Genomic DNA, 144,179 nt, shown 5'->3' with positions numbered 1-144,179 from the left:
ATGTTAATCCCAAACTCCTAATTTATCCCTCCCCCCACCTTTCCCCTTGGGTAACTGTAAGTTTGTTTTTGAAGTCTGTGAGTCTGTTTCTGTTTTGTAAATAAGTTCATTTGTATTTTTTTTAGATTCCACATATAAGTAATATCATACGATATTTGTCTTTCTTTGTCTGACTTACTTCATTTAGTATGATAATTCCTAGGTCCATCCATGTAGCTGCAAATGGCATTATTTCATTCTTTTTTGTGGCTGAGTAATATCCCATTGTATAAATGTACCACATCTTCTTTATCCATTCATCTGTCCATGGACATTTAGGTTGCTTCCATGTCCTGGCTATTGTAAATAGTGCTGTAATGAACATTGGGGTGCGTGTATCTTTTCGAATTATGGATTTCTCTGGATATATGAACAGGAGTGGGATTGCTGGATCATAAGGTGGTTCTGTATTTAGTTTTTTAAGGAACCTCCATACTGTTCTCCATAGTGGTTGTACCAATTTACATTCCCACCAACAGTGTAGGAGGGTTCCCTTTTCTCCACACCCTCTCCAGCATTTATTGTTTGTAGACTTTTTGATGATGGCCATTCTGACTGATGTGAGGTGATAACTTCATTGTAGTTTTGATTTACATTTCTCTAATAATTAGCAATGTTGAGCATCTTTTTGTGTGCTTTTTGGCCATCTGTATGTCTTCTTTGGAGAAATGTCTATTTAGATCTTCTGCCCATTTTTTTATTGGGTTGTTTTTTTGATATCGAGCTGCATGAGCTGTTTGTATATTTTGGAGATTCATCCCTTGTGGGTTGCTTCGTTTGGACATATTTTCTCCCATTCTGTGGGTTGTCTTTTCATTTTGTTTATGGTTTCCTTTGCTGTGCAAAAGCTTTTAAGTTTAATTAGGTCCCATTTGTTTATTTTTGTTTTTATTTTCATTACTCTAGGAGGTGGATCCAAAAGATATTCCTGTGATTTATGTCAAAGAATGTTCTACCTGTGTTTTCCTCTAGGAGTTTTATAGTATCCAGTCTTACATTTAGGTCTTTAATCCATTTTGAGTTTACTTTTGTATATGGTGTTAGAAAATGTTCTAATTTCATTCTTTTATATGTGGCTGTCCATTTTTCCCAGCACCCCTTATTGAAGAAACTGCTTTTTCTCCATTGTATATTCTTGCCTCCTTTGTGGTAGATTAATTGACCATAGGTGCATGGGTTTATTTCTGGGCTGTCTACCCTGTTCCATTGATCTATAAATAGTTTTACTGATCAATTTGTACCACCTGAAATTCCTTTGGCTTCCCTCTACTAAATGGTTGGGCATTGGATCTCTACCATGTTCAAGTATTGCAGTCAGGGACAAACACCCAAAAAGCCTAAATCACTGTGTTGTAAACTGATTTTTCTTGGTTCTTCTTCATGTTTAAAACTGTTCATATTAGTGAGCATAGCTTCTACAGGTTATAAAATTAACATTTACTTTAATAAATTCCAGATGTCTATAAGGAAGTCTTTAGAAGGAGGATTTTGACCAAATATCATAACTTTTTTGGTTTTTTGCAGCTGGAACACTATAGCTAGCTAAAATCTTTCATTTTATTTAATCTCCCTTTCCCTCTCATGAATTTACACTAGTTAGACTAGCCAAAAAAAAAAAAAAAAGCTTTGTTTTATGAGAATATATCCTGTAAATTAGCCCAGAATGACACTGAGCCATGTTTCTGAATGAATTATTTCCATCCTCAGACTTGTAAGGCATTATTTTTTGAGTCCCTCATCTCCAGGTTTCAGCATCATTTGAGCACACGTTCTGTTGTGTAAGAATGAAGAGCACACAGAAAGCATCATTTGTGTGCCAAGTTGGGAGCAGACTTAATAAAATTTTGGTACTACCCATTGGAAAAATTGTAACTCCTTAAGGAGAGAGCTGGGTTTACTTACTTATTTATACAAATCTCTTACACGGTTAACCAAGTATTTCATTTTGCCTTATTTGATAATAAGCCAGTTTATGATATTATATCTACAGTGATTACTGTAGACAGCAGATAAATACAATGCAGAAAACATGCCTCATAATATTTACTAATCTAATGTTTTAAGTTAAAATTCTGGTCTTGAGTCCAAGAATCAAAGTAAACAGAACACAGATTATAAATTACGACTATTTTATTTGAGCAGATAAAAGAATTGTGAACATCTAAGTGTATTGTAACTGATTGTCTTAATGCCCTTATTTTTTTCAGCCTCTGTTGGTCTATGGTTATAATGTATATAGCCTATTAAATCAGTATTTGGGAGTGAATTTTTTAAGGAAGTGATTTATTCTATTATTACATTTAAGAAACAGATGATTTTCCAGCTTGATATTTATGCTAGTTCCATATTCTGCCTGTCTGTTTGACAGGATATTTTATTTAATTACATTTAATAAAACCTAACAGATGGTTATAATTTAAGAATCTTTCCCCTTGGATCTCATAAAACATTAAGTATTAGCCTTATTTAATGATAATTTTTGTCATGCTTTATTACCTTAATTAAAAATTATTATGTCATTATATAGAGAATATTATGTACTCCAGGTAAATAATTTTTTCTTTTTTACTAATTTAAAGTTAAAATGCTTCCTTGATTCTAGTAAGCAATAAATCTAATGAATAACACTGTATGTCAACCTTTACCTTTTATTCTTATTCCCTTCTAGGTAACAACATCCATTTTATACACCGTGATAGGAATAGGTTGGATCACAAACCCATCAACTCTGTTTTACAGCTTGTAGGAGTTCAGCACGTGGACTTTACAGGCAGACCTTCAGTTATCCATGTGTGACATTACAGACTCTGTCGCTTTCAAATGGACCTTGGGATATGACCTGAATTGTGGGAATGCAGTATACTTGTGCAGTGCCGAACTTGTTGGCTCCTCCCAGCCTTTGAGGAGTTATGAAACCATAAAGAGACCACCAGTTGTATAGCATGCTGAGAGGCATCAGTTGTCAAAAATGTGACATATATTTATAACTTTATAGCTTTTAAAGTTTTATTTTCTATAAAAATTTTTGTAAAAAAGTTAAATTTTATTTTTGCAAAATAAAACTTTAAAAGCTATAAAATTATAAATACCATTCTTTATTTTACATTATGATATATCCATTCAATGAAGGTTTTTTTGGCCATTAAAATCATAAATTCTCATGAAGAACATATAAGGAGAAAGGGAAGCAACCCAAGACCATTTTATCCATTGAGAAAAGCAGGATCTCAAATTCTGTAAACAGTATAATCACATTTTTGTATGTATATGTTTATATTTTTGTATGCTTAGAAAGAAAGACAGGAAGTAAACACACCAGAGTATCACCAGTTAAGTATCTCTAGGTGGTAGGATTACAAGTGTTTTTATTTTCTTTTCCATACTTTTTTATATTTCCCAACTGTTCTATAATGAACATGATTCATTTTTTTGGCAAGGAAAAGGTCTTTAAAATTATATGCAGAATATATCCCTACATAGCAAGCTCCACAAAGGTACAATTATATAGGCTGCAGTCCACAAGTTTCTATCCTGATTGCTTTACTCAGAGGAAATACAACAGATCGAACCTTCACAGAGCCTGTGTTCACAGCATCTTGACCACACACCCACCGTCCATTTCACTAGGATTTTGTTTGGGGAAATGGGGGCGGGGTTGCTGGTAAAAGGAGAAAAATATGTTTTAGATATTTAAGGTACGTATTTAAAATATAATCAGTATGCTTTCTGAAAGGAAATTTTAAGAATTGTTTAAACTAAAAAAAAAAAAAACTTTGTAATTTAAATGTACACTGGTTTGGTTGTATATTCCTGGACAGTTTCTATTTCTCACCTCCAAGTTTCTTTTATTTAGCAGACTATTGTGATCTTTTATTTTTCTGGAATCATAATATGTTTTGTTGGAAGTGTCCCAGGAATTCTGTTGAAAAGTACAGCAAAATTAAAGTATTTGTAATTATTAGCAAGTATAATACTGCTCTGAACTTATACTTTTATATCAAGTATATGGAGTCATACACAAAATATAAATTTAAAGTGTCCAAAAATTTGAATCTATTTTCGTGTGTATATAAATGGAAAATCATATTTTTAATCAAAAAAATGAGTTATCTTATAAAAGTTAAAATTAAGGTATTTTGTGCTATTTTTTATAGTAAGGAGACTGGTGGCCCAGATCCTTCTACTGATTTTAGACTTAAAACTGCTGAATCATAGCTTACACAAAATTTATGTATTTACATTTATAATGTACATTATATATATACATTATGAAAATGTACACCACATTTTTTAAGATACATAAATGTTCTTTATGTGGTTTCATGGAGGAACAGTTACATAAATACAGTGCAGTAGTAAATTGCCTACCCGAACAAACATTTAATATAAAAATTACTTATAATAGGTGCTGTGAAATATATAAACATACTCCATATCCAATAATGCACTGGACACAAAATTTTGAAAAACCTTTTGGTGATAAATATGTAGAAGTGCTGGATAAAAAAATAATAACATCTAACAGTTTTGTGGTGCTAATTATTTGCCAGGTACTACTCCAAGTTCTTTACATACATTAGCTCTGTGGAATTGATATTACTATCATCATTATCATTGTCAACTCCATTCTACAGAACAGAAACAACATCTTTTTTTAAGTTGAACTTAAAAGAAAGTGAGGAAACTCCACAAGGGCCAGACAGAAGCAGAAACCAGGCTGTTGACCATGTGTTGAAGCCATGGGCTGCCCTGAGGGCTGTCCCCCCTCCCAGGAGTTAGAGAAGGCTGTTTCTTGGCCAACTCAAAGGCCTTACACTGTTAAAAGTTAAAAGAGTTAAAAGTAAGACCACTGGGCTTCCCTGGTGGCGCAGTGGTTGAGAGTCTGCCTGCTAATGCAGGGGACACGGGTTCGAGCCCTGGTCTGGGAAGATCCCACATGCCGCGGAGCAACTAGGCCCGTGAGCCACAACTACTGAGCCTGCGCGTCTGGAGCCTGTGCTCCGCAACAAGAGAGGCCACGATAGTGAGAGGCCCGCGCACCGCGATGAAGAGTGGCCCCTGCTTGCCGCAGCTAGAGGAAGCCCTCGCACAGAAACGAAGACCCAACACAGCCAAATAAATAAATAAATAAATAATAATTAAAGGTGCTAATAAAAAAAAAAAAAAAAGACCACTGCTTAAAGCACTACCTGAGACCTGGGACTTCTGAGGGCTACGACAGTGTAAGAATGGGCTGCAGTCAAATCCATCTATAGACCAAGGAGCCCTGTGAGGAAATACGTTGTAAAGCTTCTGCAATGAAACTTTGTGGCAAAAAGAATTTCAATAAAATGAAAGTTCATGTTTAATTTAAAAATTCAAGTATTTTTGTTTCTCAAGGAGATTGATAACTAATAGCCTGCATAAAATGTTTGTTCATGTTGCCATCTACCATGGGGGGGAGCAAAGTGATAACACTGACCACATGAAAACTGGAAGACAAACTTTCTAAAGAAGCAACATCTACTTCAAGGTTAAGAGTTATTTTAAGAGTGTTCCAGAAGATGATTTAAGACATGCAGTTGCAGAAGGTACACTTACACATCATTCTGTGAAGAACGATTTTTCATTTAGATCAGAGTTCTTTTAAATTAATTTCACTTATGTTCAATTCCAAGTTTTCTTGTGCACATTTAAAAAGTGAAGTGGTAGCTCTTCATGTACTGGCTCTGTTAGTGGAAAACTCTGAAAACAGTTTCAGGATGCCAGTTTTAAATCAGTATTATCAGATGCTTCAAATAGAAAATCAGATAAACTCATTCCTTACAAAGGAGCTTAAAAAAAGATTTTTTTTTTTTTTTTAAATCCAGTTTACAAAATCAAGGCAAAACTTTCAGAAGATGAAATATCTGGCAGTATGGTGTGTGCTACTCTAAATTCAGTTTAAAAATTCAACGCTGGAGAAAAAATGATTTGTTTTTGTGGTGACAATATGAGCATAGATTTGGAAGAATATATATTTTGATAAAAGTAATGTTCATACTATATTAAGAAACCTATGGGGCAGATGTGTTTTGGAATGTGTTGTGGTGCACGCATAATTCATAATTAGGTCCAAACAAACTGTCAATCAAAACAGATTATAGTTGTTAAAATTTACCAATTAAAAATTTTTTATTGTGGTAAAATATATATGACATTAAATTTACCATTATAAGCATTATTTATTGTAAAATATACATAATATAAAGTTTACCATTTTAACATTTTTAAGTATACAGTTCAGTGGCATTAGGCATATTCATATTGTTATGCAAGCATCACTCCTATCCATCTCTAGAATTTTGTTATCTAATACTGAAACTCTGTACCCATTAAACAATAACTCCCCATTTGCCCATCCCCCAGCCCCTGGTAACCACTGTTCTAATTTCTGTCTCTATAAATTTGACTATTCTAGGTACCTCATGTAAGTGGATCATACAATATATACCCTTTTATGTCCGGCTTATTTCACTAAGCATAATATCCTCCAGGTTCATCCATGTTATAGAATGTATCAGAATTTTATTACTTTTTAAGGCTGGATGTTCTTGGGGTGTGTGTGTGTGTGTGTGTGTGTGTGTGTATTACATTTTGCTTATCCATTCATCTGGATAGTTGGGTTATTTCTACCTTTTGGCTATTGTGAATAATGTTGCTATCAACATTGGTGTAAAAATACCTGTTTGAGTCCCTGCTTTCAATTCTTTTGTGTATATTCCCACAAGCGGAATACCCACAGTGGGCATTCTGTTTGTTTTGAAGAACTGCTGCACTGTTTTCCATATCAGCTGTATCACTTTACATTCCCACCAGCAATGCACAAGAATTCCAATTACTCTACATACATTTTTCTGTTTTGCTTTTAAAAAAAAAAATAGCCATTCTAATGGATATGAAGTGATATCTCACTGTAGTTTTGACAAAATGTGCCAGTTTTTAAAAATGTATATACAGAGTGATAAGGCAACACAATGTTTGAGAGAAGCTGATGTTGAATAGGAATTTTTTAAAAAGCGAGCATGACACTGGGCACTTTATTGTTGTTGTCCACCATTAAGCAGACATTAGAAATGTTTGAAGTGTTGAAGAACTGCTCTGGTGAGTCAACCTGTGCTGTCCTCACTGATAGTGAACTTGTTTTTTTAATGAATCCTGTATGTTTTGATTTCTCCTGTTTAGTAAGTTGGAAATATTTAATGAATTTACTCAATGAATGGTGTGCCAAAAAACTATCAGTTTTGAAGCTTTTAGCAAAACTGTGATTGAAAACTAACCTTACAAATAAGAAGACATTGAAATTGGTCCTTAAGAAGGAAACTAAACAAAATAAATATTGAAAGCTCAAATAGGATAAAAGATATAATTGTTAAATTCTATAACTTTGTTTTATAGTTTCTGAACTTATGATAGAGCTCCTATTTTTAATTGGGTAAAAGTGAATTCTGCATCAGAAAGGAATGAAATATTTTTTAAAAAGGAAAAAAATGGCCTATGATTTTATAGCATCAAAATATGGTGAAACATTCAAAAGAATTTTAAGTGGAGAATTTATTTTAGGAGTTTCATCTTGTAAAAATTATGTGTTAAAGAAAGGCACTCTGAGTGTAAGCAAAAAAACAGTATCTGAAAATGTTAGGGCTGAATTAATTTTTTAAATTTTTTATTGGAGTACAGTTGATTTACAATGTTGTGTTAGTTTCAGATGTACAGTAAAGTGAATCAGTTATACATATACATATATCCACTCTTTTTTAGATTCTTTTCCCATATAAGTCATTACAGAGTACTGAGTAGAGTTCCTTGTGCTATACAGTAGGTCCTTATTAGTTATCTATTTTACATACAGTAGTGTGTATATGTCAATCTCAGTCTCCCAATTTATCCCTCCCCCACAAGTATTTGTTTTTAATATGAAAATATTGACCTGAAAATATCCTTCATTTAGTAAAATTTGTCCTGAGCTTACCAGGTACCTCAGTATCTGTAGAGACTGAATATTCTCAACTTGAAATGTGAACTACAGAGAAAAATCAGATGAAGAGGTCTACAATTCTAAGTCATTTAACGCTAAAATGCAACGTTAGAGAAGGTTGCAAGGAATTTTATATAAAAATTAAAAATAATAAAACCATATTGAAAAATACAGTTTTCAGAAATATACCAATGACGTAGTATTAGAGACAGATTCAGCTTACAAATGGACTAAAGTATATAAACATGGGCTAAGCATAATTATTCTGCTTGCATTATTGTTATTTTTATTATTATTATTATTTTTTGCCACATGGCTTGCAGGATCTTAGTTCCCCAACCAGGGATTGAACCCGGGCCCTCGGCAGCAAAAGCACAGAGTCCTAACCACTGGATTACCAGGGAATTCCCTTTTTAAAGTTCAGATAATCAATATAAAAAGTTTAAAAATATATAGAAAAAATTTTTAATAGTTTTTGAGTAGATTATTATACATCCCTTCACACTGAAACAATTGTCAATTAATATTTCAAGAAATTATATAATCTTTATTTTTGTGGCTTTTTTCACTCTCAGATGTTCTGGTTTGGACTATAGGTTATATGGCCACCTTATTGATCATCTTCATTGATGGATGAAGCAAATAAAATAAATAAAACAATAATTAAGGATAAAGAACAGTTGAACAATAGAAATAATAAGCTTGATATAATTAACAAATTAAAACAGTAATTAAAAGCACCTATCATTCTCAAGAACATAAAACATTAACCATATATTATCCCTTAAAGTAAATCTCGATAAATTTCAAAGACTCAATTTCATACAGACCATGTTCTGTTATCACACTGCAATGAAATTAGAAATCAATAACAACAAAAAACCTCTATAGACATTTTTAAATTTAAAAAACACTGAAAGTCATGGGACAAAATAGAAATTGTGATGGATGTTAAGAATTAGACCTGAATAATGACAATACTCATGGAATTCTTCAGAAATAGTATTTTAATGTAAATTTATACCCTTAAACACTCATATTAGGAAAGAAAAAAGGGCTGAAAATTAATGGACTAAGTGTTCAACTTTAAGAAGTTAAAAAAGCAGCAAACTAGGGAATTCCCTGGGGGTCCAGTGGTTAGGACTCCGGGCTTTCACTGCTAAGAGCATGGGTTCCATCCCTGGTTGGGGAACTAAGACCCCACAACCCACATGGCGAGGCCAAAAACAAAACAAAACAACACAAACAAAAAAAAAGAAGCAAACTAAACCTGTATAAAAAAAAAGAAAGGAGATAAGAAAAATTACATTGGCCATTGATTAAAGAGACAAAGAAATAATAGGGAGGGACTTCCCTGGTCATCCAGTGGTTAAGAATCAGCCTTCCAATGCAGGGGACACGGGTTTGATCCCTGGTCGGGGAACTAAGATCCCACATGCTGTGGGGCAACTAAGCCCACGTGCCACAACTACTGAGCCCGAGAGCTCTAGAGCCCGTGCGCCACAACTAGAGAAGCCCATGCACCACAATGAAAGATGCTGCGTGCTGCAACTAAGACCTGACGCAGCCAAATTAATTAATAAATTAATTAATTTTTTAAAAAAAGAAATAATAGGGAGATACAACAGGCCAAAATCTGGTATTAAGTAGACAAATCTGTGGCAAAACTGATTAAGGAAAAAAAGAGAGTAAGTACAAATATTAGTAGTAAAAAAGGGACATAACTACATGCATAGTAGAGATTAAAATATAAAAAAACTGAATAACTTTATGCCAATAAATTTGAAAATTTAGAGAAAATGAATATATTTTATCTAAAAAAATAGTAACTTTTCAAAAGTCTTAAAAGAACTATAATAGAATACTAATGTAGCCTTATAACCATTTAAAAATTGAACCAGCAGTTTCTTCTTACAAAGAAAACACCAGATCAAGAGGTAAATTCTACCAAATTTTTACAAGTGAATTCTACCAAATTTTCAAGGAAAAGTTATTTCCAATGTTTTTTTATTATTGAAGTATAGTTGAATTACAGTGTTTTGATGTTGTATTAATTACTTCTGTACAACAAAGAGACTCAGTTATGGGTATTTCCAATCTTATACAAACTTTCTGAGAATAGAAAAATGAGACTAATTTTACCTTGCTACTTCAATTGGACTAGGACAATAAAAGAAAGGAAAATCATAATTTGGACTCTCCCATGAACAAATGCAAAATTCCTAAAATGAATATTGGCAAGCAGAATCAAACAATATATAAAACATTTAATTTACCACAATAGAGTTTATTCCAGGTATGCAAATTTGGTTTTACAGATAAAAATTAATACAATTCACCACATTATCACATTTAAAGAAGAAAAAATGTATATAGTTATTTCAAAGAAGCAGAAAAAGCACATGATAAAATTTAGCATCTGTTCACATTAGAAAAGAAAACCTTAAGAAATCTAGGAATAAAAGGGAATTTCCTCAATTGGATAAAATCTATCTGCCGAAAACCTACAACAGATATCATATTTAATGAGAAAATGCCATAACTATTCTATTTTTAATATTTATTTATTTGGTTGCACCAGGTCTTAGTTGCAGCAGGTGGGCTCCTTAGTTGTGGAATGCAAACTCTTAGTTGTGGCATGCAAACTCTTTGTTGAGGCATACATGTGCGTTCTAGTCCCCTGACCAGGGATAGAACCCCAGGCCCCCTGCATTGGGAGTGCGGAGTCTAACCAGTGCACCACCAGGGAAGTCCCACTATTCCTTTTAAACAAAGGACTATGATGAGACGCTCATTTTTACTGCTAACATTTGACATTATACCAAATTTCTAGCCAGTTCAAAACCACAACAAAACTAATAAAAAAGTATAAGAATTAGAAAAGAACTAAAACTCTCATTTATCACATATGCCATAATTGTCAACATAAAAAAACAAAAAGAAGACAAATACTTAGAATTAGTAAGGTACGTTGCTGAATATGACATCAATATTCAAAATTCAGCTGCATTTCTACATACCCTTAATAAATAGAAAACCTAATTTTAAAATCATTTATGGGAATTCCCTGATGGTCCAGTGGTTAGGACTCTGTGGTTTCACTGACGATGGCCTGGGTTGAATGCCAGGTCAGGGAAGTAAGATCCCACAAGCTGCGCAGTGCAGCCAAAAATAAAATAAAATAAAATCATTTATAAGAGCAATAAAACTTATAAGGGACCCAGGAATAAATCTAATGTGTTAAACCTGAGAAAATTATATAACTTTATTAAAGAAATATTTAAAGGAGCTGATAAATGTAGAGGTATAACATATTCATAAAGAAGAATTCTCATTATCCTAAAAATGTTAGTTATTCCCAAATTGATCTACAGATGCCTAACAGAATCCTCACAGATCTTTTCATGGAACTTGAAATGCTGGTTTCAAAATTTATGTAGAAGAGCAAAAAGTTAAGAAAAGGTAAGATATTCCTGAAGAACAACAAGCAAGAAGTGTCTTGTTCTATAAGATATCAAAATGCAGAATACAGCCATAACAATTAAGATGGTGTGGAATTGGCAAAATATATATACACATATGGAATAGAATAGAGAGTCCATACACGTACATAGACACTTGATATATGACCAAGTCTATGCTTCATAAAGGATAGAGAATTAATAAATAAATGGTGCTGGGATATTTGATTACCATAGGATAAGATAAATACACTAGTGCAATATTTGTAAGCCACTGTTTTTCAAATCACTATTATTTTCAGCTAAATCTAATCCTCTTTAATAGATTCCTAACTCACACCAAACACACAAACTCCACAAGAATTAAAGACCTAAATGTGAAAACCAAAACGCTTCTACTTTTATTTCCTGTAGGAGAATGTCTTTTTGAAATTAGGGTAGGAAAGAAATCCTTAAATAAGATTTTAAAGAAAGCAAAAATCATAAAGGAAAGACTGAGACACTCCATCAGATCAAAATCTTCTGTTCAATGGGTAGCAAAAGAGGAGAAAATAAATTGGGAAAAGATATATGCAATGCCTATAACAACAAAAAAATGATTAATATCAAGAATATATCAGAACTTCTACAAATCGATTTTTAAACAAGTTAAACAACATAAGAGGATAAATAGGCAAAAGAGATCAACCACTGCAAAATTAGAGGGTACAGTACACAAGATCACCCTCCCTTCTGACACCAACTGCCATTTCAAGGGGGTCCCAAAACCATACTCAGGTTGGATAATTTGTTAAAAGGACTCAGAATTCACTGAAAGCTGTTATACTCACAATTACAATTTATCACAGGGAAAGGATTAAAATCAATAGGTCTTAAAAATCTTTAGAAGATTAAAATTAGCCAAGGGAAAAAGCACATAGGGCCAAGTCCAGGAAAGTACCACATGCAGAGCTTCCAGTTGCCCTCTCCCCTTGGACCCTGGACAGTGTTTCTTTCCTGGCACTGATGAGTGACCATAGGCATGGAGTACTGCCAACCAGGGAAGCTCATCCAAGCCGGTATCCAGAGTCTTTACTGGGGCTCCATGGTTAACTCCCCAAGTGGCTGACCTCAGTCTCCAGCCCCTCCAGAGGTTAAGCTGATACCACATGACTCAAAACTTCTACCATAAATTGCATTTTTTTAATAGCTTAATTTTTTTGTTTGTTTTTGTTTTTTTAATTTTATTTTTATTCTTTTGGCTACATTGGATCTTCTTTGCTGCGTGCGGGCTTTCTTCTTTGCTGGCGAGCGGGGGTTACTCTTCGTTGCGGTGCGTGGGCTCCTCATTGCAGTGGCTTCTCTTTGTTGTGGAGCACGGGCTCTAGGCACGCAGGCTTCAGTAGTTGTGGCACACGGGCTCAGTAGTTATGGCGCACAGGCTCTAGAGCGCAGGCTCAGTAGTTGTGGCACATGGGCTTAGTTGCTCCGCGGCATGCGGGATCTTCCCGGACCAGGGCTCGAACCCATGGCCCCTGCATTGGCAGGCAGATTCTTAACCACTGCGCCACCAGGGAAGTCCCAATTGCATTTTTTTAATTGAACAAAACTGACATTTAACATTGTGTAAATTTAAGGTGTACAATGTGTTACTTTGATATATATTATAATATGATTGCAGTTGTAACAAAATTTATCACGTTATATTTTTATAGTACAATACTGTTGTTTATATTCATTATACTGTGTATTAGATCACTATGGTTTATTTACTACTTGTGGCAAGTTCGCACCCTAAACAACATCAATCTTATCCCCTCACCTCTCATGCCCTGGTAACCACAATTTTACTCTGTTTGTTTCTTAATGGGCTTGACTATTTTAGATTCCACATATAAGTGACATCATACAGTACTTGTCTTTCTCTGTCTGACTTAGTACAATTGTACTAAGTCCATTAATGGACTCGAGGTCCATTAATGTTGTCACAGATGGCAGGTTAACCTTCTTTCTCACAGCTGAATAATATTCCAGTGTGTGTGTGTGTGTGTGTGTGTGTGTGTGTGTGTGTGTGTATCTCACATCTTTTTTATCCATTCATCTGTTGTTGGGCACTTAAGGTTGTTTTCCTATCTTGGTTATTGTGAATAATGCTGCATATATCTCTTCAAAATCCTGTTTTCATTTCCTTTGGGTATATGCCCAGAAGTGGAATTGCTGGATTGCATGGTAGATCTATTTTTAATTTTTTGTTTTCTGTAGTGGTTGGGCCATAAATTATTGGTGTTCGGGTTTTTCCGTAAGATGATATGGGAAAACCTGAACTAACTTTCTGGCCAACCCAGTATATTGTTAATCCTATCATTAGTCTATCTGGTATGACCCAAGGTCCTCAGGCAAACAAAAACACTCCTATCAGGCATTCTAAGGGCTTAGAGATTATCTCTAAGAAGCTGAGACCAAAGGCTAGACCTCTTTTGGGGAACGATCATGTTCTTTACTATACAACCACAAATTTATAGGGGAAAAAACCTCGTAAAAGTCTAATAAACATATGAAAGTATGTCGAACCTCACTAGTAATTAAGAACTTGCAAATTAAAACTACAATGAGATACTATTTTATACTCAGGAATTTGGTAAAAAATAAAAAGTATGACAATACAGGTGTTGGGAATACAGAGTCATGGGTACTTTCATACACTGACAGTGAGAGCATAAATTGGAGAAACAATTTACAGAAAAATTTGGCAATACCTAGTAAAATAAAAAACATGTACAGCTCTAGAGTCAGTCTTATATAAATCAGAAAAATGCACAAGAATGTCTACAGCAACATTGTTTGTTCATAGCTATAAACTGGAGACATCCTAATGTTCATCACCAGGAAAATGGATGAATTAATTGTGGTATTAAGTTTCAAATAGTATATATTGCTTAAGGATACCTACATATGTATTACAGTTTTAAAGAAATGCAAGGGAATGATAAATAGCAAATTAAGGATAATGAAAATACTTTAGGGGATGAAAGTGGAGATAATTAGAGTGGTTATGGTGGGCTATGGCTGAGTTGGCAACATTTCATTCTTAAGTGGCATAGTGGGTACATGGGTATCTGTAATGTCATTCTTTATACCTTTTGTATTCTTAAATGGTGTATAGTATTTTTGAAAATTAAATGTATAGGTGTATATATACATACACACATAAATATATATAATACATTCAAAAAATATATATATACCATAGCCTGTTATGTAGATGTATTAATTGTTTTGTGCCTTACATTATTATCCAATAATTGCCTTTACAGCTTATGCATTGAAAGAGAGGGCAGTCATCAATTTTATATTTATACATGGGAAGTGGAAAAATAATTTGTACACCTTTAGAACATGTAGCTCTCCTTTCAGTTCCCACCTAAAATGATAACACAGAGGTGTATTTCTTGCTTGGGATCTGTGCTGCGGTTCCGCCTTACAGGTGATGTAGACTGATAATCAAGGAAAAGATGTTTTGGAGTTCCTATTATGTGTTAGGTACTGTGGGAGACTTAAGGGATACATAAAGCAGAATTTCTGCCTTTAATCATTCAGAATATATTTGGGGAGGGCAGGAAGAATATCAAGGTAACCAACAAAATAGAGTAGTAAAATAAATAGCCCACTGGAGGGGCAGTAAACCTCACAGTGGTTTGAAGAAGGTCCTGCAGGGAAATGCAGGAGACTGAAGTGCTCGAAGAAGGTTTGCACATGAATTTCTAAAAGCAGCTCACAAGGACCACAAGTGTAATTGGCTTTATTCATCATGATGAAGTATTTGATCAAAGCTCTTTTGGAAGTAAAGCTTGTTTCTAGAAAATTATTTTAAATATTTTGCCAATCTTCTTACAATGCTATTTTTAAAAATAGGTAGCACTCAGAATATTTTAAATGTTTCTTTAGAAATAATTCCAGCTCTGTTAACTTTACTCTGAGAGCAGCCTGTAATCACTGACATTTACAGACGTTGACTCCTAAGGACTTAAAATGCCATATGTGAATGTATTTACTGATTTGATGTAAATAAAAAATAGCTTCATATTTCCAAGCAACATGCCTACATCTCTTATAAACACAACATTCATCTTTCTTTCTGCCTAAACCAGCGCACTTTCTTCTCCATTTTTTAAAACTGAAAGCTCAGCTTTTGATGTTTTGTTGCCTGTGTCTATATTGGCAAGTATGAGGGCCTCCTGTCAATTAATTCTGTTTGCCACACAAGAGGAAAATGGAGCAAAAGAAAATGCTTTAAAAAAATGTATTGGAGGGTCTTCCCTGGTGGTGTAGTGGTTAAGAATCCGCCTGCCAATGCAGGGAACACAGGTTTGATCCCTGGTCCGGGAAGATCCCACATACTGAGGAGCAACTAAGTCCGTGCGCCACAACTACTGAGCCCACATGCCACAACTACTGAAGCCCTCGCACTGCAACTACTGATGTCCACGCGCTTACAGCCTGTGCTCTGCAACAAGAGAAGCCGCTACAATGAGAAGCCTTCACGCCACAACGAAGAGCAGCCCTCGCTCACCGCAACTAGAGAAAGCCCGCACACAGCAACAAAGACCCAACACAGCCAAAAAAAAAAAAAAAGTATTGGATGGACTTTCCTGGTGGTCCTGTGGTTAAGACTCCACGCTTTCACTGCTGAGGGTGCGGGTTCAATCCCTGTTCAGGGAACTAAGATCCCATAAGCCGTGTGCAGTGGCCAAAACACCCAAACAGAAAACAAAACCAAAGAAACCCCAAAACAAACAAACAAAAACCCAAAACAAACAAAACAAACAAAAAACAAAACAAAACTGTACTGGAGACATTTTTCCAGGAAGACATACAGACAGGTACATGAAAAGATGGTCAACATCACTAATCATCAGGGAAATGCAAATCAAAACTACAATGAAATATCACCTCACACCTGTTAGAATGGCTAGGAGCAAAAAGACAAGAAATAATAAATGTTGGTGAGGATGTGGAGAAAAGAGAACCCTTGTGCACTGGTGGAGGGATGATACATTGGTGCAGCTGCTATGGAAAACACTATGGAGGTTCCTCAAAAAATTAAAAATAGAATTACCATAAGATCCAGCAATTCAACTTCTGGGTATTTATCTGAAGGAAATAGAAACATTAACTTGAAAAGATATCTGCACCCCCATATTCATTGCAGCATTATTTACAGTAGCCAAGACATGGAAACAACCTAAATGTATGTCAATGGATGAATGGATAATGAAGATGTGGTATATATATATACAATGGAATATTACTTAGCCATTAAAGAGAATGAACTCTTGACACTTGGGACAATATGGATGGAACTTGAAGACATTATGCTAAGTGAAATGTCAGACAGAAAAGATAAATACCATATGATTTCACTAATATGTGGAATCTAAAAACAAAACAAATCAAAACAAACAAACAAAAAAATAAACTCACGGATAAAGAGCACAGATTGTTGGTTGCCTGAGACGGGGCTAAGGGGGTGGGCAAAATGAATGAAGGAATTCAAATGGTACAAATTCCCATTTATAAATAAATAAGTCATGGTCCTGTGGGGATGTAATGTGCAGTATGGTGATTATAGTTAATAATAACTGTATTGCATATCTGAATAGAGTTTTTCAAATATAGATCTTGAAAGTTCTCATCACAAGAAAGAAAAATTGTAACTATGTACCATAACGAACGTTAACTGGACTTATTGTGATCATTTAAAAATATATACAGATATCAAATCATTATGTTGTACACTTGAAATTAATATAATGTTATGTCCATTATATCTCAAAAATGTATTGGAAACAATGATCCAGGTATGTTTTGTAATGAAGAAAATAAAATATAGTACCAGAGACATTCTGGTAGAGAGACCTGTGACCACAAACATTTTAAGCATCTTTTTGCCACTTTTTTAGGGGAAAATGTAGCTAATTCTTAATGTTGAGATATTATTCTAATATTGACCTAGAATCTATGGACTGCAGTGTAATCTTACATATCTTTGTTAAAAATTATAAAAGTCATTCTGCTTGTAAGTTTTTTTAGGTCTTTTTGTTTTAAGATATAAAAATAAACCACATACAGGATATATAATAACCAATATATGCTTGCATTTACATAGACTATATCTGGATGCATAAAAAAATTGAAAACATTGTTTACCTATAGGAAGGCAGCCAGGTGATTTGCAGACGCCAGAGGGATGGAGACTCTTTACTGCCTATTGCTTTGCATTTTCTGAATTTTGAGCCATGTGGATGTATTATCTATTTAATAAGTAAATAATTATTTTTATAAATAATAATAATCCAAATTGTCATTGCACTATAACCTTCTCTACATTATTTGATACTAACTGGTTATAGAAGATTCAACTGCAGTACCACAAAGAATAGCAACCTCATTGCTTTATAATCCCAGTTCTCCTGTTATCTTGAACCGTATTATTTTCTATTTCCCACACACAAAGCAAATATTCTCAGTTACACTGGTAATCAGGCAAATGTAAATTAAAACAATGAGATGCCATTTTTCTACCACGTGAGAGGAGTTCTGGAGGAAGTGCTGCAAGGAGCGTAGCTCAGGGTAGGATTCTGTGGTGGTCAGAGAAGACCACACATCAGTTAATACTTGAATAGTTGTGAAAAGGAGTAAGAATTGGCCATACAGAAAAGTAGTGGCAAGGGCATCCAGGAAGACCGAGTATATGGAAGAGCACGCCACTTTGGGGACTCTATGTGGCTGAGCACAGGAGGCAGTGGCAGAGTCACAGGGGGATTTTCAGATGAGACCAAAGCTAGATCACAGAGGCCTCATATACTTTCTAAATATCATTACCCAATGAAGGGAACTGGGCCTTCCTGAAAGAATGGATGATTCTAGGAACAGAGAGGACAACTTACACATGTTCTTGTGCCAGAACATAAGAAAGCACTAAAAAATTGATGAGGACATGTCAAAAAGACATGGAAGCTAGTATGAAGTGCCACCCACTAGTCAAATCTGGGACAATTTGAGCATCAAAATATACAACGTAAGGGATTATAACCCATTGTAGAAAACAAGTGATAATCCATAATCCATCCATTCAATCACTTACATGTATACATACATACGTTCATACATACATAAAAGGGAGAGAAAAGAAAGCTCTTTTTTCTATAGAATACCAATTTAAAAAAAATTTATTGAAATATAGTTGATTTACGATGTGTTAATTTTTGCTGTACAGCAAAGTGCCTCAGTTATATACATATGACTTTTTCTTTTTCATATTCTTTTCCATTCTGGTTTATCACAGGATATTGAATATAGTTTCCTGTGTTGTATTTGTTGTTTATCCATCCTATATATACTATGCATCTACTAATCCCAGCTCCCAAGCCTTCCCTCCCCCACCTCTCCCTTGGCAACCACAAGTCTGTCCTCTATTTCTGTCTTTCTGTTTCATAGATATGTTCATTTGTGTCGTATTTTAGATTCCACATATAAGTGATATCATACAGTATTTGTCTTTCTCTTTCTGATTTACTTCACTTAGTATGATAATCTCTAGGTCCATCCATGTTGCTGCAAATGGCATTATTTCATTCTTTTTTGTGGCTGAGTGTTATTCCATTGTAAATGTATAATGCATCTTCTTTATCCATTCATCTGTTGATGGACATTTAGGCTGTTTCCACGTCTTGACTATTGTAAATAATGCTGCAATAAACATTGGGGTGTGGGACTTCCCTGGCAGTCCAGTGGTTAAGACTCTGCGTTCCAACTGCAGGGAGCATGGGTTTGATCTCTGGTCAGGGAAATAGGATCCCACATGACTCACAGTGTGGCCAAAAAACAAACAAACGAAAAACATTGGGGTGCATGTATCTTTTCGAATTATAGTTTTGTCTGGGTATATGCCCAGGAGTAGGATTGCTGAATCATATGGCAACTCAATTTTTAGTTTTTTGAGGAACCTCCACTGATTTCCATAATGACTGTACCAATTTACATTCCCACCAAAAGTGTAGGAGGGATCCCTTTTCTCCACACCTTCTCCAACATTTATTATTTGTAGACTTTTTAAAAAAAATTATTTTGGCTGCACTCCACAGCATGTGGGATCTTAGTTCCCGACCAGGGATCGAACCCATGCCCTCTACAGTGGGAGCACAGACTCTTAACCACTGGACCACCAGGGAAATCCCATATTATTTGTAGACTTTTAATGATGGCCATTCTGACTTGTGTGAGGTGGTACCTCATTGTAGCTTTGATTTACATTTGTCTAATAATTAGCGACGATGAGCATCTTTTCATGTGCCTATTGGCCATCTGTATGTCTTCTTTGGAGAAACATCTATTTAGGTCTAGGATGCCAACTAATGAATGTAGAAGACAATTAGAAAATCACAAGTCTGCATTGTATAGTATAATACAGAATAGTAACAACTCATTTGGAATCATCAATGTGTACTGAATCATTGGGTGAAAGTTTGTGGTCTTAAAGTATCACCCCACGAATTGTTTATTAGATACAAAGGGAAAAATTACACCTTTACAGTGGAAAATCGGGCAGACAACACCTTAATGAATCAAAGTTCGTGAATTACCCGGAATGGGGGAAATTGACATCCTGGAGTCCTAATCTGATACATCAAGGATACACCATCACAGCAGAGAACTCCTGCAAAAATGTACATCCTGAGGCTAATCTTTAGGAAAAGCATTTCTTCCTGGGTCAGGGGAAAAAGTGCTATAAAGGACAGTATTAGGACAACTGGTGAATTTTGAAGATGGACTAAATATTCGATAACATTGTAATGATGTTAAGTTTTCTGAATTTGACAATGACATTATGGTTATGTAAGAAAATGTCCCTGTTCTTTGGAAATACAGTCATGATGTCTGTAACTTACTCTTGGATGGTTCAGATACTAAAGTTTTCCCCCTAAATTAAATTTTCCATAGGTTTGAAACTTTTAAAACTAAAAAAAAATAATAATAAAAAGTCCCAAATCATTATGCTGTACACCTTAAACTTATACAGTGATGTATGTCAATTATATCTTAATAAAACTTGAAGAAAAAAAAGACAGAAAACAAAGATCACTCTCATAGAAATGTATAGGATGGTCCAGAAAATAAACTCAAGAAGACTTTCCCTACATGGGGCAGGGAGCTATTAGAACATTTTAATTGATAATATGATACTATTAGATTTGCCGTTTTGAAATTTTACTAGGGGAGCAGGGTGGAACATAGTCCAAGACACATCTGATCCCCAAACTCATCACTTGGATTCTCTAAATACATTTTAGTGTTATTTTGGCAGCTAGATTTAAGTCAGAAGCATAAGTTTTAAATATAATTTTTAGTAGTGCACAAACTAAAAGAATTAATACATTAAATGTGAAAACATAATTGCTTTTCTTTCAATAAATATTGTTAAATGAAAATCCACTTTTACATACAATTTCTAGAAACTGATTGCCTATATTATGGATTGTTTCAGGCTTCTGTTTTTTTTCTTTTGCATAGTCCCTACCTTTGGATAAAATAATTCACTGCTCACATGAATCTTTATTTAAAAATGAAAAGAGGAAATTAATGGAGAATCCAACCTAATCTGCCCATTTGTGCCCTTGTATCATTGAAGAAAAAAAATCATGAATAGCAAAAACCTCCCACCATGTAAGAATTTGGTGGGAGTATAGATCTGTGCATTTTTCTCTTTCCTGCCTTCCCTACTCCTATAGGAAATAGTGGGTGCAAGTGGAGAACCACGACTGGGCTAGGATTTCCTCATAGATGGGAAAATTTATAACAAAAAGACAGAAAAATCACCAATGTATTGGAATTGGTAGCTAGTTTTCTCTGAAAACCTTTGCAAGGAATTTCCTTCCTAGCCACAACACGAGATAAAGAATAAATTGCTCTTACACTTCTACAACTAGAGGAGTGACTTGAAATTGATGCCTTTAATCTACTTCTGTGTGGATGGGGCAGAGTCAGACAAGGATGTCTTTCTTGTCCTGCAACAATTGGAAAGAAAAACGTGTGTAGTAGAGTGAAGGAGGCTATTAGCTACTTCAGATTACCTGGTTGTCTCTCCTGATTACTAACCTTGCAAGCTCCATACTACGACCACCAAGCCCCAGTGGGAGGAGACCTGGTGGGCTTGGCCCAGCAGCTGGGGCCGAAGGCAGGGACAACTTGGGTCTGCAGCAAATTTTGCAGAGTCCAAGAGAGAACAGTCAAGTCCTGTATGAAGAAAAAGACTGAGACTCCAGCCAGCAGAGACCATCCAATTCAGTCAGGGTGAGAGAGCAGGAGGAAAGTTTCAGAAGCTGAGGTATGGCACCAAGGGGTGTCAGAGACAATGGAGAGCAGTAAGCAGGGGCAATGGAAGAGTGGGGGATGGATTGGAATGGTAAGGGGGATTGTCAGGATAAAGGCCTGACACAGGGAACCATGCTCACCTTTGCATGGATGGTATTTTTAAAAGGTCCGTGATTCTGTATCTTGTTTTGGGTGGTGGTTACACAGGTGTATATAATTTTAAAACTCATTGAACTAATACCTAAAATCTTTGCTTTTACTGTACATTCATTATACCTTGATTTTTTAAAAGCCTGTTGGAAGTAAATACAGCAGGAAACTTCTGTAGCTGAACTCACAGTTTTACCGACTGTACCCTCAGAGTCTGAACATAGGTTAATAAATCCTCACAAGGCCTCCTTTACACTTACAAAAATGAGATGATGAGAGACTGCACTGCCCAGAAATCGGGCTAAAATAAAGAAGAGTTTAATTTCAAAGTTGTGTTCAGCTTTGATGTAAATAAAAGTGTCCCAGATGTAGTAGATTCTCTTTTTTGGTCAGACTGTAATAGGTATAATTTCTTTTGCTCCAGTAGACCTCTGGGCCTTGTGAGAAGCCAGGAGAAGGAACTGAAATTAGTCTGGACAATAATTGAAAATACTGTCTCTCTGGTGAACAAAAGAAGCTGAGAAATATATGTATAATGAAAAAAACTTTGCATTTCTTAGTATGGATATAGGCTGTACCTTGTAGTAACAATCGTAGGATACAAGAACAATACGTAAAATCAATAAGCTTCCCTGTCCACCAGCAATGACCAAGTAGAAACTGTATAAGAGAAAAAAAGAGGCCCTTTCACAATTGCAGCAAAATCATGCAATGCCTCATAATAAACCTATGATGATTTACTTACTGAAGGGCATAAGAGGACTTAAATAAATTGAAAGCTATACCTTTTCCATTAATTAAACAAATTTGATATTTTATGAAATTTCTATTAAAGAAATTCAGTATTTTAAATATATCAATTTTCCTCAAATTAGTCTAGCAATTGAATGCTACCCCAGGAAAAATCAAAGTAAGAATTTAAAAATATCTAAGACTATAGAGAAAAATTGACTTTGATTATGAAAATTCCAAACACAGAAAAAAGTAGAAAGACAATGAAAAAACAAGTAACCATTACCTGGACTCCACAATTCTTATTGCTTTGCCATAGTTGCTGCATAGATAAATGGACAGGCAGACAGAAGGTGATATAGGGTACACATTTACTGAACCATTTAAAAGGGTTACACTCTTAACACTTTATCCATAAATTCTTCAGTATGCATCTTACTGGATGTATTAGATGGTTTGGGTGCTATAACAGATATCACAGACTGGGTGGTTTAAACAATAGACATTTATTTCTCATATTTCCAGAAGCTGGGAAGTCTAAGATCAAGGTGAGGCAGGAGATAGATGGGCTTCAGGCTGAGAAGCTGGCATCTGTCCCCTGTGGACAGATACTCAAGAAAAAGATAATGGCAGGAGCAAGGAGGAGCTGAGCCCCGCTTGGATAAAAGATAAAGAAACCACATATTTCTCATTCTTGAGGTCAAGGAGACCTCCCTGACTAAACATGCGCAGAAAGGCTCCTGGGGGTCAAGGGGTGGGGGTGGGGGGGCGCCACCACATAATAGGTGGTGTCAACCTCCCCGTAGGCTTCTGTACTGGAATCCATGGCAAAAAGATACGCATGCATGTCAGGCAGGGGTCTAGGACAGGTCCCTGTGGAAAAGAAATGAGATAGTTTGCCAAAGGTAAACAAAGACCTGGAAGAACTGCCCTATATAAGTGATGTGAATCACCTCTCTGGTGCACTCCTCCTCATTAGGGAGGACTCCCACACCCCTTCTCTCAGGGTGTCTATATCTGCCTTGCTTCTGTCTAAAACAAACTGTTTCTCTGTGTGCTCTCCCACTTGTTGTGCTGTGTCTCTAATAATAAACTTTGTACCTGTTTTTACAGTTTTTGCCTCCTTGAGAAATTCATTTTTCAACAGGGGCAAGAGCCAGGGCAACTTTGTTTCTAGCCTCTAGCCCCTGGTGGGCTGGTGGCTAGGATTCCTGGTTTTCACCCAGGCTACCCAGGTTCAATTCCTGGGCAGGGAACTAAGATCTCGCTTCAAGCCACTGCTCACTGCTATTTCCTCAAGATCAAAGGTGCTGGTGGATTCGATTGCTGGTGATGACTCTCTTCCTGGTTTGCAGACAGCCACCTTCTAGATGTGTCCTCACTTTCTTCCTCTTCTTATAAGGGTGCTAATCACAACATGAGGGCCACACCCTCTTGACTCATCTAAACGTAATTGCCTCCCAAAGGCCCCATCTCCTAACACCATCACACTGGGGGTTAGGATTTCAAAAGATGAATTTTGAGGAGACACAATTCAGTCCATACCACCAGAATAAGACCATTCTCCTACATAACCATATTATTATCATACCCCAAACATACAACAATATTTTCCTAATATCATCTAGTGCCCAATCCATATACAGATGTCTCCAGTTGTCCTAAACATGTCATTTACAGCTGGAGAGTATATGCATTGCATTTGGTTGTTATGCTTCTTAAGGCTCTTTTCATTTACCACAGATCCCCTCACTCAACAGACTCCAGTTTTTTTCCCCCAACATTTGCTTGTTGAAGAAACAGTTTGTAGAAAGTCCCACATTCAGGATTTGTTAGATTGTTTCCTTATAAGTCATTTAACTTGTTCCTCTACCCTCTATATTTCCTGTAAACTGAAATTAGATCTCAAAACTTGATTAGATTCAGTGTAAACATTTTTGGCTCTAATACTTTATTGGTGATGCTGTGTTCATCAAGAGGCACATCATCTCTTTTTAGCTCAGTCTTAGAGAGGCAACATTTAACATTTGGTTTAAAGTGGTGATAGTATTATAAAAATATTTTTGGAAAAGAAAAACTGTAAGGAGGAACTAATCCCATTGGACACCAAACCATACTATAAAGCTACAGTAATCTAAATAGTGTGCATAGACACAGAAATAGACAAAAAAGATCAATAAAAAAGAACAGAGATTAGAATCAGGCCACAGTATATATGAAAACTACACATACAAAAGGGTAGCATTTCAAATCACTGGAGAAAAGATGGACTATACCATAAAAAATGTTGGGGAAAAAAATAGATGCCTACTTTATCCTACATCCTCCAAATAAAATCCAGGTGGATTAAAGACCTAAATATAATAACATCTCTAAAAAAATAGAATAAAGAATACTTTTAAAATATTGGGATGGGACAAACAAGATACAACATCTAGAAGCCTTAAAAAGACTGGTAAAATTGATTTGACATTAAAACACAAAACTTTTGTAGCAACATGAAGAGAGTAATATGACAAAGAATAGACAGGTAATATCAACTAAGATTGAAGGAATGATATCCATAATATATAAATATTCCCACCAATCTAAAAGAAAGTGAAAACAAATAGAGAAACGAGCAAAGGACATAAATAAGAAATTCTTAGAAAACATACTGTAAACATCTAATAAGCACTTTATAATATGCTTAGCTTCACTAGCGATCAGGGAAATGCAATGAAAATAACCGATATCATTTTTATTCTCAAACTTAAAAATATTAATTATATCCAGTGATTCAGGGTGCGGGTGTGGGGAAACACCCAAAATATTGTTGGTATCTATTAAATTCTAAAAGTGAATACCTTTTGATTCAGCAATTCCATCTCCTGTGGATATACATATGTTAGGATATTCATTGCAGCACTGTTTGTAATAGCACCCCCCCCAACACAACCTAAGTGTCTATCTATAGGAATATAAATATGGAAAACACACAGGGAAGCCTATGCAGCCATCAGAGTGGATGAAATTGGCCAAAAGGACTGACATAATTTTCAAGACGCAGTATTAAGTGAAAAAAATAAGTTCACAGAACAATATGCACAGTATAAACCAATTTATTTTTACAAATCTTTTAAATCTAAATATAGACTGTTAAAGGTGGTTATCTATGAAGGTAGGATTGAGGTGTGAAGGAGAACTTTCATATATATATGTATATACATACATATATATATTTCTGCTTTTCATTTAAATTAAAAAAAAATACAACCACATGTTCATGCATTATTTGGTCATATGCAATAAAATCAAAGAGAAAGAAAAAGTCCTTACTAAAAAATCGTTGAGGTAAAAAGCCAAGCCACTATCACAAAATAAGACCTAGATTTAAGAAGCTAATAATGAGCATGTATGTTCATTCAGTCTTGGTAGAAGTGTTTAGCCAAGGAGCGCATGAATGTGCTGATCTTCATGTATCATTTTCCATTTTTTCCAAATTACTAAATTCTACTCTACTGACATACTGAATATCTGACAGTACGTCAAAAGCATGTCAGCATGTTTTGAAAGGTAATGTGAGAGAAAGAGTTTGGTACTGCTCACTCAGCCCCCTAGGCACAGGGCTCTTTGGCTTTGCGGTGAAAGCATCCTCAGTCATACTTGATCACAAGACTCAAAATAACCAGAATTCTCCTCATTCTCTACCCCACCTCCACCCCAGCATTCCATTATTCCATTATTATTACTATTATTATTATTTGGTGGGAAGAAGCATACATGACCAAAAAATCCAAATTACCATCAGGAATATTGTTTTAAAAATCCACAATGTTAGGGTCTGATCTGAGGTCCAAAAAATTAATCAAAATTTACAATATTTACACAACTATAGACGTTATTCAATCTCAGAAACCTACCTACAAGGAAAGATCCCTTCAAACTCTGTTCTCAACCTGTGATGAATGATGCTGGCCCCAAGAAAGAGCCATGGGTTTTCAAACCAAACTCACAGCAGGAGGTGGGTGGGATGACTGCCTTGACCTGTCAAATGAGGCATTTCTCACCAATAAAGTAAGAACAATACCATCAAACAGGGCATTTGTGTGAAGCCCTTAGCACTGTGGCCAGCATGTGGTGGTAGCCATATATATATATATATATTCATTTTCTTCCTTTTTTGCAGTTCTAAGAGATTTTCAGTCTCAGGGTCAGGAACATAGGGGATTTCAGATTAACACTGAGATTACCAGAATAGCCAATGAAATAAAACCAACTCTTCTTAAATATGCTAGTGAAGATTTTAGTGTGTTTTCCCATATGCCTGCTACCTAAACCCTCTAGTTTTTATGGAAATTTGACCTTAAACAAATTATCTTCACATAATTAAAGCTGTAATTCACTGATTCTGATATTTATATTATCATTTGAAACTTTAGCATCATATATATACCCACCAGTTTTTACTAATTTCAGGGCAAGATTTAAATTCTTCAGAATATGAGTTATCTAAAATGTATAAGAAAATGTTCCATAATTGTTTTCCTTTCAGGGTCAATTTACCTAGTAGAAAGGACTATTTTAGAGAACCCCTGCCTTCCCTTTTTAGCTTTTCACTGTGCTGCCCATGATGTTGAGGAAACAACCAGAAAGACAATCAGAATCCTGGAAAGTGTCTGGATTCTGGCCCCAGGGCTGCCAATGCCATTTAGGTGGGTCCCCATGTCCTGACTGTAAAAGAACAGCCTTGCGCCAAATATTGTCTAAGGTGCTTTCAAGCTCTAAAATTCTATGATCAATGGTCAATCTGAACAACAAACTAGCCAACCAACCAAGCAAACTAAACTACATTTCCTGTGGCCAAATTCTCAGAGCCCAGGAGCCCAGAGGTCAGCTTATTGAACAGTGGGAAGAGTCAATTTGTTCAAAAGACGTGCTACACACAAAACAAGTATCAGTAAGAAATAGCACTTTTCTGCCACTATCTAAACACGACCTAAAAACAAAATATAAATAAGGTTTTAAACTTCAATATATATACTTAGCATAGGGACTACCTATTCTCCAAAATGGAAGATATTTCCGCATAATTTCAAAGTATAATCATATAACTTCTCTCCTAATGATGTTATACTAACAAAACCATAAAATTTTAATGTTTTTAAATGTGAAAATACTTAACAGTATAGTTATCTGTATTTATAACACCTTTTCTTTTATTTAAATCATATACATTTCATTAGAATTTCTAGCCCAAACGTATTTGAAGGTGAGAGAAAACAAACTGATATAGGTGAACTTCTTGGCACTTTAGTCTTAGTCTGACATTTAGATAAGTCACTCTCAAACAAATACAATGTCAAAGCGTACTTGAATTTCTTTAAGGAGCCAAGTGGACAACTCCCAAGTATTATCTATTCAAAACAAGACCTACTCAGTGTTAACTAGATTTATTTTGATCATTTTGCAGTATATACAGATATCAAATCACTATGTTGTACAACTGAAACTAATATAATGTTATATATCAATTATACCTCAACACAACAAAACAAAAACCAAGACCTACTCTTGTAAAATGCCAGATAGTCCGGGAAATGGCAGCCTTTCTACCGCTGAGCCTCTAGGCCAGCGTGAAAGGCCTTCTATTCTCGGTCAGAACATAGGACCTGGGATGGGTAGGTTTCTGCTTACCTAGACTCATTTGCACAGCACTTCACAGCCTCCCAAGTCTCTTGCTTCTTTGCTGCCCTTACAGACAACGTAGGCCATGTTTAATTTAAAGCCTTCACTGACTGATTTCCTTATGGGAAACAGGAAGAATGAACATGATTACTAAATTTCTGGTCCAAGTGTCAGATCTCTAGTTCCAGACTGTTCAAATGCCACTGTCATGCAGAGCTCTCTTTCCCCCAGCCCCCATTCCTCCTTAATTAGTAGTGCTTAAGGTAAAGGCCTTCAACAATAGAAGTCAAACAGCCTCCCCCCCCTCCCCCGAGGTACTCCATCGAAATGTGCATTTCTGAGAGGCTTCCTGGAGGACTGACTCAAATTCATCTTTTTCTTCTAGAGGCTGGCAGTAACTGCGGAACTGCAGGGTAAAACGTTAAAATACTGGTGAAAAATTAGGAAGAGCTTGCAAGATGTAGGATTTTGGGGTATGAAATCTAAATACTGCCCTCCAGTCTTAACACCATTTTCTATGCCACCATGGAAATTCATTTAAAAGCCTTCCAAAATGACAGTTTTGGTTAAGTTCTAGAAAGATCAGGCATTATTTTAATTCAGTAGGAAAAAAAAAAAGAAATATGATTATACAGTTTGCAAGATAAAAGTTAAAGGATTAAATTCGCCACTTGCTTCAATATTTCAATAATTGGACCTGTCGATACCTTAGGTAAGAAAAACATAGCAACTGGTGTATAAAACTACTGAGTCAATTCGGGCACAGGATTCCAAGATGAAGAACTTCGAGGTGCAAACCTTTATGGTATATTGTGTTTCCATGGTAGTTTTATTGACTCCTTAAGAAGCCCTTGTTTGGTCTATTTGAATCCTGGGCATAGGTCAGTAAAAAGAGCGTAGCTGATTTAGATGGTTCCTAAGTTCTGACATCAACTCTACCTTAAGTCTATATAACAGCAGACAATTTAATAAGTCCATATGCTTCCAAGCCAGCAGCCATGGCAAGAGTCCCTTTCACTTGGCGCTATTACAGGGAAAACCAAGAAATACTTAAAAAAATATACAGGCCAAAGAACTGGAGTTAAGTTACTAGGGTGGGGCTGTGTAAAGCTTTGGTGACTCACTAAATGAAGTTGTGAACTGGGGTCTTGGCACTCGGGGAACACAGAAGAAACAGAAAAGTTGGGGGGCTTGCGTAGGGTGGCGAGTACACTTTTATCTTTGGCGGAATCACTCAGACTTTTCTTTATGGCGTCACCAGCTACCTGCCTGTAGAAAAGCTCCGTCTCCGTGACGTCACGCCTCACTGACCAATGAAAGGCCTCAGTCTGCGGGCCCCGAGGAGAGCTGTGGGCCCTTTTTTGTGAATGAAGCTTCACGGACCAGCCCTCCTGGAGTCCCCGGGAGCCGCGGCCCGCTGTGCTCGGGCGCCTCGGCGGCAGCGTCCGCGGCTGCGGTGGGCGCGCACGGTTACTCCGGCCAGCCCCAGCCGCCGGCGGCAACACCGTCGCCTCTGCCGCGCCAGCGGGCTGCAGGCACCTGGGGGCGGGCTGGGGGTCGCCGGCAGCGGCAGGAGGCGCTGTAGCGAGGGCTGCGGCGCGGGTCCCGCGGCGGCCGCAGGAGGGAGCGGGACAGCCGCGGTGGGCCAGGCCCCTCCTCCGGCTCCTGCGCGGCCACCTCCCGCCGGGCTCCGCCGGCGCCTGCAGTCGCCGCAGCGCCCGCAGCCCTGAGCGCCCGCGCGCGGGGCCAGCGGGGGCTTCGGCGGGCTAGCGGGCGCGCGAGGCCATGGTCGTGGTCCTCTGACGGGCCGCGGCCGCCTCCATGAAGCGGAAGAGCGAGCGGCGGCCGACCTGGGCCGCCGCGCCCCCCTGCTCGCGGCGGTGCTCGTCGTCCTCGCCGGGAGTGAAGAAGAGCCGCAGCTCCACGTCGCAGGAACTGCACCACCTGGACCGGCAGGACGACCTGTACCTGGACATCACCGGTGAGCCGGCGAGCGAGCGCATGACGGGGCACCCCGGACACGCGGCACCCGGCGCGGGGGTCCTAGCCCACCCACCCGGGGCAGTAGAGGCGCCTCCCGGGGCCAGACTGACACGCCTCCACCCCCACCCCCATAAAAGCCCGAGCCGGCCACACCCCCTTCAGGATCCGGGCCCTGGGAGCGCCCCCCTACCCCGAGTTTTCTTCTGCGATTGTTGCAAGCTGTAACTTTATCCGTTTTGCACCCTCCTACCCCAGCAAGATGGCCCCAGGGGTCACCTTTATAAATTGCGGGCGTCTGCTCGGCGCCTCGGGATTTTCCTAAATTCGAGTTGATACCGCCTCCCGGGTTGCAAGCTCGGTTGGCCCTTAAGGAGTGTGAACCTTCGAATCACTCCAAAGGATTGCCCGAGCGCGCTGAACACGCCGGCGCGGGAGCTGCAGTATTTATTTGGCGTTTGCCAAGCCTCCGCTGCTCTGTGGGAAATGGAGTCCCTCCCGCCTGGGGCGGCGTTCCCCGGTCCGGCGCGGAAGCCAGATCCTTGCCCTGGTCCTCATTGCACTCGCCCCCTCCCCAGCGCGCGTACGAGCACGCCCCGGACCTCCTAGGGATAATTCCCCTGCCTTGCTTCTGGAATGTCATTTTGATGGCATTTGAACCGGTCAGCTTGATCAATGCCCAGAGTTGTCACTTTTGAGAAATCACAGGTAGAAAAGCAGCCGTTTGATAACTGCTTTATTATTAGTGCCTATTCTACAATTCTTGAAGACTTTATAAATCCAGTTTGGTAGCCGTTGGGTTTGCCAGGATTGACACTGAAGCGTGTGAAGGCATTAAATGAGATGATGTTTGTGGAAACGCTTTGTCTACAATTTTGAGGGATTTTTCAGTCTGTTTTCTGTGGCGCAGAGTGTGTAAACCTCGGTGTGTTGGATTTTTATAAACTGTTTCCCGCCCATTGATAAACCAGGTAAGCTGGAGTGGTCAGAACATTAATTAAGAAAATGCTCAAACACAGAAATTTAGTAGAAATTATTTTCTAGGTCGATGGACAGTTGTTTTGAAACTAAGGTCCATTTCACAGAAAGTTGAGAGTAGAGCGGAAGGTATCGGCGTTGAGTGGATGGACCTTGGCGACGGAGGAGGTAGGCAGGAAGGGGTTCCCTTAAGTACCTGTCTCCGGCTGGCACCTGCCCAGGTCCACCGTAGCGCCTGGCGCTTTAGGAGGTGAAGCCCACTTGCTGAGGCTGAGACTAGGTCCCACCACGTTGTGCGCTCCCGGGGAGATGGCCCCGCAGAGGAGGGCCGCGGGTGCAGGACCCACACAGGCCTTATGCCTTGTTATGTATACCTTTTCGAAGGACCTTGTTGAATAGCATTTAATTTGGGGGCAAGTAACACACTTACTTGGTACAGAATTCTTAATTACAAAGGTAAAGAGGAGTATTATATATAGTGAAAAGCTGGTCTCAGCCACCGGGTGTTTTTCCCCAGAGGCAACTTATGTTCCTAGTTTCTTGTGAATCCTTACAGAAATAGACTGCATGGTTACACGTATACATTCTCTACCGTACGCAAGCACGGCAGCATACAATACGTTGTTTTGCACATTGTTTTCACAGTTTTTCTTAGCAGAAAGATTGTTCTGTATTAGTACATGCAGAACTGCCTCATTTGGTTTTAATTACTGCTTCTGCCAAAATAGATATGGTTTTAAAGTATAAAACCATAAAATGGTGTATGTGGATTTAAATGTATATGTTTTATGACTTGTTTATATATATGTGTATGTTTTATGACTTGTTTAGACAGTTCCCTATTGGAGACACTTGTCTCCAATCAAAAAGGAAGTGTCTGACAGCAAAGTCATTGGGGTAAATCTTCCTTCTTTATGGAGAAAAAGATGCAATGTGGCTGGCTTTCCTGAGGTAGTGATCAATGAATTAATTTCAGAAAACATCACCAAACAGAATATTGAGGAAATAGTTGGTGCACTATATAAAATCATAATACTCTTATTTAGATGACAAGCCCAGATAATGGAAGGGTCCAATCTCAGTGTAAGATCACTCCAGGGGAGTTAAGGAAATCAACTTCCCCTACGATTTCTCCAGATGTCCCTTAGTGACAGTCTTGTATTCCTGGGAATAATGACACTTAATCAGTTTGATTGGGTGTGATATACAAGACAAAGTAACTTTGGATGCAAGGTGGGGATTTCTTTTTACTGGGCTTGTAGGAAACGCTTGAGGCCTCATCCTCAGCAAATGGCAACCTGGTACCATCCTTCCCAACTTGTTTTTCCCTCAGTTATTGTTTTCTAAAAGCAGTGCATGCACATTTTTAATATCAAACATTACTAAAGGAGATATATAAATATAGTTAGTCCGCCTCGCCTGGTAATATTTTCTTTCCCTTCAGTTTTCTACTCATATTCAAGTTTCTACAAATTGTGCCATACCAGTAAGAGTGGTCCTCTTTTTAATGGCTGCATGTTGTTGCATTGTATGGCTGAATTGTGATTTATATAATGCTAATAAATAAATGGTTTTTTGGGGGTTTTCCAGTCCCTACTGCAAATGGCTGCAGTAGCATCAGTGTATATGTCTACCTACATGTGTGACTGTGTAAACTTGAAGTGAAGAGGCCAGGCCAAAGTATATATAGGTTTATCCATTTGTGAGTGGACTTTTGGGGCAATTATGAATAATGCTGCTATGAACAAGTTTTCACGTACAAGTTTTTGGGTATATACCTTTGGGTATATACCAAGGAGTAGAATTCCTTTGGGTATATACCTAGGAGTAGAACTGCTGGATCACATGGTAACTGCCAGGCTTTTTTCCAAAGCAGCTGTACCACCAGCATTCTCACTAGCAATGTATGGATTATTCCACATCCTCACCAACACTTGTTATAGGATTGTGAAGATTCTTTCCCAGTGGGGTTGGTTTGTAAACATTATTACTTCTGCCCACTCTGCCTTTAAATACATTACTTTTTTTTTTTTTAAAAAACTTTGGTCCCTTCACATTTTTATTACAGTCTATTTTATCTATAGGTTGAATTCCCATAGATCCCAGGGTATTTCATGTGTGTACATTTAACATAGGAGGCTTAATTCCTATTTTTGTTCCTCTCTCTTTTGTTATGTGGTCACTATTTATTGTCTATCCTGCCACCCCGATACACTGGACACTACTCTTACTAGGAGCAGACTGACCCAGGTTTTATTCCTAAGCAGACCCCATCAACCTCTCATTGACCATTCATTCAGTTCTTGTCATATGCAATGACACGGAATTTTACCTGTATTCCTGGTGCAGTACCAGTGCACCATGTGAAAGAAAGGTTATAAATACAGTATAAACTGTATATGTTAATGCTAACTGAGAGATAACTGAGTAAAGATAAGATCCTAACGAGTTATCAGTCAGGAAGCAGGGGGAAGAAGGGAAGTGAGGAGGGCTTTCAGTTGGATTTGGAACTAGGTATCTAGATGAGAGAAATACCAAGGGAAAAAATTTCGGACACAGTCAGGTTTTGTTGTTGTTGTTTGTTTGGTTTTGGTTTTTTTTTTTGGCCATGCGGCTTGTGGGATCTTAGTTCCCCAGCCTGGGCCCTTGGCAATGAAAGAGCAGGGTCCTAACCACTGGACCACCAGGAAATTCCCCACAGTCAGGTTTTTGATTTTCCTATGAACCTCCTTGTGGCCAGAAGTCTGAATCTTTTTGATCTCTATACATTCCTGTCCCTTAAATAGGGCACTCCGTAAATGACATTGCACATTTTCCTTTCCTCTTTATTAATATAGAAAAAGAATTAAAGGCTATAACATTACTGCATAATCTGTGTTTGATAATTTATAGGATTTAATAGTTGGTACAGAAGTTCAATTTATTTTACTTTTTTTTTGTTTTTTAAATTTCTGACTAGTAACAAAAATTGTCAATAACTACTGGCTTAAAAAATATTCTTGGTAGTTTGTCTTAAATTGAAAAATACTTTTTTTCAGTGTCTGCCATTATATTCTACCTTTTAAAGAGTGTCTATATTATAACAGTAATTAATTTTATTGGAGAAGCTCTAATTGAGGTCAGGATTGTTACTTAAAAGCATTGATTAATGGTGTATTGGATACTCATCAAATAAAATTAAACAGATACAGCACTACTCTCCCCTTCTTTTTAGGATTTTAAAAATCACACTAGACATCATTAGACAGAAAATTTATTCATTAATTGAAGTATTTTTTGAATGCTTACTATGTAAAATAGTCATGCGTATTCATTGTTTGCAGTGATAGAAATATATTTTTCTTGATAGAAAAGGAATGCTGTTAACCTGGGGCACTGATTCAAGGAGGAAATAAATTAATTTTTCTTCAACAGTTTCATGTAGTAGATTATTGAGTTTCAGTAACTGAAACTCATCAAAGTCTATAGTGTTCATTTTTCTTCTTATGACTTATGTCTATACTTACTCTCTGTGTAATGTGAATTTATTTTCTTGATTTATGTGCTTGCTTAATTCTTCAACATCTTTACTTCTGATGGTATCATGTTAGTCATCTGCTTTGAGTCTCATTCCTTAAGGCACCAATAAAAAGGCAAAAACTTAACACAGTTTCAGTGTTGCTGCCACATAAAGAGTGTTTGGGCATAAAGATGAAGGGGAGGTGGAATAACTGGGTTACAGAGATAGTTGTGTTTTTTTAAAATATTTCTTTATTTATTTGGCTGCACTGGGCTTAGTTGCGGCATGTGGGATCCTCATTGAGGCATGCGGGATCTAGTTCCCTGACCAGGGATTGAACCTGGGCCCCCTGCACTGGGAGTGCGGAGTCTTAACCACTGGAGCACCGGGGAAGTCCCACAGAGATGGTATTAATGCCAGGAGTTGACAGCACAAATTAACTGCTCTGTGCCTTAGAATGCGAATGAATTTCTCCAAATTTTGTTGGGGTTGGGGAGAGCTGGAATGAAACCACTTTGTGGATTTTTAGGATGGAAGGAAGGCACTGGCGCATACCAATGACATTTCTTGGAAATTTCTGAGATAGTCTCTGGGGAACTCTGAATTGATAGAACTGGTATTTTTTGAAAGAATTTTAAGAAGTCACCTAGGAATTTCACAGTTGTCCATTTTTCCCTGTGAAGAAACCAAGACCAGAGATAAGTAATTTTGCAAATTTGTAAAATAAGTTTGCAAATTTGCAAACTGCAAATTAATGCAGTTTCTTTTTGGGAAGGTCATGATTACCTGCCTTTTATTCTTTCTGACATATAAAGCTGCTTCACAGTTATACATAAATGATTTCTTGAACATCTACTAGTTAGTCCTTTGCTACTTTGGCTAGTAGATGATGTCATAGTAGATGCTCCATAAGTAGTATCTATGAAGTTGAATTTAGAGAGATGAATAATTATCTAGTGAATTTGAAAAAATGAGCAAACTAAGTACACAATTCAGGTCTTTCAGAGCTCATGCTGTTTTCTAAGTTGGCCATCATTACACCCCTGATCTTCCAGATATTTCATTCCTTCAGCAAACATGTAATGAATATCTATTCTGCCAGCCTTTTTTTTTCCCCCTTCAAGTGCATAAAATAGGTCACTGCTGGAGATAGTCCCTGCTCTCATGGAGGTTATGTTCTCTGCTTTATTTGAGAAAATAAAACTTGGAGGGTTTGAAGGAGAACTAGCCTGAAGAGGAACCATATCTTGGTTGAAATCTTTGGGGAAGAAAAACTTTGATGGTAGAGTTTTTGAAGAGCTAATTCTGGTAGTTAGGCTCGAGGACACCAGGGAAAGCTGGTGTCTCCCCACACAGGGGCTGAACACAGCCAGATTTAATAACCTTTTGGAGCCTGGATTCTCTCATCTGTTTAAAAATAAAAAGTCTGCAGGGTTGTTGGGAGGATGAAATGAAGGGGATGCATGTTAAGTGCCTGGCTTGGTGCCTCGCTGACAACCGGGGCTCCATAAATGGTCTCTGGTATTACAAGTGTGCCAGCAGTGGGCAAGGCCGGGGGGTACAGAGGGCACACTGAGACAGTCATCATGGTTGGGAGGGTTTCAGGCTCAGAAGCAAACATTTCCCCCATACGTGTACTTGCACAAAAGGTTCGGTGAATCAAAACAGTGAAAATGCAGTGTGTTCCTCTCCCTGCTTCTGAATGTAATCTTCAGAGCAGAAACGCTGCAGATGAGGCTGGCTCAGTATTTGTCAGAGACGGAGGAGGTTTGGCGCCGTGTTGATAATCTTTTCTGCCTTGGGGAAAACGTTACAGTTTCACTTTAAAGATTTCTTGTAAAAGGAAGAATAAACCAAAACTCTTCGGAGGCTATTGTTACATGCTTTTATTATACTGAAGAGTTTGTATGTTGCCTACTATTAAATTGCAGCTAAGTTCATGGGGGGTGGTTCTTCATAAAAATGCAAAGTCCTCATGTGAGAGCCTCAGGTAGAAGGTTATTTTTAAAAAGTGTGTTAAGTTATTTACTGATAAAATACAAATTTTTCCGAGTGACTAACTTAAAGCATGACTGTGCCCTAGTACATCCGTTTTAAAAGAGTATTTCACAGATCCAAAAGCTTTGATACTGGTGGTGCATATTATTGGCAGACAGGGTGTTTGTTTGTTTTGGGTAAAACAAGTTACCTTTCAAAAGACCTTTCTAATGTTTAATGTGTGGCACAGAGACCCAATTTATTTGGAAGGGGTGGGAGTTAGAAAATAAGATAAATAAGAAATGATATCTTTAAATATATTTTTTTTATTACACTGGGAAAAAATAATTTTAGTAGCCAGTATTTTGTTTTTCTTCCCATCCTAGCTACAGAATATTTTTATTTTAATCTTAGTAAGTCCTTTAAGGTCCTTCACATTAAAATTACTTTTATAATTGTCTTTAAAAAGGAATGAAAACATGGGTAGATTGGTTTATCTGAGTATTTAAAAGCCAATCCTCCCTTAGGTCAGGTACCATTATGAGTGAGGTAAGTAGGTCCAGGGGTTACTCTGGGCCAAAAGTGGAGAGATTGTATGGAGACAAAGAAAGTGCTGCAGCAGGAGCTAACCAATTTTCAAATACTGTTTCTTTACAGTTTTTGATTTTTAGCTTCCAAGGTTGGTTAGTCACTTAATTTGTAGAAGTGCTGACTATCATATTAGCCAGGGATTACCTTAGAAAACAATTTCCAAAATAAAATTGATTTTAACTTCTGAAACACAAGGTTATTTAACTGGAATTTGTACATCTCATCTGAATTCTCTAGTTTATTTGAAAGTTTTACGCCCTTCTCTCTCTCTCTTTTTTCTATAGCTTTTCATGGATACTGCTCCAACAAAGGTATTCAGATCATTGACTCTACTTTGCAGTTCTTTGATGATTTTAAAACTGTAGATTTAATCTGTTAGTTGTGATTCTTGGTTCCGTCTCTTCCTGTTTGCGTGTCTTAATTTTAGTCTTAGGTAGCAGTTTTAGTTTTCTATAACTGTAGAGTATCTTTCATATGTTTACGACTTAAGTTGAAATCTGTCTTTACATGAAAGAAAAGTTCTGTTGGTTTCTGTGTACAGGTGATGCTGGAAGTAGTTTCTGTGATATTTTATGGGGTTAATTATGAATGCTATGTTTTGGATGGTGGATATTTTTGGTAATACTAAATTTTTATTTTAATTAAATATCACTTTTGTAGGTGCTTGCCGAAAGGATACTTAGAATGAGTTGTTATGACAGCTGTTCTTGGTTTTTTTCCCCCCAGGTTAACTTCAGTTATTTCTAGGCATTTCTTTGCTTAGTGGACAGGTATATATCTCACTTACTGTTTTTGGTAAGAGGGAAGTCTCATGAAATGCCAACCTGAACTTTGGGAACAGGAGAGTTCTTTTGTATCCTATTAAAAAAAAATTTTTTTTTTTAATATTCTGATTCCCTTTGATTTTCAGGTTCCTCAACCAAGGCCATTTACCAAAAGAACAAATCTGAATGGCCCCATATACTTATTATTTTCAATTGAAAATTTTCTGACTTTATCCTCTTCATCTTTTATTCAGCAGCTTTAATTCTTAGTATAATTTATATTCTAGAGGAGCAATTCTCTTAAGAGTCCTTTATTCACCAGTCAGTTCAAAGATTTGGTCCCATTGTCTTTGAGTCTGAAAAGCTGAGGAAGCTAGGCAGGGTAAATTCATTCTAATTGCATAATATCGCATATTGATTTCATTTCTCAGGTAGTTTACTTTTATACCATTAAAATTTGGTCGAAAGTGTACTTTTCACAAAGGCAAAAAACATCTTGTTCCTGATGTCAGTGATATTTGTTGTTCCTTCAAGTTCTAATTTGACAGTAAAATTACTTTCTTGGCACTGCTATGCAATTTATGACATTGATCTTTTTATACCCAATCCATAATGCTATAATATCATTACAGATTATGAATTCTGCAAAGTCCTCTATTTTAGGACCATCTCAGCTGAATCATTCTCTGCATTTTGCTCATTTATCCTCATTTGTATTCGTATGGATTGTGCTATGGAATTTATTCAACAAATATTTATTGAGCCACTACTTTGAACAAGGCAGTGGGCCAAGTATTACTGAGGAAGGGAGGAGGGGATATGAAGATTTAATAACAACATGCTCATTATCACTGAAAGATTGAGAAGGCATACACTCTTAAGTCATCATCTCAGTGAAGACAGGCAGTGAAGGAATCAGTCATTATGTAATTTTGCTCTCTTAATTTAAACAGTGTCAGTTTGAGAGAAATTTGTGATGGAAATGTTACTTGATAATTCCTACACAAAGTGAATTATATTTTTCAATATGTGGTCAAAATGATCTGTCCTATGGTGTCTTTCTCGTGTGTGTGTGTGTGTGTGTGTGTGTTTGTGTGTGTGTATGTTTTAACCTTTAAAAGAAATGAGAAAAGGCTTCATTTTGGTATGTAACTAATCATATATATGTATGATATGAATATATGCATATAGTTAATAATATCCTGAAAACTATATCTCTACTAACACAGAGCCAAAGTGAAAGGTCTGAATTCCAATTAATTCTGTATTACTAATTTGAATGTCAAAGTATCCCACAGGACATAACTTAAAATGAGATACTTCATTTTATTTTTAAGAATACCTTATTTATTGGTAAGAAGTAATTATAGAGCACCTTTTATGTTGAGTATTGCTTCTTAAATTGGAGGCACTAAAGATGGCTAAATATTTTAAGAACTATATTTGGCATGTGTGACTTTTAAACTGAAAAGCATTCTGATTTTCACATTCTTTTATAGGTGCTGAGGAAGAATTGCTTTGACACGAATGTGTAGCAGAATTAACATTATGGTTTTACATTTTTGGGAGCTGTTCTCAATCTGCTCTTAGAATTTTTTTATTGTACTGCTGTCATTAGGTAGCTTTTTGGAAGCGCCTAATACATGAAACAAGCATCTTAACATTCATTTATTTCCTTTTTGACAGTGTACTGTCAAAAAAGCTTAGAATTTAGCTAGCAAACACAACTGAGGTTGGGATTTTAACTCCACTATTATATTCTAATTTTTAACTATTGTGACTAAAAGGGCTTGAAGTAAAAATCCACTCAGGATATGTTTGAGTGTGTATTATAGTCTCATCCTTGCAATGGGTGCTGCAAGAGCTGCGATAGAGATTTCATAGTTGACCCCGGATCTCTGGGAAGTGACACTAGTACACGGAACTGGGTGATATCTATATATCTTCTGTATCACATAGAGGAACTTATCTGTGAATATCATGGACACTCAAAGATAGATGCCTCTGAATGAATGTGATCCTTGGGAAGGAGGCTTGAGCTGTGTTTTAAAAGATTCTCTTATTTTCCCCTGCAGAACCAGCAGGAACTGTTCTTGACAGTAATACACAGTAGTCTCTGCTTTCTCCTTCCTCCTGACAGTACCATTGCTACTACTGTGGTGGCATTTGTATGTGTGTAGGGTGATTGCTGGGATTGGGGATAGACTATATCCCAGCATGGGATACCCGCCTCCCCGACCTGTCCTGCTCTTGTATTCAGCAGTTAACCTGAATTAAATAATAACTTTGCTCCAAAATGGAAAAATACTTTATTTAGTGAAATCTCTCTTACTCAAGAGGGCAGGAAAAGGAAGATAAACCTTAAAACGTTATTTATTTAATAGGACCTATTCAGATTATTTTGAACAAATACACTTTTAGAGGCTAAATTTGTGGATTCAGAACACAATCATTTCCAGGCACAGTGCTAAAGGAATTTTTTTTTTCTTGTGGAACACTTTTGCGAATTTCCAAAATAAAAATGTTGGCTATTCCAAAGGCTAAGCAATAAACTTGGATTTTTAAAAAAATCCATGCTTTGGATTAAGGACTGTATTTTAAAATGATTTCAGAAAATGAGTATTATTCTAATATAGAGATTTATGAAAAGGATTAATAAATTTTGTTTTATGCCACAAAAGCAATTTTTAAATAATGCCAATTTCTTTTGTGTGCCTTTTACACACCCCATTTAACATAACCATATGCAGTGCTGCTCTGTTGTAATTATGTTGTCTTCAAAACATTTTACTAAGAATAAATAGGCATATATAAAACTGCAGTCAATGTCTTGTTTCGGATTCCCCCAGAACAGACCGAGTCAAGGATTCCAAGGCAAGTACTTTCTTTAGGAGATGGTCCCAGGCAACTCTCAAAGTGAAGTAGGTAAGTGAGAGGATCAGGAGGTGCAGGCCATAGACAGCTCATTAGCAAGCAAGTTACTTACTGTGGTAGCTGTAGTTTGATCCCACAGGGGAAATCTGGGAGCCAGTGTAGAATACGTGAGGATGGAAGGGGGCTGGGATATTTGTACACTAGTAGCTCAGAGGGTGAGTGATAATTTTGAAGTGCTGTGAGGGCAGCCCAAATGGGCTCTGCAGGTGGGAGAAAGTCCTGAAAGAAATGTTGGTATAATTGGAATGTGTGCTGAGAAGGGGAGGGTAGGGAGCGGTGACTCCTGCAGTCGGTCATAGTACGGTTAAATTTTTTCTCTGTGCTCTTAGTGCTATTAGTGTTTTTTTTAGCTATTTAGCCCTCCACCATTATCCCAAGTTGAGTGTGTTATTGTCACTGTGCTGTGTCCTGGTGAGGCAATTTTGATAGCAAATGTTGGGAAAAGGCACACACGTGACAGGGCGGGTTTGTTAGAAAGAACCAATGGGAGAGTATTAAGCTGGATGTTTATGATGCGAGCTTAATGAAGCCTTTGCAAGAATTGTTTAAGAAAACTAGATAAAGATCTGTGTGCAGTTGAGGATAGTTGGAAGTTCTTTGATTTTTATGAAAGGCTTTATAAAGATCACTGTAGCTTGGAGATTTAACTAACAGTTGTGATTAGCATCTAGAAGAATTATGGCCAGAGACAATCCTGACTTCAGTGAATGTGAAGTGACTGGAAGGAGCTGAGCCATTGCCCATGTAGAATGCCAGGACTGATCTCCTTGGACACTATGGATTCCGTGCAAGTACCATTTCCAAGAACTCCTCACCCCCAGCTAAATGGAGTTTATGCATACATGTGAAGTCAGCCACCTTATGTCATTTATTTCCAATAAGGCCAGATAACAAGCATTAGGTACTCTTATGAGTGGTTCAAGATAAATAAATCTACTGATTTAATTGCTCAAGAGTTTATAATCAATGTATCATATGCGTGTACAAAGTGTTACACAAAGTAGGGAAATCACAGTTTACCTTGTGTAAGTAAGAGTTATTTTCCTGCCTTTTGGATGCTTTTCCCATATTATTAAAGCTTTGCATAGTTCCTTTTCATTTTTCTTTGGAAAAAATAATTCAGTCTATTTAACAGAGGGGGAAAATAGTCATACTGCTAATCTTGTGAGAGGTAGACTGTAACAATGCTGAAGCTTTCACAGGGGATCAAGATTCAGTAATAAATGCCTTGACTTTGGAGACATTAGAAATAGTTTTTCATCATTTTCCTAAATATGAGTGGGCAGGTTTTAGAACTTATTAGAAAAACTAGTGCTGGTGATGTTTCCTGCCCTATAATCCTGTTCCATGTTCTTGAGGTGCATTCCTGATCCTGGGTTCCTGACACGTTTATCATTGGTCCATGCAAGCCCCTTTATTAGGCTTTCTGTTTTTGAAATATGGCCCACTAAAGAACACTCAGTATACTCTTCAACTAGAGTTGCTTGTTTTTCTTTTACGTTTTTTCTTTTCTTTATTTTTTGAATAGATAATACATGCACATGGTTCACAATTTAAAAGATACAAAAGAGTAAACAACACAGAGTAAGAGTCCCACTTTCACCTGTCACCTAGCTGCCTATTTCCCCTCTTCAGAATCAGTTGACAAAGCTGACCTCTTATGTCTTACCAGAGGTTTTCTATGTATTTACAAATATATGTATATATGTGTATACAGATGTCTGTATGTTTGTATCCTCTCATGCAAATTATGGTCCATTATTCCCACTGATCTCTACCTTGCTTTTTTTCACTGCTCTTAGGTTGCTCACTGAGCCCAGAATTGGAATAAAGCGAGCTGGAGGATCCTAGTGGGCCATGCTTTCAAGATGCTCTAGATTAAGATGTGATGATAATAGCCTCTGGGTTAGTCAGTGTATGCTCCATGCTAAGGCCCATGCTAAAACCTGTGTCTGTCCTCCACCTCCAAATAAAGTTTCTAAGATATAGGTGCTCATTATTTTTTAAAAAGACAACACATAAAGAAAAAGATCAGTGATGCTACTAGCAAGGGTGTTTTCTCTACCAGTTAGTTTAGGCTTGGTTATACTGTACTAGCAAGCCCCCTCCCAATCTCAGCAGTTTAAAATAAAGATTTAATTCTTGTTTCTGTTTCACAGCCACTGTGGGTTGGCAGGGGTTTCTGCTTCCTGTAATTGTTTGGGAACCTAGGCTTATAAGTAACAGTGGTCTAATATTGCTGGTCCCTGTGCCAGAGGGGAAAAGAATGCTGTGGAGGGTCTTGATCAACAATTAAATGCTCATTTTCGTCATAGTTCATTGGCCAGAATTAACCATGTGGTCCCACCCAACCACAGAGGGGCAGGAATGTGCCTGTTAGGTGAACAGCATTAATGAGTACCACAGTTAGCCTTTTAGATTGTTCAGTGTATATTTGTATACATAGACATCTCTATAGAGAGATGTATTTTTATATCAATAAGATAAACACTAAGTAATTTTATCATTACTTTTTTCCACTTCATATGTTATAGCAGAATCTTTCATTGTCCTAAGTATGTGTCTAAATATGTATCTCTTTTGGATGCATATTATTCTATTTTATGCCTATATAATAATGTATTTCCTTGTGGCTCCTCGCCTGAGGAAAATGTACATTAATTTCCATAAAATTGGTAGAAATATTTAGAGGTTGTAGACCCTCCCCAGCCAAGCATTGGATTCCTATCATGGTCTCTAGGTTGTAAATATAAGTGCTATTTAGAATAACCTCTCTTCATCCCCTTTGTCCCCTCATAAAGTACCGTTTTATAATTTTTTAAACTTGATATTTTGTTTTGTATTGTTTTTTGGTTTTGGCCACGCCACGAGGCTTGTGGGATCTTAGTTCCCTGACCAGATATTGAACCCGGACCCTTGGCAGTGAAAGCGTGGAGTCCTAACCACTGGACCACCAGGGAATTCCCATAAACTTGATATTTTGGATAGGTAAATACAGTTGTCCCTCAGTGTCCGTGGGGGATTGGTTCCAGGAGCCCTGTGTATATTATTAGGGAAATTATTATCTGTGATGATTTACAAATGTGTTTTCTATTTGTCATTTGCCTTTTGATTATCTTATAGTTGTGGTTGTGATGTGTGTTTGCCATGCAAAGTTTGTAGGTGAACCTGCTAATCATTCCTCTTATGGCTTCTGGATTTTAAGTCATAGTTGAACTCAACAAAGCTATTAAGGAATTCTCATGTGTTTAATTTCTCCTGCCCTGGCCTGTATGCTGTTGTTCTTAAGCATTTTACTCACACATATCATATATTATAAACCCCACAATATTGGGTTGGCCAAAAAGTTCGTTTGGGTTTTTCCATAACACGCTACCAAAAACCCGAACGAACTTTTTGGCCAGCCCAATATATTGTTATTACTTTTGTTAAAACAATCATCTTTTAAAGAGATATAATTGAGAAAAATCGTATATATTTACCCATATAGTTACCATTGCTAGTGCCCTTCATTCCTTTGTGTAGATCCAGAGTTCCAAAAGGTATCATTTTCCTTCTGCCTGAAGGATGGTGTTTTTTTGGTTTTGTTTTTGTTTTTTAACATTTCTTATAGTCGGGTCTCTTTTACCTTTTTTTGAATGTTTAAAAATGCCTTCATTTTTGAAACGTTCTTGCTTATTATGGAATTCAAGTTTGGCATTTTTCTTTTTTCTTTCTGTACTTGTAAAGACATTGTTCTGTTGTCTTATCACTTACATTGGTTCCTACAAGAAATCTGATGTCCTTATCTTTGTTTCTCTGTATGTAATATGTACTTTTTCCTCTGGCTGCTTTTAAGATTTTCTCTTTCTCACTGGTTTTGAGAATTTGATTATGGCATATTTTTCTTCACGTTGTGCTCAGGACTTGAATTTCTTGGAGCTGTGGGTTTAAAGAGTTTATCAATTCAGGAAATTTTCAACCATTATTTCTTTAAATTTTTTTTCTGCCCATTCCCCCTCCTTAATATACAAATACCTGTATATTAGGCCATTTTAAGCTGTCCAAGAGCTCACAGATGGTCTTTTCAGTTTTTTTGGATTTTTTTTTTCTCTCACTTTCATTTGGATAGGTTTACTGCTATGCCTTCAAATTCACTAATATTTTCTTCTATTTTCTTATCAGCCATTAATCAAATCCAATGTATTTTTCATCTCAGATTGTAGTTTTCATTTTTAGAAAAGCTTGATTTGGGTGTTTTTTATATCTTCCATGTCTACATTTTTTTACTCTATTTAAAAAATAATAGCCCTTTGAGATGTAATTCACATACCATATAATCCACCCATTTAAAGTGTACATTTCAGTGGCTTATTTTTTTGTAATAGTACATTTTATGTAGTATTGAAATACTAAATATTTAAAAAATAGTATTTTGGGGGATAAATAGTATATTTACAGAGTTGTGCAACTGTCCTCATAATCTAATTTTAGAACGTTTTCATTATCCAAGAAAGAAACCGTGTACCTAATAGCAGTTACTCGCCACTCCCTTCACCTTCTCTTCCATCCCAGCCCTGGGCAACCACTAATCTACTTTCTGTCACTATAGATTTCCTATTTTGGACATTTCATATAAATGGGATTATACTATTATTGATATTTTGTGAGTAGTTTCTTTCACTTAGCATAATGTTTGAGGTTCATCCATGTTGTAACATGTATCATACTACATTCCTTTTTATGGCTGAATAATATTCCATTGTATGACTAGATCACATTAAACTTATATGTGTGTATATATAACTTTATGTGGACATATATTTTATGTGGACATATATTGTCATCTACTAACTGAACATATGAATGCAGTTATGATAACTTTTAATGTTTTTCTCTGCTAATTCTAACTTGTGCATCAGTTCTGAGTCTATTTTGATTCACTGAGTAGTCTCTTCATAATGGGTCGTGCTTTTCTGCTTCCTTGCATGCCTGGCAATCTTTGAATGCTAAATTTTACCTTAGTGGATGCTGGATATTTTTGTATTTTTATAAATCTTCTTGAGTTTTGTTCAGGGATGCAGTTAAGTTACTAGTTTCATACTTTCAGTTCTTGCTTTTATGGTTTATTAGGTGGGCCTGGATCAGTATTCAGCTGAGGACTAATTATTCATTATTGAGGCAAGACCTTCCCGAGTCTTATCCAATGCCCTGTAACTTAGGAGTTTTCACAAAATGGCCTGGAAAACAAGTGCTCTCCCAGCCTGTGTGAATGCCAGACACTGTTTGCTGTAATCCTTTCAGATGGGCTCCAGTGGTTTCCTAACGTGCGTGTTCTGTATGCTCAAATACTTGAGAGGTTTTACAAATCTCCAGGGTTCCCTCTCTGTGCAGCTTCCTTCTCTTTGGTACTCTGTACTATGAACTTTTGCTGCTTGGTTTCCCTGGATTCAGCTTCATCTCAACATGGAGTCTGCTGGGTTCTGCCTTGGTTTACTCTCTCTGTGCAGTGGCTGTAAGCTGGGGTAATTGCAGGACTCACCTTTTTTTGTTTACTGTGCCTTGGAGATCACTGTCCTCCATTGCCTGATATCCAGAGTCCTGAAAACCATTATTTAATGGATTTTGTCTGTTTAAAAAAAATTTTTTTTAGGAGGAATGGTAAATCTGGTCCCTGTTATTCTATCTTGGCTAGCAGTGGAAATCATGTGTTTTCTTATATATTTTATGTTTCATTTTCTTACATTTAAATATTTTCTCCATTTGAAATTTATTCTGCTGTGAGGTCATGGGACCACTTTTATTTACTTTTTCAGATTGCTACCTAATACCATTTATTTACTCGACATCTGGTTTGATTTATCATCTTTATCAAGCGTTAAGTTCCTGTATATGGCTGGGTCTGTTTCAGAACTTCTGTTGTATATATGTCTATCAGACACTAGGAACACTCTGTATTAGTAATGGAGTAATAATCTGGTAGTGCTAGCTCCTTCTTAGAACTCATTTAAAAATTTTTTTTCCTCCAGCTATTCCTGTTTGTTTATCCTTGCATATTTTTCCATATGAATTTTAGGATCAACTTGTCTATTCCATAAACAAACAAAAAATCCTGCTAGTTACTTACATGAATTAACCTGGAGAAAAATAATCTTTAGGATGATGGCTCTTCTGTCCACAAACATGGTATATCTTTTTGTTTGCTCAAGTCTTCTTTTCGGTAGCTCTTTAATGTGTTAAGATTTCATACCATACAGTGTCTTACACTTTACTTGTTAAGCTTTTTCATAGGTACTTTAATCTTTGTTGTTACTATTATGAATGTGATCTTTTTTCTCTTCTGTTTATTTCACATATTAACAATTCTCTGAACAATTAGCTGAACTCTTTACGGAAAATATTTTAATTTTATTTAACTTTGACTCCACAGTGCCTACCAAAGGGTTTGGAAAGTAGAAGTGGCGGTTCAATGTTTAGATGTTAGAATAAAGACTGAGGAGTTACTGTAACTATATTAATACTATATTTACAATGTAGATGATTACCTCATGGCTTTGTTTTTAATTATTAAAGTTTAGGGATTGATCATTTTGATCTTGTTGCTATTTTCTTATTTACCCCTTGTAAATAAGACTCTATTAATATCCTTGTTTAGCTACCTGTTTTTGAACTATGTAGAGTAAGTTAGTATGGCTAATAGTGATTGTATTCAGTGAATAGATTTTTTAATTTGATAAGTGAGTAGGAATTTGCTTGAGAAGCAAAATGGTCTTTTAAAAACTTCGGGTTGGACTTCCCTGGTGGCGCAGTGGTTAAGAATCTGCCTGCCAGTGCAGGGGACACGGGTTCAAGCCCTGGTCTGGGAAGATCCCACATGCCGCGGCGCTACTGAGCCCACGCACCACAACTACTGAAGCCCGCGTGCCTAGAGCCCGTGCTCCGCAACAAGAGAAGCCACTGCATGAGAAGCCCGCACACCGCAACAAAGAGTAGCCCCCGCTCGCTGCAACTAGAGAAAGCCGGCGTGCAGCAACGAAAACCCAACGCAGCCAAAAATAAATGAATAAATAAATTAATAAAAACAAACTCTGTGGAGCTAAAACATAAAAAAAAAAAAACTTAGGGTTTTACGCTACTGTAAGAAATTAAAGCAAAGACACAAATAAATGGAAAGACATTCCATGTTTGTGGATTGGAAAACTTAATATTGTTAAAATGTCCATAGTGCCCAAAGCGATCTGCAGATTCAATCAATCCCTATCAAAGTCCCAACGGCATATTTGTAAAAATTGAAAAAACATCCTAAAATTCATATAGGAAGAGAAAGCTAAGACCTCACACTTATGATTTCAAAACATACTACAAAGCTACAGTAATCAAAACAGTGTGGTACTCACCAATAAAAAAGGCAAAAATTTTAAAAACTCCCCATACCAAGTGTTGGGGAGGATGTGGAGCATTTAGAACTCTCATATCCTGCCATAAGGAGTGTGAAATGATAACAACCACCATGGAAACCAGTTTGTCAGTTGCTTAGAAAGCTAAACATACATGTCCCAGTGATCCCACTCTTACGTAGTTACCAAAGGGAAAAGATAACACATATTCACACAGACTTATACATGAATGTTCAAAGCAGCTTTCTTTGTAATAGGCAAAAATTGGAAACCACATAAATGTCCATGACCAGGTGAATGGATTATCAAATTTTCATATATCCATACAATGGAATAATACTATTCAGCAATATAAAGGAAAGAACTATTGATAAATGCAACAAACCAGATGGACCTTGAAATCATTAGGTGGAGTGAAAGAACACTGGTAAAAAGACAAACATACTCTTCTTTTTTTTTTTAATTGGAGTATACTTGCTTTACAATGTTGTGTTAGTTTCTGCTGTACAATGAAGTGGATCAGCTATATGTGTACTATATCCCTTCCCTCTTGGATCTCCCTCCCACCCACCTCCATCCAAACCATGTAGGTCGTCACAGAGCACCAAGCTGAGACTCCTGTGCTTTATAGCATGTTCCCGCTAGCTATCTATCTTATGCATGGTAGTGTATATATATCAATCCGGATCTCCCAATTCGTCCCACCCTCCCCTTCCCCCACTATGTCCACATATCCTTTCTCTACGTCTATGTCTCTATTCCTGTCCTGCAAAGAGGTTCATCTGTACCATTTTTCAAGATTCCACATGTATGCATTAATATACAATATTTGTTTTTCTCTTTCTGGCTTACTTTTCTCTGTATGACAGACTCTAGGTCCATCCACATCTCTACAGATGACCCAGTTTCATTCCTTTTTATGGTTGAGTAATATTCCATTGTATATGTGTACCATATCTTCTTTATCCATTCATCTGTCGATGGACACTTAGGTTGCTTCCATGTCCTGGTTATTTTAAATAGTGCTGCAATGAACATTGTGGTATATGACTCTTTTTGAATTATGGTTTTCTCAGGGTATATGCCCAGTAGTGAGATTGCTGGGTCATATGGTAGTTCTATTTGTCATTTTTTAAGGAACCTCCATACTATTCTCCAGAGTGGCTGTATCAATTTATGTTCCCACCAACAGTACAGAAGTGTTCCCAGTACAAAAGCATTCTCCAGCGTTTATTGTTTGTAGACTTTTTGATGGTGGCCATTCTGACCGGTGTGAGGTGACACCTCATTGTAGTTTTGATTTGCATTTCTCTAATAATTTAGTGATGTTGAGCATCTTTTCATGTGCCTCTTGGCCATCCGTACGTCTTCTTTGGAAAAATGTCTATTCAGGTCTTCCGGCCATTTTTTAATTGGGTTGTTTGTTTTTTTGCTATTGAGTTACATGAGCTGTTTGCATATTTTGGAGATTAATCCGTTGTCCATTGCTTCGTTTGCTAATATTTTCTCCCATTCTGAGAGTTGTCTTTTTGTCTTGTTTATGGTTTCCTTTGTTGTGCAAAAGCGTTTAAGTTTAATTAGGTCCCATTTGTTTATTTTTGTTTTTATTTTCAGTACTCTAGGAGGTGGGTCAAAAAAGATCTTGCTGTGGTTTATGTCAAGAGTGTTTTTCCTATGTTTTCCTCTAAGAGTTTTATAGTGTCTGGTCTTACATTTAGGTCTTTAATCCATTTTGAGTTTATTATTGTGTATGGTGTTAGATAGTGTTCTAATTTCATCCTTTTATATGTAGCTGTCCAGTTTTCCCAGCACCACTTATTGAAGAGACTACCTTTTCTCCATTGTATGTTCTTGCCTCCTTTGTCATAACTTAGGTGACCATATGTGCGTGGGTTTATCTCTGGGTTTCTATCCTGTACTATTGAGCTTTATTTCTGTTTTTGTGCCAGTACCATACTGTGTTGATTACTGTAGCTTTGTCATATACTTTAACGTGGGGGACCCTGATTCCTCCAGCTCCGCTTTTATTTCTCAAAATTGCTTTGGTTTTCTGGGTCTTCTGTGTTTCCATACAAATTGTAAAATTTTCTGTTATAATTCTGTGAAGAATGCCATTGGTAATTTGATAGGGATTGCATTGAATCTGTAGATTGCTTTGGGTAGTATAGTCGTTTTCACAATATTGATTCTTCCAATCCAAGAACATGGTATATCTCTCCATCTGTGTCATCTTTGAGTTCTTTTATCACTGTCTTGTAGTTTTCTAAGTACAGGTCTTTTACCTCCTTAGGTAGGTTTATTCCTAGGTATTTTATTCTTTTTGCTGCAATGGTGAATGGGATTGTTTCCCTAATTTATCTTTCTGATCTTTTGTTGTTAGTGAATAGGAATGCAAGAGATTTCTGTGCATTAATTTTGTAACCCTCAACTTTACCACATTCATTGATTAGCCCTAGTAGTTTTCTGGTGACATCTTTAGGCTTCTCTATGTATAGTATCATGTCATCTGCAAACAGTGACAGTTCTACTTCTTCTTTTCCAGTTTGTATTCCTTTGATTTCTTTTTCTTCTCTGATTGCTGTGGCTAAAACTTCCAAAACTATGTTGAATAATAGTGGTGAGAGTGGGCAACCTTGTCTTTTTCCTGATCTTAGTGGAAATGCTTTCAGTTTTTCACCATTGAGAATGATATTTCCTGTGGGTTTGTCATATATGGCCTTTATTATGTTGAGGTAGGTTCCCTCTATGCCTACTTTCTGGCGAGTTTTTTTTTTTTTTTCGTAAATGGGTGTTGAATTTTGTCAAATTTTTTTCTGCATCTCTTGAGATGATCATATGGTTTTTATTCCTTAATTTGTTAATACGGTCTATCACATTGATTGTGTATGTTGAAGAATCCTTGTATTCCTGGGATAAATCCCACTTGATCATGGTGTATGATCCTTTTAATGTATCGTTGGATTCTGTTTGCTAATATTTTGTTGAGGATTTTTGCATCTATGTTCATCAGTGATATTGGTCTGCAATTTTCTTTTTTTGTGACACCTTTGTCTGGTTTTGGTATCAGGGTGATGGTGGCCTCGTAGAACGAATTTGGGAGTGTTCTTCCCGCTGCAATTTTTGGGAAGATTTTGAGAAGGATGGGTGTTAGCTCTTCTCTAAATGTTTGATAGAATTCTCCTGTGTAGCCATCTGGTCCTGGACTTTTGTTTGCTGGAAGATTTTAAATTACAGTTTCGATTTCATTACTTGTCATAGGTCTGTTTATATTTTCTAATTCTTCCTGGTTCAGACTTGGAAAATCGTACCTTTCCAAGAATTTGTCCATTTCTTCGAGGTTGTCCATTTTATTGGCATAGAGTTGTTTGTAGTAGTCTCTTATGATGCTTTGTATTTCTGCAGTGTCAGTTGTGATTTCTCCTTTTTCATTTCTAATTTTATTGATTTGCATCCTCCCTTTTTTTCTTGATTAGTCTGGCTAAAGGTTTGTCAATTTTGTTTATATTCTCAAGAACCAACTTTTAGTTTTATTAATCTTTCTATTGTTTTCTTTGTTTCTGTTTCATTTATTTCTTCTCTGATCTTTATGATTTCTTTCCTTCTACTGACTTTGGGTTTTCTTTGTTCTTCTTTCTCTAGTTGCTTTAGGCATAAGGTTAGATTGTTTATTTGAGATTTTTCTTGTTTCTTGAGGTGAGATTGAATTGCTATAAACTTCCCTCTTAGAACTGCTTTTGCTGCATCCCGTAGGTTTTGGGTCGTCGTGTTTTTATTGTCATTTGTTTCTATGTATTTTTTTTTCCCTCTTTGATTTCTTCAGTGATCTCTTGGTTATTTAGTCGTGCACTGTTTTTGTATTTGTGCTTTTTACAGGTTTTTTTCCCCACAATTGAAAAAGTCTAATCTAATCTCACAGCGTTGTGGTCAGAAAAGATGCTTGATACGATTTCAATTTTCTTAAATTTTCCGAGGCTTGATTTGTGACCCAAGATGTGATCTCTCCTGGAGAATGTTCTGTGTGCACTTGAGAAGAAAGTGTATTCTGCCACTTTCGAGTGGAATGTCCTATCAATATCAATTAAGTCCATCTGGTCTAATGTGTCATTTGAAGCTTGTATTTCCTTATTTATTTTCATTTTGGATGATCTGTCCATTGGTGAAAATGGGGTGTTAAAGGCCCCTACTATTACTGTGTTACTGTCGATTTCTCCTTTTATGGCTGTTAGCATTTGCCTTATGTATTGAGGTGCTCCTATGTTGGATGCATAAATATTTATAATTGTTATATCTTGTTCTTGGATTGATCCCTTGATCATTATGTAGTGTCCTTCCTTATCTCTTGTAACAGTCTTTATTTTAAAGTCTATTTTGTCTGATACGGGTATTGCTACTCCAGCTTTCGATTTCCATTTGAATGGAATATCTTTTTCCAACCTTTCACTTTCAGTCTGTATGTGTCCCTAGGTCTGAAGTGGGTCTCTTGTAGACAGTATATACATGGGTCTTGTTTTTGTATCCATTCAGCCAGTCTGTGTCCTTTGGTTGGAGCTTTATTCCATTTACATTCAAGGTTATTATTGATATGTATGTTGCTATTACCATTTTCTTAATTGTTTGGAGTTTGTTTTTGTAGGTCTTTTTCTTCTTTTGTGTTTCCTGCCTAGAGAAGTTCCTTTAGCATTTGTTGTAAAGCCGGTTTGGTGGTGCTGAATTGTCTTAGCTTTTGCTTGTCTGTAAAACTTTTGATTTCTCTGTCGAATCTGAACGAGATCCTTGCTAGGTAGAGTAACCTTGGTTGTAGGTTTTTCTCTTTCATCACTTTAAGTATATTCTGCCACTCCCTTCTGGCCTGCAGAGTTTCTGCTGAAAAATCAGCTGATAACTTTATGGGGATTCCTTTGTATGATATTTGTTGCTTTTCCCTTGCTGCTTTTAATATTTTTTCTTTGAATTTAATTTTTGTTAGTTTGATTAATATGTGTCTTGGTGTGTTTCTCCTAGGGTTTATCCTGTATGGGACGCTTTATGCTTCCTGGACTTGGGTGGCTATTTCCTTTCCCATGTTAGGGAAGTTTTCCACCATAATCTTTTCAAATATTTTCTCAGACCCTTTCTTTTTCTCTCCTTCTTCTGGGACCCCTATAATTTGAATGTTGGTACATTTAGTGTTTTCCCAGAGGTCTCTGAGATTGTCTTCATTTCTTTTCATTCTTTTTCTTTTATTCTGCTCTTCGGCAGTTATTTCCACCATTCTGTCTTCCAGCCAACTTATTCGTTCTTCTGCCTTAGTTATTCTGTTATTGATTCCTTCTCATGTATTTTTCATTTCAGTTATTGTGTTGTTCATCTCTGTTTGTTTGTTCTTTTGTTTTCTAGATCTTTGTTAGACATTTCTTGTATTTTCTTGATATGTGCCTGCATTCTATTTCCGAGATTCTGGCTCATCTTTAGTATCCTTACTCTGAATTCTTTTTCAGGTAGGTTGCCTACTTCCTCTTCATTTATTTGGTTATGTAGGTTTTTACCTTGCTCCTTTATCTGTGACATATTTTTTTTGTCTTTTTTTTTTTTTTTTTTTTTTTTGATGGTTGGGATTGTTTTCCTGTCTTACTGGACAGGAACAGTTTGGCCTGAGGCTTCCAGCACTGGAGTTTGTAGACTGTTGGGTAGAGGTGGGTCTTGGTGCTGAGATGAGGACCTTCGGGAGACCTTACTCTGATGAATATTCCCTGGGGTCTGAGGTTCTCTGTTTTTCCAGTGGTTTGGACTTGGAACTCCCACCGCAGGAGCTCAGGCCTGACCCCCGGCTCGTAAACCAAGATGCTGCAAGCTGTGCAGGGCTGCAAAAAGAAAAAAAGAAAAAAGAAAAAATGGAGCAGAACAATAACAAGAGAGTAAAAAATAAAATAAGATTAGAAAACTAACAGATATGTTAGAAAAAAATAAAAATATAGATGAAACAACAACCAGAAGGTAAAACAGAACCACAATAGCAAAAAAGAGGAAAAAGAAAAAAAAGCCAGAAAAGGGCTTGGCTCGGGGGGGAACAGAAGAATGAAGTTGGACTCTTACCTTATATCATATACAAAAATTAACTCAGAATTAATTAAAGACCTAACGTTAAGACCAAAAACTATAAAACTCCTGGAAGAAAATATAGGGGAAAAGCTTCATGACATTGGACTTGGCAGTGATTTCTTGGGTATGGTACCAAAGCACAGGCAACAAAAGCAAAAATAGACAAATGAGACTATATCAAATTTAAAAACGTCTGCTCATCAAAGGACAGAATCAGTAGAGTGAAAGGCAACCTGTGGAATCGGAAAAATATTTGCAAACCACGTATTCGATAAATGAGTTAATATAAGGGGTTAAATATCCAGAATATATAAATAACTCCTACAAGTCAACAACAGAAAAATAAACAGTCCAATGGGAGGGAGACGCAAAAGGGAGGGGATATGGGGACATATGGATATGTATAGCTGATTCACTTTGTTATACAGCAGAAACTAACACACCATTGTAAAGCAATTATACTCCAATAAAGATGTTAAAAAAAAAAAGTGGGCAAAACTTGAATAGACATTTCTCCAAAGAAGATATACAAATGGCCAACAGATTGTATTGGGAAGATATTTCCCAGTGTTCCCTCCTGTGTTGTCTCCTTTACTCTCACACAGAACACTTCACTTCTGACCTTTCTGGTTTTCCCCACACCAAGCAATTCTGTGGCACCAGCTGGGTGTTCTACAATTTAATTCTGACGTTATCTATCTGGAGATAGTGTCAGATCTCACAGGTTAGTGCTCAGTCCCACAAGACTACCCACCCCACCTTCAGATGCCAGTCGAAAATCCATGTTGTTACCTGTGCTTTGACCAATCAGCTATAAATCAGAGGTTCCCACGATCCTGCCTCATGTTTGATTAATTTGCTAGAGTGGCTCGCAGAACTTAGGAAATAGTTTACTTACTCTTTGCCAGTTTATTATAAAAGGATGTAACATAGGATATAGACAAATATCCACATGGAAGAGACGCAGAAGGTAGGTATGTGGGAAGGGGCACAGAGCTTTTTCACCCTCTCTGGGCCCACCACTCTCCCAGCACCTCTGTGTTCACCAATCTGGAAGCTCCCTGAACCCCATACTATTAGGATTTTTATGTAGGCTTCCTGACTTAGGCATGATCAATTATCAATTTCATTTCCAGCCCTTCTCTCTTCTAGAGAATTTGGGGCAGGGCTGAAACTTCAAGCTTCTAATATGGCTTGGTCTTTCTGGGGACCGTACACATCGTGGAGCCCACCAGAGTCACCTCATTAGAACAAGAGACTCTCCTGCTACCCAGGAAATTCTAAGGGATTTGGTATCCTGGTGTCAGGAACCAGGGTCAGTGACCAAATATTACAATCAAAGACGCTTCTAGTGTTCTTATCACTTAGGCAATCGCAAGGGTTTTAGGAACTCTGTGCCAAAAACTGGCGGCAGATATATGTAATATATATTTCTGTGTATATCTAAATATACACACACATATATTGATATAATTTTTTTAAGAGCTCACACAAGCATATGAAAAAAATGCTCAACATCACTATTACTAGGGAAATGCAAATCAAAACCACCATAAGGTGTCTCATACCTGTTGGGATGGCCACTATCAAAAACAAAAAAACCTCCAACACATGCACAAAGTAACAAGTGTTGGCAAGGATGTGGAAAAATTGGAATCCTTCTGTACTGTTGATGGAAATGGAAAATGGTGCAGCTGCTATGGAAAAGGGTATAGAGGTTTCTTAAAAAATTAAAAATAGAACTTCCATATGATTCAGCAGTCCCACTTCTGGGTATTTATCCAAAAGAAGTGAAAACAGGCTCTTGAAGAGATAGTTGCACACTCATGTTCATTGCAGCATTTTTCACAATAGCCAAGAGGTGGAATGTCTATTGACAGATGAATGGATAAAGAAAATGTGGTATATATGTAGAGTAGAATATTATTCAGTCTTAAAGAAAAAAAGAGCAACCCTGTCCTATGCTACAATGTGGATGAACCTTGAGGACATTATGCTAAGTGAAATAAGCCAGTCACAAAAGGACAAATAATGTATGATTCCAATTATGACATATCTAAAGTAGCCAATTGCCTGGAAACAGAAAATAAATGGTGGTGGTAATGAAAATATCTATCTTGATTGGGGGGAGTTTCAGTTTTTCAAGATGAAAAATTCTAGAGATCTGTTACACAACAAGGTATATATATATATATATATAGTTAACACTACTGTACACTCAAAAATGGTTAAGATGATAAATTTTATGCTGTTTTATGCTGTGATCAAAAGATCACAAAAGGAATTTATGGTTGTAAAAAACTCAGTTTCACATCTACTTCTATTTCATACTAATCTTAGTATTGTTATTTGTGTAGGTATTTCTTCCTGGAATTTATTAAGCTCTTGGAGATCAAGAATCCAGATTTCAGAGACTGTTTTACCTGTATTTTAAGCAACTAAATGCATCTGACAATTATAAGGGTTACTCTTAGGAATGGAACAGAATATTTGAAATTAGAATTGTTTAGGAAAATTTAGGATGTGTGATTAAGCATAAGGAGAATGCTTGCACATATCCATTCGATTTAAACAAAAACGATAAAATATACTTAACAGTTGTAAATTTTATCAGAATATTTAGTACTTTGTGATTTTTAAAAAATATTAATTAATTAATTTATTTGGCTGCGCCAGGTCGTAGCTGCGGCATGTGGGATCTTTTAGTTGTGACGTGCAGGCTCTTAGTTGTGGCATGTGGTATCTAGTTACCTGACCAGGGATCAAACCCAGGCCCCCTGCTTTGGGAGCGTGGAGTCTTATCCACTGCGCCGCCAAGGAAGTCCCAGTACTTTATGATTTTTTTCAACAGGAAGATTTCACTCTTGTTTTAAAAGAGAAGGGCCAAACAGCTGATACAGCTCTCTTACTGTTGCCACTCCTCAGTTACTCCCCTTAAAGTGTACTGAGAGTCAAACAACTTTGAATCTCCTGTCCAGGGATGAAGGATAGACCAAGATAAGGAAGGATCGTGAAAGGTAACTGGCTGGGATTATTAACTCATCTTTCCATTTAAGAATACTAGCTGCTAATGCTTTATTTAAACTGTCTGCACTGGGGTGGTAGATCTTGTCCTGGTTGGAAATAGCTGTTGTTTTACCACACGTATTGTCAGGGAAGTAGGGTACCCAGGTTGAGGGGAAGACAGTCTTGAAAGACTTCATTCCCCATCCCTCCCTTACTCTCCAGAAGAGTATATTTTCAATTATAAACGAACACCAAGATGTTCTAAAAACCCAAGTAAATACTGATAAAGTAAAAATTTCCTTCACCATCCCCCAATCCCAGTGCCATCTCCATAAGCAGTTTGGTAGGGGTATTCTTTCAGTTGCTTTTCTGTTTATTTTCATACAAATAAATTTGCCTATGGCTTAGATTTGTTTTATCATTTTTACATGTATCTGTTGAACAACTAGTTTTTTAAAAAAATAATTTGTCTTTGTATTACTGTGGAAATATTTCATATTGATCTACCTCATTAATTTTAAGTCATGGTATGACTGCCACAGTTTTATGTAATTATTCCTCTATTGCTAACAGTTAGTTCAATTTACTTTTACTGCAGACAGTGCTACAGTAAACATCCTTACAGCTTCTTACTTGTCATATGCTACTTTTTCTCTGAGGTAGATGTGAAGAAGGGGGACTGGCTGGGTCAAGGGATACATGCATAACAGATTCTGCCAGCTTGCTCTCCAGAATACCTCTACCAATTTTCAGTCCCATCCTCCTTGTATAAAGGTAACAACTTCCCCACAACCTTTCCCTAACTGATAGCACTGTTAAATTTTTTTCCAATTTGATGGTGTGAAATACAATGTCATTGTTTTATACTTTTTATTTTTCTGTTTACTAGTTAGTTTAAGCATCTCACCTTTTTTTCTCATTTCTATTTGTGTGACTTACCTTTTCTATACCTGACTCAATATTCTATGGGACTGTTTGCAATTTTAAGATATTTCATAGGAATTAAAAAATATTTGTATAATACGTATATTTTTTGTTGTATAAGTTACAAATATTTTCTCCCAGTCAGTGCTTTTTTAAAATAACTTTTATTTATTTATTTTAAATTTAATTTTTATTTTTATATTGGAGTATAGTTGATTTACAATGTTGTGTTTCAGGTGTACAGCAAAGTGATTCCATTATACATGTACATATATCCATTCTTTTTCAGATTCTTTTCCCATGTAGGTTATTACAGAATATTGCAGAGTTCCCTGTGCTATACAGTAGGTCTTTGTTGATTATCTATTTTATATATAGTAGTGTATGTATGTTAATCCCAAATGCCTAATTTATCCCTCCCCCCCACCTTTCCCCTTTGGTAACCATACGTTTGTTTTTCAAGTCTGTGGGTCTGTTTCTGTTTTGTAAATAAGTTCATTTGTATCATAGTTTTAGATTCCACCTATAAGTGATATCATATGATATTTGTCTTTCTTTGACTTACTCCACTTAGTATGATAATCTCTAGGTCCATCCATGTTGCTGCAAATGACATTATTTCATTCTTTTTATGGCTGAGTAATCCATTGTATATATGTGCCATATCTTCTTTATCAACTCCTCTGTTGACGCACATTTAGGTTGCTCCCATGTCTTGGCTATTGTAAATAGTGCTGCAATGAACATTGGTGTGCATGTATCTTTTTGAATTACGGTTTTCTCCAGGTATACGCCCAGGAGTGGAATTGCTGGATCATATGGCAGTTCTATATTTAATTTTTTAAGGAATCTCCATACTGTTCTCCAGAGTGGCTCTATCAATTTATATTCCCACCAAGAATGCATGAGGGCTCCCTTTTCTCCACACCCTCTCCAGCATTTATTGTTTGTAGATTTTTTGATGATAGTCATTCTGACCTGTGTGAGGTGATACCTCATTGTAGTTTTGATTTGCATTTCTCTAATAGTTAGCAATGTTGAGCACCTTTTCATGTGCCTCTTGGCCATCTGTATGTCTTCTTTGGAGAAATTTCTGTTTAGGTCTTCTGCCCATTTTTTGATTGTGTTGTTTGTTTGTTTTGGATATTGAGCTGCATGAGCTGTTTGTATATTTTGGAGATTAATCCCATGTCAGTTCCTTCATTTGCAAATATTTTCTCCCATTCTGAGGGTTGTCTTTTCGTCTTGTTTACGGTTTCCTTTGCTGTGCAAACGCTTTTAAGTTTAACTAGGTCCCATTTGTTTATTTTTGTTTTCATTTTCATTACTGTAGGAGGTGGATCCAAAAAGATATTTCTGCGATTTATGTTAGAGAGTGTTCTGCCTATGTTTTCCTCTAAGAGTTTTCAGTCTTACATTTAGGTTTTTAATCCATTTTGAGTTTATTTTTGAATATGGTGTTAGAAAATGTTCTAATTTCTTTCTTTTACATGTAGCTGTCCCATTTTCCCGGCACCACTTATTGAAGAGACTGTCTTTTCTCCATTGTATATTCTTTGCTCCTTTGTTGTAGATTAATTGACCATAGGTGCGTGGGTTTATTTCTGGGCTTTCTATCCTGTTCCATTGATCTACTTTTCTGTTTTTGTGCCAGTACCATACTGTTTTGATGACTGTAGCTTTGTAGTATAGTGTGAAGTCCGGGAGCCTGATTCCTCCAGCTCCGTTTTTCTTTCTCAAGATTACTTTGGCTATTCAGGGGTCTTCTGTATTTCCATACAAATATAAAAAGTTTTTGTTCTAGTTCTGTGAAAAATGCCATTGGTAATTTGATAGGGATTACATTGAATCTGTAGACTGCCTTGCGTAGTATAGTTATTTTGACAGTATTGATACTTCCAATCCAAGAAAATGGTATATCTTTCCATCTGTGTCATCTTCGATTTCTTTCATCGGCATCTTACAGTTTTCAGAGTACAGGTGTTTTGCCTCCTTAGGTAGGTTTATTCCTAAATATTTTAGTCTTTTTGATGCGATAGTAAATGGGATTGTTTCCCTAATATCTCCTTCTGAGCTTTCGTTGTTAGTGTATAGAAATGTGAGTGATATCTGTGTATTAATTTTGTATTCTGCAACTTTACCAAATTCATTGATGATTTCTAGCAGTTTTCTGTTACCATCTTCAGGATTTTCTATGTATAGTATCATATTATCTGCAAATAGAGACAGTTTGACTTTTTCTTTTCCAATTTTGATTCCTTTTATTTCTTTTTTTTCTCTGATTGCCATGGCTGGGACTTCCAGAACTGTGTTGAATAAAAGTGTCAAGAGTGGGCATCCTTGTCTTGTTCCTGATCTTAGAGGAAATGCTTTCAGCTATTCACCATTGAGTATGATGTTAGCTGAGGGTTTGTCATATATGGCCTTTATTATGTTGAGGTAGGTTCCTTTATGCCTACTTTCTGGAGAGTTTTTATCATAAATGGGTGTTGAATTTTATCAGAAGCTTTTTCTGCATCTCTTGAGATGATCATATAGTTTTTATTCTTCAGTTTGTTAATGTGGTATATCTCACTGATTGATTTGCAGATATTGAAAAATTCTTTTTAAAAAAAAAATTTATTTATTTATTTATTTTTGGCTGCATTGGGTCTTCATTGCTGTGCGTGGGCTTTCTCTAGTTGCAGCGAGTGGGGCTACTCTTCGTTGCAGTGCATAGGCTTCTCATTGTGGTGGCTTCTTTTATTGTGGAACACAGGCCCTAGGCGCACGGGCTTCATTAGCTGTGGCACGTGGGCTCAGTAGTTGTGGCTTGTGGGCTCTAAAGCGCAGGCTCAGTAGTTGTGGGGCACAGGCCTAGTTGCTCTGCAGCATGTGGGATCTCTCCGGACCAGGGCTCAAACCTGTGTCCCCTGAATTGGCAGGCGGATTCTTAACCACTGCGCCACCAGGGAAGTCCCTGAAAATTCTTACATTTTTGGGATAAATCCCACTTGATGATGGTGTATGATCCTTTTAATGTATTGTTGGATTTGGTTTGCTAGTATTTTGTTAAGGATTTTTGCATCTATGTTCATCAGTGATATTGGCCTGTAATTTTCTTTTTTTTTTGTATATTTGTCTGGTTTTGGTATCAGGGTGATGGTGGCCTCATAGAATGAGCTTGGGAGTTTTCCTTCCTCTGCAATTTTTTGGAACAGTTTCAGAAGGATAGGTGTTAACTCTTCTCTAAATGTTTGATAGAAGTCACTTGTGAAGCCATCTGGTCCTGGAATTTTGTTTGTTGGAAGTTTCTTAATCACAGTTTCAATTTCAGTACTTGTGATTGGTCTCTATGTATTTTCTATTTCTTCCTGGTTCAGTCTTGGAAGATTGTACCTTTCTAAGAATTTGTCCATTTCCTTCTAGGTTGAATAACTTAGATTTGCAGAAACATTACAAAGATACTACAGGGAGTTTCTGTATATTCTTCACCCAGTTTTAGTTTCCTTGAATGTTATCATTTGTATTAGTTTGCTCAGGTTGCCATAATAAGATATACACGCTCATTGGCTTAAACAACAGAAATTTATTTTCTCACAATTCTTGAGGTTGGAATTCCAAGATCAAGGTGCCAGCAGGATTGGTTTCTGGTGAGACAGCTGCCTTCTTGCTGTGACCTCATGTGGCCTTTACTCTGTGCTATGCATTCCTGGCATCTTTTCCTCTTCTTATAAGGACACCAGTCCTATTGGTTTAGGGCCCCACCCTTATGATCTCATTTAACCTTAATTACCTCTTTAAAGGCCCTATCTCTAAATACAGGCACACTGAGGGCTAGGGCTTCAACATAATGAATTTGTGGGGGGGGGGGCACAATTCGGTCCATAACATCATCCTGCATTACCATGTGGCATTAAGAAACCAACACTAGTTGGTATGTTACTGTTACATATACTCCCGACTTTATTCATGTTTCCCCAGTTTTCCCATTAATGTCCTTTTTCTATTCCAGCATTCAATCTAGGATACCACCTTGCATTTAGTTGTCATCTCCTTAGCCACCTCTAAGGTTCATGACAATTTGTCAGTTGTGTTTTTCATGATATTGACAGTTTTGATGAGTATTGGTCAGGTATTTTGTAGACTGTCCCTCATATTTTGTTTGATATTTTCTAATGACTAGACTGGATTTTTGGAATAAAATACCACAGAGGAGAAGTGCCCTTCTTGTTGCATCACATCAGGGGGTACATGACATCCGCATAACATCACTGATGAATTATGAACACTTGATTAAAGTAGTGTTGGCCAGGTTTCTCCTCTGTAAAGTTACTATCTTTCCCTTTCCATACTGTTGGGCTGGCCAAAAAGTTCATTCGGGTTTTTCATAAGGTGTTATGGGGAAAACGAACCAACTTTTTGGCCAACTCAATATATTCTTTGGAAGCAAGTCACTGAGTCCAACCCATACTCAAAGTTGAGGGGAGTTAAGCTCCACCTCTTAGAGGGATGTATCTATATATATTACTTGGAATTCTTGCATAAGGAAGATTTGTCTCTTCATTTATTTAATCAATCACTTTTTTATATCAGCATGTATTCATGCATATTTATTTATTTAAAAAAAATTTTTTTAAGATTTTTTTTTTTTGATGTGGACCATTTTTAAAGTCTTCACTGAACTTGTTAAAATATTGCTTCGGAGAGGGAGGGGCAAGATGGCGGAAGAGTAAGACGCGGAGATCACCTTCCTCCCCACAGATACATGAGAAATACATCTACACGTGGAACTGCTCCTACAGAACACCCACTGAACGCTGGCAGAAGACGTCAGACCTCCCAAAAGGCAAGAAAATCCCCACGTACTTGGGTAGGGCAAAAGAAAAAAGAAATAACAGAGACAAAAGAATAGGGACGGGACCTGCACCAGTGGGAGGGAGCTGTGAAGGAGGAAAGGTTTCCACACGCTAGGAAGCCCCTTCGTGGGCAGAGACTGCGGGTAGCAGAGGAGGGAAGCTTCAGAGCCACGGAGGAGAGCGCAGCCACAGTGGTGCGGAGGGCAAAGCGGAGAGATTCCCGCACAGAGGATCGGCGCCGAGCAGCACTCACCAGCCCGAGAGGCTTGTCTGCTCAGCCGCCAGGGCGGGCGGGGCCTGGGAGCTGGGGCTCGGGCTTCGGTGCTAGCCGGGAGGGAGTCCGGGAAAAAGACTGCAGCTGCCAAGGAGGCAAGAGAATTTTTCTTGCCTCTGTGTTTCGCGGCGTGCAAGGAGAGGGGATTCAGAGCGCCGCCTAAACGAGCTCCAGAGACGGGCACGAGCCGCGGCTATCAGCGCGGATCCCACAGCAACAGGGACGCAGAGGGAAAAACGGAGAGATTCCCGCACAGAGGCTCGGCGCCGAGCAGCACTCACCAGCCCGAGAGGCTTGTCTGCTCACCCGCCGGGGCGGGCGGGGGCTGGGAGCTGAGGCGCGGGCTTCGGTCGGATCCCAGGGAGAGGACTGGGGTTGGCTGCGTGAACACAGCCTGAAGGGTCTAGCGCACCACAACTAGCCGGGAGGGTGCACGAGAAAAAGTCTGCAGCTGCCGAAGAGGCAGGAGACTTTTTCTTGCCTCTTTGTTTCGCGGCGTGCAAGGAGAGGGGATTCAGAGCGCCACTTAAACGAACTCCAGAGACGGGCGTGAGCCGCGGCTATCAGCGCGGACCCCAGAGACGGGCATGAGACGCTAAGGCTGCTGCTGCCGCCACCAAACAGCCTGTGGGCGAGCACAGGTCATTCTCCACACCGCCCCTCCCGGGAGCCTGTGCAGCCCGCCACGGCCAGGCTCCCGTAATCCGGGGACAACTTCCCCGGGAGAGCGCACGGCGCGCCTCAGGCTGCTGCAACGTCACGCCGGCTTCTGCCGCCGCAGGCTCGCCCCGCCTCCTCCATACCGCTCCCTCCCCCTGGCCTGACTGAGCCAGAGCCCCCGAATCAGCTGCTCCTTTAACCCCGTTCTGTCTGGGCGGGGAACAGACGCCCTCAGGGGACCTACATGCAGAGGCGGGTCCAAATCCAAAGCTGAACCCCGGGAGCTGTACGAACAAAGAAGAGAAAGGGAAATCTCTCCCAGCAGCCTCAGAAGCAGCGGATTAAAGCTCCACAAACAACTTGATGTGCCTGCATCTGTTGAATACCTGAATAGACAACGAATCATCCCAAATTTAGGAGATGGACTTTGGGAGCAGGATATATTAACTTTTCTCCTTTTCCTTTTTTTTGTGAGTGTAGATGTGTATGCTTCTGGGTGAGATTTTGTCTGTATAGCTTTGCTCTCACCGTTAGTCCTAGGGTTAGGTCCGTCCGTTTTTTTTTTTTTTTTTGGCTTAAAAAATTTTTTTTTCCCTAATAAATGTTTTCTTAATAATTTTTTCCTTATTTTCTATTTTTAAAAAAAATTTTTAATAAGTTTTTTCATATTTTTTATTTTAAAAAATTAAAAAAATTTTTTTTCTTAATAAATTTTTTCTAAATAATTTTTTTCTTATTTTTAGTATAAAAAATTAATAAATCTATTTTTAAAAATTAAAAAAAAATTTTTTTTCTTAATAAATTTACTCTTAATAATTTTTTTTCTTATTTTTTATTATAATTGCTTTATTTTATTTTATTTTATCCTCTTTTTTTCTTTCTTTCCATTTTTTCTCCCTTTTATTCTGAGCCGTGTGGATGAAAGGCTCTTGGTGCTCCAGCCAGGCATCAGGGCTGTGCCTCTGAGGTGGGAGAGCCAACTTCAGGACACTGGTCCACAAGAGACCTCCCAGCTCCACGTAGTACCAAACGGCGAAAATCTCTCACAGATCTCCATCTCAACATCAAGACCCAGCTTCACTCAACGACCAGCAAGCTACAGTGCTGGACACCCTATGCCAAACAACTAGCAAGAGAGGAACACAGCCCCATCCATTAACAGAGAGGCTGCCTAAAATCATAATAAGGCCACAGACACCCCAAAACACACCACCAGACGTGGACGAACCCACCAGAAAGACAACATCCAGCCTCATCCACCAGAACACAGGCACTAGTTCCCTCCACCAGGAAACCTACACAACCCACTGAACCAACCTTAGCCACTGGGGACAGATACCAAAAACAACGGGAACTACGAACCTGCAGCCTGTGAAAAGGAGACCCCAAACACAGTAAGATAAGCAAAATGAGAAGACAGAAAAACACACAGCAGATGAAGGAGCAGGGTCAAAACACACCAGACCGAACAAATGAAGAGGAAATAGGTAGTCTACCTGAAAAAGAATTCAGAATAATGATAGTAAGGATGATCCAAAGTCTTGGAAATAGAATAGACAAAATGCAAGAAACATTTAACAAGGACGTAGAAGAACTAAAGAGGAACCAAGAAACGATGACAAGCACAATAAATGAAATTAAAAATACTCTAGATGGGATCAATAGCAGAATAACTGAGGCAGAAGAACGGATAAGTGACCTGGAAGATAAAATGGTGGAAATAACTACTGCAGACCAGAATAAAGAAAAAAGAATGAAAAGAACTGAGGACAGTCTCAGAGACCTCTGGGACAACATTAAACGCACCAACATTCGAATTATAGGGGTCCCAGAAGAAGAAGAGAAAAAGAAAGGGACTGAGAAAATATTTGAAGAGATTATAGTTGAAAACTTCCCTAATATGGGAAAGGAAATAGTTAATCAAGTCCTGGAAGCACAGAGAGTCCCATACAGGATAAATCCAAGGAGAAACACACCAAGACACATATTAATCAAACTATCCAAAATTAAATATAAAGAAAACATATTAAAAGCAGCAAGGGAAAAACAACAGATAACACACAAGGGCATCCCCATAAGGTTAACAGCTGATCTTTCAGCAGAAACGCTGCAAGCCAGAAGGGAGTGGCAGGGTATACTTAAAGTGATGAAGGAGAAAAACCTACAACCAAGATTACTCTACCCAGCAAGGATCTCATTCAGATTTGATGGAGAAATTAAAACCTTTACAGACAAGCAAAAGCTGAGAGAGTTCAGCACCACCAAACCAGCTTTACAACAAATGCTAAAGGAACTTCTCTAGGCAAGAAACACAAGAGAAGGAAAACACCTACAATAACAAACCCAAAACATTTAAGAAAATGGGAATAGGAACATACATATCGATAATTACCTTAAATGTAAATGGATTAAATGCTCCCACCAAAAGACACAGACTGGCTGAATGGATACAAAAACAAGACCCATATATATGCTGTCTACAAGAGACCCACTTCAGACCTAGAGACACATACAGACTGAAAGTGAGGGGATGGAAAAAGATATTCCATGCAAATGGAAATCAAAAGAAAGCTGGAGTAGCCATTCTCATATCAGACAAAATAGACTTTAAAATAAAGACAATTACAAGAGACAAAGACGGACACTATATAATGATCAAGGGATCGATCCAAGAGGAAGGTATAACAATTGTAAATATTTATGCACCCAACATAGGAGCACCTCAATACATAAGGCAAATACTAACAGCCATAAAAGGGGAAATCGACAGTAACACAATCATAGTAGGGGACTTTAACACCCCACTTTCACCAATGGACAGATCATCCAAAATGAAAATAAATAAGGAAACACAAGCTTTAAATGATACATTAAACAAGATGGACTTAATTGATATTTATAGGACATTCCACCCAAAAACAACAGAATACACATTTTTCTCAAGTGCTCATGGAACATTCTCCAGGATAGATCATATCTTGGGTCACAAATCAAGCCTTGGTAAATTTAAAAAAATTGAAATCGTATCAAGTATCTTTTCCGACCACAACGCTATGAGACTAGATATCAATTACAGGAAAAGATCTGTAAAAAATACAAACACATGGAGGCTACACAATACACTACTTAATAACGAAGTGATCACTGAAGAAATCAAAGGGGAAATCAAAAAATACCTAGAAACAAATGACAATGGAGACACGACGATCCAAAACCTATGGGATGCAGCAAAAGCAGTTCTAAGAGGGAAGTTTATAGCAATACAAGCCTACATCAAGAAACAGGAAACATCTCGAATAAACAACCTAACCTTGCACCTAAAGCAATTAGAGAAAGAAGAACAAAAAAACCCCAAAGCTAGCAGAAGGAAAGAAATCATAAAGATCAGATCAGAAATAAATGAAAAAGAAATGAAGGAAACAATAGCAAAAATCAATGAAACTAAAAGCTGGTTCTTTGAGAAGATAAACAAAATTGATAAACCATTAGCCAGACTCATCAAGAGAAAAAAGGAGAAGACTCAAATTAATAGAATTAGAAATGAAAAAGGAGAAGTAACCACTGACACTGCAGAAATACAAACGATCATAAGAGATTACTACAAGCAACTCTATGCTAATAAAATGGACAACCTGGAAGAAATGGACAGATTCTTAGAAATGCGCAACCTGCCGAGACTGAACCAGGAAGAAATAGAAAATATGAACAGACCAATCACAAGCACTGAAATTGAAACTGTGATTAAAAATCTTCCAACACACAAAAGCCCAGGACCAGATGGCTTCACAGGCGAATTCTATCAAACATTTAGAGAAGAGCTAACACCTATCCTTCTCAAACTCTTCCAAAATATTGCAGAGGGAGGAACACTCCCCAACTCATTCTACGAGGCCACCATCACCCTGATACCAAAACCAGGCAAAGATGTCACAAAGAAAGAAAACTACAGACCAATATCACTGATGAACACAGATGCAAAAATCCTCAACAAAATACTAGCAAACAGAATCCAACAGCACATTAAAAGGATCATACACCATGATCAAGTGGGGTTTATTCCAGGAATGCAAGGATTCTTCAATATACGCAAATCAATCAACGTGATACATCATATTAACAAATTGAAGGAGAAAAACCATATGATCATCTCAATAGATGCAGAGAAAGCTTTCGACAAAATTCAACACCCATTTATGATAAAAGTCCTGCAGAAAGTAGGCATAGAGGGAACTTTCCTCAACATAATAAAGGCCGTATATGACAAACCCACAGCCAACATTGTCCTCAATGGTGAAAAACTGAAACCATTTCCACTAAGATCAGGAACAAGACAAGATTGCCCACTCTCACCACTATTATTCAACATAGTTTTGGAAGTGTTAGCCACAGCAATCAGAGACGAAAAAGAAATAAAAGGAATCCAAATCGAAAAAGAAGAAGTAAAGCTGTCATTGTTTGCAGATGACATGATACTATACATAGAGAATCCAAAAGATGCTACCAGAAAACTACTAGAGCTAATCAATGAATTTGGTAAAGTAGCAGGATACAAAATTAATGCACAGAAATCTCTTGCATTCCTGTATACTAATGATGAAAAATCTGAAAGTGAAATTAAGAAAACACTCCCGTTTACCATTGCAACAAAAAGAATAAAACACCTAGGAATAAACCTACCTAAGGAGACAAAAGACCTGTATGCAGAAAATTATAGGACACTGATGAAAGAAATTAAAGATGATACAAATAGATGGAGAGATATACCATGTTCTTGGATTGGAAGAATCAACATTGTGAAAATGACTCTGCTACCCAAAGCAATCTACAGATTCAATGCAATCCCTATCAAACTACCACTGGCATTTTTCACAGAACTAGAACAAAAAATTTCACAATTTGTATGGAAACACAAAAGACCCCGAATAGCCAAAGCAATCTTGAGAACGAAAAATGGAGCTGGAGGAATCAGGCTCCCTGACTTCAGACTATATTACAAAGCTACAGTAATCAAGACAGTTTGGTACTGGCACAAAAACAGAAATATAGATCAATGGAACAGGATAGAAAGCCCAGAGATAAGCCCACGCACATATGGTCACCTTATCTTTGATAAAGGAGGCAAGCATATACAGTGGAGAAAAGACAGCCTCTTCAATAAGTGGTGCTGGGAAAATTGGACAGGTACATGTAAAAGTATGAAATTAGAACACTCCCTAACACCATACACAAAAATAAACTCAAAATGGATTAAAGACCTAAGTGTAAGGCCAGACACTATCAAACTCTTAGAGGAAAACATAGGCAGAACACTGTATGACATAAGTCACAGCAAGATCCTTTTTGACCCAGGTCCTAGAGAAATGGAAATAAAAACACAAATAAACAAATGGGACCTAATGAAACTTAAAAGCTTTTGCACAGCAAAGGAAACCATAAACAAGACCAAAAGACAACCCTCAGAATGGGAGAAAATATTTGCAAATGAAGCAACGGACAAAGGATTAATCTCCAAGATTTACAAGCAGCTCATGCAGCTCAATAACAAAAAAACAAACAACCCAATCCAAAAATGGGCAGAAGACCTAAATAGACATTTCTCCAAAGAAGAGATACAGATTGCCAACAGACACATGAAAGAATGCTCAACATCATTAATCATTAGAGAAATGCAAATCAAAACTACAATGAGGTATCATCTCACACCGGTCAGAATGGCCATCATCAAAAAATCTAGAAACAATAAATGCTGGAGAGGGTGTGGAGAAAAGGGAACACTCTTGCACTGTTGGTGGGAATGTAAATTGATACAGCCACTATGGAGAACAGTATGGAGGTTCCTTAAAAAACTAAAAATAGAACTACCATATCACCCAGCAATCCCACTCCTGGGCATATACCCTGAGAAAACCATAATTCAGAAAGAGTCATGTACCAAAATATTCATTGCAGCTCTGTTTACAATAGCCAGGACATGGAAGCAACCTAGGTGTCCATCATCGGATGAATGGATAAAGAAGATGTGGCACATATATACAATGGAATATTACTCAGCCATAAAAAGAAATGAAATGGAGGTGTTTGTAATGAGGTGGATGGAGTTAGAGTCTGTCATACAGAGTGAAGTAAGTCAGAAAGAGAAAAACAAATACAGTATGCTAACACATATATATGGAATCTAAGGGAAAAAAAAAAAAAAAGAGGTCATGAAGAACCTAGTGGCAAGATGGGAATAAAGACACAGACCTACTAGAGAATGGACTTGAGGATATGGGGAGGGGGAGGGGTGAGATGTGACAGGGTGAGAGAGTGTCATGGACATATATACACTACCAAATGTAAAATAGATAACTAGTGGGAAGCAGCCGCATAGCACAGGGAGATCAGCTCGGTGCTTTGTGACCACCTAGAGGGGTGGGATAGGGAGGGTGGGAGGGAGGGAGATGCAAGAGGGAAGAGATATGGCAACATATGTATATGTGTAACTGATTCACTTTGTTGTAAAGCAGAAGCTAGCACACCATTGTAAAGCAATTATACTTCAATAAAGATGTTTAAAAAAAAAAAAAATGATGCCAGAGAAAAGACCAAAAAAAAAAAAAAAAAAAAATATTGCTTCTGTTTTATGTTTTGGTCTTTTTGGCCACAAGGCATGTGGGATCTTAGCTCTCTGACCAGGGATCAAACCTGCACCCCCTGCATTGGAAGGCAAAGCCTTAGCCACTGGACCACCAGGGAAGTCCCCATATTTATTTTATACTTTCAGTTATAATCCAATATTATGTACTTACTTCATTGCTCAAATTGTTCCAGCTTTGGCTGTTGGGAGTTTTTTCAGGTTGGATCCTGTATTCCACTTTCTTCCCACCCCCTTTCTAAAAATATTTTAATGGTGTCTTTTGTAAATTTATCAAATCCTTTCTTTTTATAGCTTTTGCATTTTGTGTCTTAGTTTAAGACTTAAATATCTAAAGATATGTATCATTTAGGATAGGCTAGGTTATGCTGTGATGACAACCCCAACATCTTAGTGGCATGTAACAAGTAAAGGTTTATTTTTTATTCATGACACATGTCTATCACTGATTAGTAAGAACTGTTATAAATCTTCTTACTTTTGTGACCCAGCTAGTGGAGCATAACTACTACACATATAACTTTTAATTCAGTATAACATAACTGAAGTCTAATTTATTTTATAATATACACATATCTCTATAATATAATGATTCATACATACACAGAAATGTGCACAAAGTGAACAACTTGATAGACAGCTTTGTACATCATGGGTAAGTAACTAGCAGGTAGATTGAGAAAGAGAATATCACTATACCCCAGAAACTACTCCTTCGTGCTCTTTCCCAGACACTCCCCTTCCAAGAATAAACACTATCATAATTTTTAATTGCCATAGATTTGTCTGGCTTTGAAATCTATTTGAATGGAATCATACTGTGTGATGAAGCCATACTCTTGTTTGGCTTCTTTCACTACAGTATGTTAGTGAGAGTCATCCATGATGTTGTGCATGGTCAAAGTTCATTCATTCATTCTTGCTGGTATATAATATTCAACTGTGAGAAAGTACCACAGTGTTTCAGTCCACCATTTCTAGACATTTGGTTTGTTTTCAATTTTTGGCTATTACAAATAATGATTCTATGAACCACTGTTTGTACCTTTCTTGATGAACATGTGTATGCATTTCTGTTGTATATATGCTTAGAAGTGGAATTACTAAGTCAAAAGATGTGTGATGTTCATTTTTTATAAATATGGCCAGTTTTCTAAAATGGCTGTATTTCAGCTATTATCTCGATTGCTGCTGGTCAGAGGGAAAGAGAGTTCTATAGGGTTTTGTACCATCAATTAAATGGGCTGGCCTGGAAGTCGTATATTTCACCTCTGCTCATTTAATCTCAGAGGAGTCAGGACAATCCTACCATGGCCTGGAATGTAGGGAACCAGAACTATTATGTTCAGCTTTTTAATCCAGGTAGAATTTATTTTTGTTTGTGAATGGTGTGACAGAGGGAGCCTTTTTTTTAGGCAGATGATTTTCTTCAGATTTTTGTTTAAGCATATTCCACAGATTTTAACATGAATTCTTATTGAGATTAATTTTAAAGTAATTTGTGATGAATTGTCATTTTATTAATTTTTGGGGGGGGGCTGTGTTGGGTCTTTGTTGCTGTGTGGGCTTTCTCTAGTTGAGGCGAGCAGGGGCTACTCTTCGTTGTGGTGCACGGGCTTCTCATTGTGGTGGCTTCTCTTGTTGCAGAGCATGGGCTCTAGGCGCGTGGGCTCAGTAGTTGTGGCTTGTGGGCTCTAGAGCACAGGCTCAGTAGTTGTGGCGCATAGGCTTAGTTGCTCCGCAGCATGTGGGATCTTCCTGGACCAGGGCTCAAACCCGTGTCCCCTGCATTGGCAGGCAGATTCTTAACCACTGAGCCACCAGGGAAACCTGGCAGGCAGATTCTTAACCACTGCACCACCAGGGAAGCCCTGTTGAATTCTCTTTTAATTTCCCTTTGTTGCAAGTTATTTAGAAATGGGTTTTAAACATTTGCAGGTTGATAGATTTTTGCTTGTTATATTTGCATCAATGAATTTCAAATTTTGTATTGTGTTAACTGTATGATATGTATGTATGATCTTTGCTTTCCTGAATTTGTTGTGATTTCCTTGTGACGTAATACGTGATGACTTCAGTGAATATCCTATTTTTTGAAAAGTTTGTGCTCTCTGTTGAAAATGGTTCTCTGTATTTACTAGATCAAGCTTCTAATTACTTATTTTATTTTTTGGAGGTGTGTTAACCTTCTATTATTATGGGTTTACTAATTTTTCCTATTTTCACTAGTTTTTGTGTTATAGATTTAAAATCTTTTGTAATAAGGTGTGTGATTGTTGTAATCTCTCGTTAGATTACATAATCGTGAAACATCTTTGTCTTTATTGCTTTTTGCTGTGAATTCTATTTCATCTGCTGTTGATATTAATATACCTGCTCTTTTTCCTAGTAACTGTATAGCATACCGTTTTCTATCCTTTCATTTAAATATTTTCTATATGATTTTGTTTTAATTATCTCTATTAAACAATATATAGGTTGAATTTTTTTAAACTCAATTTGAAAAAATTTTAATAGGTGAATTTAAATATTTTGCATGTTTTATTTTTACTGATATGTTTGGACTTATTTTGTTTTCTGTTTGCCATGCTTCTTCTTGCTGTTTGGTGCCTTGATCACATTTTCTTAGTTTTATTTTTTCACCAGCTCCAGTGATTTGAAAGGTATGAAAACTATTAAAATTCTTCTCGTGGCTCCCTTTTAAAAAATTCATTTATAAAATATTTTAGAAATATAGGTGAATATGGAGACTAACATAATTTTGGGGGAGGATGTCTGGAACATCTTTAGACAAGATTACTCTTTTCCCCACCTTAATTCTGTACTAATTGTTTGAGGAACATAAGAGTTAAACAGATAAAGATTAAAATGTAAGCTTTATTACTGATAACATTATGGGGCTTGGTTTATACCTGTGTACATTTAGATCTGTAGGCAAGTGGAATTACTTACACAAGCAGTCACTGGCAACCCCAGGGATAAATTCCAGATGGTGCATCTGCAAACTGGTGGAGCCTCCATCATCTTGGATCCTTGGGCTGAACATAGCCCCCCAGCAAGAAATAGCCTCTGTTGTAAATTAAATCACTAAGATTTCAGGGTTATTTTTGCCATACCTTACTCTGACTAATAAACTCAGTTCATCACAGGACATAGAGTAGACCAAAACCATACTCACTGTAGGTAGATTGGAAAAAGAGGAGTAAGGTAGGACAATTAGGTTTCTTCTTTTGTGAATTTCTTACTCCCATCCTCTGCCCATTTATTTGTTGGGGTGTTAGCTTTTTTCTCTTTGATTTATAGTTCTTTGTAAATTCTGAATACTAATCCTTGTTGCTTTTATTGTACCTATCTTCCTAGTCTGTGAGTTATCTTTTTAAATTTTGTTTTTGGGGTCTTACGTTGAGCAGAAACATTAAATATTCATATAATCAAATTTCTCAATCTTTTGCTTTATAGTTTGGGCTTTTTAAGTCTTGTTTTAAAAAAAATCCATCCCGGGCTTCCCTGGTGGTGCAGTTGTTAAGAATCTGCCTGCCAATGCAGGGGACACGGGTTCGAGCCCTGGTCTGGGGGGATCCCACATGCCGCGGAGCAACTAAGCCCGTGAGCCACAACTACTGAGCCTGCGCATCTGGAGCCTGTGCTCCGCAACGGGAGAGGCAGCGACAGTGAGAGGCCCGCGCACCGCGATGAAGAGTGGCCCCCGCTCGCTGCAACTGGAGAAAGGCCTCGCACAGAAACGAAGATCCAACACAGCCATAAATTAATTAATTAATTTTTAAAAAAAATCCATCCCTACTCCACCGTTATGAGTTATTTTTCTATATTTTCTTCTAAGACTTGGCGAAGCTTTTCTTCTCATAGCTAGGCTTTTAATCCACCTGAGATTTTTTTCTTCTTTGGGGGGTGGTGGCCTGTGGTATGAGATGAGGATCGTGAATTTCCCCCCTCCTTCCACCCCAGACAATATGGACAACCAATTGTCACCACACCATGTGTGTTGAGCATTCTTACTTTTCCCATTGATGTGTAATGCATGTCATAAGGGAAGTTTCTGTGTATATGTAGTCTCTTACTGGGCTGTTGTATGTAATAGATAAAGATCTAGTATATCTGTTCCAATTCTACAAGCTTAAATTATTGTAAGTTTTAATATTTGGTAGGGCAAGAGCTCCCTTCTTGTTCGTTTTCAAAATGGTCTCGGTTCTTCTTGGCCCTGTGGTCTTCTAGATTAATTTTGGGATCAGCTTGTTAGGTTCTGTGGAAAGCTCTGTTGAGATTTTGATAAGAGTTGCATTTAGTTTGAGGGAAATTACCATCTTTGTGACATTGAATCTTCCCATTAAAAACCTGCTTTATGGGGGTGGGGGGTGGTGTGATGAATTGGGAGATTGGGATTGACATATATACACTAATATGTATAAAAGGGATAACTAAAAAGAACCTGCTGTATAAAAAAATAAATAAAATAAAATTTAAAAAAAACCCTGCTTAATCTTTCCATATGTCCATAAATAATTAAGCACTTATATTTCATAAATTAGTTATTACAAGTAGTATATAGAAAAACTCCTGGTTTTTGTGTTAATCATCTATATCCAGAAAGTTTACAAACATTTATTTATTTATTCTAATAGTTTATCTACAGATTCTTTTGTAATTTCTAGGCAGACAATCGTCTGTAAATAAGGACAATTTTGTTTCTTCCTTTCTAAGTCTTCTCTCATTTCTTTTTCTTAATCTTGGCATCAGTGAGTATTTCCAGTTATTACATTATTAAATAGGAGTAATGGTAGTAGGAATTTTTTTCTTGTTTTTCATTTCAGGGAGATACTTACAAAGTTAAAGCATGAAGTATTATATTTTGCTAGAGGTATTTGGAAGATAATCTATCAGTTTAAGGAAGTCCTCTTTTAGTCCCATTGTGTAAAGGCTTAATTGGGATTGAGTTGATTTTAATGACTTCTGTAGTTAATGACATAATTATGTGGCTTTCTTCTGTAATCTATTCATGATGTTGGACTGTTTAACGCTGAGCCACTGGTAAGATTAATTTTCTTTTAATATGCTATTGGCTGTTTGTATTTCTTTTCTGAATTGAGTGTTCGTAGCCTTTATAGATTTTTATTTTCTGTTGGGTTGTTATATTGCTTTACAGATACTTTTTATCAGTTGTGATGATTAGCCCTTTATTATATATTTTCTGTAAGTTTCTGTTGCTTTTTTTCTTTTATAACTTTTGAGTTTTGTGTCATGCTTAAAAGCCCCATTTAAATTATAAAATTATTTGCTATAATTTTATAGTTATCTGACAGCTTTTAAAAACTTATTTCATCTGGTATTTGTTTTATATAGTATGTGAGATTGGAACCTCATTTTCTTTTCATACTTACAGACATTTGACCCTTATTGAATATGGCTTTCTTTGTGACTAATTTGAAAAACCAGTTTTCTCATATACTAGGTTTTCATATATGCCTGGGTTCATATTTCTATGTTGCTGTGCTAAAATCGTATTGTTTTAATTACTCTTGCTTTATATTAAGGCAAGTCTCTGAGGCAGGAATTTAAAAATCTCAGTCTTTACCCAAATAGCCTGTGTTCAGATCCTAATTCTGCTACTGTACAAGTTTTGTGACTCCGCTCAGGTTAGGTTTCCTTTCTGGGAAAATATTGATAGTTGTAGTAGTATTTGCTTTGTAGGTTGTAATGAGCTTATTAATATAATACCTGGCACTATACTCTCAATAATTGTTAGCTGTCATTGTTTTAGGGGGTACTGCTTCTTTTTATTAATCAGTAGTTTTATGAACATTTCTTCTTCTGCTCCCCTTGGTCACTACTTATCTCAAAGAATCAGGGACTAATAATAGATGAGAGCGATGGCTATTGACCCTCTCTGAGGGACAGTCACTGTTCAGGTGGAGCCTGTTCTTTGGCCTGTTCTCTCTTGTTCCCGAGGGGTGTGAATTCTCCCTTCTGCTTGTCTTACAGTTAGCTCACCAAGGGCAGACTTCCCTGTCCGATAGAGAAGCCTTGCACTTCTCCATTTCCTCTGCCAGGACTTGTGAAGTCAGTCTAGTTCCAGGGGGGAACAGAAATAGTGAGAAGTTCATTGTGTCCATAGTAGAGTTATTTTAATCATTTCTACTAAAATGTAGATACTGTATTATCATTGCCACCTGACTGCTACATATATTTCTCAGTTGGTTTAGAACAGTGGTCCCCAACCTTTTTGGCACCAGGCACCAGTTTCGTGGAAGACAGTTTTTCCAAGGACGGGGCGGGGGAGGGGGGGAATGGTTTCAGGATGATTCAAGCACATTGATTTATTATGGTCTCTGTGCAGTCAGACCTCTCTGCTAATGATAATCTGTATTTGCAGCCGCTCCCCAGCGCTAGCATCACTGCGTCAGCTCCACCTCAGATGATCAGGCATTAGATTCTCATAAGGAGCGTGCAACCTAGATCCCTCCCACACGCAGTTCACAGTAGGGTTCACGCTCCTATGAGAATCTAATGCCACCGCTGATCTGACAGGAGGTAGAGCTCAGGTGGTAATGCCAGCAATGGGGAGCGGCTGTAAATACAGATGAAGCTTCGCTTTCTTGCCTGCTGTTCACCTCCTGCTGTGCGGCCCGGTTCCTAACAGGCCACGGACCAGTACTGGTCCGTGGCCTGGGGGTTGGGGACCCCTGGTTTAGAACATACCTCTCTCTGTTTTATGATTAACTGTCCCCCAGATAGCTAGTTGTTATGCAGGAAAATGTTATTCATTTATTTAACAAATATTTATTAAAGGAAGAAGTAGTAAACTGGAAGCCCAAAAGCCAAATCAGAACTGTAGACAAATTTGGCACAAGGATGGATTTTGAATGTTTTTGTCAGTATTTTAAAACCATGAGATTTCATTTCTTTCTACTGTATTATATCAGTCAAAGAAGCAGGAATGGTGACATTATGTGATGGGGTATAGAGGGAAGAAAGTTTACCACTTCAGTTTTGGACAACAAACACGTTAAAGGGAGGACAACAAACACATTAAAGGGACGATACGTGGGTTTACAATAGGATTATAAGTTTAATCATGAACTTTTAAGCAAAACGTAAAGAGACCTGTTTTCTAGCTCCAGGTTTCTAATAAATAGCTCTCATCCCAGCACTCTAGCCTCTATTGTAGTTTATCACAATATGACTCTAACAATAGAATTTTGAGAATATATTGTGCAGAGATAATTGGACATAAAAAATCAGTGATTCCTCCCCGACATGTAATATATAAAATATTTCCTAGGGAACTGAATTTCAGGTTTGGACTTGGAGGGAAAAACCTCTCCCCATTTCCTTCCAGTTTTATTTGGGTTTGTTAAAAGAAACTGGATTTCAAGAGATGGTAGCAAGCAAGAGGTTACTAAGTAGTTCTGTTATTTAAATGTGTGCAAAGGACATTTTCCATATTGTCTTATACTACGTTTACTGAATGCTTCATATCTTGATGAAGAGTCAGACTTGGAAAAACACTTTTAGCCCACAGGTTCACTTTTCAAAAGCTTCATAATTTTGAATAGGTAATATATATTACAAAATTCAAAAGTTACAAAAACTAATAAATCTTTCTTACCCTTCCCTATATACAGATACTCAGTTTCCCCTTATAAAGGCAAACACCAGTTTCTTGTGTTTCCTTCCAGAGATATGCAAGATTTCATATACAATCGTATACATTTGTGTTTTAAATACACACCTATAAATCATCCAGCCTGTAAACACCTATAAAGCTGTCCATCTTGGCAATCTTGCCCGTGTTCAATTTTCAGTCTTGGAAATTTCTGCCAAATTGCCCTTTGTTGCCCTTCATGGAGGTTGTCCCAGTTTATGTTCTAACCCACAGGCAGTGAGAGTACCTGTTTCCCCATCTCACCAACACAGTGCCTTATCAAACTCCTTTCATTTTTGCCAGTCTGAAGGAAAAGTAGTACCTTGTAGTTTAAATTTGCATTTTTGTTATTTCGCAATAACATAAAATTGAAGTTGGGCATCTTCTTGAGATGTACTTAAAATATTTTTCCAGTTTATCCCTTGAATTTGTGTTTATTGCCATGAAGACCATTTTAAAAATGTTTATTAGTTTAACAGATTCTCATGGCTTTTAGATTTTGTTTCATTTAGAAAGGCATTCTTTATTAAAAAATAATTCATGGTTTTGTTTTTTTACATTTAAAGTCTTTGATCTGTCTGGAAGTTTAAATAAGGGTAGTAGGTATGCAGCTTTACTTTTGAGGCAAAAATGTATATATTGTGATATATAATGTGTATATTGTATTGAGATGATAAATAAAGTGTAATTCTTGGGAAAGAGTTGTTACTGTATTGCTTGTTCGTTTTAAGGGAGAGTCATTGAAAATTTTTTCACAGATTATTAAAGTAACACTTTTCTGTAGGAAATTTAGAAGAATACAGGAGGGAATAAAAATCAACCATAATCCCACTACCATATTATATATAACAAAATTGGAACCGTACTCATACTGCAACTTATTTTTTTCTCACTTGAGACTAACATAGGAACTTAGGTTTAGAAAATAAATTGTCGTTTAGCATGGTGTCAGAATTTTTTTCAACCATCCTAATATTTTTCTGAGGCGAAATCTGAGGCCTTTAAAGGAGTGAATGACCTCGGCTTTAGGCATACCTTTAAATTTTGAACAGTTTTAAAGTGCTCCATTTTAAATGAGACACCAGCACTCAGGCGAGCCCGACATTCAGCGGGTTTCGAGTCGAGAGAGGACGGAGCTCCAGGCCGGCTGGGGTCCTCGAGCCTGGCCGCTGGCCTCTCAGCCCAGCCTGGCTGCAGTGCCCCCTGGTGGCGGAGGCAAGGGCGGCCAAGCACGAGGCTGAGGGTCAGATCCACCGCTGAACCCTTCGCTTCCGAGAAATCCTTTTAATCGCTTTGGGAGCCGCTTTCTTTCACAAGGCCCGCATTTGCCTGTCTGACCCTTTGCCGCACGTGCCGAGTTTGAGCGCAGAATTGCGGCGCTACAGCGCCCTGGCGCTGCAGACGACTGCCAGGTTTCCCCGAGGCGGGGCGAAGCTCAGCCCCGGCGCCTGGGGCTGGTTTCCGCGCCCCGCTCCCTCGCTACCCTGTCTGGGGAGTTTGAGAAGTTTTGAACTTCCGGGTTGGCTCTCCCGGGCTTGCGGTGTGGTGGCCAGCCGAAGGGCGTCGCTGTGCCCAGTGTTTGGGCGTGTCCCTTTAAACTTTTTTTGTTTTTTAAACTTCGGGGGTGTGGTCACGGCCCTCCTCTCTCTGCGGGTTGCTCCCTGGCCACCCGGTCCTTCCCTCCGCCCCGCCTTCCAGATGCTGTGGAGTCATGAGCCTGGAGGGCGCAGGGACCCCTCTGGTGGCCGAGGTGATCAAAGGTTAGTGTGGAGGGCGCGCCCTCGGGACACCCCCTATTTAGAGGGCATCAGGCAGTGCATGGGGGTCGAGGAGGCCCCCATTGCTGGCCAAGATGTGCCTTTAAGCTTCGGGGCCAGGGCCGATGCTGTCTCTTGGGCGTGGGTGGCTTCCTGGGACTCCTAGTCCCCAGGCGTGGTCCTGCTTTGGGGCGAATCCGCACGGATGTGTGCAGTTCGGACCCTTGTGTCCTTACACCGTGGCTGGTAGGCTCTCCACTTCAGGGAGCAAAATCCGTGGTCACTGCATGGGGATCAAGGGTCATTTGTGGTTGAAAAGGAGTCAGCCCCGTCATCCGTTTGGGTGTCTGTGGTTGCAGGACATTTCAGTTGAGGCGTTTATAGGGAAATAAATACAGCAATTGTGTGTACTGAATTGTTTAAATTACTATTACAAAAAATTGTTTAAATTACTATTTGGGGAAAGGATGCCAGCAGGCGTCCTTTGTTCCTTACTATTTTAAGGGCTGTACTTAATTTTGCCACAATTTGAATCTAAGTATTCTACTAGCACTATTACTAGTATTACTACTGCTAGGTATTGCGGATGACTTTGCTTCACCAAGGATTTTTAGGCAACTCTTTTTGGGGTGGGGCAGGAGAGGAAGGGTGGCGCCTCTGAACCTTACCCTGTTACCATTCTTGCTAAACCTCACAGCAGCCTAACTGCTTTTGTGCAACGCAGGTTCATCTCATACTCATCGTGCAGAATACTCTCATTTGCCTCTGCTATAATGGTCTGATTGTAAAAATCATTACAAAAGTAGTGATTCCGAATCAAAAAAAAAAGTAGCGACCCCTAAGAACATTGGATAAACATATGGTTTGTTTTGTGTGTTATAGCCGTAAACATTAATTTTGAAGCAATTTTGAAAGCGTTTTCTCTCTAAACATAGTTTCTTATTGAAATGACTTTTCAGGATGTCTTGAAAACATAGCGAAACATAGGGAAAGTCATCCAGTCTGGTGGTCTAGCTATCAAATGCATGCTGCCATTTACCGAAATATCTTAGTCCAGGGTAACTAAAGTTTTCCGGAAATCAAGCCGTATGGCTGTATGAAAAGTCATTTACCGCTATTGAAACTTATGTTAAAGGCAATTTCTCCTTTTTAAAAATTGCTTACTTATTATTACCCACCAAAATAGCCAGAACATTTTGAAGTTACTCACTGACAACCTTACCATCTGAAACATGCATGGGAAAAAAATAAAAATTTGACTTCATCTGAAAAGAGTTGCAACATGATATATGAAACGTTTTTTAATAATGTGAAGGAAGGAACATTACAATTTTTCCATTTCAGATCGCCTTTGTTTTGCCATTCTCTACAGCAGACCAAAGAGTTCATCAAATGTACATTATTTCAGCATAGATAATGAACTTGAATATGAAAAGTAAGTATTGCTTTTTAAAAGATTGTTAGTAACTTTTTTTATTTTGAAGAATCTAAAGGTATGTTTATAAAATTGGAACATTACAAATCTGTTGACTGTTAGTTGCAGGATACTTTTTTCTTTAACCCTTAGTAATAAAATAGATCCTTAGGGAAAAAAATCAGAATGAAAGAACCTTCCTAAATTTAACAATTTACATTTGAAATTCTAATAGTTTACAGTATAATGAGATATAAACTAGTGTACTAAGATGTTGTGTTTTTGCCAGTGGAAAAATATGTGTGGAAAAACAGCTTTTTTATTCAGAAAGTATTTTCATTTGTTATTTGAGGTTAGATTTAGGCATTGTAACACTTGTCATGTATTTTAATAGTCATCTTTTACCAGAGTATTTCTTCCATTAGTAAGGCAGTACCTTTAAGTTGTGTGACCTATAATAATTTGGTGTGTGCTTTCTTGCTTTATTTTGATCTTGCAGCTACAAAAAGGCATTTATATTCAGAGCATCTGGAATATACATACACATTTTTGTTTTTCATTTTTGCAGCTTCTACGCAGATTTTGGACCACTCAATCTAGCAATGGTTTACAGATATTGCTGCAAGATTAATAAGAAATTAAAGGTAAAGTATTCCTTACTGAAGATTTCACTTAAGTAATCATTATTAGCCTGATCTTGCGGGGAGGAAGGGAAATCTGTTTTTAAAAAGGAAATGTCATGTTTTTCACTGCAGTGGTGTTTGAGACATACATGTGGTTTATTGTTTTATAAAGTCATAGTATATCTATTTGTTCTCCAGAGTTTTGATGAATGGCTTAAGTTTGGGTCATTTGGTTCTGGTTTGGATTGGTGATGCTCATATACTTGAAAAGCCAAAGTGCAGATGGTCAGTAAAGTGAACCTCTTATTGTCTGAGCCAGTGGAACTGTCACCTAACAAGAGGAGCTTTTCTTCCTTTGGTCATTGTTCTTTCTGCCTTCACTTTGATAGGGAGTGTTAGGAAACTAAGAGAAATTGGATTCATCTTACTTTATTTCATTATGCCTTGAATCTCCCATGATATTGTACTACTTGTGACTCTTCACCATGACCCTTTACACATATGATTAAGGAGCAGAGAAGCAAGGGCAGACAGCATACAGTCTTTAAGACTGTATCACTGAATTCTAAGAGTGTATTACTATTAGTTTGAACTTAGACCTTATTCATTTATTTAAAAAAACTTTGAATTGTTGGTCATGTACAATAAAAGGTGTTCATATACTGCTAGCAATTCTAAGAGTCACTGTATATTCTCAAGTAGAAATACTGGATTTGGGGGCAGGTGCTTTTTAAGAACATGTTTATTCAGCTGATTACTTATTAGACTACTACACAGAAATAAAATTCATTTTCAATTAAAAATTAAATTATACTAAAAATTTATGGGTGAGTAAGGCAGATCTGTTTCCCCTTGAACATCAAACTTAAAATTCCACACCATAAATGTTAGAAGCATCTGTCAGAAGTTACTAATATGTAAAAAGGAAGTTGCAGCATTGCTTTTTCATTTTTTTATTAAATTTGTATTCACTAGAGATGTATACAGAGATGGAGACTCTTCTTTCTGGACTTTATTCCTCCCCGGAACAGGAATATAAGCATTTGTGGCCTTGGGTATTTATGTTCCCCCCATTCCGTTTTTCCAGTTGCCAGTGGCAGGTTTTTTGTTTCATACAGGGCTGAGAAGCTAAAAATAATTTCCTTTCCCCCTGCTTGTGTTCCTTTGCTTTAATTTTGAAAGTTTTTTGTTTGTTTGTTTGTTTGTTTTAAACGTACTTGGCCATCCTTTTATCCTTTGGGTCAACCAAGAATATATTTGTCCTTTTTTCAAACTTTAAAAAAAAATTATTTACCAGAACAGCTTGCAGTGTTGACCATCCCACCTGACTGAAACTTAATTCCTATTCAATTAATAGTAGTAAAAGTGTGTTGAGAATTTGTATTAAGAGTGTCTTGTGCGTATGCTGCTTGAGGGCTGGTTGGGTTGTTTTTTTTTTTCTTTAAATCAACTTGGATTTCTTACTCTATGTAAGACAACTAAAAGAAAATATGTAACATTCATCATTGAAATACCCAAACATTGGCTCACAGAAGCAAAAGAATACTGTGCTTATTCAACTGAATATATCCTGTTTCTTACCCTTACTTGAAACATGTCTACTCACCTTAGTGAAGTACAGGTGAGGAAGAGCTAATAAATTATGTGTTCCTTTGGTTTTTAAATTCCATATCCTTTTTATTTTTAACTTTTTATTGAAGCACAATGTATGTGCAGAAATATGTACAGATCATGAATATACAGCTCAATGAATTTTACAAACTGAATATACATGGATAATCATCTGGATCATCAGATCAAGAACAGAACATTAGCAACACCCCAGAAGAGCCCACTTAGGCTCTCTTGGTTATCTCTGTACCACCCTCCTCGCTCCACCCCTCCCTACCCCATTCACTATCCTGATTTCTAACAGAATGAATTATTTTTGCCCGTTTTTATACCCTTTGATTTTAATTTAAAGGTTTTGGGAAGAGATTAACAAAAAGAGTCAGACAGTAGGAAAAGGAAAGAAAAGAAAAGGTCTCTCCTACTACCTTTTCCAGCTTTTTATGTATTCTTTCAGAGGTAGTCTATACTTAAAGTGTATCTGTTCGTAGCTCCTCTCCTACCTTTTTAAAAAATTGAAGTGTAGTTGATTTATGATATCATACTAGTTTCAGGTTTCTCCTCTCCCACCCTTTAATTGTACATTTGTTCTACTCCAAGGATATGTCTTTTATGGGAAGGTACATGGTATTTTTGGGTATCAAAGTTTATCTTTTTAAAAGTCTTGCTAATATGAATGCTTCAACATTGTGAGGTTTGGAATTTATTTTAATCACAAAATGAAGTTTTAGAAAACTTGAAATTAGCAAGGAAATACTAACAGCTGTTTATCTTTATGCAGTCCATTACAATGATGAGGAAGAAAATTATTCATTTTACTGGTCCTGATCAGAGAAAACAGGCAAATGCTGCTTTCCTTGTTGGATGTTATATGGTGAGTATTTAACTACTTTTCTAATGTATTAGTGAAAATACGTACAACGGTGGTACTTTAAATTTGTGGTTGAAATTTTGAAATTACTTTTTCTCAGACATCTTGATTTCTTTCCAGAAAGAACATGTTTTGCTTTATAAAAATTGACCAACTGGGAAAGGCTATGGAGCGGGCAAGGGGTATATGGGAGATCTCTGTACCTTCTACTCGGTTTTGCTGTTCTGAACCTAAAACTGCTCTAAAAAAGTCTATTTTTTAAAAAATTGACCAACTAGTGTGAAAACCTTTTTATGTGTTACAGCACTTAAGGTTAGAAAATAATGCCCCAAATCTGTGTTTTTATTAACTCATGATCCATTTAGTAAAGTTGTGAAGGTGGAATCAGGACCAATAATTGATTTAAAAAAAAACAAAAATAAAAAACATCAAAAGTGTATCACATGAGGTAAGAGTGCTGTATAATTTGAATACAGCCAATGTTTTCCTAAATAAGGTGTGATTCTAAACACATCAAAACATGCCATAAGGACATGGCATGTCGGTACTGTAGGAAAATGGGTAACATACTGTGTAGCTTACATACAACATTGAGTGGTTGGTCTTTTTGGGTCATTGGAAGTATGCTTTGGAATAGCCAGTATTTCATGAGTTATGAATTTCATTTATTTGTAAATATCATGGAAAGTGGTTATTTAGAGGCAGATTTTATCTAGTGCCTGCATTCATCTTCAGGAGTACCTAAGTAACAGGTTTTCCTGAATAAGCTAAGAGGTCCTCCAGAGTGGTGTGCCTCATGTTTTTGGTGGTGTGGAAGCTAGCTGTTCTACTCAGTGGAGAAGAATATCGAGTAGTTATTCCAGATAAAAAAGGATTGGTGTTGGAGTTCTTGAGGTAAGTTCTTTCTTCTCCCAGGTTGCTACTTGGTTCTGTCATGCTTTCTTTTAAAATTTTCTGACATGTAGTTTGAACGTCTGGAATTTACAATGATTAGACCAAAATTTGGTGGTACTAGTTGAAATTGTACCTCAAAATTGGGTAGTTTCCTTTTCTACGTTTAAGGTATATCATTAACAATGACTAAGGCCTTTTTGGGTTTTGTTTTTATACTTGTGCTCACAAAAGTAACTGAGAGAAATGTTTCTGAGATAACTAAGTTTTATTATCATCTCTGTATGAAACACAGGTTGTAGATTATGTCTCTTAAAAATTGATTCTTCTTAAGCTTACCCAGATAAGGACTTTTGTTTGTTTTTTGGCTTTTGTCATCTCTCCTGATGTTTATTGTACTTAACAGCAAAAATCCTGAGGGGGAGGATGGGTGGAAAGAGCCTCTGCAGGATCCCAAGAAAAAGAATGGAGAAGGTAGCTGTTTTAACTGGGGTAATTCGTCCCATTACTTGGCCAGTCACTGGGGAGAGGAATGCCATGGATTAGAGTAAATTGTGACAGCTTTACAGGAAAAGGGACACAGCCAGAATTCTTGGTGTTCATAAAGTATTAAAGGGAACCATGGAGAAAAGGCCCTGGTGTAACAGTAAAAGTCATTACACTGCCCAGGAGAAAATCTGGATGGCTGAAGCAGTTCCACCTAAGAGAACGTTCTCCTGAGCAGAGCACACAGAGCTTGCCTGGGCTGCATTGGAGTCAGTCATTTGTCTTTCTTTGTTAGATGAGATGTCCCTAAAACGTGGGGTCTTGAGTAGCCAGATATGGTAAGTTCAGTGTGAAAGAAGCCCTTAGAGGGTAGCTGTGGGCATCATGCAAACCAAGCATTGTCTTAGAAACAAAACACTTGATAATTTTATAGATAAGAAATCTCTCTTTTTAGATCTTGTTGCTGTTGTTTTTTTCATAGCTAGTGAAAAAGCAGTAACCCCTTGGCATACTGATTGAAAATGTGTTAGCGTGCTTGTTCCTAGTTTGGTGTTTGACTTTGTTTTGACTTTGTTTATGGTTGTATTTTGGCATGCAGAAGTTTATTTTTCTACAGTTAATATATTTTAGATTTAGAAATCCTTCCAGGATTTTATACTCCCAGGTTAGCACTGATTTGATTGGTTAGGAAAGTGCCAGGTAAGCAATTTGGACTCAAGGAATGAACTTGAGTTCATTCCTCTGTTCAGTTAGAAGCCAGCTTGGCAGGAGGTTTACAGCTCTTGGCTGTAGTAAATGTCTTTGCACCATGACTGGCTGGCTAAAGTAGGAGCTTGGAGCTGTAATGATGCTAGGTGGGGAAACAGAAGAAAAACTTCTAAGAAGAGGAGATTTATTAATAGTAGGAAAGGAGTGTCAAGACTTGATATGGATACCCCAAAAGATTAAACATCAAAGTAAGTAAGTAGTGTAGGTTTAATCTGGTTGAAGTCTATTGGATCCTCTGATTAAAGATTTGTAGAGATGAGTGAGAATTCCCTAAAAATTGATCTTCAGGCCTGATGACCTTTTCTGGAGTTGTTTGAGGAATTTTGGAGATAATAAGTCTTTTTAATGACTGACTTAGAGGATGGTGTAGTAATATTAAAACAAAAACAAAAAGTCTGGGGGAAGTACAGACAGGAAGGAAGTATTCCAAATGGACTGATTGTATTTAAAAGGACTGACTCTGTCCTTTTAAACTCTGGGCCTCTGAAAGGAATCATTCTCCCTTCATTCTTGTGTACTCAAAAGGACCTAATAGGGGATGTGGAGAGAGTGAGAGAATAAAGTGTTAGTAATTCTATTTATTTTTTTACCTTAAAAACAGAAGAGGTTAGGCTTTATAAATACTTAAAATACTCAAATACTTAAAATAGGATTGACATGCCCATACTTTTCAAATACATTGTATTTCTAAATATTACAGTTTATGTGGCCTGGCAAATGGATTTGCTAACTATCTGAAATGGTAGATTCTTGGGTAACAAATTAGGGTGCAACTAAAAATCTTTTTGTACCACTCACCATAAAAGAGTTGAGGAACATAAAAGATAACCGGATTTTTTGGGGTTTTTTTAGCAAAAAGGTAAGTGAACCGTATCATTTTACAAAATAATAAGTTTGCTACCCTGTTGTGGTAAGTCAGTGGCTGTTTCCTAGCCAGATTTTGGGGTGGTGGTACTTAACCTGTCATTTCAAGTAAAGGTGAAATTCTAAGTGGCAAAGTAAGTGCTTTTCAAAACAAATTCACGATTGAGAGTGTATTTCTAAAATAAAAGTTTGAAACTTTGTCATTTTGTTATAAAAAAATGTCATGTGCAAAACCCATATTTAGACCCTTGAGAAATTTAGAAAAACTTCCTTTAAAAAATACTTTTATATTTATTTATAGAAGCAGGATATGTTCACCAGTATAGTTTTATCACCTGATTTTTTTAGTTAGTGATCTGTTCTTTCATTTTAGTACATGTTTTATCATCTTTATACCCAGATTGTATTTGTTTTTCTCAATTGATCCAAAGTGTCCAAACCAGTATCTAATCCAGGACCACACATTGCATGTGGTGGTTGTGTCCTTAATCTCTCTCACACATGGTCCTTTTTTGCTAACACTGATTTTTATAAAGAGGCCAGACCTATTTTCTTGTAGAAAGTTCCACCTTTTGAATTTCTCTGGTTTCTTCTTTGTGGTATTTTTTAACTTGTTTCTCCATTCTTTGTATTTCTTGTGAACTGGAAGTTTTACCTATAGGCTTGTGCATTAGCAGTATATGTTGTATCCCATAAGAAGACATGTAATACCTAAATTGCTATTAGTGGTGCTAAAAATGGCACCACTGGATTAGGTGCCAGCCATCAAATCCCTTCAATATATTGTTTTCTCCTTATGATTTAAGCGTTCTGTGTGGTGTTATTTTGGAACTGTTTGTATATTCAGTTCCCCATCAACCATGCATGTTGGTGTTTTAAACAATTGATCATACTTGCCTGAATCAATAATTTTATTAGGGTTTCAGTTTAACATTTTTCTAATTATTTCATTCCTCCTTCACTTATTAGCTGGCTTACTTTTATGGAAATTGAGCTTTCTCTCATTCAGTTGGGGCTCTTTGGTTACCCTGAAACCAATTTTCCTACCGAGAAGGCAGAAAGAGTGACCGTTTCCCTTTAATCACCAGTTTTTGAGGTATTACATGAATAGCCACAAAACAAAATTTTAAAACCTTATTTAAAGTCATTTAAATAATGTTTCATTGGGTTTTGAACTCATTTGCTAAACATTTTAAAAATGTGCAACACTTTCCCAACACCTGATTAGCATTTGGGAAGTTGGAAATTTACTAACCAAATGCACATCATTGCTGAATGGGATTAAAAAAGTAAGTGTAATCATTCCTGCATTTGCATTTACATATCATGGTAATGTATCTTTTTTAGTTACAGCAGCCATTAAAATCAAGAATTGAAATAGCTGAACTTACAACTAGACTTTTATTTATTTTTATAAATTTATTTATTTTATTTTTGGCTGCTTTGGGTCTTCGTTGCTGTTCGTGGGCTTTCTCTAGTTGCAGCGAGTGGGGGCTACTCTTCGTTGCTGTGCGCGGGCTTCTCATTGCGGTGGCTTCTCTTGCAGAGCACGGGCTCTAGGCACGCAGGCTTCAGTAGTTGTGGCTCACAGGCTCCAGAGCACAGGCTCAGTAGTTGTGGTGCACGGGCTTAGTTGCTCCGCGGCATGTGGCATCTTCCCGGACCAGGGATTGAACCCGTGTCCCCTGCATTGGCAGGTGGATTCTTAAGCACTGCGCCACCAGGGAAGCCCACAACTAGACTTTTAAATCAAGATTTAAAAAAATTGAAGCGCATCGATCAAATTAACTGTTAAATTTATTAATGTTTTAGTGAACAGAATTTTTAAAACACAATTACAGTATATAATAATTCATTTTAGAAGTGTCACTTTTTAATTTTTTATGTGTATATTTTATAATGATGGTCTTGTGTTATTACACTAGTAGGTGCAAACATTAATATCTAGTTGCGAACAGTTATTTGGAAGAGGCCATTGTATAGGGGATGAAGTTTAGGGATTTAGGTTCAGATTGAGCTAGCTTTTAATTTGTTTGGTAGACTATCTGGCACAAATTAAGCATTTACTAAAAGTCATTCTCTTTCTCTTTTTTTGGTTCTGTCTACCATTATTACACCTTAAATCTGCTTTTTATATTAAAAAACAAGAAAGTTACCATTGTATCTTACTGATTATCAACTTTGGTTACATCTTACTGCCCCAGCATTTATATTTTCCTATAGATACATAGTACTTAGCTCTTCTATAGGTTAAATGTACTTTTGAGGGCTTGCCTGGGGAATTAACCATTGTTTCTAACATTTTTCTGTGGTTAAAGCATCCTGAGTGTAAAATAAATGACACAAGCAAACTGTTGGTACATAATTTGCAAATTTGCCCTCCTATAATGTTCAATAGATTACTTTGGTAGAGCTAATTGTGGTAACATATAGACTCCCTGTTCAAAATGTATCACTGTATTATATTTTTATTTTAAGCAATTTTTATAGCCTTCAGAATGGTTTACCTTGTAAACACTTACACTAAAAACTGTGATACTAATTAAATTCTAGGAATATATTAATTCAGCAATCTGAGTAGAATCCTAAATTGCATTGAATTTGAGATTGCTTCAACAGTTGTAATAAGAGCTCAGGGGCTTAATTTGTTACTTAATGCTGATCTTTTGAACCTGTTGTCCATTTTTCTTAATGATTTAATTATTTTGGACTCAGAGTACTCAATGCTGGGTTAAGGTAGCTGCAGGGTGAAGGCATTAGACAAGAACTTAAGACAAGGAATGCTGAGGGGAAAGGATCTGGAAGCAGTGGGTGGGAATCCAGTTCAGCAAATAGCAGTCTAGACAGGGCGACAGAGACGGGAAGACAGAACCCGGTGGGATGGCCAAGGTCTTTGTAAACACCCACCCCTGGGCAAACACCCTCCTGGGTATCTGTGAAAGGCAGGGCAAACAGCAATCAGACACCAGGCAGTGTTAGGTGCACCAGAGCCACAGAAAGGGGCCAGCATGGGCCCCTGCCATAGGACAAAGCCCTGTGGTGGAGGCAGCTGGCTGTCGTCACCATCATTCATCAGAACTTTACTTCCCTTTTCACCTTACTGAGCCTATCTGATATTTCAGCTGCCTGTGAGACTTGCTAGGGGCTAGCAAGTCTTGGGAAAGAGTAAAGAGAAATGGCCCCTCTGACCATTTATGATCTTTGATTGCAGATCTGTTAAGTTCTGTGTAATTTTGGATCCCATTCTTGTTTTAGTACTTCTTTTACATAGTATGGTTTTTTATCTGTAAATAAGGCTTGAGCAGTAGGCCCTCTTCCATCAATAACAAGCAGTGTGATCTTGGGTGAGCAGTTAACACCAGAGGTTAGAAAGTAGTAGCCTGCCAGCTTTATATAACTCAGAGTATTTATAATTAGTAGTTTGTTTTTGCCAATGTTTACAAATTAGGTGCCTTTATTTTAAAAATTCAAGATTTTTGCTTTGTCTTAAAAAAGTCCCTGCCACTCACATAGAATATATCCATGTGTGCTTATACCCAAGGCCAATTCCCTCACATTTATTAGTCTGGCCTTGGTAAAGATGTGTTTGCTACTCTAGAGTTCCAGTTTCCTTTTATCTAAATTGAGCATCATTATACCAGCATACTATACATACAAATAAAAGTAATTTGAGAAGTTAAAACTATTGAAATATAAGGCCATCTGAATTTTTTAGAGAGATTTATGCTTTTTTTTTTCTTACTGGTATTTGTGCAGGAGCTGTGAGAGTGATTTTATCTTATTTACTTACTTTATCACATAAAATTGCTTATTATATATAATCTTTTCCCTGTTCACCTTTTTTATTCAGCAGTTGAATCTTTAAGCCTGTTTCCAACTTGCATTGATTCATGAAAATTCTGTGTTAATCTGGACAGAGTGATTTTTTTAAAAAAAGATCAATCAAGTTCTTGGCATTGGAATGACTATGTCATCTGGCTGATGTGAAAATAATTAAATATGGGAAACGTTGCGACACTTCTTCATGAAGAATAATTGAAAATAGTTTACTGGTTTATTGGGTTGGAATTTAAATATCCTTTGTTATACTTAACTCTGAGATATGATGACTTGTGTAATTTTTTTTTAACATTTTTATTGGAGTATAATTGCTTTACAATGTTGTGTTACTTTCTGCTGTATAACAAAGTGAATCAGCTATATGTATACATATATCCCCATATCTCCTCCCTCCCACCCCCCCATCCCACCCCTCTAGGTGGTAACAAAGCACTGAACTGATCTTCCTGTGCCATGCAGCTGCTTCCCACTAGCTATCTATTTTACATTTGGTAGTGTATGTATGTCAATGCCACTCTCTCACTTCGTCCCAGCTTACCCTTCCCCCTCCCCATGTCCTCAAGTCCATTCTCTACATCTGCGTCTTTATTCCTTTCCTGCCCCTAGGTTGATCAGAACTTTTTTTTTTTTTTTTTAAGATTCCATATATATGTGTTAGCATACGGTATTTATTTTTCTCTTTCTGACTTACTTCACTCTGTATGACAGACTCTAGGTCCATCCACCTCACTACAAATAATTCAATTTCGTTTCTTTTTATGTCTGAGTAATATTCCATTGTATATATGTGCCACATCTTCTTTAGCCATTCATCTGTCGATGACACTTAGGTTGCTTCCATGTCCTGGCTATTTTAAATAGAGCTGCAATGAGCATTGTGGTACATGACTCTATCTGAATTATGGTTTTCTCAGGGTTTATGCCCAGTAGTGGGATGGCTGGGTTGTATGGTAGTTCTGTTTTTAGTATTTTAAGGAACCTCCATACTGTTCTCCATAGTGGCTGTATCAATTTACATTCCCACCAACAGTGCAAGAGGGTTCCCTTTTCTCCACACCCTCTCCAGCATTTATTGTTTGTAGATTTTTTGATGATGGCCATTCTGACCCGTGTGAGGTGATACCACATTGTAGTTTTAATTTGCATTTCTCTAATGATTAGTGATGTTGAGCATCTTAATAGATGTGCCTCTTGGCCATCCGTACGTCTTCTTTGGAGAAATGTCTGTTTAGGTCTTCTGGCCACTTTTTAATTGGGTTGTTCGTTTTTTTGATATTGAGCTTCATGAGCTGTTTATATACTTTGGAGATTAATCTTTTGTCAGTTGCTTTGTTTGCAAATATTTTCTCCCATTCTGAGGGCCATCTTTTTGTCTCGTTGATGGTTTCCTTAGCTATGCAAAGGTTTTAAGTTTCATTAGGTCCCATTTGTTTATTTTTGTTTTTATTTCCATTTCTCTAGGAGGTGCGTCAAAAAGTATCTTGCTGTGATTTATGTCATAGAGTGTTCTGCCTATGTTTTCCTCTAAGAGTTTTATAGTGTTTGGCCTTATTACATTTAGGTCTTTAATCCATTTTGAGTTTATTTTTGTGTATCGTGTTAGGAAGTGTTCTAATTTCAGTCTCTTACATGTAGCTGTCCAGTTTTCCCAGCACCACTTATTGGAGAGGCTCTCTTTTCTCCATTGTATAGTCTTGCCTCCTTTATCAAAGATAAGATGACCATATGTGCGTGGGTTTATCTCTGGGCTTTCTATCCTGTTCCATTAATCTATATTTCTGTTTTTCTGCCAGTACCATACTGTCTTGATTACTGTAGCTTTGTAGTATAGTCTGAAGTCAGGGATCCTGATTCCTCCAGCTCCGTTTTTCTTTCTCAAGATTGCTTTGGCTATTCGGGGTCTTTTGTGTTTCCATGCAAATTGTGAAATTTTTTGTTCTAGTTCTGTGAAAAATGCCATTGGTAGTTTGACAGGGATTGCACTGAATCTGTAGATTGCTTTGGGTAGTACAGTCATTTTCACAATATTGATTCTTCCAATCCAAGAACATGGTATATCTCTCCATCTGTTTCAATCATATTAAATTTCTTTCATCAGTGTCTTATAGTTTTCTGCATATAGGTCTTTTGTCTCCTTAGGTAGGTTTATTCCTAGATATTTTATTCTTTTTGTTGCAGTGGTAAATGGGAGTGTTTCCTTAATTTCTCTTTCAGATTTTTCATCATTAATGTATAGGAATGCCAGAGATTTCTGTGCATTGATTTTGTAACCTGCTACTTTACCAAATTCATTGAATAGCTCTAGTAGTTTTCTGGTAGCATCTTTTGGATTCTCTATGTACAGTATCATGTCATCTGCAAACAGTGACAGTTTTACTTCTTCTTTTCCGATTTGGATTCCTTTGATTTCTTTTTCTTCTCTGATTGCTGTGGCTAAAACTTCCAAAACTATGTTGAATAATAGTGGTGAGAGTGGGCATCCGTGTCTCGTTCCTGATATTAGGGGTAATGGTTTCAGTTTTTCACCATTGAGAACAATGTTGGCAGTGGGTTTGTCATATATGGCCTTTATTATGTTGAGGTAAGTTCCCTCTATGTCTACTTTCTGGTGGGTTTTTATCATAAATGGGTGTTGAATTTTGTCGAAAGCTTTTTCTGCATCTACTGAGATAATCATATGGTTTTTATCCTTCAGTTTGTTAATATGGTGTATCACATTGATTGATTTGTGTATATTGAAGAATCCTTGCATTCCTATGATAAACCCCACTTGATCATGGTGTATGATCCTTTTAATGTGCTGTTGGATTCTGTTTGCTAGTATTTTGTTGAGGATTCTTGTATCTGTGTTCATCAGTGATATTGGCCTGTAGTTTTCTTTTTTTGTGACATCTTTGTCTGGTTTTGGTATCAGGGTGATGGTGGCCTTGTAGAATGAGTTTGGGAGTATCCTCCCTCTGCAATATTTTGGAAGCATTTGAGAAGTATGGGTGTTAGCTCTTCTCTAAATGTTTGATAGAATTCACCTGTGAAGCCATCTGGTCCTGGGCTTTGTTTGTTGGAAGATTTTTAATCACAGTTTCAATTTCAGTGCTTGTGATTGGCCTGTTCATATTTTCTATTTCTTCCTGGTTCAGTCTCACAAGGTTGTGCTTTTCTAAACGTTGTGCTTTTCCAAGAATTTGTCCATTTTATTGGCATATGGTTGCTTGTAGGAGTCTCTCATGATCCTTTGTATTTCTGCAGTGTCACTTGTTACTTCTCCCTTTTCACTTCCAATTCTGTTGATTTGAGTCTTCTCCCTTTTTTCTTAATGAGTCTGGCTACTGGTTTATCAATTTTGTTTACCTTCTCAAAGAACCAGCTTTTAGTTTTATTGATCTTTGTTGTTGTTTCCTTCATTTCTTTTCCATTTATTTCTGATCTGATTTTTATGATTTCTTTCCTTCTGCTAAATTTGGGGGGGGGGGTTTGTTCTTCTTTCTCTAGTTGCTTTACGTGTAAGATTAGGTTGTTTATTTGAGATGTTTCTTGTCTTTTGAGGTAGGCTTGTATCGCTATAAACTTCCCTCTTAGAACTGCTTTTGCTGCATCCCATAGGTTTTGGGTTGTCATGTTTTCATTGTCATTTGTTTCTAGGTATTTTTTGATTTCCTCTTTGATTTCTTCAGTGATCTCTTGGTTATTTAGTAGCGTATTGTCTAGCCTCCATATGTTTGTATTTTTTACAGTTTTTCTCCTGTACTTGATATCTAGTCTCATAGTGTTGTGGTCGGAAAAGATACTTGATACGATTTCAATTTTCGTAAATTTACCAAGGCTTGATTTGTGACCCAAGATATGATCTATCCTGGAGAATGTTCCATGAGCACTTGAGAAGAAAGTGTATTCTGTTGTTTTTGGATGGAATGTCCTATAAATATCAATTAAGTCCATCTTGTCTAATGTGTCATTTAAAGCTTGTGTTTCCTTATTTATTTTCATTTTGGATGATCTGTCCATTGGTGAAGGCGGGGTGTTAAAGTCCCCTACTATGATTGTGTTAGTGTCGATTTCCCCTTTTATGGCTGTTAGCCTTTGCCTTATGTATTGAGGTGCTCCTATGTTGGGTGCATAAATATTTACAATTGTTATATCTTCTTCTTGGATTGATCCCTTGATCATCATGTAGTGTCCTTCTTTGTCTCTTGTAATAGTCTTTATTTTAAAGTCTATTTTGTGTGCTATGAGAATTGCTACTCCAGCTTTCATTTGATTTCCATTTGCATAGAGTATCTTTTTCCATCCCCTCACTTTCAGTCTGTATGCATCCCTAGGTCTGAAGTACGTCTCTTGTAGACAGCCTATATACGGGTCTTGTTTTTGTATCCATTCAGCCAGTCTATGTCTTTTGGTTGGCGCATTTAATCCATTTACATTTAAGGTAATTATCGATATGTATGTTCCTATTCCCATTTTCTTAATTGTTTTGGGTTTGTTATTGTAGGTCTTTTCCTTCTCTTGTGTTTCCTGCCTAGAGAAGTTCCTTTAGCATTTGTTGTAAAGCTGGTTTGGTGGTGCTGAACTCTCTCAGCTTTTGCTTGTCTGTAAAGCTTTTGATTTCTCCATCAAATCTAAATGAGATCCTTGCCGGGTAGAGTAATCTTGGTTGTAAGGTCTTCCCTTTCATCACTTTAAGTATATCATGCCACTCCCTTCTGGCTTGCAGAGTTTCTGCTGAAAGATCAGCTGTTAACCTTATGGGGATTCCCTTGTATGTTATTTGTTGCTTTTCCCTTGCTGCTTTTAATATGTTTTCTTTATATTTAATTTTGGATAGTTTGATTAATATGTGTCTTGGCGTGTTTCTCCTTGGATTTATCCTGTACGGGACTCTCTGCGCCTCCTGGACTTGATTGACTATTTCGTTTGCCATGTTATGGATGTTTTCAACTATAATCTCTTCAAATATTTTCTCAGACCCTTTCTTTTTCTCTTCTTCTTCTGGGACCCCTATAATTCGAATGTTGGTGCATTTAATGTTGTCCCACAGGTCTCTGAGACTGTCCTCAATTCTTTTCATTCTTTTTTCTTTTTTCTGCTCTGCGGTAGTTATTTCCACTATTCTATCTTCCAGGTCACTTATCCATTCTTTTGCCTCAGTTATTCTGCTATTGATTCCTTCTAGAGAATTTTTAATGTCATTTACTGTGTTGTTCATCATTGTTTGTTTGCTCTTTAGTTCTTCTATGTCCTTGTTAAACGTTTCTTGTATTTTCTCCATTCTATTTCCAAGATTTTGGATCATCTTTACTATTATTACTCTGAATTCTTCTTCAGGTAGACTGCCTATTTCCTCTTCATTTGTTTGGTCTGGTGGGTTTTTACGTTGCTCCTTCATCTGCTGCATATTTCTGTGTGTTCTCATTTTGCTTAACATACTGTGTTTGGGGTCTCCTTTTTGCAGGCTGCAGGTTCGTAGTTCCTGTTGTTTTTGGTGTCTGCCCCCAGTGGGTGAGGTTGGTTCAATGGGTTTTGTAGACTTCCTGGTGGAGGGGAGTGGTGTCTGTGTTTTGGTGGGTGGGGCTGGATCTTGTCTTTCTGGTGGGCAGGGCTGTGTCCAGTGGTGTGTTTTGGGGTATCTGTGAACTTAGTATGATTTTAGGCAGCCTCCCTGCTAATGGATGGGGTTGTGTTCCTGTTTTGCTAGTTATTTGGCGTGGGGCGTCCAGCACTGGAGCTTGCTGGCCATTGGGTGGAGCTGGGTCTTAGCGTTGAGATGGAGTTCTCTGGGAGAGCTCTTGCTGATTGATATTATTTGGGGCTGGGAAGTCTCTGGTGGTCCAGTATCCTGAATTTGGCTCTCCCACCTCAGAGGCTCAGGCCTGACACACAGGCCAGAGCACCAAGACCCTGTTAGCCATACGTCTCAGAAGAAAAGGGAGAAAAAAAGAAAGAAAAAAATAATTGAAAAATAAAGAAATAAAATTATGAAAATAAAAAAAATTTAAAAATTAAAAATAAAAAAGTAATTAAAAAAAAAAGAGAGCATCCACACCAATAAGCAATCCACCAATGATAACAAGTGCTAAAATCTGTACTAAGATATACATAAAAATTAGAAACAAGTCAGTCGCAGACAGCAAACCCCAAGTCTACAGTTGCACCCAAAGTCCACCGCCTCAATTTTGGGATGATTCGTTGTCTGTTCAGGTATTCCACAGATGCAGGGTACCTCAAGTTGATTGTGGGGATTTAATCCACTGCTCCTGAGGCTGCATGGAGAAATTTCCCTTTCTCTTCTTTGTTTGCACAGCTCCTGGGGTTCAGCTTTGGTTTTGGCCCCACCTCTGCTTGTAGGTTGCCCTAAGGCTTCTGTTCCCGCCCAGACAGGGTGGGATTAAAGCAGCAGCTGATTAGGGAGCTCTGGCTCACTCCTGCCGGGGGAGGGAGGGGTATGGTAGTTATAATTGGAATGCAGGACGAGCCTGTGGCGGCAGAGGCCAGGGTGATGTTGCAACAGCCTGAGGCGTGCCCTGTGTTCTCCTGGGGAAGTTGTCCCTGGATCACAGGACCCTGGCAGTGGCGGGCTGCACAGGCTCTGGGTTGGGGTGGGGTGGGGGGGCATGTGGATTGTGACCCGTGCTTGCACACAGGATTCTTGGCGGCTGCAGCAGCATCGTTAGCATTTCATGCCCGTCTCTGGGATCCGAGCTGATATTTGCGGCTCCTGCCCATCTCTGCAGCTCGTTTAGGCAGTGCTCTGCCTACTGTGGGCAGACAGGGAAGGAATCCCCTCTCCTTGTGCACCCCGAAGCAATGGTCTCTTGCCTCTTAGGCAGTTCCAGACTTTTTTCTGGACTCCTCCCAGATAGCTGTGGCTCACTAGCCCCCTTCAGGCTGTGTTCATGCAGCCAACCCCAGTCCTCTCCCTGGGGTCTGACCTCCGAAGCCCGAGCCTCAGCTCCCAGCCCCCACCCGCCCTGGCGGGTGAGCAGACAAGCTTCAGGCTGGTGAGTGCTGGTCGGCACCAATCCTCTTTGTGAGAATCTCTCCACTTTGCCCTCTGCACCCCTGTTGCTGTGCTGTCCTTCTTGGCTCCAAAGCTTCCCCCCAGCCCATCCCCGTCTCCACCAGTGAAGCGGCTTCCTAGTGTGTGGAAACTTTTCCTCCTTCACAGCTCCCTCCCAGAGGTGCAGGTCCCATCCCTATTCTTTTGTCTCTGTTTTTTCTTTTTTCTTTTGCCCTACCCAGGTACGTGGGGAGTTTCTTGCCTTTTGAGAAGTCTGAGGTCTTCTGCCAGCGTTCAGTAGGTGTTCTGTAGGAGTTGTCTCATATGTAGATGTATTTTTGATGTATTTGTGGGGAGGAAGGTGATCTCCATGTCTTACTCGTCCAACATCTTGAAGGTCCCCCTCAATGTTTTGGTTTTTTAAACTCTACCAGAGGCTTCTCTAAGTACATAGATTAAACTTAAAAATGTTCTGTAGAAGAATAGAAATGAGAAGCACATGTCTAAATAACTGGGCTTTATTATTTGAGACCTGAATTGTCAGGATTAAAACTATACATGATCAAGTTGTGATCTTTTTGTTTCAGTCCACTAATTTATCCATTGCTACTTGAGCCTCTCCTAGGTTTTGAAACATCGATCAGCAATCCAAGATCAGAAGTTTTCACAGGGGCTGGGTTAGGCAGATGGTAATTTTTTAAATGGGGGCAGTGGAATCCTAATGGCTACAATATTGTTCAGCAAAAAAACAAACCAAACAAAAAAATCCACAAAAAACAAAACCAAGAAAGTTTGTGTCATGACTTTGAAAAGCACTACCAACTTCCTAAGTATTTTCTATCCCAGTATTTTATTTTTCCCGTGAGATTGCCTTTTGCTCCTTCAGAGAGATTCCTTACCCTGGAGAGAGACAGCAGGTTCTCCTTACTCATGTTTCCTAAGCCACAGGGCTTCCTTACTTTTACATCTCTGCACTTGTCACATTTTTAAAAACTTTATCTACTTTCAACAAACTGAAATGATCAATTGCTCACTCTTTACTGTGTTACTTGCTGTATTATCTATTGCTGCCTTACAGATTACACCAACACTTAGTGACTTAAAACAACAATTAATGTTCTCTCAAACAGTTTCTGTGGGGAAGGTATTTGAGATTGGCTAACTTGGGTGGGTCTGCTTCTGGATCTGGCTGGGCTGTAGTCATCTGAAGGCTTGACTGGGGCTGGAGGGTCCACTGCTCAAATGGCCCATTCACATGCCCAGCAAGTTAGCACTGGTTGTTGGCAAGGAGCCTCTGTTCCTCGCCACGTGGGCTGCCCTCACAAAACAAGAACCTGATTTACTTGGAGTGAGGAGTCCTAAAGAAAGCAAGGCAAAAGCCACAACGTCCTTGTCATCTAGCCTCAGGTGTTACACTCTACCATTAATGCAGTATCCTATTGTTTACACAGTGGTGACCTATTCATTGAGGGTGGAAATACCAGAAGATGAGCATCGTTGGGGCTGTCTTGGAAGCTGGCTACCACAGCTATTTAGTATCTCTCTTGTTCATCTCTTGTTGTTTTCTATTTTTGGACAGCAATGTGCAGTTAGAGTGGCCATTCTATATACATAGCTTTTCATGAAAATACACTAAAAGAATTTGAGAAGCACATAGCTTCCAAATTGCTGGGATCACACTGATGCATCATAAAATCTCATTGATTTAGAGTTTACTAATTTGAGAACTTATATAGGAGCCATTTTAAGGATTCTTCTCAAGTAACAAATTTATAATAATTTTAATGGGGAAGGGCTTTTGACTAGAGAAGATGAGTGGGTGTAAAATTAAGAATTATAGATTGTTAGCAAACATTCCTTTGATTGTTATATGTCTTAGTCCTTTTGGGCTGCTATAACAAAATACCAGAGGCTTATAAACAACAGAAGTTTATTTCTCACAGTTCTGGAGCCTGGGAGTCCAAGATCAGGGTGACAGCATGGTCCAGTGAGGGCTGTCACATGGTGGAAGGGCCTAGGGATCTCTCTGGAGTCCCTTTTATAAGACACTAATCCCATTCACGAGGGTTTCACTCTAATGGCTGTCTCCCAAAGGCCCCATCTCCTACTACCATCACTTTGGGGAGGTTAAGATTTCAACATATGAATTTTGGATGGGACAGAAACATTTGGACCATAGTATTATGTAAAAAACTTATTCTGAATCTGTAAATTTCCTTCAACTTATTGCATTGTACCTAAAATCTCTATGTATAAGCATTCCCTAGTTGGGTTTAAAGATTTTGTTTTTAAAAAGTTCATCACTAGGAATATAGGTTTTGTTTCTCCATAGGAAAAAATGTTACGTTGTTCTTGGGTTCTTTGAACTGAATTTGTATTCCAAGGCTCACCCACAATTATTTAATGTATTAGAGACTATTTCTGTTTTGAAAGTTAGAAGGAAATAATACCATTGCAATTTTAGCAATTAAAGAAACCAAGGAACTGCAGTCTTGAGTTGGAGGAATTATCTTTAACCTGGTGCTTAAGAAAAAGTTTATATAATTTGAGAGAAGTTCGTATTAGAAATTTAGGGAAAATCTGAATGAGGTTTCTGGATTTCATTTAATTAATTTATTTAAATTATGTATGTATATACGTACATCAGTGAATCAAATCCTATTCTTACCCTCATTGGCCTCAAGGTATTTTTTTATTTGGTTTTGTTTTGTTTTGTTTTTTGTTTTTGTTGTTGTTTTTTTAGAGGAAATTTTTTGGAGGAGTCCTGCTAGGAAGTCCTAAAATAGAATGGAAAAATGAAAAGGCTTTCCTAAAGTTATTCATTAAGTCTTAGAAGAGAAAGGAAGCAGGTTGGAGACTAGAAGAGAATGAGTAAATGTAGAGAAGGGGGGGGGGCACTAGATTTAAAAGACTTTTTAGTTTTTCTTAAAGGAACTGTTATGCTCTATTTCCAAATAAATAGTAAGACAATAGAAAGTCAATTGATAGATTGATCCTTAAAACATCTAAATAAGTAATATATAGATAAATATAATGTTGAGTGCAATTATAGATGATTTTGATTAATTAATTCATGATAAATTACAACCTTCTCTGAGTCAGTAATATTGTACTTGAAAATTTGTTTGATACTAGGTAAGAAGGCATTCCTTTGTTCTTGGGATTGATTGTTCTTTGTGGGTTTGTATGCTGCTATAGATAAATGTTAGAAGAGTCTGTATAGTTAATTATAGTTCTGTATTATTTTTAGAGTAAATGGGATAAAATCATTTTCAGAAACAGGGTAAACATTTCCATTTATGAGTCTTAAAACAAAATTGATAAAATGCCCTCTGGAAGCTGACTTGTTCTAAGATATATCCTTCTCTAAGTTTCAAAGATTCTTGCTGGATCTTTGATTTTTATAATTTTTCTTAATCCAATGATATTTTTATATTTATATTAACTTTTTATCAATTATTTTAAAATTTCCTAACTAAGTAGATTTAAGTTCAGTGAATTAAGGATCGAATCTGAGTCCATATAAAAGGTATTGGGTTGGCCAAAAAGTTCGTTTGGTTTTTCTGTAAGATGGGAATGGAAAAACTGAATGAACTTTTTGGCCAACCCAATATGAATCTGGAGTTACAATGAAACATAAGACATGGGTTCTTACTTCAGAATGTTCACAATTTGGTTGAAGAAACAGCTCATTTATATAAATTTAAGTAATGGAGATAAAAAGTTTGTAATTAAATTTTTTAGTTATTTATTTTTACTGGTCAAAATTTAAAGTGTATTTTATCCCAAAGTAAGCTTAAGAATTGAATTGAATTTGGGTGATAATATGTGTGCCAAATCTAATGCTTGTGGCCTCTCTCACCCCTTGCCTCCATGTATGGGTGGAAAATGTCCTGCCAGAAGATTCTGGGTTGGAAAAAGATATGCCTTCGGATAGAGTGAGGGTCAGAAAGTCCGAGGCAAACTAAATTGGGGCTGGGGGATGACTTATTTAGGGGGATGCCAGTGGACATTCTCAAACTCCAAGTTTCTAGGACAGGTTGCTTGTGAGGAGGAGGAGGGGGAGAAGAGAATGAGACTAGTAAAATACTTCTGCAGTACTGGCAATGAGAAGACAGTGGAACAACATCTATGAACTGTTGAGAGAAAAGGACTGCAGACCTGAAATCATATACATAGTCCAATGTCAGGGCAGAAAACAAGATACTTTGGAAATACAAAAAGGTCCACCAACTGTGGACCTCACATGCTGAAGAATCCACTTGAAGTATTCTACCAGATAAAAATTGAAGCATAACGTAGTTCTGAAGATAAAAGAAGCAAATGGCAATAGTAAACAAATGAAGTTTTATAGGAAACCCATACAATATTGTAAGCTGTTAAATCTAAATGGATGGAGTTAATAAAAATCTTTGTTCTGCTTTTATGTTCCTCTCGTCCTCCTCCCAGTCCCAATCCATCCCCAATCCCCGTCTCCCACACACTTCTTTACTATCATTTCGGTGTATTTTTAGAAAGGACATGAGGTAAAAGCATGTGCTCAGTCTAACATTTGATTTAGAAAATCTGTTCTTGAAATGCTATACTTCTTACCACAAAAGGCTGTTGTAAAAAGTTGTTGGTCAGGGCTCTGCAAGCAGCAGAAACCAGCTATGACAGCAGATTTAAACAAAAGGGGAATTCACTGACTGGGTAGTGGGCGACTCATAGGATCCTTGGGAAGGCTAGAGAATCAGGCTCAGTTGATTGGCTAAAGATTGTACAAAGCTTACTTCTCAGTGACAGTACTATATCTTTATTTAGAAATAAATTGCCTTTTTCTTCTCTCTTCAAATGTAGGTTATATATTTGGGGAAAACTCCAGAAGAAGCATATAGAATATTAATGTTTGGAGATACATCCTATATTCCTTTCAGGTAAATATAAGAATGTTATGGTAGATTCATTTAATCAGGCCCTTGCCAGAAATATCTTGGTGTAGTTGTTTCTGAAAAAAGAAGACCTCATAATTAGTCATTTTGAGGTGGGTGCAAATAACACCATAGATCTAGGTTACTCAACAGTGATGCTGTGGACATTTTGTTGGGGGGTGGTTGTCCTGTGTACTGCAGGATGTTTAACAGCATCACTGGCCTCTGCCCACTAGATGTCAGTAACACCTTCACCCCAGAAAATTAATTGTGAAAACCAAAAATGTCTCCAGACATTGCCAGATGTCCATGGTGGTGCTAGTGGTAGTGGTGGTGAATCGCTCCGACATGAGAAGTCAGAACCACTCTCACTGATGGAAACTGTGCTTTGTAATCAGATGAGAACCCTGGAGTTACAGTATGCAAAACGACCATTTTCCAGTACTGCGGAGTTTTGGTCCTGAGGAGTTAAGAAATAAGTTTTTCCCAATAATCAGGAGTTACTTCTGGGGCAGAAACGAACCCCCTTTTCCTAGGGACACAGCCAGCAGAAATAGTGGGTGAGGTTGCTAGTATAGCACCACTATTTGAAAAACCAAAACGGCTGTGTCATAGAGGTGGTAGATAAGTAATGTCTTTATATAAGTTAATGACATCCTCATCCTTATGTCAAAGTTACCAGGTGATTGTGTTGAAGATATTTTGAAAAAAAACCCCAAAAACTTGTGGGTTTTTTTCTTTTTTTAAAATCAAGTGAAGTTCTAAAAGTTGCTCTTCCTGTTTATCAAAATGCTTGACTTAGCTGTATAATTAAATACTTGTATGGTGCTTAAGTATAGTTAAGTGTGTGAAATGATTTTACTCATTGCATACTGTATTGAGAATTTCAAATATTGCATTATTCTTCCACCTGCAAATTAGTTAATAGTTTTAGGATTGTTGCATATACCTCAAATGCCTGATTTTGAAGACGTGGGCTTGCCTTTAAAGGGAAGGTTATGAACCTGACTTAATTGTGGACAAGTTTTGAGATGAGTGTCCCTAACCTTATGCAGAATCTGTCTCCTTCTTAAATAACTCTGTAGGACTGTCCATGGATTTACTCCATGAATTAGAGATTTTTGTTAGGATAGTCTGCAGAGTTCAGTTATATATTGCACTAAAGGCTGCATGTATATTAGTGATTTAGCCAATTAGAAGAATTGCTTTGGACCCAGTATCGCTCTGCCTTTCTTCCTAGCTCAGAGATATCTTAAGTATTCTTTGTGGTAGGTAGGAAGGGATGAAGGTTATTTTCTAAACTGGAGAGTGCTCCATTTTTCTTCTCAACTTGTAACAGCAACCGTATACTTCCTTCAGAAGAAGTGATTGTGTTTGTGGTCCCTGAGTCATAGGCACATTGCTGTAGTGATAATTTTGTTCTACAGAACTCTTCTTTTATAATAGTAATCCTTTATAATAGTGCCATTCTTAAAGTTTATAACGCAAGGTCCTGAAACAGGGATAAGCTTACAGATTTCACATAATCTAAGTAAGGATCCATGAAACATTGTTAATGTAAGAGAAGTTTTGTGTTAATTTAAATACAGGGATCAAAAATAGAATAAATGTTGTTTACTGCCATACCCGTGTTTAAATTCTTAACGTTTGGCACTGAAAAATGTAGTTAGTTGCTTCTGGTTCCAGGAACAAAAATCATTAATTCTCTAAAAAACAGGACTTAGCTAGAAGCAGTTCAGGTTTGTGAAATTTGAATCTCTTTAGTCATAGATGCCAGACATTTAATGATTCTCCAAGTGTGGCCTGTGAACTAGTGCCAGTCTGTGAACTTTTTGTTACCAGCTTGTGATAAGTACAGGAATTGCGAGTAAGATTTTACAGACTTTTTAGCAATTTAATAGAGTATTTTTATGTCTGTGGAATCAAATAATAGAAGAATTTAGGCTTGTATTTATGTGTTTTTTCCTTCCATTTTTCTAATAATTCATTTTTACTTATAAAATAAGATTATTGCATTATTTTGGGTATATGATAGTACAAATATTATTGTATTTTACAAAAGTATCAGCCTTTGACAGATTTAAAAATCTGTGCTTCACCACATTTTACTGTTCTGAAGAACTTACTAATTGAGACTAGGCGGGTGGTCCAGTGGTTAAGACTCCACACTCCCAATGCAGGGGGCCCAGGTTCAATCCCTGGTCAGGGAACTAGATCCTGCATGCCACAACTAAAATATCCTGTATGCCACAACTAAAGATCCTGCATGCCGCAACAAGGATCCCACGTGCTACAGCTAAGACCGGGCACAGCCAAATAAATAAATAAATATTTTTTTAAAAAAAACAAAGTAGGCAAATCAGGATTAATAAAACCTGATAATATTTTGACAGAAATTACACTATAGTCTTTTATCTTTGCCAATTCAAGAGCATAGAATAAATATAACTGCTAACAAGGGATTGTGCAAGAATAGTGTTCATTTGTAGTTAATAACTCCTTTTAGGCTCATAGCAATATTTAATTAGATGTAATTTAAGTTACATATAATTCTTCAACCACTGAGTTTTAAAAATATATATATATATGATTTCTTAATGAATTATATTAGATATTTCTCTACCTGTCTACCTGAAAAAACAGTATAAAATATAGTTCAACATTTTCTTAATACTTATGGATCATTGTTATATGAAGAGCATATACTTCTTTGGTATTATCTGTAATACTCCTTGCTTCTTAGTTGTTCTTTTTGTGTGTGTTTTTTTGGTTTTTTTTGGGGGCGGGGGGGGCTCTGTTCTTTATTTTCTTGAGAGGTAGTATTGCAGAGCTGCTAATAGCTTGGCTATTGACATCAGACAGATTGGAGTTTGACTCTCCGTTCTGCCACTAATATCTCCGTGGTTCTTTACAAATGTGAGCCTTGGTCTCTTAGTCTATAAGTGGGAACTATAGTAGGATCACCCTAATGAGGTGTGAGGATTAAGTAACACCCTGCTTATGAAACACTTGGTGCCTGATCCTTAGATGACATTTGTTAAACATTCATGTTTTTTTCCTTTTAAAAACCATGTATAACTTAGACACAATTAAAAACTCTAACTCCTATGTGTACATCACAGTAAACTCCTACATATTTACATGTAACTACCATCCAGTTCAAGATACAGAAAATTGTCAGCCCCCATGAAGATTCTCTTTTACCCCCTTTCTAAAAGTTTTTCTTATCTTTTAATGTCATATAAATGGAATCATACAGTATACATTTTTGGAGAGCTGGGATCTAGTGTTTTAAATATATAATGTCTGTGAGATTTATCCATGTGGTGGCAGGTATTAGTATCAATAGTTTGTCTTATTTTTATTGCTTTTGTAACATTCCATTCTATGAATATACCACAATTTATTTGTCCATTATCCTTTTGATGGATACTTGGGTTATTTGTAGTTTTAGGCTGTTATGAATGCAAGCTGCTATGAAAACTGTTATTTTTTTAAACTAGTATTTGACATTGTTTTGCAGTTTCTAAGCAGTATTCCTTTCTTGATTCTCATCTGTTTTTCCAAGTTTGTTAAATGATCTGTGACAAGGTTTTCCCCTTCACAAAGGCTTATATCCAGATTCATAGCTGCTATTTTACCATTTTGAAGAAGTCTGATTGCTTGGGTGGGAGGAAGGAGGTGTGGATGTGTTTAAAGTTGGAGGTGTTAATGAAATAAACATGAGTGAATAAAGAAAGATTCTTGTCTATTCAGATAATTTGGCAGAACTTTATCCAAGCTCAGATCAAAGCTTGACTAGAGCAGGGCTTGGCCCACAGTAGGTTTATTCAAAGTTATGCATTGAATAAATGCATCAAATCGTCACAAAAGCTGAATCAACATGCCTTTAACTTGATTGGAAAAGAATTATCATAGGTTAAGAAGATAATAATCATAGCTAACTGAGGAGACATGGTGAAAAACATTGGGATGCAATTTGAGAGTTCATCGTCTTTCCACTGATAATTTTGATTTTGATTTAGACTAAACTACTTCATTTTCCTACCTTAGCTTCTTTAATCTTAAAAACATTCCTTATTCCATGAAACAATTACTTGTACAAAACATTCCTTATTCCATGAAACAATTACTTGTACAAAACATTATTTGTGTTGATCCTGTAAGTCAGTGGTTCTTAAACTTGAACATATATCACAATAACCTGGAGGACCCAGCCCCACCCCTAGAACTGGTCTGGGGTGGAGCTTGAGAATTAGCATTTCTAACAAGTGGGGTGGATGTTGGTGCTCCTTGCCCAGGGAGTATATTCTGAGAACTAATGCTGCAGGTCATTTTATTTTTCTCCTTCCTGAATATTGCCAGTAAGCTATTGGTAAAAATCATTTTCTCGGTTGCATTGAGACCTTTCCTAGCTTTTGGAAGAGCAGCATTTAAATTCAAAAGCTTACAGAACAAAAATGGCATGTTGTAAGGCCTTGCGTCCAATCCTCATGAAGCCTAACATATACTGAAGTAAATCTAACCAATTCAGACAGTAATGTCTAAAGCTGTCTTAGCTAAAAAGGATGCCCTTTTCTTTGATGTTAATGTTGCTATAATAGTCTATATTCTTAAAGTTTGTACAAGAACTAAACATTTTAAATGTGCCGTTTAATTTTTCAGGTAAGTGAATCACAGTGTGAAAACCCAACCACGGCAGGCAATTAATTATGGCTCCAGTAGCAACCTGGTTCCACATAGGGACCAAATAAGTACCATTCTGATAGGCACAGTTGCTTGGCATGCCTAGAATGATCATAATTAAATTCATTTTTATCTTGCCTAATTCTTAAAATTTTCACTTTGTAATGAAATGACTCAAGGTAGCCAAAAAGGAGAAGCAGGTGGGAATGGAGGAGTACCTTATTTTTCTGGACAAAATCTTAACTGACATAAGACATTTGTAGTAAGATTACTAACAGGTGTTGATGCAGTGTTGGGTGGGGCTGTCTAACTTAATTTAAGCACTTCTCCAATGTAGAGTGATTCTCCTAACAGTAGTTGACTCCTTAGTTTCTGTGGTGTTATTGGTACTGTTGTCCTTTAAGAACCAGAAAGAAGTTATCCAGTTAAATTGTTAAAAAGTATAAGAGCATAATGAGAGGAGCAAAATGCTTTTTAGCTTGCACCTATTATTTCAAATATTAGCTTGCTTTCCAAATTTTTTTTGCTACGTGGATGGAGATAAACACACACGCACACGCACACACAACATGTATATACAGAATCAAAAAGCAGTCTTTCCTGCTAACAGTTTGACACAGTATTCTCCAGTTGGAAGAAAAAATTCAAATGCCTTTCCCTTTTGAGGGGAGGAGTACATACTATTGAGAAGTTGAACTCAAGAAGGAACTTTTGAAGCTCAACTATTAAAGCCAAAAACAGTCTAGAGAGATCATTTGAAATTTAAGATGTGGTCATTATTGATCCACATCTATAAAACAGTATCTACTGGAATAGGTAGAAATTACAATGAACTGTATAACAGTGACTTATCCTTTATTTAAAAACCAAAAGGCAAGAATTCTTTTTTTTTTTTTGAGACTGATCCTGAGTATGTGTTTGATTTTAAATTCTAATCAACTTTGTCTTGAGATAAGTGTACAGCAGAAAATTAAATTAACTGAGCTATGTATTTCAATACTTTTGGAATTTCAGAGATGCTGCCTATGGGAGTTGCAATTTCTACATTACACTTCTTGACTGTTTTTATGCAGTAAAGAAGGTAAGTGACTCGTAGGATACACCCAGTGTTGTGCTGGAGAACTTAAGTACAGTGCAAGGAAGACAGGCCTTCTTCCCCAAAGATCTTCCAAGATGTATATGATGTGAGAGGTATCCCATTTCCCTGCCAAAATTAGAATGACACTAAACTAGAAAACAGATTATTCTGAATCTGAGTGCTTCTGTGCATGAGTTGGGGGAAAAGCCACTTGAACACAGGGAACAATAAGAAACAGTTTCGTAATTAGGTTCTAAATTCAGAACTGTTTTTGAACGTGTTATGATTTCAAAGAAAAACAAGAAGTAAATAGGTTACTGGTTTCTAAGTTCTCTTTGATTTATGTATTTTATGGGTCTGATTCCCATCAATTCTGTTTACAACAGACATTTCTATAACACAGTAACTGTCAAATACTTTGTTTTTGTATCTTCAAGCATTCAATTTCTAGTTCAACAGAAGTATTTGAGTAGCCCATTAGTTTGTTACTAGGTTTTATATAATACTAAGTATAGGTCACTACTGCTTTGTCAAAGCTATTTAAAAATAACTCCTGTGTTTTATAACCAGGGCTACTTGCTGTCTTTGACTCCAGGGGACAACCGTCATACCACATTCTAAATAAACAGGGTCCCCTGGAGTCATGTGACGCAGCAGACCCAGGTTATAACACTCACTCCCTCAGGTATATTTCTTGAACATCAGGGCCGTGCAAGAAACTAGAATTGTCAGTCAGTAGCCCTTGGATCAAATAAGCCTTCAAAAACATCTCAAGTTTGTGTGGCTTGTATTTTCAGAGGCAAAAGGAACCCAGGTTTACTTTCTTGTATAATGAAACATGGTGGCTTTCTGAGAATTCTGACAGAAATTTTATGGGTTAAACTGAGAGACCTAATTAGTATACAAATTCAGAGATTAATTATTATATCTTGTTTCCTATATAAGGCAATGAGGATGGACCTTAATTTTGGGGCTGAGTCCAGCAACTCTGTGGTGTATGGAGCTAATGGAGGTAGTTGCCGCAGACTCTGAGACAGCTCCATGAGGCCGCAGTTTAGGCAGGTCATGGGCAGAGGAGGTGATCAGGAGATGGAGGGACAGTAGGTATAGATGACCCCTTCTAGCTACAGTTGTAGTCCTTGCCAGATGGACCCCAGGGAACTGTTGATGTAGCCAGGCATACTTGTCCTTGATCCTAGGGCTCCCTTCTCTCCTCTCCCAGCACCTTTTAAAACAAAGAAAGAAAAGAAGAAGAAGAAACACTTATGAGGGCCTTGGAGATGGTCTACTATAACATTGGCTTTGTTTTTATCAGATGTTATATCCAAAGTTTAATTAGCTGTAACTATAGATCAAAGATTGCTTTTTTCATGCTACATTTAATTTTATTCAAGAGACAACAGCTTCTGATTTTCCATTTAAACATTTTCTATTTGTGACTGATTTTGAATATTATTGTGTATTTGAAATTTTTATAAATGTATCAATAATTATGTCTTGATTTTAGTAGTGCTTTTTTTTAAGTGCTACTTCTAATAGGATCTCCTTATGAAATTCAAATAATAGAAATTCCCTGCAAACTGATACATTTTATGGTATCATTCTGTTATTTTATTGTATCTCTCTGTTGTTGTATTATTATGTTATTATATCATTCTAGTCCAAATATGACATATACTGGGTACTCCGAATTCAAAGAAATAAAATTCATCGTGGATTTGGTCTTGGAATTAGGACTTAAGCAACTATATTTTATAAAATGAGTTTTTTTTGTTTGGTATTATAGCCTTCTTATTTCTCATTCATATTCCAGTAGTTTACATTTTGCACACTGGGTTTGCAGAATCACCCCTTTTGAACCAAGAATACCTTCTTGATCAAGAATTGTTGCTTACATACTGTCTGGCTCAGTAAGCTGGGAGAACGGTTGTCAGAGGCCGTCAGCTCGTCCTTGTCTCAGAAAATAGATACTGTGCTTATTTTGCTTAGCATGCTCTGCCCATTGCAACTCAGAGTGAGGCTACAGAGTAGAAGAGAAAATTCATATATTTTTCCTTATTGAAAGAAGGGTTTTTTCCCTCAAAATTTTGCATTTTAGTGTTGATCTCTGGGCTGTCTTTAGTATAGGGAACATTAATTTTTAATTCAAGACTGTTCAGAATTTGAAAGTGAAGATGTTTATGAAATGTGTGGGATTTGTTTGATATAAACTAACCCATGGTTTCTTTCCTTTATATTATTTATTTAGCAACCATTGGATTATGCATTATATTTGAAGCCTGAATGATGTTGATCTAATAAACTAGTAGGATTACTTTGAAGGCTTGATTATTTAGATCTTGCATGGATAGGATGACTGATGAAGGAAAATAAAAAATAAAATTTCATTGAAATAAATACTGTTAAAAAAATATTGTTATAACTAATTTTCCTGATAATGGAAGCATTTAAAAGACATAGCCCACCTCCTTTGAAAACTACTCAATGGAACATAATCTAAATATAATAATGTTTTTCTGGGGTGCCTCCTGATACTTATTATTAAGAAATTGGATTGGAAACTGTTTCCTTATTTGCATCTTTGTTATTAAAAGCTTTCCTTTGGATTTTAGGCAATGCAGTATGGCTTCCTTAATTTCAACTCATTTAACCTTGATGAATATGAATACTATGAAGTAAGTTTTCAAGGATATTGTTTTTAACTCTTTTATGCATGTTTTACTTCCAGAAGTAATATTCTTATTTTTTGAAAAATCAAACAATTTAGATGTGTGTAGAGTGAAGAAAACTCAAGTCTTTTTTTCTCTTATTCCTATTTCTGTAGTCCTAGTTCATATTGATTTTTGCATTTGATACATCTTTCCAGAGTGAATGAGTGTGCTCTGGCATTTTTCTTTAATTTTTAGTTTAAATTTTTTTATTATTGATGACTTTCATACAGTGATTAAATGAGATAATGTTTGTTAAACCCTTAGCATAGGATCTGATGAAATGAATAGCCATTATACATCTAATTAACTCTGGAAAATATCTGTTTTTGTCAGAACCTATTATTTCTGTGAAGTCAAGACACTTTTGGATGCAAATTACAAAAAGTAAACACAAATGGCTTAAATAAAATGGGGAAAATTTATTGATTTACGTAAATAAAAAGTCCAGGAGCTAGTGTAACTTGACTCATGACCAGATTCAGGTACTCAAGCACTTACCAGAAATTGGGCTGAAGCTAGTTTTGTTCCAAGGTCAGTTCTCCCCAGTTGGGATAAAGATGGCTACCAACAGCTTTGACTTACCCGTTTGATTTACCCAACTCATTGGAAAAGAAAATTCATAGCTCCAGCAGAAGACTCTCGAATTCCTCTCATTGGCCTGGCTTAGATCATGTCTCTAGCCCTGACCTAGGTTGTGTTTTTGGTGAGGGTGGGGGATGAGTAGGTGTAGAATACTTTGGCCATCACAGGAGTGGAATCGGGTCAGCCCTATCAAATCATACAGACCAAGAAAGGTGGTGGGGGGCACAGAGAGGAGAGAGTCCAGGCAGGCAAAACCACAGATGTCCTCTATGTTTTTTAATGTAGTGTATTTTTTTTTTTTAATGAGTAATTTGATTCTACCATTCTACCTTCCAAGTAGATAATGAGTAAGATGTTATGCTAAAGGTCTTTTCCAGCCAAGAATACTTGTGGAATCTTGTTTTTTTTATATCCTGCTATAGTTATCTTGAGCAGACAGTCTCACTAATAATGGAGTGATTGCATAGACAGTACTTTATTCAGCAGTATCTTGAATCCTCAGATAACTGTTCTTTCACAATCAATTTTTAAAGTAACTATTATTTTAAACTCCTAAGTATGACTGAACTATTTTATTGATAAATTGGGTTAATAGTTACTACTAGTCATTACTGTGATGTACCAAACACTTAAAAGCATATTGTATGATTCATTAGGCCAACCCTGCCTTTACTTCTCTGTAACAGCAGTACATTTATAAAGTACAATATACATCAATATTTATTTACCATCTTAACTACTGAATATAATTGAATTATTAACACCATTTTTTGTGCTTCTCCTTATAAAATTAAACATTTAAAATAAAATATACTTTCTCTTTTTAGATAAGCAAAACTAATAAAAACACCAGTTGGTATTCCCTCAGTGTAGCACAGTGATGCCTTTATGTGTTTTTTACTAAGGAGTAATATAGGTGCTAATTAGCTTCCCTCTCGCTAATGCGGAAATTGCAGCATTGCGGGAGAGTAGCAGGCTCACCCACAAATGTCGTTTACTTTCAGTGAAACTGCATTGAGACACAGGGTAGCTACAGACCACCATGGTAGCTTTGTTTTAGTCTCTATAAGTATATTTAGAAATTTTGGATTAGTGTTTTTTCATTGAGTCCACGATGCCCATTTTATCCTGTTTTGAATAGGAATTCTCTGAATTCAGGATATATCTTACAATCTATGATGCCTGTGATTCAATGAAATCTATCACACATTTCTCATTAAAAACTCCAGACTTCTGGTTTTACTTCAAAATCAGAACATGTGGCAATGCTTGTCCTCATTCCTGCTTACATCTTTTAGCATGGAATGAACTCATCAATTCCCTTGGCTGATAATTAAGTCAAATAAATCAGTTTTGGGTTACTTGCCTGGCCTATAGATCTTAAGGCAACTCTTGATTTATTTCTTACCTGTTCTTAGGTACACGTATACATACACATACATTGATCTTGTTTTGGTCTTCCCTTTGCAGAAAGCAGAAAATGGAGATTTAAATTGGATAATACCAGACCGATTTCTTGCCTTCTGTGGACCTCATTCAAGAACCAGACTTGAAAGTGGTATGCAAATACATGGGACCAGTATAGTTTTGTTATTAAAAGTATCTATCCAATATTTTCTTTTAAAAGAGGCCAAAGCTCGACTGTCTTAATTAAGTGTACGTGGACATTTTAGCACATCATTCTGCCTGGATTTTAACTTTTTAAATTTATTTTTTTCACAGTTATAATCAAACTGGTATTCAATCCCCAGTCCAGATACTGTTTCCACCCAGTTACAAGTGAAATTGTTATCCATTGTTTTCTTTCTGCATTTTACAGCATCTGGTGAATTTCTTTATGTAGGTTACCACCAACATTCTCCTGAGGCTTATATTCCGTATTTTAAGAATCACAACGTTACTACCATTATTCGTCTGAATAAAAGGATGTATGATGCCAAACGCTTTACGAACGCTGGTTTCGATCACTATGATCTTTTCTTTGCGGATGGCAGCACCCCTACTGATGCCATTGTTAAAGAATTTCTGGATATTTGTGAAAATGCAGAGGGTGCCATTGCAGTACACTGTAAAGGTATGTTTCTAGTGTTGGTTAAAAAAATGGGGGACATGAATGTATATATGTGTAGAAACACACCATACTCGTTTAGATTATATGCAAGGACACATGAAGATGCCTTTGTTTTTTGTAGAGTGCTTTTTCTTCCTTTTGTGATTTACTTTTTTTTCTTAAAACCACTTTATTGAGGTATGATTGTCATAAAAAGGCTGTACATATAAAGAATGCTTTTAAAACCCTAATTTCATATGGAAAGTATAGTAAATTAAGTTGTATTCATGGGTAATACTACAAAGGCTTATCACATTCATTTATTCATCAAATATCTATTCAGTGCCTACTTTGGTAGGTTCTGGCATATGTCAGTGAGCAGAGCAGACTCCAAGAGCTTATCTTTTGGACTTTATATTCTGACAAGTTGCTAGGCTTTCAGCAGCTAGAACAGTGCTTGGCACTTAATAAATATTTATTGAATGAATGTGTAATAACACATTGTATGAATATACTAGGATTTATTTAACTTTTCTGCTTTTGTTAGTTAACTAAGACGGCATGGGATACATTTTTGTTAAGAAAAATCCAGCACTGGGGAAAAGAAAAACTAAACAGCAAACCTGGGGAATATCAGAAATCTAATCTCGAGAGTTCACACATTATAAGATTCAAATGTCCAGTTTTCACCAAAAAATCTCAAGGTATACAAAGAAACAGGAAAGGATAGCTCATTCAGAGGAATAAAATGAATCAACAGAAACTGTCCCAAAGAAAGACCAGATGGTGGACTTACTAGACAAAGACATTAAAACAACTGTCGGGCTTCCCTGGTGGTACAGTGGTTGAGAATCCTCCTGCCAATGCAGGGGACACGGGTTCTAGCCCTGGTCTGGGAAGATCCCACGTGCCGCGGAGCAACTGGGCCCGTGAGCCACAACTACTGAGCCTGCACGTCTGGAGCCTGTGCTCCGCAACAAGAGAGGTCGCGATAGTGAGAGGCCCACACACCGCAATGAAGAGTGGCCCCTGCTTGCCGCAACTAGAGAAAGCCCTCACACAGAAACGAAGACCCAACACAGCCAAAAATAAATAAATAAATAAATAAATTTAAAAAAGAAAAGATGACTACTATCTTTGGGGAAAAAAAAAAAAACTGCCTTTTGTTGTTGTTGTTCACCACATGGCATGCAAGGATCCCTGATCAGGGATTGAACCTGTGCCCCCTGCAGTGGAAGCTGATCTCTGCATCACCCTCAGGGTCATACTAACCTTCTTTTGAAGGATAAGCCATGTTTGCAACCAGTTACCTCTGTTGTCCAGTCCTATAGGATCCCTGAAACGTAAAAGCCTTCCTTTATTTCCTCCTGTTTCTGTCCCCTTTAGTCCAAATTGGCAGTCTTCCAGTGTAATCCCATCAGTATTTTTAGCTTCTGCTGAGATGGCTGATTAAATCCATGGGTAATATCTTTATGGAACTGATTTTTCAATCATACCCTTGGTATCCAGAACACACTTTCTCACTTTTTTCAAAATGAATAGGCCTTGAATTTTCTAAATGTTTAGTTTCTCGTTCCTTTTTGCTTAACAATTACTTCTTCAATTCCTCTCTCTCCTCTCACATCAGTCAGGAGAAACCAGGCTGCACCTTTAACACTTCGCTTATGAATTTAAATCTCCTTTGCTAATTATCCAAGGTTGTCACTCATAAGTTTTACCTTCCACAAAGCACTAGAACACAATTCAGCCAGGTTTTTTTGCCACTTCTTAACGAGGATTGCCTTTCTTCCAGTTTCCATGTGAGTCCGTTGGAATCACCATTAACATCTGTATTCCTGCTACTAACAGCCCCTTCAAGGCAATCTAGGTTTTTTCTTTTTTTTTTTTTTTTTTATTTAACATCTTTATTGGAGTATAATTGCTTTACAATGGTGTGTTTATCTAGGTTTTTTCTAACATGTGCCTTAAAACTCTCCCAGCTTTTAGAATTCCAATGCCAAAGTCACTTCCACATTTTTACATAATGTTTCAGTAGCATGCCACTTCACAAAATCTGTATTAGTGGGAGTTTTCCAGAGAAACAGAACTAGTAGGATGTATATATAGAGAGAAGGAGATTTATTATAAGGAATTGGCTTATGTGACTATATAGGCTGGTGAGCATAAAACCTGCAGTGTGAACTGGCAGGCTGGAGACCCAGGAGAGCCAATGGTGCAGTTCAAGTCCAAAGGCTGTCTGGTAGAGAACTCCCTCTAACTTTGGGAGGCAAGTATTTTTGTTCTGTTCAGACTTTCAGCTGATTGGATGAGGCCCACACACATTACGGAGGACAGTTGGCTTACTCAAAGTCTACCAATTTCATCCAAATACACCTGCCAGGTTGACACATAAAATTAACCATCACAGGAGGTAATGATACTAGTCTAGACGAGAGTAAAGGAGGACAGCAGGAATAGAGTGGGAAAAAAAGTCCACGTGCAAATAGGTATAAAAGTAGAGTAGAAAAAACAGTTGGATGAGGGAGAAAGTACAAGATTTTAAGCCTGTATTTTTGGAAAGATGGTGGTTCCATTAACTGAAAACCCAGAGTATAAAACACTGCACTTACTGAGAATCATCGCTTAGAAAGTGATTTTCAATCTTGGCTAAACATAGAATCAAGTGAGGGATTTTAGGAATCTCTGTGTCCAGGCTGCATCACATACCAATTAAAACTGTCCAGTTGGGCTTCCCTGGTGGCACAGTGGTTAAGAATCCGCCTGCCAATGCAGGGGACACGGGTTCAAGCCCTCGTCCGGGAAGATCCCACATGCTGTGGAGCAACTAAGCCTGTGTGCCACAATTACTGAGCCTGCGCTCCAGAGCCCGCGAGCCACAACTCCTGAAGCCCTGGCGCCTAGAGCCCGTGCTCTGCAACAAGAGAAGCCACCGCAGTGAGAAGCCCGTGCACTGCAACGAAGAGTAGCCCCCGCTCACCACAACTAGAGAAAGACCGCACACAGCGACAAAGACCCAGTGTAGCCTAAAATAAATAAAGAATAATAAAAACAAACAAACAAAAAAACTCTCCAGTTGATTGTACTGTGCATCAAAACATGAGAACCACTGTTGAGGGGAGCAGAATCATGGGAAGCTTTTTTAAAAAATTCTACCTGCCCAACGAAATTCTGGAGCACATGACACCAGGTCTCATTGGTTTGTTTCTTTTCCTAGCTGGCCTTGGACGAACAGGCACTTTGATAGCCTGCTACATCATGAAGCATTACAGGATGACAGCAACCGAGGCCATTGCTTGGGTCAGAATCTGCAGACCTGGCTCAGTGATTGGACCTCAGCAACAGTTTTTGATGATGTAAGTGGATGGAGAGCTCTTGTAATTCCTCAGGAACGCATGGGTCTGGAAAGTGATGGGAAGTAGAATTTTCCTTAGGCTCCAGTAACAGCAGATAGTCTAGTAGGAGAAAGTTGTTTGTATGTATCTTTCTGGAAGGCTGTATTTTGATATTGTTACTTAAATACTGTAGGAAACAGGCAAGCCTCTGGATGGAAGGTGACTATTTTCGTCAAAAGTTAAAGGGTCAGGAGAATGGAAAACACAGAGCAGCTGTCTCAAAACTCCTCTTGGCTGTTGATGACATTTCAATCAATGGGGTCGAGAATCAAGACAAGCAAGAACGTGAACTGGTAATCGAACCACCCCCATCACACTGTTGTCATTGCTTTAAGTGCTGTTGAGAACTTTTTAGGGCATGGAGAAAATTGTAGATAAAAATAATAAAGCACATTTTGAGGGATTATCATCACACATTTTTTATACTTATAGCCCTCTCTAGGAACTTTTTAGTCAAAATAGTTAAAACGAGGTTATGTGTCCATAAAACTAAAGTTTATTTTTTGTTTACTCACAAGGCACTGGTGATAAAAAGAGGTATGTGAAGTACACTCTTTAGATGGACCTCGTGACACCCCTTTCCCCCATTTTTTCCTATTTCATGGTAGCTGATTTAGGGAACCAATTGTTCTCAGATGGGGAACTTTAAAGAACCAAGAGTTTAGGGGGTAGCAGTGCTATATTAAGTGGTGGTAAGTAGATTGTGAAATTTAAAAGAGAGTGTTTTCAATACTGAAAACCCATTATGCCTCTTCACTGTCAAAATGTTTTATAACAAGAGTGCTATTGGGTTCTTTGTCTATGAAAGTCAACTTTTGGTTGTCTTGAAATGAGTCCTGTACCTTTATTTTAAAAGCAGCAAAATATTTTAGAGTTCATCAGAATGTTGAAGTATATTTATATGTGTCTATGTATGATCTATATGGGTAAATGTAGCTGCTATGCTTTGCTGCATTAATAAGTACAGCTTAAATCATTAGCTCAGTGTTTTTCTACTTACACAGTACAGTGATGACGACGAAATCAATGTAGTGACACAAGGTGATAGACTTCGGGCCCTGAAAAGCAGAAGACAATCAAAAACAAACGCTATTCCCCTCACGTGAGTCTGATTTCCTTCGTGTGGTTGTAGTTATTTAATTTGTGTATAAGGTCCTTCATGAGCATTTTTTCCTGTACATTTTCTCCATGGTTGCATGCCCATTATGCCACTTTGAAATGAATATCCACTTTATTTAAAATCTAAGGGTGTTGCCTAAGAAGCTCTTAGCTATCCTTTGTTTATCTCTGTCTTCTGTTGCAACCTCGCTAGCTCGTATAGACAGGAAAGCACTATTCGGAGTGATTTTTCTCCATGGATAATAACTGTCGACTAAAAAAATATTCACAGCCTAAAAGTTGAGAGTTATGTTTCATTTGGCGGAAATTTTTAGGACTTGAAGAAGCCCGGGAGGCAGCATCTCAAGTAACCCTGAGAGAACTGCTCCAAGGAGGCGAGGAGGGAGCCAGGATATATAGGAGTTTTGCAGCAAAGGTAGTCTGAATGTCAAAAGATTACCATTAATAAGAGAAAATAGATATCTCAGGTTAAGGAATTTAGCGCTTTTCTATGTATGGGAAGATGCAAGAGTCTGGGCTCACTGAAATCATTCCTTTGATATGCTCCTCAGCTATCTGGGGCCAGTATCTATGCTGAGTTTCCTCAGGGCTCACCATGGGGAGTGGGGATGGCTGCTAGATGGCAGGTATTCTTTCCTTCCTGAGTTCCCTTAGGGCTCACCAGCTCATTGTTGGCTTGTGGCTGTAATCACTGATGACTGTGACATCCTTTGTTTACTGATATGACACACAGTATTCCATTTCTCATAAACATGTTACATCCTCAAGAGAGTGGCAGCAGATATAAACTGTAGAATAACTGTAGATTTGTCCAGAGTTATTAAAATTGTGAATTTCTTTAAATTTACTACCGTATTACACATAATCTGTTTTGATATGGTAAACTTTAATTAGTGGTGACATGGTGGCTTAATGTCATTATATTATTTTAAGTCAACAGTGAATTGATTAAACTACATTTTTGTATTAATTTTTTGTTGGAGGAATTTTTCAAGTTACAGAAGAAGGTTTAGTATGGAGCTAGCAAGTTTTATAGTTATTGGGTTGTGTGTGTGTCCACTTATACTTGCTTCTGTAAGTGTTAGTTGGGATTCAATCTCATGGAACGTCCAGGATTGTTAGAAAGATATGTAGAATCAAAAACTTGACCATTGTACTTTTCTTCTAGGGTATTCTTTAGTAGATGCGCCCACCTATACCAATGGATTCCTTCCTTCTAGTACCTTTCATTGTGGGGTGGGTGCCAAATTTCACACCGCCCCCCTTTTTTGGTGATGGAGATAGGTCATCTTAGTATTCAGTAAGCATCCTGTAATATGGCAAGGAACTATGGCATAGTAAATGGTTATGGCAGAGAAGAACAGGCCTTTTTAATTAAAAGTAGTTCTTCACTGGTATCTTCTCATAATCTTAAAATCCAAAGTAGAATTACACTTAAGGGATGTGTCATCATGGGCCACTGCCTTGGGAGATTCTTAAAAGACCCAAAGAAAAGGAACGAGTTTTCCAAAATAAAGTGCCATGTGAATGAAAGGCATCAGTATTGATTATAGGCATTAATTAAGCATTCTCTTTGCTGTTTAGTTGTGCATTCAATCAACTAGAATGCTTTAAATAATTTATTTAATTCCAAATGCCATTTTGTTTTTAATTTCATTATAAGTCTTCATTTAAGGTCTTAATGGTTCTTTTTTTTTTTTTAGTTACTATTTTTTAAATTAGTTTATTTTTAACTTATTTTATCTTTGGCCATGTTAGGTCTTCATTGCTGCACGCGGGTTTTCTCTAGTTGCGGCAAGCGGGGGCTACTCTTCATTGCGGTGCACAGGCTTCAGTAGTTGTGGCACACGGGCTCAGTAGTTGTGGCGCACGGGCATAGTTGCTCCACGGCATGTGGGATCTTCCTGGACCAGGGCTCAAACCCGTGTCCCCTGCATTGGCAAGCGGGTTCTTAACCACTGCGCCACCAGGGAAGCCCTTAATGGTTCTTTTTATTTAGAAATAGTATAGTCCCTCCAAATAATCATTCTGAAGCCAATTTTAGACAGGAGGAAATAGCTAGTGCCCTAGAGCAGTGCTTCTCAAACTTCAGTGTGCATTTGAGTCTCCTGGGAAGCTTGTTAAAAATGCAGATAATGATCAGTGGGTCTGGTTCTGCATCTGCATCTGCATCTGCATCTGATTCTGCATTTCTGGCAAGCTTCCAGGTGTTAAAGATGCTGCTGGTCCAGGGACCACACTTGGAATCACAAGTCCTAGAAAACGGATGATTTTGTGGGTTGCTTTTAGTCATGTCCAGGTTTTTTGTTCTGTTTTTAAGAATCTGCAGCATCAGTTTATTTCTCAATAGCTTGTTGCCTTCTGTTCAAAAGTCAAGTTGGGAGTCAGGGATGGGAATTCTGCTTAGTCAAAGGTTCTTGAGTTCGATAGGGCTTATAGGAAATTTTCTTTAGTTACTCTGAGTCTGCTATCTTGTGAATATGTTTTATAAGAGTTCAAATCATTTGATGCTCCTTTCTAGAAAAATGAGACTATAAAAGTCTCTTCCATAGCTCATGGATTTGTGGAAACATAAAAGAAAACAATAAATGTAGACTAAAATTAGAAATATTGTTGGAAACCAGAAGATGACACTACATGCTATGACATTTATCTTGGTATGTGAGGTTCCCTGGGATGGTAGTTGATGGATGGCTGAATGATAGTAACTAGCAAAGACCAGTGGAGGAAAGACCAGCCTCTGTGCTATCCATTTGCTTAGTTATCTATTTACACCCCACCTTACCCTAAAAGGAGTAAAGAACACTGGCCCTTTGCTCTGAAGCACTCTTGGCATTCTTGGCATGTGTTAAAACAATCTTTTTTTTTTTTTTTGGCCACGCCTTGCGACTTGTGGGATCTTAGTTCCCCTATCAGGGGTCGAACCTGGGTCCTCAGCAGTGAAAGTGTATTCCTAACCACTGGGACTGCCAGGGAATTCCCTAAAACAACCTTTTACTTGGTAAAAGTTAAAAAAAAAAAAGCAACTCAAGATTCCCTTTAATTGTAATTGTAATCCCCCCAAAAATAGAATAGTCCCCAAACCACCCTCTTCCCATACACACAATTAACAAGATTTTAGGTCACACTTTTAAAGGAAAAAGCAAAATGCTAAAAATCTAAGCTCTTAATTATGCATAAACACCCTGGGAGATTTAAGATTAGTCACAGCAGATTTTCCTTCCTTCTCTTTCCTTATCCCTTCCTGCTTTTTCAGACCCTCTTTGCTGTTACAGTCATCTCATTTTTGCTCATTTGTAGCTCTTTTGGCCCTAGAAGAGGAGGTCAACTGGAGATTTCCTTTCCTTCCCAAGTGTTTGTTGTTATTTTAGAAATATTTAAAAGTCCCCTGAGAGAGAGAGTTTGCAGCAGCAGCTTGGGTTGAAAAATCTAAATTCAATTCCTGCCTCCTGATTTTGACCCATCTGTCAGTGTGGACATGTTATTTTGCTTCACTGTTGGTACTTAGCCAAATGAAAATGTAAGAGGGAAAGTTAATTAAAAATATATGAGTACTGGTGATTCTTAAAAGAAAGTTATAGTACATAAAGTAATCCAGTCATTGGTTTCTGTTTTACAGTCAATATTTGGGGAGAATTAAGTGTTAGAAATTGTAAAATGAGTAATTTTTTCAGAGAGCTTGTCTGATCCTGACTACCATGAAGACAGGAAATTATGTAGCACCATGATCTTGAAGTGATCTTCAGGATAATGGCAAGTATATTATTGTCTGTGCTAAAACAGATTGGGTAGATTTTGTAACTTCATCCATGCTGCCTATCTTTCTGCATTGTGCTGATGATTTCTGCTAGGTTTGTTAGGGGCGAAGGAAATGATGCATGAAGAGTGGAAGTGCATCCTATGGGAATAGGTAAAAATACAGATATAGTTAGCCTTGAAAATCCCTTAAAACCACCTTAACAGTACAGTGTAGGTGGGTATGTTCCATCATTGAAAAATAATTCTCATGCCATGAGCTTTACTAGAGGAACAAATGAAAATCTATAAAGCAGACACAAGCCTGTGTCAGTTCAGGGCTTTTTTTGTTTGTTTGTCTGGTTGGTTTTGCCTCCTTTTTCTCTGTGATTTGGTTTTCTGTGTGCATATTGTGCTTTTTGAAGAATTTCAATCACATAGCTACGACTCTAATTTCAGTATCATACAATTAAATTAACATGGGGTAGTTATCCAACTAGAGATTGGATCTAATCTTTCTTTACCAAATATCAAATCTGTTTAAAACTGAAGACAGCGTTTTTTTCCAACATAAAATGGCAAAATTTGATCCCTGTTTCCTGCTCCTTTGCATCGCAGGGTATCTAAAATTCACACGTGGCTTTATTTATTTATTATTTTATTTATTTTGGCTTCCCAATTTGAACATCTGTTCTTTCCCCTTCGCCCCTTTCCAGATGTTCCCTAGCTGTGCTGACCTCTGCACTGTGTAGTGTTGTCATCTGGTGGATTGTTTGTGACTACATTCTCCCCATCCTGCTATTCTGTCTCGATGGTTTAAGAACACAGTAGCCATCAGGACCCTTGACAGATAGCTGCTGTGTAAGTGTCCCATTCCACTTCTCTACTAGTGCTCACCTCTGGTGTCCAGTGTGTTTCTCATGATGCATGTTTTTCTCACTATCAGCTCTTCTAGCTTTGTTGATTTGCCTTTTTTCAAAGGTTCTTATTCTGAATCTTTGCACTTCATGGCTTGGTGGCAGGGAAGGAAGTCTTCTCTGTTACTTTCATACCAGGGATATTAAAAGTAACATGCTTCGTTTAAGATGTGCTTACTCTTTACAGATTTTTTGAAATAGCAATTTATGATGACAATGACGTAGTTTCTTTTTCTTATCAAAAATGTATAGTTAGTTTGGGGTAATTGGGGTGGTTTTCTTTCAATCAGTTGTCTGTACAACTTTCCTCTGGTTTTCTAGAGTAAATATCGTTAATATATCCTTTCCAATCTAGCAAAAAGAATTTTCCCACTGGTTTTCTGCTGTTAGTAAAGACTTTATTTTGTAGCCATGAGGTCTAGTGAGCATTGCATCCTTTTTCACCTCTGATTCTGCCATTGTACACGGTGCTCTCTCAGCAGGCACCTGCTTCCCTAATAAATCTTCTGTCTTGAGTATGCAGAATTTTCTCCTCTACCTCGTTTCACTTCCTCCCCTTTAGGGAATACAGTTAAGTATAGTTTTCAACACTTGGTGTTGAATGAAGATAGGAAAGCAGAGAAAACTGGAGTCCCTTGTTTATGTTTGTGTTTCCACATGACAGGCACTGTGCTCCTTTTTCCTTCCCACTTTCCTCCTTTCCCAAAAGTAACCAGAATGCTTTTATTAGGTTAATAGAGGCAGAATTTGTATTCTCTTGATATCTTTCATCATTAAATGAATACCTTCACAGTGAAGAGACTCCTTTTCTGCAGAAGAATGTGGCAAGAAGCTTTCCCGGGAACATCATGTTAAGACCAAGAGCACAGAAAGGAGGGTGTATCCTGTGAGACTGTGGTTCACCATTGCCCTCTTATGTCTAGGCTGCATTCTTCTTTTCTCTGAAACTTTTTCTTTAGCTCAAATTTTAAGAATTTCTTGTCTTGTTCAAACTTGGACTTGGGAGTTATAAAGGAATACAAAAGTGCCTTCTAGGATCTCCTCCAAAGTAAAATTCCATTGCAACCAACTCTAGTATTCTGTGGTTCGTTGAATGTTTTCAAATGGCTAGAAAAGATTTAAAAAACTAGCAGATGCCATTCTTTTCAAAATTAAGGAAAAGCTGCTTAACATGAACCTATATATGACATTTAAAAAAAATCTTATTAATACAAGCTTATTACATAGGCACATATGCTATGTTTCTGATACGGATTATCCCTTCAGGTGTTTTGTTCCTTTACTTCTCTTACTGAGCCTAGATTTCACACATTTGGACTCAGGGCCATCACACACTGCATAGATTTATTCTTCTCAAACTATTCCGAGTGGCAATTTCAAACAGGTGGAGTCATTGCTAATAATGTTTAGGCACTTCATGATTGTATTATTTTTTGCAGGGTAAGTTTAAAAGATGGTCTCTATCAGGCTCTTTTCTTTTTAATATTCTATGTAGGACATAACGTTTTTTGTTATTACTGACATTTGCCATTGTATTTCTAGCCCAAAGCAGAGTATTCACTTTAGCCTGCCCTGATTAATTTGGAATTTACAGAAACAAAAGCTTTCAACAATAACAATAATGTAAACAGATATAATCCTTATAATTATCCTTTGAGGTGACTACTCATGGGCACTGATGTTGACATTCACCTCTATTGGCTGATGATGTAGCATCGCCTGATAGGTTGTTTCCTGGCATGCCTGGAGAGCTTCCCTATAACAGCACTTCACATGCTGCTTCAGACCTTTTAGACAGTGGGAAAGGCATCTCTGCAGGTTGCAGGGCCTCAGGCCCATGATTTTGCAGGCTCTTTTTGTATCAGTGGTGGACAACCAGTGTAAATAGTGCATGGTTGCACTGATGGATTCTCTTCTTGGAGTGAACATTTATTTTCAAAGTACTTTGTGACTTGATAGGTGAGAGACCTGGCTTTTCAATTTTTTGCTTTACCTCAAGTTGCAGATATCTTTGTATCCAAAATCAGAAAATATTGGGCCTCAAAAGATACTGCAGAGAAGAAAACGAACTCTAGTATGGGCAAGAGATAGAAGGTAGGACTGAGGGTTCTATCAGGAAAAGATGGAAAGGAGAAATGACATTTGCTGAATGTTGTCCTGCAGAGCCGTGTGATTGGCCTAGTGTGCAAGGTGGGGGGTAGTGAGTTCCCACATCCCTGTGGCAGAGTGAATACTTCACACGTTTGCTAGCTTAACCCACCTTAGGGTGTTAACTTGTAGGATATCTCAGGTAATATCTAAGTGTAATTGCTGTGTTTCCTTCCCACTTTATTGATGCATAACCTACAGATGTAATAACTGCTCTGTTTTTAATGCAAATAACTGGTGACCTGAATCTTTACTGATGAGATTAATGCATTTCAAATTTCTGTCATGCTCTCATTTTCAAAATTGCACATAAATTATTAGCTATTAATAGTATATTACTTCACATGAATTGTTTACACTAATTTTATAGAGAAATAAGTACTTTTAAAAGGGTGTTTCTTATCAGCCTAAAATATGATTTAGCAGTAATTTCTTGTTTTGGATAGTATTTAAACATAATAGCTAACTTAAGAAATCAGGAGGTAAATTTCCTAAGCAGGCAATGTATTGGCTCTTATTTTTTTCCTCATATTAATGATTTTACAGTGTGATAGTTGATACTTTTGACCATAAGTGACCTCAGATTATTTGAAAAGTAGATGTTGTATTTCAAAAAAAAGCCAACAGGAGTCTCATTTTCTCCATTTGTAAAAAATGGAGATAAAACTCATGAACCTCACTGAGTGGGTGAGAGGCCTCGGGACAGTAGTGGCAGCACAAAGCCCTGGGCCTTAGAAATAGCAATGGAAGCATTGCAGTTTGTTTTTTTTAATGAAAAATTCTAGATTCACATTCTTAACAGAGACAACTAAATATTTCCTCTTCACTTTATAAAATCAGAAAGAATTTAAAAATAAATCCTTGTTTTCAAGGATAGAATTTATATGCCAGGGCAGTTGGTACCCTCTTCGATAATATAATTATGTCTGCATATACATTTTCTATTTTGTTAAAACAGTCAGCATTTAGGATGATAAAACTTTATCAGAAATCCTGAATCAAGCATTGGCTCATTTACCCAGGATCAGTTTCCCTCAGTGAGATTGAAGGCCTGATTCATAAGGCTTTCAGAAATGGTTCTTGGATAAAGAGAAACAGCTAGGCTAGGAGTTCCCCTCCCTCAGCCTTCTACTCCTCTCCCCCAAATGGCTCGAAAACCACTGACCTCCAGACTTCTGCTCTGGTGCAGTACAACCCATTGTTATTTTAGTGATGAGAAGTTAGTATTTTACTAAATGTTGAATATCCTATGGTTTGAGTAATATTAAGATTATAAGAATTTACTACATTTTAAGGACCTGGCTTTGGTTATTAACTAATGTGGTGTTAACACAGGCATAGGAGGTAGGACTGACTAATAGTTCGTTGTAATGGTTTCTTTTTACGCATGAGCTGGGTTCTGGTAAGTTGTTGTTGGCTATCTCACCTTTATGTTTGGATATGAGAGGAGAAAGCTTTTTAAAGTATTTTCTCTCACAGATAAATAAAAGTTGAGTATATGTAAATGTGTATGTATGCAGTTCAGTGTTTTAGTCATTATCTCTTGAAGAAAAAAATTGCTTGTAAAATTTTTTGGTGTTTTCTGCTGTTGTCCCTCTGACAATTCAGTGAGGAATTTTAAAACACCCTCTACTTTTGAACAGGTATTCTGTGTGGGCTTTATCTGAGAGTGTTCTTTCTGATTCATGAATTTGCCTCCTGGGCAGTCTACTCCCATAGGTCTCAGTTCCTTGAGATGTCTAGAGTTTAATTAAATCAAGTTTCACAAAATTTAAACAGCTTCACTTTAATGGTACTGGGTGACTTCGTAAGTGGTTGTAAGCCAGCCCAAAAAATTCTGTTTGAACATACTTCTAAAATTTGAAATGTTATAAAAAATTACTGTTGATTTGATGTCTATTGCTTGTACTTCCAGCTCTGAAGAGTGAATACTGTATATATATTTATATTTGTAGTCTTTAGAATTTGGGGCTTTTAAATGATTTCTTGTTTTCATGCTAGAATTCTGAGAATTTATTTTTACTTTGGGGCACAAAAATTTGTCTTACTGATTGATTTCTTTGGTGTGGGAATTGCTTAACATGCCAGGTCATTTCATTTTCCAAAAGCAAAGTTCTTTGGTTATCTTTGTGTAAACCTTCATAGGGAAATGAGATGCTTTATTTCAAAAGACCTTGATGTAAAAGTGTGTTTCAAATTTTTTTTTTGGCAAATGTGTTTATGGAAAATCCTGTCCGTTCTCAAGAAAATAATTTGCACTAAAGTGCAAAAGTGCCTTCCTCTGTCAAGTATTTGCACATTGCTTCAGTGAATATAATGTTATCTTTTTCCAACTGTTTTCAGAGTAATTCTTCAGTCCAGTGTTCAGAGCTGTAAAACATCTGAACCTAACATTTCTGGCAGTGCAGGCATTACTAAAAGAACCACCAGATCTGCTTCAAGAAAAAGCAGTTTTAAAAGGTGAGAAAAGAATCCTACTCTTCTGAAATGTTCTAAGCATTGGTTTTCCAGTTTAATCTTCTGGAGATAGAGATGAAGACAGGAGAAAGCAGAGTCCCTGTGGCAGGAAATTAATCAAAAATGTTTGACTTGTTCATCATCTAAGACAATCTGGACCATTTTAATTTGGGGTTTTGTTTTGTTTTTTTTACAGAGGTGATTCTCAACACTGGAAATGTGGTCTCTGGGTCATAATATGGGAATGTTGAGAATGCTGTACTTCTAAGTTCTTAAATTAAGAACTTCCAAAGCTCTCTGTCAGGACTTGGAGGAAATCTTTCTGTCTGTGTATCAGATCCAGCATAATTGTTGGAGAATTAGTTTCAAATAAGTGTGATGGTGGAAAAATGAGAACTCTCGTGAGTTTGGGATCCTTCTTTACCTAGCGACTATCCTCTTGTCCACAGTCTATATATACCCAAGGGCGCTAGCTTTTTCACTTTCTGGCCCAGCATCTTTCACTTCCTTCATTAATAGAGGCTTTCACAAAAAAATGACATGTTCTGTGACCAAATCCATTACTCACCATTGTTTTTGGTTGTTTATCATGAACTGAGACATTTCATTTTTAACATATTCCAAAAACAGATCCCCTTTTAGGGGAGAGCAGATTGCCCACTTCCTATCATCTCAGGAGGGATAGGCAGGCAGGCACCTTTTTTGTGTTTGTGTATCTTTGCCTTGAGCTGGCAACCCATGCGGTCCTGAGCATGACAGTACTGTGCTCAGGGCACAGTGTCGTCTTATAGAGACCACAAGCAACCTGAAGATAATCTGAACCAGACTTTAAAACGTCCTTCACAGTTTTCCTTGCTTCTTTTTGACTTCCCTGCCCTCAGATCTTTGAGGCTTTGGGCCTGCGTTGACCTTCAGTGCTAAGGTAGTCTCCGGTGCAGTCCCACGGCAGCCTGTGTCGTGGGGGACTCACTGACAATCTAGAGTGCTCTGTGTATTTTGCTTTTGTAAGGAATTGTTCCATTCTGCCACTCTCCTTCTTTGCTGATTCTTTTGTACAGTTTTACTACAATCTTTTACTTGCCTGAGAACGTGATAGTGCCTCAATACAAGTATTTGAGAATTGGGCACTGACTCATGATTTTAGGGTTTAAAACTTTTCATTAGAAAGGTATCAAATATTCATACTCGTTTTACTCTAATTCACTGAGAAGAATGTTAGAGAAATACTGACAAAAAGTCAGATTTAGGTACATTATAACATAATATCAGAGTGTTATTTATAATAGTAAGAAATAGGAAATGATTGATGAATTCTGCCAAATGAATCGAGAGTCATGTTTTCAAAGGAAAGTTAATGACCTGGGTTAATTGCTCATGGAGCAATAAGTGAAAAGGGCTACACATAAAAATTATGAAGTATTGCTCTAATTTTGTAAATGTAAAATATACTTTATATATATATGTGTAAAAGTGTATAGATGTGTAAATATTTATAAGCTTAAATATTTATAGATGTGGACATTTCTATTGGGTTGGCCAAAAAGTTCGTTCGGGTTTTTCTGTAACATCTTACCCAAAAACCCAAAAGAACTTTTTGGCCAACCCAATATATATGTAGAGAAGTAAGATAAAGGAAAAATATGCCATAACACTAACAGTTCTTCTGGTTAGTAGGACATTTGGGGATTTTTTTTCTTTTTTTCATCATTTTCTTTTTTTCTAACTTTTCTACAATAAATGAGGGGAAATGCGAGGTTTTTTAACTTTGACACTTTTATGTAAATTAAATTATTAAAAATTCAAATAAAGGAATTGCTGTTGATGATAGTTAGACATGTTTTGAATGGACATATTCTTTTCAGACTTCTATCACAGCCGAGTGTGTTTTGCACATTTAATTCTGCTTTCTGCTTTTCTGGATGGCGCTCTGCAGGTTTCAGAGGAGTTGGCTAGAGTCCTGGAGCCGGGACTGCATTTGCCCGGTCACACCCCGTTCCTCTTAGGGTGTGGCCCTATGGCAGTTTTTCCATCTAGGTCTTGTCTAGTGATCTAAACTTGTGCTTCTCAGCAGAGGTGGTTCCTGATTGCGGTGAGCATCTGCCTGAGGTCCCTGGACTTGTTGCTTTGAGGGCTCTAAAGTAGAGTTCAGACTGAATAGCTTGACCAAATATTGAAATGGCCCAAAGAAAGCAGTTTTCAGGCATTCGGGATAGTGCTGAAAACTAAAAAGACTTCTTTTAAATTCTGAAATGGACTTTCAGAGATTTGGAGGGGCAAAGAAGTAAAACAACGAGAGTTAATTGGGTTTCACAGTGCTTTTAACCACGCCCTCCATGCCGGGTCTCCTTTACCTCTTTCTGGGCTTTGGCCTGTATTGACATCACCTGAACTGTGACCACATACAGCTCACAAGAGAAAGGCAAATATGTTATGCACAGGTCCCATTCCCTGCCTCTAGGAAATAATGGGAGTCAGCACCCAAGGTGTAGCCTGAAGTTTTTGTCCTATGGGATAGTATTCGTTTTTGGTTGGAGGGTAGTGAGAGAATTAACACAATTGTACATAATCTGATTCAGGACAAAACAATATGAGCTAAGATTGTTGAGTAATTTTAAAGTATTGAATAGAAATCTTTTCTTTTAACAGCAATACACACACACACATGCACACACAAAATAGTACACCATTTTTACACCATTTCCGTGTACATTCATAAACACTTGCAAGGAGCCAGGGTTGCCAGTCTGCTGTCATTCCCATTTGTGAGGCCTTCTCTCTTGCAGGTTGATGTTGTTTGTACGTCATCATCATCATCCCTATTGTGCCATAGAACTTGACCTTTCACTTCCATGTTCTATTCTACTCTTCGAGGCTTTCCAGGATGAAGACCTCACCAAAATTCACTTTCCATTGATTTGTCTCTTTTGATTTTTGACAGTTTACTGAGAGGCTTTACATCTTTGAAGAACTTTTCCACAAACATGTTAAAAGAGCAGTTATTTGGAGAATGAAAAAATAGGAGTGTTGGCATAAGTATTTGTTGTTGGGGAGAATTGCCACCATGTTTCTCTCATGGCAGGTGATTGATTATTCTCCCATGTATCCATTGAACATTAGCCACATCTAAGCTTAAATTGTGGGTGACAAGCTCTGCTCTGGCGCAGCTGTGGCAGTTCAGGCACGGAAACACTGGAGTGTCTGGTGGCGGATGGGGTGCTGAGAGGGGTCTGTGTAGCACCGTCCTCATCCCCTTCCTTAAGTCCAGAGAAGTAAATTAATGGGCTTCTACACCTCCCACTTCCTGTTAGAGCTAGAAACCCATTTTCATGTTTCTGTTTTAATCATTAATCCACTGAAGAACCAGCTAAATAGAATTGGCCCATTTTTCAGTGTTGTTGTATCAACTCTGAAGAGCTCCCTGAGAATGAGTCTCGAACATTTCATCATCGAGCCTCCGATTGAGAACCTGTAGCCACCTCATTTGATGTCATTCAATTTGGTTCATGTCTTTACACTGCTCACCCATTGAGTGCATGTTTCTGTAAGCTTATGCTGTTTCTTTGGGGCAGTCTTTTGTTTCTTTTTTAAAAAAATTATAACTTCATTTGTTTTCTAAGAAAACTGTCATGTATAAGTGCCTTTTTTATTCCAAGTTGCATCATTGGGAACCATCACTTTCTGCTCCACCTGCCAAACCAAACCAATGTTCATTGCTTTGGGGTATTTTGTACCTAATTATTCATAGTTTGGAGGAAGATAAATGCTCAGGCTCTTTCTTCAGCCTCTGAAACCATGAGTCTCTTCACAAGCCCTTCAGTTGGCGTAACTACATTTAGGACTTTGGCTTTTTAAGTCTTCTCATTTGTGACGTTTGCCATCGTCATACCTGTCACTGCTTCTTGTTCCTTAGAGTCTCAGATCTCAGTGTCTGTTCCATCACCTCTGGGCTTTAATTCTTTGTCATTGCCATTATGTTTAAAAACTATATCACTGTAGAAGCCCCAGAATGTTGTATCTAAATACTCTTTTATGCTGGTTACCTCTGTTCTTTTAAAATATTAATCTCCCTTTGAAATTTCAGATATTTTCCCTGTTGGCTCCACCAACTAACCTGGACCTTTATACTCAATACTCTATTGGGGTCTCGGAAAACTAAATGTTTGATTCAGCTGAGCTGCTCTGATAGAGCACCATTATCATCATCCAAGTGAGGCTCACCTCCAGATTGGAACTGGTTTCTCTCTTTTCTTTTGCTTTAGTTGTTCTCTGAAAGTTGCTATTTAGTTGAAAGTTAAAGTGATCAGTTGGGGAAGGAAAGAAAGGAGGTAGGGTGAAGATCAATGTAGGTCAATTATTCACGAACAGAAAAGGGTCGGCGGCTGTCCCCTTGCAGCTGTGCAGCAGTGTGGAGCAAGGTGGGAGCAGGTGCGGGGTGCCTGCTGCGCTCTGCTAAACTGGACACTGCTTGCTGTGCCCCAGCTTTTTCTGTGACCGACTTCTGGCTTTGGAAATAATCAAGTAACACTTCTTTATCTTTTCGTTCTTTCCACTTTTCCCACAGCCTGATTCCTCAGAGGGAAAGAAGGAAAAGGAATGCTTTGCAACAAATGCCCTTAATGGCATTATGGTACTCTCATTGCTCGGCTGCTTTTGCCCTCCCTTCTTTTTTTATTGTTTTTTAATTTTTTGCAGAACTGAACCTTTTTCTGCTCTGCCTCTTCTCTCCTGTTTGTCTTTACTTTACGGTTGATATTGTACTGTCTTTTCCAAAGTATCTGTCATTAAAGAATTATACAAAGTGTACACTTTTTAGCATGTCAATATTTTTATTATGTTGCCTTCCTTGTCTTTGATAACTACATATGGGACACGTAAAAACCTTCATGGTAAAATCCTTTCTTTTTTCCCCTGTAGTCCCTCCATTTCAAGGACTAAAACAGTCTTGCGTTAAGTAAAAACCTGTGACCAGAACTGAAGGAAGACTCTAGGAACAGAAAACTACAACAGGACTTTAGCACAATTTATTTGGAAACAAAACAGAATTGCAAAAGCCTTAGCTGCTTTCCACCTAAGAAGTTCATTCAATGAAGAAAATGTCCACTGGAATTTAAATAACTACATGAGTTTGGGTACAAGTGAATGACTTGAAGAGGGCCCAACTCTCCTTCTATAGAAATGTCTTTAACAAAAAAGCTGTTGTAAATTAGTCTCAGGTGTAAATATCAAAGCCCTCTGTTATCAGGAGAGCTGACTAGTCTGTGTGGTGCACGTGTGTCCCTGTGATGGCAATCATTTTAGCTGCTGGCCTTCAGAAGAATTGAGGGTCTGATGGAGGTTTTTTACTTATTTATTTGCTGTTCACCCTGTGTCAAAATTTATAAAGATAAAACAAGCATTACTGAAATGGTACTTTCTGTAATTTGATACTATTTGGTTTAATCATCTTCACTTTAGTATTTGTAATACTGTTGTAATGTTAACTCTGTTAAGTACCCAAGCTGCTTGTCTTCCACCAAAGAGTGCTTTATTAACAAGAATCTGTGAAAACCACATTTAAAGACTGTTGCATGTTGCGGTACTTTGGTAACCTAAAGCTTTCAAGAGAATGTTAATAGTAGCTTTAGAAGACTCAGGAGGGGAAACTGGCTTCAGAGTTGGAAGATGGTTGTAAGTCATTCCTTTGTCATTTCGAGACTGAAGAATGCCAAGGCTGCCCACTATTTGGTTGCCCAGTCATACAAATTAAAATCATATTTCCTTCCATGCAGGAAAAAACCCCACACTGTTGGTGTTTCCCCTGGAAACAGTGATCCCAAATAATGGTGACTTTTTTAAAAAGTTACTTTGTTAGGGTCTTTCTCTGTAGCATTGTGGATTTTTTTTGTTATGTGAATGACCCAAGGCCATTCACACACCCTTTGGTTTCAGTGACAGTTATTCGTATCTGGATTTCAGTTGTTTGTAAATAAGAAACTCACTGTTGCCTTTGGTTAGGGAATACAACTAATAACTCTTTGCAGAGTGCCTTCTCCCCTCAACCCCACAGAAACACAGCAGAGTCTGTAATGTAAAACAATCACAAAACAGAATTTATTTGCTGCTAAAAAAAAAAAAAATGGGACCCAAAAGAAAAAAATATTTGTAATCATCTTGGTTACTTCCATAAGAAGTGAATGGTTTAGTTATTGTTAACCAGTGTTTGCCTGTCCTAGTTTGGAGAATGGGGAGATGATACACTATTAAAAGGCAAAATGCCTTCACGTTATAAGATGAGTGAATCAGGTCAGTAGGCAATTCCATTTTTAAAAAGCTGCCTTTTAAATACAAATATGAAGAATAAGGAATGGTTGGAATAAACAGATTAAAGTCTGTTAATGCAGAAAGTTATTAGAAGACGGTGGATCTATTTCGGTATTTACTCTCTTGGAGTAAATTGTAAGGTTGCCTAGTTTTGAGGGGAGATGGAAGACGCCATTGTTTGGCCAAACAAGCAGCTTGTCCTCATTGGGCACCATGAGGGCCATGCCAGCTTTTAAACATCAGGACTAGACCTCAGAAAAACACTACTTTTCTATCCCTGGAAGTTCATAAATACAAAGACCTACTTACCTGAGGGAAGACAGCTCTTCATTAAGCTTTGAGTGGGAGGGGAAACCTTCTGTTTGCTGTGTTGGTCTGGGAGATGATACTAAATATTCAAGCTGTGCCCAGGCATTAAACACTGAATTCTCAGGGCAACTCTTCTTCCCTTTATACTTTTAAAGGCCATCTCCTACATAAATAATCCCGGTAGTTGTGAAAATCAAACTTCCATCTGTACCGTTCTTGCTGGTCAGAACAAGTAAATGTGCTGTCACCCTCACAGTGAATAAGCCATTTGGTGTCTCTTGGGCGTCAATGTACTTTTTGTTTTACAAATTGCCTTTTTGTGTGGCTGCTCAAGTTTCCAGCTAGAATTGCTGTCACTGTGGTTCTTTCTAAAAATCCTTGTATTTGACAGGTTCACTGAAATTAGTCATAGCAAACTAGTCATTTGTTAAAGAAGCATTCCTTGGAACACACAATTTGGGATAGTGCTTCAGATGGATTGTATAGCACAGTGTTAAATGTACTGGGGACATCTAGAATCTAGGAAGTCTCTGGATCTGATTGATGGAAAGTTCTTCCTGCTGTGAATAAAAGTAGACTCTTCCCCCGGCCCCCAACTGAAACTTTAACATACCCAAGAATCTTCTCAGATTCTCATTTTTAATTTGTTATAGAAGATCTTGTTGCTATGGAATATGAAACAGGGCATGTCAGATGGAGAGATTTCTTTAACTTCAGAGCCTTAAATAACTTTGAAAGTACACCAAGACAGTTTCCATTGGAATTAAAATTAGAAATGAATATTTTTAGGTGCCCTTGAAGCTTTCTGGGGACTCAAACCATCAAGAGTTAGGGACAGTCCAAAAGAAGGGTGTCTGCCAAACTGGGTACCTAGACATATAGACAGACTTCCATTATGTAATGCTACAGAAAAACTAGAAATCCCTCTAACCTGTCAGTGAAGAGGGATGGATCCTGAGCAGTGCCTCACTAAAACAAGCAGCCTTACTTGTCAAGATGTAGCTGCATCTAAGTGGCCCGCCGCTCTTCTAGTCTCCAGAATTTTTCTGTTGTGAACTCGATCCTCTTAGCCTGTCCCCCACCCACTTCCTTCCCTGCCCTCCTCCGCCTCTCACAGGGGTGATTTCTACCTCTTGGGCCCCGACAAGATTGAAGGAGTCCCCAGGTGTTCTCATGAGGCGATGTGTCTCCCCTTGGGTGAGCCGTTTGGACCGTCGGGTGTTCTGGGCCGCGTCATGCCAAGAGCTCCGGGAGCCCTTCCCTTGCTTGACCAGTGGGCCTTGCGTTCCTTTGATGTTTGTCAGAAAGTGGCTGAGCTGCTTCTCTTCATACAGTTTTTAAAGTGATTATTGCATTTTTGAAAGCAGTGCTCATCACAAACAACTTTGAAAACATATTTTAATTCTTTCATAGTTCTTTCCCACCGAAACTGTCCTTGTGAGGCTAGCTGCTGCTCTTCCTTTTCTCCTAAATCTGAGTATTCTCCATGTCACTAAGTGGAAATACTACAGATGTGTTTAACTGACTGGACAGTTCACCTAATCTGTGTAGGAAATTGCCTCCTTAATTGCCCAGTAGAATTAACTGTCAGCAGATATATTCATCTGATTATATTACTGCAGTTTTATATTAATGATTTGCAGACTTTTATCTAACCTGCACTCATGTATAGATTATTAAAACTTTTAAAATGTAACTGATTAATCAGTATTGGATCAATCATTGTCTTGATTTTTTTAAATTAAAATGTATATTTCTAATCATATTTTATAAAGCTGAGAGAACTGGTTGAATGAATGTTTATTTTCCTGAAGGTATTTTTAAGATAAAGCTTCATAATGGCATGTAAACTTTGCATATCTATATAGTTTGATACATATTGTCACATTTGTGTATTGTAACTGGTTTTATATGAAATGTTGAATAGTGGAAATTGTATAATTATAATCATGTAATTAAAAGTATTAACCAAAGAGCCTTTTGAGTTTTTTATTCACTTATCATTCTGAATCATGGTAGGCAGTGGTTAAAGTATAAAGTGGATGTAACCCTCTGTAGTATTAGTTTGCTAGGACTGCTATATACCAAAATACTGTGATCTGGGAGGCTTCAACAACAGAAATTAATTTTCTTACAGTTCTGGAGGCTGGCAATCCAATATCAGGGTGTCAGCAGGGTTGGTCTCTTCTGATGCCTCTCTCCTTGGCCTTTTCTCCGTGCCCTGCAGTCCCTGGTGTCCCTTTGTCTGTCCTCCGTTTCTTATAATACGAGTCAGGTTGGATTAGGATCTATCCTAATGGCCTCATTTTAACTTAATTACCTCTTTAAAGGCAGTGTCCCCAGATACAGTTAGTTATATTCTGAGGTAGTGGTGGAAGGGCTCCAACTTAAGAATTTGGGGGTATACAGTTTAGTCCATAACATCTTCCCCTAGGATAAGACAGTAAGCAAGTGAGGGGCCTCCTGCTAAGAACTCATTCACACACACCCACTAGCCAGCTCAGGCATGCAAAGGTTTGACTTTTCTGGAAACTGTTAAGGATAAGACACAAGTAAGTTAGGCCCTTAGAGTCTTGTAGGTTATGTACACCTTAGCCCCTTCATTTTGCCTGCCAAGGTCAGGATTAAAGTGCTGAGTAAAGGGCAGGACCAGTGCTAGAGCACTTCACATCCCAATGTATAACCCAGGACGCCATCCGCAGTGTTAATTACCTGCCTTCCCTCTTGGTCTCTTGCAGGGCGGAATCCTAAAAGACCTAACTGCCCACACCATCATGCAGAGGTTGTGTCTAGGTTGTAGGAGTCTGTCCTGTTAAGGAGTGCTGTCCAGTTCCCCCAAGGAACTTAGCTTTGATTTGTGCTAGGATATGAGTTTTCAAAGTACAAAGCAAAGGGATCTGTCTTCTCACCCCTATCCAAACTCCTCCCGCACACCACTACTTGCAAAGAGCGATTTCCAGGCTCTGCAGCGTCTGCCTGCCCCTCTATGGTTTACCCTGAGACCGTGCTGAATCGTGTGCCCTCCTGCTGACCCACTGGAGCTCAGTTGGCATGGGCCAAGCAACTCACGGTACATGAGAGCTGTGAAAGGGGCAGGCTTGGCAGCAAGGCTCTGAGGCTTGCAAGGCTCTGGATGAAACCATAGGGCGTGTCTGTTTCTCGTGGGAGCAGCTGTGGCTTCCAGGAATGTGCAGTGTGGGCAACCAGCCTCTGAGACCCCGGCCCTGTAGATTCTTGGTCTCCTTCTCTGTTGTTGACCACTGTCCAGTTTTCATCTACCACGTGGACAATTTGCTAAATCCCTCTGCTTCTGTTCCTCAAGTAAAACGGGAATAAAGAGAATTCCCACCTTAACAGTTACAAGGAGAATTAAATGAGAGAATACAGCATTTGGAAAGTGCTTAAAACAGCATTTGGCACACAGCTTTCAATAAATTAATTTTTTCATACATTTAAGGTAATTTTCTCTAGATAATTAGGTAAAGACCAATTTTTTGATAGCAGATTATGGTCCCTCAGTATCCACTATTTTTGGTACCTGTAGCATAATTCCATGTAAGTATAATGGTGTAAGTTTTTAAAGAGGTCAGACTATTTTGACTTCTGAGTCTCTTGAGAGTGGTTTGTTCAAGGCAGAGCAGGGGCATAGTTAAGTAGAAAAGGCCCCTTCATGAGGCCGCATGAGTTTATTTAAATAGCAAGTTGATAATGGAAAGAGCAATCAGCAATGTGCATTCTAAAATGAGCTCTGCCACTTATTCTGTGAACTTGGGGATCCTTTATCTGCCTCTTGGCCCTCCCTTTGTTCATCCGTAAAATTGGACTAGTAAATGCGTAGAGTTTGGATTAAAAGAGACCAAAGTACACGATGGTGGCATAGTATGGGGCCCGGTGCCAGCGTGGAGCATAACATCCACCACTGCTTGCTTTTCCTCTGCCCGTGGGTCTTAAGTGCAGCTGTGGGTGCGTTGGAAAGCCGTGTAGTGGGAGGAATTCTCCACAAATGTGATTTTTACCTTCTCTGCAATATGCCATGACTTCAATAATCATTCTCTCCCCATTGTTGCCCATGTAGGTAGTTTCCAACCTTTTACCTTTATACCACTGCTTGAATATTCTCATATGTAAATTCTTCCTGGGTGGTGCTGCTTATTTTCTTGGGATAAATTCTTTAAAAAGGCATTTCTAGGTCAGGGATATGCAAAAATTTAAAGCTTTTGATGTACAGTGCATCAAAAAGGAGGTTGGTATAATTGTTTGGAACACGGATTCTGGACCCAGACCGGGTGTAAACCTTTGCTCTGCTGCTTGTTAGCTGTGTGATTTGGGCCAGAGTGACAATATCTAATATGGTTGTATGAGGATTAAATGATTTGATATTTGTTAATTACTTAGAACAAGCACCTGGTACATACTAAGAGCTATATATATTATGTTTAATTTAAAAATTAAAATATTACCTTAATGCTCTTCAAAAGGACTATGATACATACAGTCCTCTGTATTCCCTCCGTCCCCCATCAGCAGCTGTTGTGACACTGCTGAGCTGGTTAATTAACGGGAGGACACTGGCCCTAGTGTCCATGGGTCATGGTCACCATCACTCCCTGCTATATATAGTCCTATCTTTTAGCTGCCCCATTATTCAGATTCGGGGCATTTTGTCTTCTAAGTGGTTGGCATAATATGCCCCTATGTTATAGATAGTCTCACCATTTTCTCAGCTTATTGGAGGAGCACATGGGCTCTGGGAAACCCTTTCAGTTTCCTCTCTAGATAACCCCAGCTCCCTCAGTGGGGAAGCTGGCCCAGTCCATGTGGAATGGAGATCCCTCTGTGCTGCCCCTGAAGCATGTCTGGTCTCCTTGCCTTGTCTCTAACTGTGTCTCATTTCTTTGCTAGCAAGTCTGCATGGCTTTGACATGCTTCTGGATGACGGGTGCTCTATCCACACTGAGGTGCCCAGGTAAGGAGGCCTCCTGCGGGTCGGGAGCCTGGCCTTGGCCCCTCTGATTCTTATAATGGCCAAATATCATAGGTTAAGTGAGGAGAGGCTTTGGGTGGGAATAGAAAGAGTGGGGGAGGTAGTGAGGTTTGTGCGTCGTTTTACTTGGAGAAAGACAGTGGTTTCTCTTCATCGTGGGTTTGCTTCCCTATGTAAAGCAAGATGATTTTTCAGGCAGACAGTTCTTCCTTGTGTAGGACTCCACAGAGAATGCAGCCAGTCTGGCATTCCTTGCAAACCTACCCCCCACCAACTTACTAAATGCCAGTCATGTCCCAGCTGTTGAGTAATCCAACCCCCCCCCACCACCACCATAGTTTCAGCCACCTTCGGGAGGCAGTGCTGCCCCCAGTTGGGAACTGCTGATTAGGTTCACAGTTTTACTTGTGATGTCACAGAAACAGCAGCAGATACTCTTGGGAAGTGAATATTGTTCTCCTGCCTTGTTCTGCTCTGGCCCAAGCCCCAGCTGGCAGAGGAAGGGGTCGGAGAAAACGTTTCATTTATATAGGAGGCAGCAGAGGCTAACCCTGGGTATAAGGCTCATGAGTATTCATGAGACTGGGGGACCCTGAGATTTTAGGCGGGGCCTTCCTGCCTGGCCCTGGCTTATCAGTGTAGCAGCCGTGGGGAGGTTGCCCATCCTGTTGTCTCCATCCCTGTGAGGGGTCTGTTGTGACAGCTGGACAACACACGGAGTACCATAGGCAGACCAGTGATTGGCATGTCCTTAAGTGGCAGTTGAGTGTTCACTCAACATTGGCAGGACAGGAGTGAGGGCAGGGAGCATGATGGCTGGCGGCCACCCTACCTCACTCCTGCTGTTCAGAGCCATTCTCTCTGGCCAGCCCCAGATTTGCCTTGCGGTTAACCAGGGAGTTTAGAGGATGAACCTTGGGGTCTTTTCTCCAGCCAGCATATTAAACTAGTCCTTGCCATATCCAGTAACCCCTAAGACAGGTTCTGGTGTTGTAAGTACAACTCTGTCTGTCTCCCACCTTTTCCAGCGATGGTTGGATGTCCTGGGCTGTAACCTTTCTAGACCGACTTTTAATCTGGCTCGGGATCCGTGGGGACTAGATCTCCAGAGGTTTCTCCTGGACACCACAGCGCTCACCATCAGAGATTTTCTCAAGGTGCTTAAACTGCTTAAACCTGTTTCCTCAGGCCCATGCCTCAGCTTCACAGCAAAGGAGTTTTTGCCTCGTTCTTCCACTGGGTATGGAGATTTCAGCCCAAAGCCAGAGCTGGGACTTCCTGTAGGTGACCTGGGGGATGACTGGGTCGGGGACATGACCAGGCTGGCACCCTCTGTGGTAGTGGTGCAATCCCAAGTCCAAGTCGACAGCATTCCTTGACCTTTCTTACGTTAGAGGTCCTTGTGACTATCTGATGGGAGTTGGTCCCTCTTGCCCCCACAAAAGCAAAATTTTGAAGACTTCATAGACAGGCCCTCCATGGCATCACAGCATGCAGAGGTGCTGTTCACACAGGTGCAGTGTGAAGGGTGCCCCCTAGAGGTGTGCCATGAAGGAGCCTATTCACCAGTCATCCCAAGGCCCCCTTCTGGGCCTTCAGGATCCTCGGTGAAAACCCCTGAAGGATGTCTTTCCACCCTGGTCACAGGACCCTGGGTTGCCACTTCCTTTGCTGGGCCACCTGGGCTCTGCCTTTCTCCTGCTTCCTTTCTACCCACCGTCCTTTCCCTCTTATTGAACACTTCTCTGGCGTCCCCGCTCACTTCCACTCTCACTTTCCCTCACCACCAGAACATGTAGGTTCTGATCATTTTGCATTGCCAAGAATGTAGGATTCACCTCACGTACTTAGTTTTCCTCCCTGTTGCTCTAATGCTGCTCCTATCTGAGCGGGTGGGTGAAGTGCAGACCAGAGCCACCAGCACAGTTATGCGGGTGGTTCATCAAGGTGAGTGAGGTCCCCTGGGGCTGGGCAGTGCACACCTCTCTGGAGGTATCCTCGATGCCTCTGGCAGGGTGGCTATTTTCAAGAAAATAGTTTTCCTATTTTCTGAGAACATTTGAGAACTCTCAGAGCCCCCTGAGGGACTTATGTGTAAGTTGATGCCACTCCATTCTCATGACAGGCATTTCTCAACTTATAAATGACTGTGCTCCCAAGTCAGTCTTCTGAAACGGGGCCACATTTTGCAAAGAAACAAGGCAGCTGGTGCTCTCCCCACACTATGGGGCCAATTTTGCCCGTGGTAAAGCTGTGATGGGTTAGAGAACCTTTGTGGTTTGGTTGGGGAAAGTCCTATTGCCTTGGAGTCATGGGAAACCTATGGCCAAGGAAAAGGCTTTCCCAGAGCAGCAGGAGATGGGCAGAGGGCGCCTGGGCCAGCAGAGGCCCCTGGAGTGCTTCGGACCTCAGGCTCCATGAGGCCCCTGGGAGAGCCAAGCTTCTGCTCCTGTCTCCACCAGCGCCTTGCCGGCAGCCTTGAACCTAGTCTCGTGGCCTCTCAAGTCTTGGCATCTCCACCTGTGCAGGAGACCTAATAAAGCTTTCTAAGAGCACTTCAAATGTTTTCAGGAGAACGTGTCACAGTGTGGCATTGCCCTGAGCACCACCTCACCACAGGGAGTGGCTAAGCACGGCAGCACACAGCCCCATGTGGTCCTTCGGGCCCCCACAGAAGTACATGTGCCCTCTGGCCTTTCCCTGTCTCTCTCTTAGCAGCTTTGCCAGAGGGACTAATCAATTAACTGGAAATTTCAGGAGTGTGTAGAAAGAACACAGCTTGGGGACCGAATCTTCTTTCTGCTTCATCTTCTCACCCCATCCCTGCCCAAGTACTAGCTAGGGAGTAAGGAAGACGGATGTCCCTTCCTGTTCCCTGACTGAAAAGTGATGAGACAATTACAAGACAGCACACAGCAGAAATTCTTGTTTCCTCCAGTTACCCAGGTTCTGCAAAAAGGGTGGAGGGGGATCCTTCAGACTTAAAGGACATTCAGGTAAAGGGCAGAGCCGTATTGTTAGGGGTGCGTCCTTGGGCAGTGCTTCCTCTAAGTCAGGAGAGTGGCTCCTTTCAGAAGGAGGGGAGGCTGTGATGGGCATGGTCGCATGGACAGGCTTCTGGGGGAGTTGGCTCCTTGACTTAGGTGGTGGTTACAAAAAAGTTTTTGCACTTTCATCCGTGTTGTATTTTACAATAAAGGTTTCTTTATTTTCTGCTTTTTTCCTTCCTCATTCTCCTTACTACATAAATACAGGGAGCCAGGCAGAGCCTTACACTTGGGACACGTTGTCGGCAGTGGTGCCGGCAACCCAATTACCTGACTTCAGGCCGATGTCGGGAGCATGTGGCAGTGAGGAGGGCGGGACCCTGGAAGGTGTTCACAGAGTGTGATTCCCATGGAGGCTGAGGGTGGCAGCAGCAGCAGCCATGAAAGGAAAGTGGGCAGATTTTTTCTCAAAGTGAAACCCTGCTTGTCCTGCTGGGTCATGCTCTGCTGAGAGGGAGGGCAGCGTAGCTGTCTCCTGAATAGCTAGAAGATGGCAGTTGTTTTTACTTTGAGGGCTGCCCTTTCCCAGCTTCTGAGACCCGGGTCCTGCTGCTCCATAGGCCTTGCCAACACCACACATGGTGTGGTTCCAAAGGAGAAACAATGCCTTCACCTGTGAAACACCTATGCCCTGGGCTGGCATGGAGGAGCGAGGGAACAGAGAAGGAAAGGACCTCAACTAGAGACCAGCACTAGAAAACGGGGTGCTTGCTGCGGCTTCTCTGGTTGAGGAGGCTGCCTTGCATGGGATGAAAATGTCAAATGCTTATCCGTAACATTAGGCTAAGGATGTACTTTTCAAAGTAGCCTGGCCAGACGTTCAAACCATCCATTGCAAGGTTCCCAGCCAGGAGCAGCTTCTGCAGTGAGTCCGCCTCTTCCCAGACCCTGTCAGCTGTGTGACTTAGGTTTTCATCCAGTCAAAGCAGGGTACCAAAACCTGTCAGGGGTCACACCTCCTCCTATTGATGAGGCTGCCCCCTCTGCAGGTCCTGGGACCAGCTCAGCTTCAGGAGCCCCGGCAGTGAGCGCCCGTATCAGAAGGGATCCAAGTCAGGCTTGGGGCTGGCACA

At 38.0% G+C, this 144,179-nt stretch overlaps 2 protein-coding genes across 9 annotated transcripts in view; both read left to right on the top strand.

Moving 5' to 3' along the window:
• PRXL2C (peroxiredoxin like 2C) overlaps window positions 1–5,222 on the top strand; it is a 12,550-nt gene extending 7,328 nt beyond the window's left edge. For all 3 annotated transcript variants that reach the window (XM_061199318.1, XM_061199316.1, XM_061199315.1), the window contains one exon: window positions 2,708–5,222. In XM_061199318.1, coding sequence (XP_061055301.1) covers window positions 2,708–2,835 — 128 coding nt within the window. In that variant the 3' untranslated portion in view covers window positions 2,836–5,222. The remainder of the gene's footprint in view (window positions 1–2,707) is intronic.
• A 24,974-nt stretch (window positions 5,223–30,196) lies between these two features.
• CDC14B (cell division cycle 14B) lies at window positions 30,197–133,861 on the top strand. 6 transcript variants are annotated; one of them, XM_061199309.1, is made up of 14 exons: window positions 30,197–30,376; window positions 81,670–81,760; window positions 82,308–82,383; window positions 84,752–84,844; window positions 103,521–103,597; window positions 109,292–109,358; window positions 111,968–112,030; window positions 114,119–114,206; window positions 114,492–114,722; window positions 117,913–118,051; window positions 118,224–118,383; window positions 119,095–119,192; window positions 128,353–128,469; window positions 133,381–133,861. In XM_061199309.1, exons 1-14 carry the CDS (start codon window positions 30,217–30,219, stop codon window positions 133,415–133,417), a joined length of 1,497 nt encoding a protein of 498 aa, XP_061055292.1. In that variant the 5' UTR covers window positions 30,197–30,216; the 3' UTR covers window positions 133,418–133,861. The 6 variants fall into 6 exon arrangements, with proteins under 6 accessions (XP_061055292.1, XP_061055295.1, XP_061055293.1 ...); XM_061199311.1 differs by lacking the exon at window positions 30,197–30,376 and adding an exon at window positions 80,203–80,328; XM_061199312.1 differs by lacking the exon at window positions 128,353–128,469.
• Window positions 133,862–144,179: the final 10,318 nt, after the last annotated feature.

The sequence above is a fragment of the Eubalaena glacialis genome, chromosome 9 (assembly GCF_028564815.1).
Source record: "Eubalaena glacialis isolate mEubGla1 chromosome 9, mEubGla1.1.hap2.+ XY, whole genome shotgun sequence".
In the NCBI taxonomy this organism is placed as follows: domain Eukaryota; kingdom Metazoa; phylum Chordata; class Mammalia; order Artiodactyla; family Balaenidae; genus Eubalaena; species Eubalaena glacialis.
This window is presented reverse-complemented; position numbering and strand designations above follow the sequence as displayed.

Excerpts from the sequence above, each read along its gene's own strand:
- CDC14B (XM_061199309.1), top strand. The coding sequence starts at position 30,217 with ATGAAGCGGAAGAGCGAGCGGCGGCCGACCTGGGCCGCCGCGCCCCCC. Across the intron at positions 84,845-103,520 it reads TCCTTGTTGGATGTTATATG|GTTATATATTTGGGGAAAAC; the intron begins GTGAGTATTTAA and ends CTTCAAATGTAG. Across the intron at positions 128,470-133,380 it reads AGAAAAAGCAGTTTTAAAAG|TCCCTCCATTTCAAGGACTA; the intron begins GTGAGAAAAGAA and ends TTTCCCCTGTAG.